Raw genomic sequence first — 144,179 nt, 5'->3', positions numbered from 1 at the left:
CAAAAGTGGGTAAAGGACACAAACAGGCACTCTTCAAAAGAAAATATACATGTGGCCCACAAGCAAATGAAAACAAAGCTCAATATCACTGATCACTACAGAAATGTAAATCAAAACCACAGTGAGTTGCAATCTCACAGCAGCCAAAATGGCTATTACTAAAAAGTCAAAAGTAACAGGTGCTGGCAAGGTTGTGGAGACAAAGGAACGCTGACACATTGTTGGTGGGAGTGTAGATTATTTCAAATGTTGTGGAAAACAGTGTGACAATTCCTCAAAGTCCTAAAAACAGAACACTTGACCCAGCAATCCCATTACTGTGTATATACCCTAAAGAAATATAAATCATTCTATCATAAAGACACATGCATGCATATGTTCATTGCAGCACTATTCACAATAGCAAAGACATAGAATCAACATAAATGTCCATCAATGGTAGATTGGATGAAGAAACTGTGGTACACATACACCATGGAATACTATGCAGTCATAAAAAAGAATGAGATCATATTCTTTGTGGGAACATAGATGGAGCTGGAGGCCATTATCTTTAGCAAACCAATGCAGGAGCAGAAAATCAAATGCCTCACTTACAAGGCATTTATAAGTGGGAGTCAAATGATGAGAACACATACACATATAGAGGACAGCAACAGATATGGTGGCCTGCTGGAGGATGGAGAGTGGGAGGAGGGAAAGGATCAGAAAAAATATCTAATGGGTACGAAACTTAGTGCCTGGGTGACAAAACAATCTGTACAACAAATCGCTATGGTACGAGTTTACTTATGTAACAAATCTGCACATGTACCCCCTAAATCAATAATAAAAGTTATATTTAAAACCAAAAAGAAGGAGGAGGAGTGAAACTGAAGCTGCCGTCGGTGTGTGGAGGGCATGATTTAAAAATAAATCAGGGAAATAGAACTAATACTACCTGGGACTAATTAGATGGAGGGATAAGCCATGAAGCAGTCAAAGAGGAGCCCCAGTTCCTAGACTTGGGCATTTATTGGCTTGTGCTGCTACTCATCAAGATAAGGAATAGAGACTCAGGACTAGAAATGAGGCGAAAGGTAAGGAATAAACTTCTGGTGTGTCTTTGGTGTATCCAGGCAGAGATGTCAAGCAGCTTGATCAATAGATGCTCTGAAGTTCAAGACCGACGTTGCCCAAACATACAGAGCTGGGAGTCATCAGTATGCAAGTGATTACTAAATTGCAGGAGTGATGTATAACTCTTAGAGAGAGTATGCATAGTGTCCTCTCCCTAAAACATTGCTAGGAAGTGGTTCTAAGAAAAATTTAATAATTTAATCATTTCAAAGCTTTTTTTTTTTTGACATTTTAACGTCTCTAAATCAAAATGCCTCTTGAAATTAATGGAAGTTCATAGTTTAATTGACAGTACTTTTTCCCTAGGATTAGAAAAATAATAGTTTTTTATAATCAATGACATTTTTGATTCATAAAATAATGTAGCACACCAAAGCAGCCTGGACCTAGTGATTCCTTCAGGAGAAGGCCACATTTGTTTAAGTTAAAGAAGCAGTTTATGAAAAAACAAGCATTAAAAAATGGTAGTGTAGGCCAGGCACGGTGGCTCATGCCTATAATCCCAGCACTTTGGGAGGGGCCAAGGTGGGCGGATCACGAGGTCAGGAGTTCGACATCAGCCTGGCCAACATAGTGAAACCCCATCTCTACTAAAAGGACAAAAGAAAAAATGAGCTGGACATGGTGGCGGGCACCTGTAGTCCCCGCTACTTGGGAGGCTGAGGCACCAGAATCGTTTGAACCTGGGAGGCAGAGGTTGCAGTGAGCCAAGATCATGCCATTGCACTCCAGCTTGGGCAACAGGGCAAGACTCAATCTCAAAAAAAAAAAAAAAAATTGGTAGTGCGGGTAGTATGCTAATGATGAAAAATAATGACATGACTCAAGTGACAAATTTGGGAGCACTGCTCTAAAGAGCTTTAATAACAGCAATGGCAACAACTGCAATTATTTATTGTACACTCTAAGGCACACTGTGCAGGTGCTTAGCTAAGTATACATGTGTATTAATTCAATCTCATACGGATCGTAGGAGGTAAGTACTATTATGTCCTTTGTTTTACAGATTAGAAAACTTCATCAGTATGATACAGCATCAAGTCTAAGTCCTAGTAAAGAAGCAAGTCCATAATAGAAATTAGAATGATCCGATGGTTCCCGGGATTGAAGCATAGCCAGAAAAAAATGTTGGAAAGTCAGTACCAAGAAGTGGAGGTTCAATAGCTTGTAGAGGAGACATAAATTGTGTTAGCAAGTGACAGAATTCTAGCTATACAACACAATTCATGAACGAACAAGATACAAAGACTCTGGAAAGGAAACTTCCAAGAATAACTCAAGACCTCAGTTCTAAGAAGGGAATGGGGTGCTTGGGGAAGTCAATAGAATGAGAAATAAGGAGCAGAGCCAAGAGGTAGGTATGACAGAACTGACTGAGTCTTCTGGAGAAAAACTTTGGGAATAGAGATAGAGTAATTCTTGGTAGACTCCAGGATATGTACCAGGAAGTGGCTTGGGAACTGCTTCAGACTTAGTCAACTTTTGATTCAAATTGAGTCTGGAACTGGGGAAAGAACTAGCTTATAAAAGGGGGATGAAGATGCCAAAGTTGTGAGAAATGAGAGGTTACAGAGGCTAGAGAATCAAGCAGGACTTGAAATCAACAAGAAAGTGTTCAGGAATTCCTTGGCTGTCTGATGTTATCAGTTGTGAGGAAAACTCAGTCTCAGATAATAGTGATGAAGATAGAAATCTCCAACAGTTTCAAATAGTTAGATTTTTTGCCCTTCCAATTTATGGGTCAAAAACAATAAAGTAAACCCTGCCACAAGCAATTTACCAATTTATCAAACCTGCACGTGCACTGCTGAAACTAAGATAAACGTTTAATAATAATAATAATAAAGCATAAAAAAATTTTAAATCTGTTGTGATTTAGCCAGATCTATCGATTAAAAACAAAAAGTAAAAATATTTATAAGAATACTGTTAACATCCAGCCTGGACAACATGGCGACACCCATCTCTACAAAAAAAAAATACAAAAATTAGCCAGGCACGATGGCACATGCCTGTGACCCCAGCTACTCGGGAGGCTGAGGTGGAAGGATGGCTTGAGTCTGGGAGGCCGAAACTGTAGCCAGCTGTAATTGTGTCACTGCAATCCAGTCTTAATGACAGAAGGAGACCCTACCTCAAAAAAAAAAAAAAAAAGAATACTGCTAATATTAATAACTGAAATATAATGTCCCTTATCATGTTCCCCATGCTGTATATTTCACATCTACTAACTAAACTCTCCAGATAACACAATGAAGAAAGCCTATTATTACCATATCTATTGCTATACACAAGGAAACTGAGGTTCAGTGATGTGATGTAATTTGCCCAAGAACTAGATAACAGAGACAAGAATCAAACTCAGGTCACTGACCATGAAGCCTATGGTCTTTCCACTATATTATTCCGCTAAAGACCAGCCTGGCCAAGATGATGAAATCCCATCTCTACTAAAAATACAAAAATAATTAGCCAGGAGTGGTGGTGGGCGCCTGTAATCTCAGCTAGCAGGGAGGCTGAGGCAGAGAATTGATTGAACCCAGGAGGCGGAGGTTGCAGTGAGCCGAGATTGCACCACTGCACTCCAGCCTGGGCAACAGATCAAGACTCCATCTCAATAAATAAATAAATAAATAAGGGCCAGGTGTGGTGGCTCACGCCTGTAATCCCAGCACTTTGGGAGGCCAAGGCAAGCGGATCACCTGAGGTCAGGAGTTCTAGACCAACCTGGGCAACATGATGAAACCCCATCTCTACTAAAAATATAAAAATTAGCTGGATGTGGTGGTGGGCACCTGTAATCCCAGCTACTTGGGAGGCTGAGGCAGGAGAATTGCTTGAACCCAGGACGTGGAGGTTGCAGTGAGCCGACACAGTGCCACTGCACTCTAGCCTGGGTGACAGAGTGAGACTCTGTCTCAAAAAAAAAAAAAAAAATTTAAACTCTCAGATGAAATTTTCGATGCTGGTAATAGGTAAAAAGCTATTAAATTCAAAATTCAAGTAGTTAAGGAGAATATAGATCTTTGCTAAAATGAAGAACAACTTCAGAATTGTTAAGGCTTTCCTATACAGATCATTAGTAAGTAAATAAGCCTCAACTTTTCCAAAATGCGAAACACACCTATGCGTCAAGGAGTCCTGGTTTTTATGCAATTCAGGTATTAAGAGGGAAGAAACAAACTAGATTCATGAGGTTTCATGGGGGTCTAAGCTCAGGATGTGAGTGAGAAGATGACAAAAATCCTTGAAAAATTCTAGGTCGGGGTGGACAAACTGCAGTCGTGGACCAAATTCTGCCAACTACCTGTTTTTGAACAACCTGTAAACTAAGAATGGTTTTTACATTTTTCAATAGTTAGAATAAAAAATAAAACACATACAAAATACAATATTTCATGACATGTGAAAATGATACAAAATTCAATATTTGGTGCCCATAACTAAAGTTTATCAACACACTGCCACATTTATTCATTGACATATAGCCTGTGGCTGCTTTCTCGCTACAACAGCAGAGTGCAGTGGTTGCAACAGAGACCACAAAGTCTTACTATCTTGCCCTTCACACACAAAAAAAATGTTTCCTGATCCCTGCTCTAAAAGAAAAATGAAAAACCATCTTTTTCAAACCAATCATTCGTAACTCTTGAAAAGGTAGATCCCAGTGGTAAATGAATAAATTTCATTGATAAAATTGGTGGAGAGTTGGGCGTGGTGGCTCACACCTGTATTCCCAGCACTTTGGGAGGCCAACGCAGGCAGATCACTTGAGGTCTGGAGTTCGAAGCCAACCTGGCCAACATGGTGAAACCTCATCTCTACTAAAAATACAAAAATTAGCCAGTGTGGTGGCGGGCGCCTGTAATCCTAGCTACTCTGGAGGCTGAGACAACAGAATCACTTGAACCCAGGAGGTGGAGGTTGCAGTGAGCCAAGATCGCATCACTGCACTCCAGTCTGGGCAACAGAGTGAGGAGTGAGACTCCGTCTAAAAAAAGAAAAAGAAAGAAAGAAAAAGATTGTTTGAGAAAACACCTCTGGTCTCTACTCCCACATCTCTGTTTTCCCTTTCACATCCCATATTTTCAATCCTGGTTAGACATTATTTTTAGAACTTAGAATCTGATGTCCTTCTACCTTGAGTTTTTGCTTATGCTGTCACCTGGTTGGAACAGTTTCCCCCTCCCACTTCTGCACCAATAATAATTATTATTGCTCAATCATATAGCCTACAACAAAAATATGCAGATAAATTAAGACTCATTTTAAATTTTTCTATAATTATAAATCTTTAAATATTACATTTTTTCTCATAGAATAAGTTGTCATTACAATGATTAATAATGTTCAGTTGACTAGACAATGGAATTATTTTGTAGATTAGATTACAATTATTAAACATAAAAAGAGAAATGTTATTATGTAAGTATCCTTAATAAGATAAATTGGGTTATTTTAATCTATTTTTTTCTAGGTTCATATGTCTTGAATGAATATTAATTACTGAGAGAATAGCACAGGACTCAGCATCAAGGTTTTTTCTCCCCATTTTTCATTATTGTCTTTGTTTTTAGATGTAGCACTGAGAAAATACGTTATCATAAATAAGTAGTTGGGAATAGAAGAGTTTGGGGAGACTCAATTCATAGCACACCTTGGAGTTTCACCACAGACATTAACTTGTAATCTAACGTATAAAAATATTTTTTGTGTTTCCTCACTCTTCCACTGTATAAGGTTCTCATTCTTTCTTTTCTAAGCAAATAATTGGAAATCATTTAGATTCGCAAAGGGATTAGTTACACAGTCCTTAGTGATTCATTTTCTTATCACCATTGCTCTGTTAGTGAAAAGTTCTTACACATCTAAGTAGAACCTCAGAGACCTGCTTTTTTCTTGTAACTGGAAGAAGAGCTACCCTAAAAGGGAGGTAGGAAAGTTCCATCTCAGATAGATTGACTTTAGGAACATGTAACGATGGAGTCTACTGTCTAGACAGTGATGTCTGTAGAATTCTTTGGCTGCTCTTACTACCCTGAAAGTCTATATACATCTGCCAAGTACACGTAGCCCAGTGTGAAAACTGTTGATCTAAATGTCTCTATCATCACTGTATAAACTGTATTCACCTCTGCATCTCCACGTGGCCGATACAATGTGTGTTCAGTCATGTTCAATAAATTGAATTTAGATGATCTGCAGATCTAATTATGTCATAAGATTCTAACTCTCATTAAAATGTGACATTTTCCTTCCTTGTCATTCACATATGAGCCACAAATGTCTACATTTCCCACAATTTAAAAAAAATTCAACATTTTCAGCTTTCAAGGACACAGTTTTTCTCTAACAAAACCCTATAAAGAAATTCAATACCGTATTTCTAACCCTTTTTGAGAAAGGGGGAACAAGAAGCTTTGGGCTTTAACAATACACTAACCTTACCTTTTGAAAATGTGGCTATTGAAAGAACAGATTAATTAACACTCTAAGAGCTAGGTTATATTCACAAATTAGAGAACTCAGTCAAGGTGGCTTCTGGCCAAAATAAGAGTGCTAAGTTGCTAATTAGCTTTGCCTATTATTTGTGGGAAGGCGTTTATTCTGTCTCTGAAAATAAAGTATATATAATGAGCTACCTCAATTATTAAGAAACTTAATATATTGCAACTAGCCAAAAATAATGATGGAATAATAGAAAAACCTGAATACTTGCATTTTCTAAAACAACTTTAATTTACGTTCTGCCTTTTTTCTATAGTTACCTTTTTCTATATCCAAAAACTAAAGGAAGGATAAATCACAATACAGGAGTTCTCTCTGTTATAGAACATTTTCCCAGGTACCTTTTCCCCTGCCAAGCACCCTTTTATCTATAAAGGCAAAGAAAAAAAATTGATTCCATTCAATTTCTTCTACACCTGCTACTGTAGTTTTATAAGATAGGAAAACCAAGGGCAAAACCATCCAGATTTGCTGCCTGTAGTAGAATTACCTGAAGTCTCTGGTTCGCTTTGTCTTTATAGACAGACCATAAATTTCAGGATTTGCTTTTCTATATCTACATTTCTTTATTGGCTTTCCACAGTTAAAATCATTGACCCCATTAGATGCTTGTTCCTAAAGTAAGCATTGAGCTTTCTTTTTTCTTTTCAATGGTAATTTCTGCCTTGAGGACACTAGTTTATATTCCTGGAATGACCAGTTTGACAGAAAATTCCAAACTATACTATTTGCAAATGGATCTGCAATACTAAGACCAACATATGTCAAGGTTGGTTTCATTTAGGAGAAAAGTTGGTCTTACAGTGAGCCTAAGTGTAACTTAAAATAAATTTCATAAAACCGTGTACCATTATCTCTATTGAACAGACACAAAACCTAGGACTATAGATACAGTAAGGTAGCCAACAAGGCTATTAAAATGCAGATCTAGGATTGCTGACTGCATCCTCAGTGCCCTTTCTTAACATACCATGCTGTAAACGCACTTTAATTCTAGAGAGAAGCACTCATGGATAGGCAAGTATTTAGAACAGTCAGTACCCAAGGCAAGGCCAGAGACACTTCCTTTCTCTTCCTAGTATAGAAACACACACCAAAGAAAGTTCAGAATTGCCAGTGGATATACAATTAACCATGTATTGACTTATTCATTACCAATCATAAATGAGTGCTATTTAAGTACCTAAACAAATGACAATTATTTACATTTGCGTTGAGGTGACTGTAGGTAACAAACTGTCCAAACATTTTAAAAATGTTTGTCCTTTAGGACCCTCAGAGACTATAAAAAAGGGAACATGTTTATATAGATAAATAATATGTTATGTTGGTACAAATAAACAAAATTGTATACCATAATAATATGTTAAAGTATCCTACAAATAACTAAAATTTGAAATACTCAAATGAATTCTAAAATCCATCAAGTATCCTCTGCTTACCTCCCTCTCAACCTCCATTTCCACTTCTCTGTAGCCTCCTGCAGCCCTGCTGGTCACTCCAATGTCAACATACACAAAAGCAGAAAATTCTTCAACACAAGAGGCAGCTCAATCTTGAAATAACCAAACATCTAATAGCATCTTTGTCACCGAATAAAAAATATATATATATATTACAAAACTCTTTCTTCTATTTCTCTGCTCAGGGACTTCCTCACTTCTTGCCTTCCCTTAGTGGCAAAATCCCTTATAGTTATGGCCTGCATCCACTGTCTCCATGTCTCTCCTTCTGTATTAGTTTGTTCTCAAGCTGCTAATAAAGACAAGCCTGGGACTGGGTAATCTATTAAGGAAAGAGATTTAATGAACTGAAAGTTCCACCTGGATGGGGAGGCCTCACAATCATGGCGGAAAGAGAAGGGGAAACGAGACACATCTTATATGGCAACAGGCAAGAGAGCTTGTGCAGGGGAGCTCCCATTTGTAAAACCACCACATCTCATGAGACTTATTCACCATCACAAGAACACTATGGGGAAAACTGGCCCCATGATTCAATTATCTCCACCTGGCCCCACTCTTGACATGTGGGGATTATTACAATTCAAGGTGAGACTTGGGTGGGGACACTGCCAAATTTTATCACTTTCCCTTCTTGCTTGAAGTCACTAAAGTCAGGTTCTCTCCAGCAGAACTCCACGATAAGAACATTATTGTTTTCAAGTTCATCAGCGGCCTTAGTCATGGACAGAATTACATCTCTCTCAAATTCACATGTTGAAGCCCTAACCCTCAGCGTGACTGTTTGGAGATAGGATCTCTTAAGAGGTAATTAAGGTTAAATGAGATCATAGAGTGAGATTCGAATCCCATATGACTGGTGTCCTTATAAGAAAGAGAAAAGGCTGGGATACACTTGTACAGAGAAAAGTCCATATGAGAACACAGTAAGAAGGCATTGTCTGCAAATGACAGAGAGAGACTTCAGGAGAAATCAGCCCTGCCACCCCCTCGAACTTTCAGCCTCCAGAATGGTAGGAAAATAAATTTCTGTTGTTTAAGCCACCCAGTCACTGAATTTTTTTTTTTTTTTTTTTTGAGACGGAGTCTTGCTCTTTCGCCCAGGCTGGAGTGCAGTGGCCGGATTGCTCAGCTCACTGCAAGCTCCGCCTCCCGGGTTTTACGCCATTCTCCTGCCTCAGCCTCCGGAGTAGCTGGGACTACAGGCGCCCGCCACCTCGCCCGGCTAGTTTTTTTTTTTTTTTTTTTGTATTTTTAGTAGAGACGGGGTTTCACCGTGTTAGCCAGGATGGTCTCGATCTCCTGACCTCGTGATCCGCCCGTCTCGGCCTCCCAAAGTGCTGGGATTACAGGCTTGAGCCACCGCGCCCGGCCCAGTCACTGAATTTTGTTATGGCAGCCTCAGCAGACCAATACAACCTTCACATTACCAAAGTCAATGGTAGTTTTTTCCATTGTCCAATTTTACTTTACCTATCAGCAGTATCTGATACAGTTGAATATTCACTCAGGATACCACAACTAATTAGTTTTTCTCTTACTTGCCTACCCACTCTTTCTCATCTCCTTTTTCCACTCCTTTTCAATTATCTACTTCTAAATGTTAGTAGGCTTTAGTCAGTGAACTCATCCTCTTTACTAATTATGCTTTGCCCCTAAATGATCTCATCTGCTTCCTGGCTTTAGTTACCACTTGTATGCTGATGACTATCAAATTTATGTCTCCTACCTGAAACTCTCTTCTGATCTCCAGACCTAAATATCCAACTTCCTGCAAAACACTGACACTTGGATGTCTATCAGATATCTCAAAATTAACATACTGTAAACTAAAAATTTGCTATCACCTCCAACTCACCTATGCCTCCTACAGGTTTTAAATCTCAGTTAATAAAATCTCAATTTTGCTCCAGGCAAAACAATTGTGTTTTACTCATGATCCAGATCCTGTCTATCGGCAAATCTGTTGGCTGTGCCTTCAAACAGGAAGGAAAACAAGTTCCATGCCTTCATGGAACTTGTTTACAAAAATGAAGGTAAATTTAGTTGGGAAAGACCAAATAACCAATTAACTATGCCACACACAGTTTAGGTTACCTATATGCAATGGTTTTAGTGTGGCTCCTAAAGTTCATATATTGGAAACTTAATTCTCAATGCAATAGTGTTGGGAAGTGGGGCCTAACGAGAGATGTTTATGTCAATAAGGACTCCACCCTCATAAATGGGTTAATGCCAAAGGACTTGAGGCTGTGAGTTCACTCTCTTGTCTTCTATCACCCTCTTATGCCCTTCTGCCATGGGATGATGCAGCAAGCAGGCCCTTAACAGATGCCAGCACCTTGGTCTTGGACTTCTAAGCCTCTAGAACTGTGAGGAAATAAACTTCAGTTGTTTATAAGTCACTCAGTTTCAGGTATTCTGGTACAACAGCACAAAATGGGCTAAGACACCATCCATATAAGCCTCCCTTTCTAAGGGGGCATCTCTAGCCATACAACTTAAAGAATTGGCTTAGAAAGCCATGTTTTATTCCATATGATGATGCTTCTCCTGGGCCTAACTGATGAGACCAGGAACGAGCCACAACAGGACACTGAAAGACACAGTCCTGTAAACTAATCTATCATCTTTATAGCCTCATTCAAAGAAGTGAGGTGAGACAGTAAGAGTCCTCTATCCAGCATTTGGTTTTGGAATGCTGAGAGATTGAGCCCCTGGATAGGCTTAGGACAGAGAATGATCCAGGAATGGCAATGAAGGACCATGTGGACAGCAAAGATAAGGAGGAGGAGCAGCGGGGAACAAAATGAATGCAGATGAAGTTAGTTTATAGGGGAACAAAACTGGAGCAAGAAAAGAGCATAAAAGCTGTGATAATAAATCAAGGTCTCAAGCGAAGACTTGCTTCTTAAACATACCAATATGTCTATAAACCACTGTTTCAAGATAACTTGAATAGATTCTTTTATTTTTCCTTGCAAACAAGCTAGTCTAAAAAATTAACCAGCTAAATGCACTGGGAGGTTATATTTATATTAACTATATAAAAAAAGTATCTTACTCAAGCATTTGAGCAAATGTTTGTGAAGTCAGGTGTGTTTGCCTAAGGGTATCAACAAACACAAATGCACAGAATCACAGTTAAACAACTAAATGTTTAGGGCAATTGCAGACAACAGTGTCTCTCTGAATGACATTTTGTTAAAACAAACACATTTAATGAGCTACTTGCAAATGATTTTTGTCCCTGTGAAAATCTAGTGAAGCTTAGAACTATATAGCCATAATTTAAATTCACGTGACAGAGGTAGGTGTAGCAAAGGTACAGTCTTTCATTTCATTCTTTATTTTCAAATATATGAAGCTAAAGATCAACCATAACAAGAAAAGATGGAGGGTGATCATTTCTAAGGGGATAGAAGGCACATTTTGATTTGGTGATGCTGATTTTGTGGCATCTATTGTATGAAGGTGACAGAGAAAAATAGACCCCAGAGACATTAATCACACAAAATCTGTCAGTAAGGACGAACACAACCAACAATTTTACCATCAAAATGCAATCCATAATCAGGAGAAAAGGGAATTGCTTCTCTGTGTGATTCCAACCCTGATAACTAATTACTTAGATGCCAACTCCTAAATAGTGGAGCCAAGACAGACAAAGGGTCTATTTTCTCCCTTGGCAACAAAAGCGTTTATCAATGAACTATATTCATTTCTTTAAAAAAAAATTTTTGTTAGCTTAAGATTTGAAATAAATCATTCCTAAAACTCTGATAACTAAAATCCCTCATCTTCAGTATGAATCTACAAGTGGAAAATCTTAGAAATGTGATCAGTAGCATTTATTCCATATATCTTTAAAACAGCATGATACGCTGCTTGGAAAGTTCTAAACGTTTGTTGTTACCTTGAGTTAAAATTTCAGTAAACATTAAACCAGAAGAAAGAAGTTTTATGTAAAAGTCAGATTGGTATATATTTTTGTGTACACATGGTTTACATTTCCTGTTGAGAGTTAACAAAGGAATATGCAAAAGAAAGAAAAAAATTAGTTGTCTTTGGCCTTCAGATTTCAAATCCATTAAAAGATAGGTTTTAGAGAGGTGGTTGCTTTATCTGAATTTTTTTTTTTTTCTATTCCTATCCTAGTTATTAACCAAATTAGAGTTATTACCCAAAGAATAGAGGTCCTAGAATCAGGCCCAGAGGGAATTCAAGGGCAGCAGCTTTTGTGCATGAATTTGTGCTATTCTGTTTAAAGAAAACCATTCGGGCTTCAATAACTTTATTTTTATCAATGTTTTAGGGGGAGCAACAAAAAAAGAATGAATATTGTGTGTCCATGAGGGAGGGGGAGGGTGGGGTATGTGGGATTTGAGTGGTCTAAAGACAAAACTATAGGAGGAATTGGTGGAATTTCTATTCAGTGGTGTCTTGGGAAATGTTAAACCTAATGGGATGTTGTATCTAGGTGATACAACGCAAAGCATTACCTGGTCGTTCTACAAACCAGTTGCAGTGAGCAATCACTTGCAGGTTAAAGTAACTACTCCCGATAATTACCCCACACGTTTTCTGTGATTTCCAGTAAAAAGTAAGTCCCCATGCTCTCTAGATCTTATACGAAACTAAAACCTCTTTACCCAGATGTTAGTAATTTCTTACTGAAAGCAAATTAATTCAGCCCTTTTTGGCATCAGCCACTATATTTTTACTGGTTACTCACCATGTAGACTGTACAGTGTCTTCTGGGTATTCAATGGGTAACACCTATTTTCTGCCCTCAAAGAGACCGGTATTCTACAAGTCTGTGGTGGAAGCAGATCTAACACATAAGAAATAACAAAGTTGGAGGGAGGAAAGGCATAGAATGGCACAAATTGTCTGACTTAAAAAGCAAAAGAAACCCGGCACCTTGACTCACGCCTGTAATCTCAGCACTTTGGAAGGCCGAGGCGGGTGGATCACGAGGTCAGGAGTCGAGTGGAGACCATGCTGACTAACACGGTGAAACCCCGTCTCTACTAAAACTACAACCGGGCGCGCTGGTGGGCGCCTGTAGCTCCAGCTACTCTGGAGGCTGACGCAGGAGAATGGCGTGAACGCGGGAGGTGGAGCTTGCAATGATCCAAGATGGCGCCACTGCACTCCAGCCTGGGGACAGAGCGAGACTCCGTCTCAAAAAAAAAAAAAAGCAAAAGAAATTCCCTTATTGTCAATCCCTCAATCCTAAAATAATTCATGTATAAGTGAATATGAGGTATTATAATAGTAAAGGATAAACTAATTTTGTCCATGTTTATGCTGTTCATTAGAAAAGCTAAAAGAGTCCGGGCGCCGTGACTCACGTCTGTAATCCCAGTACTCTGGGAGGCTGAGGTCAGAGGATCACCTGAGGTCAGGGGTGAAACCCTGTCTCTACTAAAAGTACAAAAATTACCCTGTTGTGTTGATGCATGCCTGTAGTTCCAGCTGCTCGGGAGGCTGAGGCAGGAGAAATGCTTGAACCTGGAAGGTGGAGATTGCAGTGAGCCGAGATCACACCACTGCACTCCAGTCTGACCGACAGAGCAAGACTCTGTCTCAAAAAAAAAAAAAAAAAAAAGCTAAAAGAACTTATATTATTTAAATTTGAAAACTATATTTCATAGCAAGTGTTAGCCAGTTTTTCTTGATATGACGCCTTCTGCAAATGTCTCTAATAATTGGTTTATTTTTCATGACCTGCTTATGTTGCTTAGGGTGACTAAACACCGCCTTCGAATCCTTCTTTATTGCTCCATTCTCCATTTCCAAGAGGCCACTCACTACCAAAGGTGCCAATGAAATCTTTTCTATGGTTTAAAGTAAATATTTGATTAAGAGTTTCCTTTTCTTCACAGTATAATGCATGATGAAATATTTGAATTGATTTTTTTAAAGTATACCTATATCATCTTTACTTGTCAGAACGAGGCAGCTTTAAATTATTTTTATAGTTTTTTATGTAAATTTGGCACTTGGGTACACAAGCATCATTTGTGTTCTAAAATGTATGAAGACAGCATTTGGGTATATTATGCCAGTTGATTTATCGAGAGTACTATAGCATTCATACTTTGATATTAGTGGGCTCTGTAAAATACTGTACTAAGTGGCCATTTCTTCAAAAGATTTTTCAATCCATTTTTTTGTTTCCACAAAATGTTAGAAGCAGAGTTCTATGCTGGGTATCAGGAGTCTTAAGTCTTTCTCTCTGCTATAGCTAAGCTGTGTTCTGACCTTGGGTCACATCAAAATTTTGAATGATTTCCCATTTCCTAATAACAATAGCAACAATAACAATAAAAGTTAACATTTGTTGAATGCTTTATTATACACCAGGTGCTACATGTCTTAACTCATTTAATCTTCACTTTTCTCTAATGCAGTAGGCACTGTCACAATCTCCATTCACTATTAGGAAACAAGTCCAGAGAGCCGAGAATCCTCTAGCTAACAAGTCACAGAGCGAGTATATGCACAGCCTGACTCCAGAATTCACACTTTCATCCAGGTTACCTTTGAAACTTAAACTCTCTAACGTTCCATTTATGTCTTTCCTCCATGTGTTTTATCCTTATCTTCAACATCCTTCCTCAACTATCTTTCGTTCCAAACAAATTAAACTCTTCCATTGCCAATTTTTCTTCTAATCTTTGCAGGCTGTGGATTTTTACTTAGGTTTGTTCCTCTGTCTGGAATGTTCTTTGCCCATCTTTACCTTTCCAAAGTCCTTCCTACCCCTTAAGAACTAGTAATTGCTAACAAAAACAAAAAAGAACAAGTAATTGCTAATAATAACCAACAGAAAAATAAAATACTCTTCAATATCACACTAAAACTTTAGCAACCAACTAAACAAAGAAAAAGATATTTACAGAGTAATTGGAGAAATTTTGAATAAATGGAAGATAAACCATTTACGTAGATAGGGCAATATATTACGATAATGATGTCTTTCTTCCCAAATTGTCCTACAAATTCAAAGCAATCACAATAAAAATTCCAGTTGATATTTTTAGAAAATCGATAAAACTCCATCTAAAATTAATATAAAATAGTAATGGTCTACAAGTATTTATATTGGTTTTGAAAAAAGAGAATTAAGGTTGAGTTAGGCAGAAATAATTTGCTACATATTAAGATATATTACATGGTTGGCCAGGCACAGTGGCTTATGCCTCCCAACACTTTGGGAGGCCGAGGTGGGTAGATCACTTGAGGTCAGGAGTTTGAGACCAGCCTGGCCAACATGGTGAAATCCTGTCTCTACTAAAATACAAAAATTAGCTGGGCATGGTGGCACACAACTGTAATCCCAGCTACCCGGGAGGCTGAGGCAAAAGAATTGCCTGAACCTGGGAGGCGGAGGTTGCGGTGAGCCAAGATTGTATCATTGCACTCCAGCCTGGACAACAGAGCAAAACTCCATCTAAAAATATTTATTACATGGTTAAAATAAAACAAAGAGTATGACATGGGTGCAGGAACAAAAATGTCAGTGGAACAGAATGCATAGCTTATGTATATTATGTATAGATCTATTTAGACAAAGAAACATATGTTATGCAAAGAAATATGTATCAGTGATACTTCAAAGCAAAGAGGACAGAATGGATTGTTCTATATATGGTGTTGGTAAAACAAGATCCTTCTGTACAAAAAATTTAAACAGTTCTCTACTGTATACAAAATGCCAAAGCATACGCTATAAAAATTATTTTTAAAAATTCAAGAGGTAATACCATTAAACTAATAGAAGAAAATGTTCCAAAATGTATTTGTGACTTAGAAAAAAAAAATTAAATAGGATGGGTTTTAGGATGGGAAGAAGAAAAAAAATTTAATAGGATGGGTTTTTATCTAATAATGAGTAATTTAGACAAAGTTAATTGATAAGAGACTGGAAAAAGGTATTTGAAATGTCTAAAATAAACACACTAATACTCTCTTTAATTACAAAAAAAACCTCAAATTTTTAAAGAAAGAAAGAAATCCTAATTTTTTCAATGGTCAAAAATACTTAAAAAGCAGTTAACAGAAAAAAAAGTTCAAATACAGATTTTATGAAAAGAGATCCAACCTCATTAGTAATCAAATAAATTTATATTATAATGTTGCTATTTTATATTCACAAGTATTGTAAAACCTAGTTTTTGGTGAGATCATGTAGAAATAAACTTAGCCAAACAACCTGCTGATTGTGTAAACTAGCATTCAATCTGGAAAGCAGTTTTTTAATACTTAGTGAAATCAACTCAGCACGTAACCTTTGACTTTCAAGCACCTTGTTCCTAGGGGTCGGTAATGGTCCAGGTATATAAACATTTTTCTCAGCATTGTTTGACATAATGATTTGGTAACATTAAAATGATAATGATAACATTTGTAGCACAATACCGTTCATGTAAAGATAACACACACACATCAACAACAGCACCATATCAATTTATTTTGCAAAACTACATATATATTTAATGACATATACCCAACACACCATAGTAAATGTCTACAGGGTAAAACAATGGGAGGGGAGGTTCAGGATGGAGGGAGAAAACTAAGTGTGTAAGTAGGAGAGATACTTTGCTTGATCTCACAATAATAATTTGACATACATGGAAAAGTACGATTATCTCAAATCTCTGCACCTGAAGATCGAGAGGAAAAACAGAAAGTATACTTTAGATTCAGATAAATACACCTGGACTGGTGCAATGAGGAACCCCTGAGAGGGGGCTGGGAGAGCTCATAGGTCTGAGAAGGAGAGAAACAGAGAGGAGTTTTGCCTTCTATTCACTGCAACCATATGCAGTCCCACATTCTCTCTTTCACTCTGATGATGTGATGGTTTTGGCTAAAAGCACATTCTTATTTGGAGAACAAAGAAATGGAACTAAGAGAATCCGTAAGGCACATGGAGGAATCGCTGAAATAATGGCTGCTTTGGTATCAGAGTAAAGTTCTGCCCAGCCCTTGACAGGCCATGTGACTTTGAGTGAGTTATTTATTTCTGTTTTATAAGCCTTGGTTTCCTTATCTGTCAATAGAGGCAATAGCCCTTACGGTGTGGCATTGTTACAATGTGATAATTTATTCATTTCATTCTACAAATATTTATTGTCTCTGTCATATTCTACTATTCTCGGGGCCAGAATACAGCATGAGCAAAACAAGTTTTAAAAAAATGCCTAGCTTTTATAGATTATAGTGGGCAGTGGGGAGAGACTACAATAAATAAGGTAAGTAAAATGTCCAGAATGGCAGATGGTGATAAATTTAGGAGAAAAAAAAAAGAAGGAAAGGAGAAAGGAGGACAGGAAGTGCCCAGAAGTAGGGCAATTCTTTTTTAAATAGTATTGTTGAGAAAAACCTTGCTGAGAAGTTTAAACATAGGTCTGGAAAAAGTGAGTGAGTAGGCCATGCAGATAACAGGGAAAAGGGCAATCAATCTTGGTGACCATGAGGGAGAAGTTCTGTTACAGAAGAAAAAGAACTCAGTATAATTGGAGGAGAGGGAGGAAAGGAGAAGGCAGTAAGGATGAGGGGCAAGAGCTCAGCATCCACATCACAAGGGTTTTATGGACCATTGTATTGACTTTTGACCTCTGCTCTGAGACAGGAAGCCCTTGAAGCCATCTGAATATGGAGGTCATAGGACTTACCTTATTTGAAAAGTGAACTTTCTGGTGACTGTGTTGAGCTAGACTGCAGAAGAGTAAGGTAGAAGAAAGAAACAAGCTAGACTGGGCACAGAGACTCACGCCTATAATCCCAGCATTTAGGGAAGCCAAGGCAGGAGGATTGCTTGAGCTCAGGAGTTCTAGACCAGCCTGAGCAACAAAGTGAGACCTTGTCCTTACAAAAAAAAAAAAAAGTTTTAATTAGCTGGATTTAATGATATATGCCTGTAGTCCCAGCTACCCAGCAGGCTGAGGCAGGAGGATCACTTGAGCCCAGGAGGTCGAGCTTGCCCTGAGCTGTGATCATACCGTTGCACTCCAGCCTGGGTGACAGAGTGAGACCCTATCTCAAAAAAAAGAAAAAAAAAAAAAAGCAGAAGCTAGGAGGCAGTTGCAGTAATTTCATCAAGAGAAGATAGTGGCTTTACCAGACCAGACTTGTAGAGCAGAAATAGAGAGTGAGAATCTGGATCTGTTTTGAATAGGCTGACAGATTTAAATGCAGAGTGTGAAAGAAAAAGAGATACCTGGATAAGTGCTCATAAGCCACCAGGCATGACACTTGGAATCCAGAAGTCACTTTCTAAAGCAGTTACCTCAAATATTAGTTTATACCAGAACTCCCTGGAAGGACCCTGCTACAATGTAGACTGCTGGTATCTGTGCTCAGAGATTTGCATTCAGTACCTCCAGGATGAGCCATCTCTGGAATCTGCATTTTTGACAGGCATGTTGGGTAATTCTGGCACACATGGTCTACACAACCACCCTCAAAGAAACACTGATCTCTACACAGGAGTTGATGTTTTCAAAATTTTATGCATTCATGGAAGAAATGCAATGAAACTAGAAAAAGCTAATGAAAATCCTGAGAAATTTGTTGCATTTTAATTCTAAGACAGGGAAAAATATACGGAACAAATGAAATTTATCCCAAAATGTATTAAGAGTGGAGGTAGGTGGTGACTATGGTTAGTGCTTTCTTCTTCCAGTGACTATAAAAGTCAAGATGACTGAGTGCACCTGTGAAGATATACTTGATTGCCTTTACGTGTGGGATTAACGAGCTGTATAAAAATTGAGGTAAAAGCAGAAATGAGAGGAAGGGGATGGACTCTATGACTACTCTTTTACCATTATTTTGTGTCGGGGTTAAAATTAAACACCTGATATTGCCGGAGCAAAATCAGAGGAAATGAAAAGTGTCCACCACTGATCTTCAGCTCTCAGCCTGAACTTAAAAAGTCAACTTGGAGGATTAGAAAACATTGTAAAGCCTTCCTTTTTTAACTTGAGTATTATCTTTCTTTTAAAAGTGCGGTGGTTCACGCCTGTAATCCCAGCACTTTGGGAGGCCAAGGCACACGAATCACCTGAAGTCAGGAGTTTGAGACCAGCCTGGCCAACATGGTGAAACCCCATCTCTATTAAAAATACAAAAATTAGCTGAGCATGGTCGGGGGCACCTGTAATCCCAGCTACTCAGGAGACTGAGGCAGGAGAATCACTTGAATATGGGAGGCCGAGGTTGCAGTGAGCCGAGATCACTCCAGTGCACTCCAGCCTGGACGACAGAGCGAGACTCCATCTCCAAAAAACAAAACAAAATAAAACAAAAGTGCAAACTACTTAAAGTGCCTCAGCCAAGGTTTCTGCTTTTGTAGACTGAAGGCCCTCAAATGCTTCCTAAATTAGGATTCTTTTTTGGTCCAAAATAGCATGTCATGCTAAACAAAGACAAGCGACAAAGTGTAGGTTGTAATTTTAATTAAATATCAAAGGCTCACATGCAGAAGTTCCCTGAATACACAAATTCCCCCTAAATTAGCCACTTTTCTTCAAAGCAGGAAGCCTAGTGAGAGAGCTTGCTCTCCAATTTCAAGCTCAGTATTTGAGATGTGAGATTCAGGAAGCCCGGATCATTTAGATAAGGTTCAGATAAAGATCCTAACGTTTGGATGCTTTTGAACCTCTTTAATTCAACATCTCCATCTAACGTGGGAGTTGGGTGTTTGTGGATAAAGCCTAGAGATTGTTGGTAGAGATGAAGTATATAGATAAACATCAAGGTTACTAGCAAAGAGTACTTTTCAGTAATTTTTATAAATAAAAATACAAATAGCATTACCATCTTGGCTTGAGAACTCCTAGAATGTTATAAACAACCTTGTTATGTAATCAGAAAAATTAAAGGCAGAGAATGCCAAAAGTAGCTTACTCTAACTAATGAATCATCATGGAAGGGTAAGTAACCAGGCAAAATGTAGTACAAACGCAGGAAAGCCAGGCTCAAATGCTTACAGATGAAAGACAGTTCAATGCGGACAAATGAAATGTAATTATGACTTTGAAGAGTCTTCATGCCACAAGACAATGCTTTGTAAGAAATAAAATATGAGATTTTTTTTCTGAAAGGATGAAAAAAGTCTTGGGAGACAAATCGCTATGTGTCATTAATGAAAGATAAACAGAAAGAAAAAGATAAATTAATGCAGTTAACAAGTCTTAATGGCTCAATTGTGTATTCACTTCACCAAATCTGAACACTTGAGAGAACACAAAACAAAAGATGACGTTGGAATTATGAAATTCTAGAAATAAGTAATAGACTTCGAAGGTCTGGAGAATCTTTCAATGGTGGGGGGGTGGGGGGCAGGATTCGTCCTGCATTCTCTCAGGTTTGATAAGCCTAAAATTAGAAAATAATGATGCTCACAAGATTTCCCAAATGACAGCATTTTAGAATATGTTATTTCCTCTTTCTCTTCTGTCAACTACAATCAATCCTTCAAGAGGCAAATAAGGGCAATTCATATTTATGTTGAATTCAGTGACTATCTGGTGGTCATAGGACCAAAGCCAGGAAGAGGCAAAGGCAAAGGTTTGATCTGGAATAATGGTTCTTTACCTCCAGGCAATTTTGCTTCCTAGGAGACCTCTGACAATATCTAGATACGTCTTTGATTATCATGACTGGTGGGGGCGTTACTGGTGTCTTGTGCATAGAGGCACACAAGAGTGGTGCTAAACATCCTATTATGTTTTGGGAAAGTTTCCCTGTAATAGAGTCTTCCAACTCAAAATGTCAGTAGAACAGAGGCTGAGAAACCCCAGACTAGACCTTTAAGGAGCCATCAGTTTATGATCTTTGAGCAAAATAGGAAGAGACGAATTCAGAGTATAATGGGAATATATCTGAGGTGGTGATTAGTTTATTTAGGGATGTGGAGTAGGCAAGAGAAATACTTCAGATCTCAAGTGATCTTTGAGCTCCCTCGTTGATGGAGGTGAAGAAAGACTGAAAGCAGAGAGACATAACAGTGAGTGAGAATGTCAATGTCTGTTAAATAACAATCAGGAAGACATGGGGCTGGGGAGAAGCATGTGACATATTCATTCATAAAGTGCCTACTTTGTTGCATTAGTCCATTTTCATGCTGCTGATAAAGATATACCCATGACTGAATAATTTATAAAGAAAAATAGGTTTAATGAACTCATAGTTCCACATGGCTGGAAAGGCCTCACAATCATGGTGGAAGGCAAAAGGCATGTCTTACATGGCAGCAGACAAGAGAGAATGTGAGCCAACTGAAAGAGGAAACCCCTTATAAAATCATCAGATCTTGTGAGACTTATTCAGTACTACAAGAACAGTATGGGGGAAACTGCCCCCATGATTCCATTATCTCCCCCAAGGTCCCTCCCACAACCCATGGGAATTATAGGAACTATAATTAAAGATGAGATATGGATAGGGACACAACTAAACCATATCATATGTGCAACTGGTAAAGATGAATTGTAGAGGGAGCCTCCAACTTTGAACACTGTGGTCGAGAAGTTGGACTTATTCTATAGCTAATGTGAAGCCATTTAGAGTTTTTGAAGCCAGGAACAATATTATCAGCCATGTAATTTTAGAAAGATAATCCTGGTGTCAGAAAGTAAAATGAACTAAAGGAAAAAGAAGCTTGAGTAAAGTTGTTGGAGTACTTCCCAAAATGAATTCTCAGACTTGTTACAAAGTGTCATTGGATAAAAGTCTTCTGTGGTCAAATAAGTTTGAACAATGCTTAGTTAAACTAAATCAAAGTGAGTTCTCCACTATAGCACTTCTCAGAATTTTTGCTTAGCTATTTGCACATTGTGACCCTTCATAAGGAGGATGTTGCAAGTATATTTGCCAACAGAAATTTTTCATGGCTTATACTACAGGAATGTGTTCCAAAGAACACTTCATAAGAAATGTAAGGTAAAATTTAGGGGCGGGGGGGGGGAGTTGACAATGGGTTAATCTAAGAGCTATTGGGATGGCAGAATTAGCTTTCTGACTTTCAGCTGAGACAATGAGCAGTGATACACAGGGAAAATCCTTAAGGATCAAGATGTTCCTGTCACCTCAAGATAGGCCAGGAGGTAGGAAGTAGGGAACTCTAACAAAGTGTTAGAAGAAAGATGATACTTAACCTATTTGCCAATACTAACCAATTATTATAGCTGTCTGAAATGCTGGGTTGAGAAGGATTCTAAGATTTCACCAGGAATCAATGTGAGCTTACATAAATCTAGTTATACTGTATTCGTCTGTTCTCACACTACTATAAAGAAATACCCCAGACTGGGTAATTTATAAAGGAAAGAGGTTTAATTGGCTCACAATTCCCCATGGCTGGTGAAGCCACAGGGAACTTACAATCATGGAAGAAGCGGAAGCAGACACCTTCTTCACAAGGCAGCAGGAGAGAGAGAAGTGCCAGCGAAGCACGCAGAGCCCCTTATAAAACCATCAAATCTCGTGAGAACTCACTCACAATCACTAGAACAGCATGGAGGAAACCACCCCCATGATCCAATCGCCTAATTTTCTCCACTTGCGGGGATTATAGGTCCCTCCCTTGACACGTTGGAGATTACAATTCGAGATGAGATTTGGCCGGGGACACAAAGCCAAACCACATCAGAAACCTTCCATGGAAGCAATGAAAATAACAAGTAGTGCTCCTGTCATATGTTTGTCACATATGGACCAGAGGTACCCAGCTCAGATAGTTTGTGTTGTAGTTTTAAACATTCTTAGCTCATGAAAACTTTCGTCAAAAGAAACTTCACCTGAAAGGTAAACATAACAGGTAAAAGTAAAACTGTCTATGTAATGTCCACCTGCTCTACTACTTCTTTCTACCTTCCTCCCCACTGACATTTCTATTCATAACTTCTGCAGTTAATTCACTAGTTGAGAAAGATAAGGTTAGCAGATGCTCAGGAAAGCTAGATAGGATGAACACACACATTTCTACCTTATCAGGGGAAATATTTCTTTTTTTCTTTTCTTTTCTAACATTTAGTTCCCATTTGAATATTATGAATATTCAGTAAAGACTTGGGGAACTTCCAGAGTAATTCAATTTTACCAACAGACAATTAAAGGGAGGGATTTTGGTTTCACATGTGGACATGAAAATAAAAGATTGGCATGTACAGCTAAGGGACCCAGGTGAAGTTGAGGAGTAGATTGGCTGCAGTCACTGACAGTAGGAAAACCCTAAGAGGAAGACATTATCTGTGGTAAGTGGAGTCAGTGATCTCCTCTCTCTCTCTCTCTGGCAATTACCCTTGCTGAACGTTAGAGGTTTTGAGATGTATTTAATTACTAGCAAAGGATTTCTTAACTTAATCGTCTGTCCAGTAAACTCACAATGAAGTGCAAAGCACAGGCTCAACATGTTTTAAAATCATATTTTGTCTTGTAGTAGAAGTACTACAAGAATAATTTGTCACTTTGATAAGCTTTGAATAGCTAATGAAAGTAGCAGATATCTGGTTTTTTAAAATGATAAGATCTAGAACAAAAGCAAGTCAATAATTTGGAGTAGGACAATAATTGACAGGTTTTACCAGATACATTCTTGTCAAGTAAAGCAACTTGATGTTCTCTTCTCTAGTTGCAACCAAACAACTTCTGAAGGCTCACAGCTAGGACAGCTTCCTCTTCAGCTTTGCGTCTCCAACACCTAGCATATATGCTCAGCACACGTGTAGTAGGTTCTCAGGTATTATTTGCTGATGTAAGGTTATTGTTTTCTGAGTATCTAGATAATGTGCAACAGCTACCTTACTTCTGAGAGATTTAAACGATAAGGAGGATGAAAACCTCTAGCCCTCTTCTTGGAGGCCTTGTAGATATGTCTGAGAGTACAAAATCTGTGCCCAGGTAGCTGTAAAGTCCAGAAAGCATGCAGACTCTGCCTTCTGACAATGTTTGAGCAATGGGGCTAAAAAAGTTGCTAACAATGCATTTTCATCCATAGATTGAAGTGACTAACAAAGAAGATGGGGTAATTTTTGCTAAGTTACAAACTCCAGTTTATTATAATACAGATTAATAAGTATATTTTAAGCAGTGAATCTTTGAACATTTTCCACATGACTGAGGTAGTTATTTGGTGAGATATGACTTTTTTAAGTGGGCTTTTTTAAAGCATTGATTTTGTGTTTTGAATTATCTAAAATGCATTCTGTGCACTGTGACTATGAAATTTTGAAGAGGTACAATCTTGATCACTTACTCTGGATTTGTTTCAGCCAAAGCAATACTTTTTTTTTTTTCAACTAATTGTAAATATCACCTTTCGGGGGTTTTAATGAACCTAATAAAAAGATATGGCAATTTGTCTACTCTGTACAAACACTTAGCTATGAGAAAATTAAACAAGACTGAAACCATATTAACCCTCATTACTATGTCAAAGTAGGTATATATTTGTATAACTTAAGACAATAAAACAATGTTATATGTGAATCTTCATAATTTTTGAAACAAACATCTGATATTCTTTACAGTTATATTTCAGATGTAATAGATGGGATTATTCCTTATACTTTGAATAAGATGAAACATCTACAGGGGCATTTGGGCTTGAACCTGGATAGACCCAGCTTTATTCTAACAATATACTTGGTAAGAAGCAGGCACTTTTTCTTTCCTTTGTGTGTATATGTATGTATGTCCTGTTTCATTAACGTGAACCCCATCATTATAGAAAAAAACTCAAGGATATGTTGTTAGACCTGGGTAGTCGTGTCTACATGACAGACAGTACAGCTAACAGGATCTTTTAAAGCTGATAAAACAATTTTTAAAAGTAGTGAACCCTAGGTTCTGCCTTTTGGAACATAGAGAAACCATGCATTTTGCTCTCTGGACAATGGATCCCTCTGAAGATGTAAATCACTACATATATATACACACACACACACACACATCACTACACACACACACACACACACACACACACATACACACACACACTCCAAATAAATAGCCTTCAACTCTATGCCTCCACGTTATTTTCTGAGCACACTAAATGAAACCTTATTCTCCCACATCTGGACATACTCAGGGCTTGTCATGTTGAAATTAAGGACTCAAGATGGCAATGACCCTGCTGTCATTGGGTTTTGACATTTGTATCAGTGTCCTCTCTTTAAAATAGGGGCATTTAGACAGTTCCTGGAGGGGTTCTGGAGATCTGAAGCACATGAATGTGACTCCATCTACCTGAGAAGGAAATGTTTCATTGTTTGGTAGTGGTTTCCATGCCAAAAGTTTCCAGACACTGAAGATATTGACAGCAAAGTTTCAGAGAATAGGAACTGGTAGAATGGCAGGGAGTGGGGATATGGGCAGAATCTCCAGATTTTGGATGCTAAAACCAATGAAAGCTTGAGGCCCCAAGTTACATTTGCCAGGAATTTAAAAGCTGCATCTTCTCCATTTGATGGGCTCTGATGGCCCACAGTAGAGGCATGCCAAAAAGGAGGAGCAAAGAAATTTCCTTTCCTTGTAAGAGAATAATATCTCCCAAATGTCTTGCAGAACCCAGTAATTAGGAGTTGCCAAAACATTTTAACATCACATTTGGCGCATTACGGCACAACCTCACTGACTTCATGTTCATCTGCAGAAAATGAAGGATGGAAGCAAAAATGGAGATGGAACGAATGAGAAAAAATAGCATAAGAACACCAGGTCATCAAGGCAACAGTAGTGATATTATCTGGGAAACTGGAAGAAATCCAATTGTGGATAAAGATAAATTACAGATGAAACCAGTGTTTTGTTTTTTTTTTTTTTAAAGAAAGAAATGGAATAGAATCCATAAGGTATGTAACTTTCAAAGGAGAAAAGGCAGATTCTTCACTCATCTTATCTTTTAAGAATGAGATATTGCACCATCTGCTCCCCAAACCGTTATTTCATTTCACTCTGGATTTCTCCTCGGTCTCCTCCCTGTGTTCTCTGAATTTTCAGATTGGCTCTCTTCCTGTGAGTCACATCCTTTCTCTAAATGTTTCCATATTTCCCCCTGTCTCTGCTGCTTATGTATGACTCTTTGTTAAGCATTTCAAAATATTACATGTTACTGGGTTGTAATACTTTGCTTGTATCTAGCACCTTTTATTTTTAGAACTTGGTGTTTAAACAAATACTGTCTAACTACTGTGTTAAAAATGCCTATACATTTTATAGATGTAAAGTTACATCATAATTTTTTAAATGATAGAATGGCCAGCTCACACTCTCATACTACAATGCTTACTCTAACTGTGTTTTTGTGGAGCATTTCAAGATATACTCCAAATTATAATAACTTCTTTTATTGCATCATTGCCCTTTTCTATAACATTCTACATGGTATATTAACACACATGCCTTAGAATTATTCACTGGTAATTATCTGCTTCACATTGACTAAGCCAGAAACTTACCATTTCTGTCTCCCTTACTTCTAGCAGGTGACCAAACCCTTGCAATTGACCTTATCAGCAGCTTTTTAGGTTTTGCAAATTCTGACCTGTGGGTCAGTTCCAGCCACCCACCTTGCTTTGTAAATAAAGTTTTACTGGAACACACTCATTTGTTTACATATTGTCTATGACAGAGTTAAGTAGCAAAATTATAAATTGGATGTTATTACCCTCCTGTTTAAAAACTTTCAATGCTTCTTTTTTCCCTCAATATAAAGCTCACCCTTCTAAATTCAACCTGCAGAGCCTATTTCTACCTCTGACTCTTCTTTTATCCCCTTCCTCCACATAGACATTTCATGCAAAGTGTGAATGATATTAAATCAGTTTCTGCAGTATTCCATGCCATACCAGAAAAAGCTCCTGGCTCCAAAAGAATATGTTAGATGCCTCTTCCATGCCCTTACATAGAACGTATGTTTCCGCTAATCTAGTCCTTACTAGAATTGCACTGTCATTTTACTTATTTGTCTGAATCCTCTGCAATAATCTGCTGCAGGGCTAACATCCTTGCTGCCACGTTTCACTGAATCAAATACAGCACCTAACACATAGTAGAGTTTCAGAAATATTTAATAACATGAGTAATAAAATGCAGATACCATTCATATACTAAAGAACAAAAAGAAAAAGAATCTATAATATCAAGATGAAGTTGAATATGGAAAAGTGCAAAGAAAACAACCATTAAGGAGAAGTACACAAGGTCCAAGAGTGGTAGAATGAACATGAATTTTTGTTGGGATGTTAGGGAAATCTGAGCAAGTGATGATATAGCTATGAGAGATAATGATGTCATAACTAGACATGTATGGATTATGATACACAACGAGCAGGAAACAATTCTATAGCTGTATTTCACACAGCTTTGGCCATCATTATAAGCATGTGGATGTCTCCACATCCACATTTTCTTGTTATTAATGATTCCAACGTACCCACTGCAATTATTTAGATATGCATTTAGATTAATTCTTCTTCTTCTATATAATTGCATAGCTTGAATCTCACTGTTTTAAAATATGTTAAAAGTAGTAGCATGAAAGTGGTAAACTTCTAGAAGGTAGAAGAAGAGACATTAGGGTTGCTGATGAATCTGAAGAAGTTTGCAGGTATAGGCATAGGAAATACGTGCTTTATTTTCCATAAACACATTTTACAGATAGTGACCCATTGTCAGCATAACCTATATCTTAACTAGTTTATCCATAGTTGATAATGAATTGTCTCAGATACAGCTGTATTCGTTTTCCACATGTATGAATATCATCCTGTGAGATATATGAAGTTTTCTTTCTTTCTTTCCTTCTTTTTTTTTTTTTTTCTTGAGACAGAATCTCACTGTGTCACCCAGGCTGCAGTGCAATGGTGCGATCTCAGCTCACTGAAACCTCTGCCTCCCAGGTTCAAGCGATTCTCCTGCCTCAGTTCCTGGAGTAGCTGGGATTACAGGCTTGCGCCACCACATCTGCTAATTTTTGTATTTTTAGTAGAGACGGAGTTTCACCATATTAGTCAGGCTGGTCTCGAACTCCTGACCTCAGGGGATCCACCCGCCTCAGCCTCCCAAAGTGCTGGGTTTACAAGTATGACCCACTATGCCGGGCCTGAAGTTTTCTATGTTACCTAAATGGAAGGAAGATAGCTTGCCTATCACATTAACTCCATTTACCTCATTAGACCAATCCCTAACCACGTAGCCAACGGTTTACCTGGAGTAAAATGAATGGAGGGGTTCACAGGCAAGAAAAGCAGCCAGGAAATTAATGTTTTAATTCGCCTTAGAGTATCTGGCCCTCCCAAAACAACTTGGAAATTGGGAGTGAATATAGTCTTCTTCAAAAATATTGTAAAATTAATTATATTAAAATATACTTTTATATGCTCTGTACAAATTTCACCCACACAATTGTTTAAATGGTCTTGTTAGCATTAATCCTGTTGGAATCTTGGCTTGTATAACTACAAAACGAAAGTATGTTCCAACTAATAGATGTGCTTTATAACAGTTCTAAGAAGGAAAATATGAAGAGAATATCAGAAAATAAATAATAAAACATTTACAAATAAAAGAATTTTAGAGGGTTTGGAAAGCTAGGTATAACCAAAATATAAAAAGGAACCTTAGGTAAATGAGTCCTAGTGAACAAAGAATGTACTCTCACCCATAGTCCCTAAGGTGGTCTGGCTTCTTGCTTGTCCCAAAGTAGCCTCTTCCTACACAAAAGTCTTTGCCAGTAGAATTTATGAATCACTTAGAAATAACACTTGCCTTTTAATCTTAAAATATCCATGGAAAAGACTGTCAGCATTCTTTTCTAACTATAACTTTGTAGCATTGGTTTCTAAAGGCAAATAAATGTGGAATATTATCTGATTCACATAAATGACTTGACTTACCCGAAGAAAGGAAAGCCCTCCTACTGTTCTTAATGGTTATGTGACAGGACAAACCATGTTTGAACTGTTTGAATACATATCCCCTTACTTCTGCCTGGTGGGATTCATAGTCACCCACCAGGCAGGGTTAACTAATGACTGAAATGAAATCCAGTCATTTAAAGAAATCTCAAAGGCTTCCTGGAGTTAGGTTGGAAAGATGTCACTAAGAGAAGGGCTGTACTTTATGCTTTTGCAATGTTTACAGAACCTGTAGCACAATGGAGCATGATTAATGAGACTCTTCAAACTCTAGCACAAGCATAGGACTTTGTACTTGTCATGTCCAAAGATCAGCCTTTATCACCCCCATAACGTAAGAAATGTAAACCAGAACCTGATCATTTCCTAAAGGAGTTACCTTGGCTTTTATTCTCAAGTAAACTTAGGGGTTAAAGAGGAGACGTTCTCATTTTTTAATAAGAATGGCACCTTTGCTTTGGGAAATGCTTTTCCCTTAAATGTTTTTACATTTATCATTTTATCCTATACTTCCAAAATGATGTAAAGCATGTTTGCCAGAAATTATTATCACCTGTGACAGATGAGACATCTGGGGCATAAAGAGATTAAGTGACTTTCCTAAATACCCAGCTAGTTTGAAACATATTTGACACCAAAACTCAGCCTGAGTCTATTCCAAATAGACTGCAACATGCTATTATGCTTAAGCACACCCTACAAGAGATTAGCAAAAGAACTTGGGCAATTAGCAAATTTTCTTAGTATCTTTGAATCTACTTTCTATTCTTTTCCTAAAGTCTGAGTAATGTAAAGAATTCTTAAAAAGATAATTTATATCCACAATAAAATATTTTCCATTGTGTTAATTCAAGAAGTTGATCTCAAAACCGTCAGAATTGTGTTTTTGCGTCCATTCAAAGCTCACACCTCATTAAATGTGCTCACCCTCATCTCTCTTCCATTCGGGATACTGTTGTAAATGGGTGATGGATGGCTCACAGGTTCAGCAGATCCAGTAACAATTCTAACCTCCTTCATTCTATCAACAGTTTCCTGAGGCCTGACAAACAAGATCTTCCTGCCTGTAAAAAGGCCATTTAAGAGCATACAAACTCAATTTTACCACATCTTGTGGGCAAACTTCTATTTGAGAAAAATAAACTCAGAATACCAACTAGGGTCCGTTTTCAACTGAGAGCAACTATGTCAGTTATCCTGAAGCTTCTTGCATCAGAATCACACATCAGTGCTTTGGATCCCTCTCTATTGTTGAAAGAGATGTGGATTATTCTTCCTGGATGTTTTCATCAGCTGCATCTAGAAAAGCATGATAACCATCTACCCAGATGTAATAGACATGATACGACCCTATTCAGTTTTCTTCTTTTTTCCTTTTCTAGTTTGGTTACTTTTTTTTCAGGTAGTCTTCCCAGTAAAATAACATATTTGTCTATTCCAGATATTACAGTGGAAACTATGGAGAAACACTTTTGGTGGTTGTGCTTATTTATTTTCTCGTTGCTCACAGCTCTGGAGCTGTCATCATCTGAGAGAAGAAAGAGCCTTTATCTGAGTTCCTTGATGGACAGGATGTTGTCTTTACTTGTTTTCCCCCCTTTGGCAACTGATACTGTGTCTGACTTTCTTCTTAACCCATCTGTCTTATGCTTTCTTGTTTTGCCAAAAAAAAGAAAAATTTGACATCCTCACAAAATGGTATTTATATTGCCCTAACTGGACAGAGTAAAAAATACGTGACTGATGAATATCTGAAGGAATTAAACCATTCTTGAATATGTAAAAATACTTCTTAACTATATTATGAAATATAGATTTTTATTAATAAACAATCATGTTAACCTGGGCCATAGTAAATAAACGTACCTTGGGTTGTAAAAATAGAAGAATCTTTTGGCAGAAGAGCCTTGTGAGCAGAGAACTTAATACAAATACAGAAAATTTGTTTACTCTTGGTGATTCATAAGCTTTTTAAAAATGGAAACTTTTTTAAAAGGAAAATAGAGTGAAAGAGATATGTCACTTTGTATTTTGTTTATTTTGTTTCTAAATTTTACAGATCAAAAAGTGCATTTAATTAGATTGGAAATTACCTGCTGTTTTGAAAAGTTAGGGAACTACAGGAAAAATTGTTTAGACTTGCATATTTGTTTACTATTTTGATACATTTCATATTCTTTATTTATCCCCTTAAGATAATTCAAGTCCTATTTATTGATGATATATGAGGATCTAACAAGAATTTGACCAAGATATAGGTATTGACTTCTTCCTTCCTAGCTTTTTAAAAAACAATTTTATTTAGATATATTTTGCATATCATATGATTTGTTCTTTTTGTGTGTATAGCTCTCCATACATCTTTTTAGTAATTTTTTTTTTTAGGTGGAGTCTTGCTCTGTCACCCAGGCTGGAGTTTAGTGGCACAATCTCAGTTCACTGTAGCCTCCACCTCCTGGGTTCAAGTGATTCTCTTGCCTCAGTCTCCTGATTAGCTGGGATTACAGGTGCGTGTCACCATACCCAGCTAATTTTTGTATTTTTAGTAGGATGGGATTTCACCATGTAGTCCAGGCTGGTCTCGAACTACTGACCTCAGGTGATCCACCCACCTTGGCCTCCCAAAGTGCTGGGATTACAGGTGCGAGCTCTTGTGCCCAGCCTCTTCTTAGTAAATTTACCAAGTTATACATCCATCATCATGAATCAATTTTAGAACCTTTTCTTCACGGCATTATGATCCCACATGCATATTTACTGTTAACCCCTCTTCCCTCTTCTATCCCCCAAATCCCACTCTTCTGGCAACCAATAATCTGCATCCTGTCTCCACAGCTTTGACTTTTCTGTAGCTTTCTATAAATTAAATCATACAATATGTGGTCTCTTGAGTACATCTTGGACAAATTTAACTCCTTTCCCTATACCATTAATAAAAAGCAAAAATCTAATTCTAATAAACTCACTTGTATTCACAGTAAGTGATTGTCCAGCCTATTTATAAAATATTGTACTAAAGGGAGCTTCAAAAGATAAGACAGAGACAGAGACACAGACACTATTTGTGAGGAACTGTTTCTTTAACTTTCTTATCAAGTTTTTAGTGTTAATTTTATTTTTCAAAGATGTTTTATGTAGAGAAAAAGGAAACATAAAATCCAAGTGGTCCAACCAAGTAAGTAAATGAGATGACTAAATCCAGAAAACTCAAGCACTAAAATAATTCAGGAATAAAATTAAAAAGCAAAATAAAAGACTCACTTGGAAAACTTTACAGTTACCTCTATTAGCTAAGGAAAAGAAGGGTGAAAGAAAATTGGCTAAGCAATTTACACAAATTTTTAAATAATACATATAGTGAAAAGGCAAGCTCAGAATTCTCTGGTTTGAGGAAGTTTATTTCTAGGGTAGGTCAAGTTTATTTCTAGGGTAGCAGATGGTGGAACCTGAAAGCACTGCAGAGTTAACTGTGCAAGAACTAAGCTGCTCTACACCTTTGAAGCTCTCAGAGGTTATATGGAACAAGGTTACCAACAAAGCAGGAACTAGCAATGTAATTAAAACTCCATGAAATGGCTGAAAGTTAGATGGACTAAATATATCTCACGCTAAATTGTGTTCATATTAATTATATAAATTGTTTATATTTATATATTATATAAACACATTAATTATATAAATAATGACAGCTTATTCTTATTTTGAGCTTTGAAACACCTCACTTTACTTAATCTTTTCATATCTACTCTGAAAGATGATCTTTATTATACTTTTTTTATTTGATAGAAGGGATGTTGAGGCTCCGAGCAGTTACGTGATTTCCCTGATAAGATGGAGACATGAAATAAGATCTTCCAAGACCAAGTTCAGAGCTCTTTGTAACTGTATAAAGTTTGAGTGCAAATATTCATTTTTTTCCATGAATAAGCACTCTTGAAAATTGCCTCTATCCTTCCAAAGAAGGCAATTTTATTTTTCTAGCACGTTGATAGATAGTGAGAGAAAGTACATATCAATTTTTACTCAGAATCTCTTATATGTGTTTGATTAAGTGTGTTTTCCCAGATTAAAACATCACTTCCCTCTTTATCAGAACTATAGTTAGATATAGGTAGACTCGGTAACTTTTTTTTCCATACAGATTATTTTATTATTATTATTATTTTATTATACTTTGTGTTCTAGGGTACATGTGCACAATGTGCAGGTTTGTTACATATGTATACATGTGCCATGTTGGTGTGCTGACTCGGTAACATTTTGTACAATGGTAGCATCTAAGTTTGAATAAGTCCCTAGGTAGATCTTTTATCTGTTTGTATGCCTTTTTTAAAAAGGTGTTACCTTCACTTATTCCTCCCAGTGCAGTTGGAGAATGTTTGTATCAAGTTTTTGCCAGCTTCCCTGTGGAACAGAGAGCAACTGCTTAACAAATGGCAGGTTTATGTAAGAGGAAATCTCCATGGTTTAACGTGCTTTTGTTTCCTGCCAGTATGTACCTTCTGTTTTTGTTCACGCATAATCATCTTGTAACCTGCACAGAAAGGCAAAGAAACCAAGGCTTGAGGAAATGGATATTCAAGCAATTACTTTCACGCTGATTTTCCAATTCTTGGCCCAAAGGAATTTCCTTGAGACTGGGGACGCCAGTAGCTGGGGCTGCTGTATGCAGAAGGCTGGATATAAAATAATGCCACAAAGTCCCCGGTAAAATCAGTACATTGTCAAAAGAGCCTCATCATCATTTGAATGAGCCTTTTCTCTAGAAAGAACCTGTTTCAGGGCACAAAAGTACTTTGCACATATCTAAATTGTTATATTTCCCTAAAGAGAGGATAATTATTTTTCTATGGGTCTCCTCTAGACTTTGAGTTTTGACAGACAGGGACTGAATCTATTCATCAAGGGCCTGCTACATGTTTTGTGTTTTCTACAGATGTGTATTGGATAAATGGATGAGCCATTCACTGTAGAGTGGTGTTTCAAAATCAGAAGGGTATGCATTTCAATGTCACAGATTCACGTGAATCAAGTCACACTCACTAAAGGATGTCATAGACTGAGTATTTTATACTCATGGGAGAAAAGAAACCCACTTCTCCATAGTGTGGTAGGCATGGGTTTCCTTACACTGGTCCACATCTTGGAGAACAAGATGCTCTCTACCTGACAGAGGAGCTTATTTGTGAACTCAGCAACCATGTTTTGAGCATCAATCAGGTGAAAGTTCTATACGGAACACTAAGAGAATAGAAAAGTGAAACCAACTTAATTCTCGGAGTCAATGAGATCTAGTCACGATATTAAACATGTAGATTGCTAATATTACTTTAAGAGAGAATGAAATGAGTACCACAATGGTGGGAAAATGTAAGAGAAAAGATTAGGATGTAATGGATATTATCTTTTCATAGAGAAGTTGGAGTTTTGAGTCATCCAGAAATATGGCAATGGGACTGGACAAAAGGGAGAATAAAAAAGAAAACAAAACAAAAAGAAAACAAACAGAAAAACTTGACCAAGATTTGGAGAATGACTGGGTTTGGGAATTGTAAAACACAGACTAATTGAAAATTGCTTCAAAATATGTAGCCAAAGGAGATTGTTGAGCACTTTCTCCTTTCCTTTCCTTTCCTTTCCTTTCCTTTCCTTCTTTCCTTTCCTTTCCTTCTTTTCTTTTCTGTCTCCCTCCCTCCCTCCCTCCCTCTCTTCCTTCCTTCTTTCTTTCTTTCTTTTTCTTTTTTTAAACAGAGTCTTGCCCTGTTGCCCAGGCTGGAGTGCAATGGCGGGATCTTGGCTCACTGCAACCTCTGCCTCCCGGATTCAAGCGATTCTCCTGCCTCAGCCTCCAGAGTAGCTGGGATTACAGATGCGCACCATCATGCCTGGATAATTTTTTGTATCTTTAGTAGAGACAGGGTTTCACCATCTTGGCCAGGCTGGTCTTGAAATCCTGACTTCGTGATCCACCCGCCCTGGCCTCCCAAAGTGCTGGGATTACAGGCATGAGCCACTGCACCTGGCCTGCTCAGCATTTTCCTAAGGAAATACAGGAGGACTTCTCTAAATTGTATACAGGAAAAATTTTGTGAGAGACTATTCCTGAGTAAATTTGATATTTGAGATGTTTACAAGTCATAAATGCTTATTCTGCTCACTTAAAAATTTTAAATTCATGAGGTGGGCCAGATTCAGTGACTCACTTTCAAAGAACCAAGTGTTGAAAGGGCAAATAACTTTATAGTAGAGAACCCTGATATGAAATATCTTGGAGAATGTTATCAGTGGCATCATGCTGATATCATGTGCCAGCTGACATGATGTGACCAGTAAAGCATTCCACCTCGGATACTTTTTACCAAGAACTATAGCTAGAGCCTAATCATGAGAAAACTTTAGATGAACCAAAAGTGATAGATATTCTACAAAATGCCTGACTATCACTTCTCAAAACTTACAGGATCATACAAAACAAGAAAAGACTGAAGAACTATACAGAATACAGGAGATAGGATGTTTAAAGGCAATGTGGTATCCTAGATGAGATCCTAAAACAGGAAAAAGACTTAGTGGGAAAACTGATGAACTATGAACAAAGTTTAAGATTTAGTTAATAGCAATGTAGCTGATTTCTTAGTTTTGATAAATGTTCTAAGGTCATGTAAGATGATAACATCAGGGGAAACTGACAATGTTTACACTAATATAATTTGTCAATATTTTGAAGGCTGATATGGTGTGATGGAATGATAATATCATTAGCAGTAACAAGTCAAATTTCTAAAGCACTTTCTCATATGCGCTGACTCATGGTGGGATAATGTTTTAAGGCTGGCAGAACAGGGAATTTTTTTTCATATTCATTTTATAAATGAAGAGGCACCTCAGCGTCAAATTTACCCAAGATCAAAACTGAGCTGAAATCATGATTTTATTATACTGTGTTATTTTTACTTTCACAAAGTATTAGAAAAGAAAGGCCAATGTACATATATGTGTATAGATGGGGAATGGTGTAAGAAACATGGGGGTGGGAGATTAAAGAATTTGAGATGACAGTTTCAATTGAAAGGAAAACTATTGAGGACTGAAGTCTTAAGGATAGTGGGCTGACCCTCTGTTTTTTGAAGCTTGCAGATTTGCTTTTCATTTTTCTTTCACCCATTTCTCTTGTGGATCAGTGAGTTTCCTAATAAAAATAAAGGAACATAATTATTATAGTTTTGTGAGTCTGCAAGATTATTGCTCTTTGGAGTCCCTGAGCCACATTTCCTATTCTTTTGCTTCCTCTGGCCCCATCATCACACATTTCTAAAGCCGACTCATAGGTCATGTGCATAAGAAATTTGTTACAGCAATTCTGCTTGTACTTTGGTGTGATATTTTTCCTTACTTAATTTTCCTTGTCCTGATTATAATAGCTGCAACCAATAGCTTTTAATAGGTGGCACATACTCATAACAAGGTTTGCTCATGGTTTAGAAACAGCAATAATTTAAAATATGAATTCTGTACATCTGCAACAACTCCCTCCCCCATTTTCGATCTCATTCATTTTCTAGCAGCATAAATCAGAAAGCAAAACCTTTGTTGCTTTAAAAGTCCTGCTTTGCCTTTTTAAAATGTGTTCTTAAAGATGAAATAATTATGCTGCTTTCTTGGATCAAGATTTCAAAGGAAGAACCTCCTGCGGATACTTATGTACACTTACATACGAAAATGGATGTTTAAATGCAGATAGATGAGTATTTGCCCTAAAATGTGATCTTCCTTGTTGATGCTGGAGCTTGAGGAGCTATCCCTATGCTCTGCTGCCACCTTGGCAACTCAGACGGATTTACAACGGAGTTCTGCACAGGGAAAGCTGGAAGCAGCATCCCCACAGCCTCTCATGGGGCTGGCACGGCTCAGAGAGGCATTTGAAATGGCTGTGATTGATACCCACAGACTTGGGCATGCTTCAGAGAGGAATTATAACATCTATCTGGTGGGAAAACATACTTTCTCTGTTTTTAAGTAACTCCGTTTCAGCAAGATCCATGTGTGCAGCCTCTGAATGCTCTATAAAGGTTCCGTATTCTTTCTTTCTTTCCTTAGTCCGGAATAGAGACAGAAGAAGGAGTCGTTTGAAGATGTCCGTCTGCGGATCTGAGTTTGCTCTCTGAGAGACGTCCTGGCTCATTTGGGCGTGACGGTGACAGCAGAGGCGCTCTGCTGACAGTTTTTTCTTGTCTAAGCTTCCTTTCCGCATCCACAATATGACTTGCCTTCCACTCCGGTTAACTTCTTGGAAGTCCAGAGCACTTAGTCAAAGCTGTGTACAAAATGCAAAGCATCTGGGCGGCTAAGGCAGAGAGAGGCTCCTGTATTCTCTATGTAACCGCCTCCAAAAAAGCTGGGAAATTTCGCGGATCAAAACGTAGGCGCTTAAAGCTGACCCGCTGCTGTCAATGTTGGGACTTAGATACATTTTTGCATCGTCATTCTTGTGTGTGTTTTCCGTTAATTCCATTTTAAGGCTCAGGCTCCAGCTGTCTCTCTCGCGTGCGCTCTCCCCTCTCTTTCCATTTCCCATTCACACATCAAACTCCGTCCTCCGCACCCCTATCTTCCTGTGTCTTCGTCTTAGTTATGTGAATGTGTGTCATTAGGCTTACTCGGACACTGGATGGGTGAGTGGGAGGCAGCTTTTCTTGCGGTTTCATTTACACTTGGCATGGGTGGCTGGGTACCCTCCACAATTCGTCTCTCATACGGAACACAGTTAAAATCTATAGCTAGAACCAGCGAAGAGTTCCGAATCTTCAAAGCGCAGCTAGGACAGGAAATAATACAGGGTTGGGGGGCGTGGACGGGGGCGGAGAGTAGAGAAGTAAAGGAATAAAACCAACTTCGTTGGCAACTTCAGTAAATCCGGTAACTGGAGGCAAAAAATAGACTCCGAGGGCTGGGTCTGGTCCGGATGAAACGCTAGGGCTCCTTCCCATCCTTGAATCTGGGCGCTGGAAGCCAGCCACGGGCGTCTTGCCACGCGAGTGCCCCTAGACAGCAACACACCCACTGGAAACGCACGTGAACAAAGCTCTCGCCCCCGGGAGCCGCCGCCTGCGGTTTCCTAGTCGATCCCAGCTTCTCTAGGGAGTGTCAGGCGCTCACAGGGTTAAGTTAGTTCCCTCCCTGGTAGGAGGGAGAGGAGGGGGAGGGGAAAAGCCGCATACTGTCTCAGGCTGGGTACCTTGTAGTTAGTTGTACGTTCGAAACCTGTCGCCGTCACTTGCGCTTTTGGCATTATCCATTGTCACCGCGGAGGAACGAGCGCTTGAGACAACATCAGCGCCCGCAAATCTCCGCGCCAAGACGCTGCGCTACTCCTTTCGAGGTGCGCCTCTGGTCCTCCGTCCTGGGTGCCTAGCAGCGGCGAGTCGGCATCTCTGCTCCCACCACCGTGTCCACCGAGCCCCGGGATCAGGGTGGCAGTTCTCAACGATGGGCAGGAGGGAACTCGGCGGCGACCCCTAAAACAATACCATGCCCCGGCAGCCCCGCTGCTGCCGCGCCAGCGTCTTCCCTTTCCACCTCCCTGACCCTGTCGGATTTGGATGAGCCCATTGCGAGGAGAAGACGCAGCCGTCAGGTAAAAGGGGCTGCGGTGCCAGGTGAAGTTTCTAGTAACAGGCCGAGCTGCTGCTACGCTGGCACCACGCTGTTTCTTTGGGGAATTTCTTTTTTTTTGAAAGAGTTGGGGTGGTCATCTTAAGTGGGGTGTTCTAAGCTTTGTCTTTTACCTGGAGAGAAAATAGGCAGCTTAGCTTTCTCTCGACTTTGGGGACATCTGTCTGCTGGTCAAATCCACCTCCTCTAAGGAGCTTCATAACTGAGTTCTGGGTCAAAACGCAAATTTGCTTGTCTAGTAGATGCATCGATGCTAAATTGGGGTTCTCAGTGCCCCTAACCTTGCCAGAGTTCACCCTCCTACTTCCGTAGATTGAATCTCTTAACTTTCACCAGTAACAACCGTGTCCCCTCCACAAGCTGTTGTTAATGTCACCAGCGTTATTATCAAGCGGTTGTATCTAAAGACACCAGCGTGCTACCTGCCCATAATCTGGGATCGATTAGCAGTTAAACAGACGCAGTGGATACTAATTCCTTTTCCTTAGAGTTGGTGGGAGTGAGAGTGGGGATGGGGGGTGCTTTTTCCAAAACCAAGTCCCTTCCAGCCCTGCTTGTCCTCTTCGGGCTGGCGGGCACTGAGCTGGGGCCATCTAGCCTTTCTAGAGCGCCTGCGGAGGTGGCAAAGGCTCCGGGAGCACAGCAGGCGGCATCGGGAGCGAGTTCCTTGAGCTGCGTGAGTGGGACGCAGGGAGAGGGCGAATAAAGCCCCCAGGTGCTGAATGCAGGGGCAAGGAGCCAGCGAGGGTGACTGGAGCAGGGCCTTGCCAGCTGTTACCCAGTCTCTGCACAGGCTTGGGGGCTTGGAGCCTCCTGGAAAGATCCCTCCGCCGCGCTGACCAGTACCGGGCTCGCCCCCGCACTTTGAGCGCTGCCGCGGTCTTTTCTCGTTTGTAATCAAGCCCTAGATCAAGGCTGTAAGTTGAAGTCGGGGTACTGACTAGGGAAAGGAAGCCACAGTGGAAGAGGGTGACTGGGACGGGCTGGATCCATATTTGACACCCGGAAAACTCCTAGAGCGTGTGTGGCTCCTGCCAGCTGTAGTTACTGGTGGAGCTGAGGCCACTGCCACTGTCGTCGTTGGCGCTTTGCTCCTGGAACCTCCCAGCAAGATGGCACTCACTGTCTGTTCCCTTCCTATTAGCACCCCCAGCCGCGCCCCCTCCTCCCCGGGATACTTATTAGTCACACACTGTGGGGAGAAGACGGGCTATGTAAATCTAAGTCAACGCGCCTTCCTAGCCACCTTTGCATAATGCAACACGAACAGAGACCGGCGCGCACGAACCGGGTAGTGTGCGCGTGTGTGTGCGCGTGTGTGAGCGCGTGTGCCAGCGTGCGTCTCCGCGCGGGCGTGCGTCTGGGTGGATCCTTGCGTGGCAAATCGGGCTTTTCTCCAAGTCGTCTTAACATGATTTAGGCTCTCAAATACGTGAAGGCGGTAGACACAACAGGGATGCGAAGGAAATAAAAAACAATTGAGGAAGTGGTGCCAAGTCACTCATGCTTTGAACTGAGTACGAGGAGTGCGGTCGCGCCTGGGGCGCGTCCGGAAATCATCCTCTGCCTGTGGCGGCCACCGCCCCAGTTCAACTCTTCTGCTGGGAGAGCTGAGCGGATCCCTGGGGGGTTGGTCCTCGGCTAGTTTCAAACTCTCCGTTTGCATCTCGCGTGGCCACAACCGACGGCGCGTCTCGGCGTAGCTCTTGGAGCGGGCTCGTTCTCCCTCTTCTGTTCAGATTCAGCCTCACCGGACTTGTTACAACATGACTGCAACTTGCTGGAGGCAGGAGGAGCAGCACGAAATGAGATGAGAAAACCAAAAACATCTCCTCCTTCCGACATGGAGACGTGCACCTAGTTTTTTTGCTTGTTTGTTTTTTACATTACTCTTTAACCTTTGGAAAGAGATTGCGAAGTGGAAACGTTGCCTGTACAGAAATCAGGCTTCTTAGCTGTCAAGACTGTTTGCTAATCTTTAGGCTGAATCCCTCGTTGTCCGCCGCAATCTGTGGGGAAATTTAACAACGCTCTTGCCAGAAGCAGCCAGCGTGAAGGAAGAAAGTGGGGGCTTTTAAATTAATCCCGTTAATTTTTTGATCACTCCCCCAGTTAAAGTCATTTAAGGTGGTGGAAGATGAGGGAACTAGTGATGGGGTGAGGAGTGGGGGGCACATCACCAAGGTTGTCTGCATTTGAAATAACGCCATTTTGGTCGAGAGGTTTGCTGTATTTTACCCTCTAATCTCACGTTTCGATCATTTCTCAATGTCTAAGTAATAGATCCTCCCTCTTGGCAGTACACCACTAAGCAGGCATGGGGAAAATCTCCTTTCAGGGTTCAGATGGTGGCATTATCCCTAAGGGCTGCTGGTAGGGACGGTATGTGCCGGGTAGACAGAAAGAAGGTCAGGTTGGCATCTGCCGGGTTAGCCAGGAGCTCTGAAACTCTTTTCAGAGAGGACAGGGTTAAAAGCCAAGTCCGACTTTGCCTCTTGGAAATCGTTGGGTAGCAGCCGCGCCTCCCAAGCATTCTTGAAACCAGAAAAGTGGGAGGGACTCCGGGAGAGAGGGAGGGAACCAGGCAGGGAGAGAAAGAGGGCTCCAGGAGCGGAGCGCGCCAGAGCGCGAGGGACGGAGGGAGAGGAGGAGCGCGGGAGCTGCGGAGACGATCCTGCGAATTCATTACTGTAAACATCTCCGGGAGTGTCAGGAGGGGTGGGGGTGGGGGCCGCGGCGCCTACATTAGCCCGGCCGCGTCGGATTGAGGCAGTAGTGTGGTCTGAGCAGCCTCCAGACCCACGCTGGGCGGGCGCAGCACTTGGAGCAAGCCCTGCGCCCGCCCCCGCGCAGCGCCGCACGCCGGGCTCCGAGCTGTCCGCACACACGCGTCGGAGGAGCGCCCGCCTCGCTCTCCCGCCGAGTCCTAGGATCCTCCAAATCCGAGGAGCTCGGGTGCTGCGGGGCCGCTTTCTGCCGCCTTCCCCGCTCGCTGTACTTCTTTTGGGGTTCGTTGGCTTGACGAAGCGGAGAGGGGGAGGCGGAGCAGGAGAGAAGGCGGGGGCCGCGGCGGCCGGAGCCAAGAGAAAGTGGCATGCCCGAACCCTGGAAGCGGAGGTGGCGGAGGACTGGGGAAGACGATGCCGCAGCTCCGTAGGGGACGTAGGCGAGAGCGAGCGAGGCGAGCTGGGCGCCCCGGCCCCGGCCGGCTGCGGGGAGGCGCGCGCCGCTCTGAGGCTCCGGCCTCCGCACCCCCGCGCCCCGACTCTGCGGGCGACAGGGCTTGGCTCCAGCAGCCGCCGCCGTCTCCTCCGCTGCCACCCGGAGGACCCAGCAAAAGTTTGGATCTGGGGGAGGGCGCAGCGCTGAGCGGGATTACCACCAGGGCTGGAAGGAGACCTCGAGAACCTTTGCAGGTAACGCGCGCCCCCAAGCCTCTTCTTCCGTGCCCCTACGTTGCGCTCCCGCTTCCTCCCAGAGCCTTTCCTGGCCCTCGCGGGTCTGGCAGGAAGTAAGAGGGAGGCGAAGTTCAAGGTCCCGGGGATGGGCACCGAGCGCTGGCAGATCACTAGTCACGTTAGGGGGGCAGCTGTGCGGCGAGGCAAATGCCCCCAGGAGTGGATGAGAACCCTCAGCCCCAGCTGGCTCCTCATCTTGTATCTCTTTGGAAATTTGGAATGTGAATTTATGGGCTTTTAAAGTATTCTTCAGTCCAGAGAAACGGTTCATGGATTTCACTTACCTAACGCACCCCCCTTCACACTCTCACCCATTTACCATTTTAAAAAAATGATTTGAGCCCACTCCCTACTCGCCTGCTTCGTTTCGCTGGACAGCAAATTTCAGGGGTGAAATACCGCAAGCAAAGGCGAAAAAAATATCCTTTCCCCTTTTGACATCCCTGGAGTCCTCCTTCCCTCCCTTCACCTTCTGGCGTCATAAAATAGGAACTTTAGAAGTTACATTTTCATTCAGGGGTGAGGTGAAACGTGTTAGCTATTGGTGATGTGAATTTGCCACGACTGTGCGTATGTGTGTTTGTGTGTGTGCGTGTTTGGGGGAGGGGATTAGTGGTGTTGCAGAGAGGCTGAATTTTTCTCTGTGGCCTGAAACGCAGTGGTCCAAGGTAGTGAGTGGCCGCGTGAGCGCATTGAGGCGGCGGCAGCTACGGAGAGAAGACGGTCACGTTTCCCGAACGACAGCTTTACTTAGGCTAAGAAAATAGCTGCAGCTCACTCCAAAAGCAAAAAGATTCCAGCCCCAACTCCCCGACGCCCCCTTTCCCCCAACTGAGTTTTTAGTTTCAAAGCAGCTCAGCGTTTGCTGCTGCTATCTTTATTATGATCATTATTTATTCGCCTGGAAACTCATCCTGTCTTCTCCTGTGAATGGGAATCAGTCTTCAAGAGCTTTTGATTAATTTTAGTAAGGGAATCTCTTGTAAAGCTTACAGTTAGCTAACCAAGTGCAAGGCACAAATCCGTGTAAACGCTCGCTCAAGAGTGCAAGGTGCTGATTAGATTTCTTTACATGCTGCATTTGCTATGCAAAGCCTCTTCTAAATGGGAGCTATTGCTCCCCACTTAGCTGGGAGGCTCTTTAATCACAGAGGGTTACAGGGCGCTTTGGAGCATGTCCACTCGCCCACAGACTTATTGCAAAATTTATTATGTCTAACTTCTCACAGCCAAAAGCTAACACGAAAGCTAGCTTCCGTATCGGACCGATATTGTCTGTAGACTTAACCGGTATGACCTTAATAAATATCCAACGAAAAGGCCCCCACCAAAAAAATTTTTTTTGAGGTAAATAGAATGCAGATTGGCATTTGTCCAGGGATATATTAGGTTGTTCAGTGTGAATGTAAAATTTTAGGTCAGTATTTGAAATGTTAGAACTAGATTCTTACTTGTTTTCATTACTGAACATGGGCCAGCTGCTTACGATGGGCAGGCCACCAGCCACCATATTAGCAGAGAATCAATCTGTGGATAATACGCATACCACGAAAAGTAGCTTTTTTCTCCACAGCTTTACTGCGTCTGAGAATACTACTTCTCTTCCTCCCCTCCTTGAAAGCCCGAAACAGGATAGGGTTAAACCATTTAGGGATTTTTAATAATCACTGAAGACAGCGCAACACCATACTGTCATGTTGAGTTGCAAATATCTTTGACTGGAGGAGGTTGGAAGATGAAATTTCAAACATTATTCCATGTCTCTGCCAGTAGATACAAGAAATTGTGAAAAGAATTGGGCTAGCTGTACTTTAGCAGAACCTATTACAAACCTAGCATGGAAGGAATGCTGTTTTTTTTTTTTTTTTTTAAGAAAAAGCCCATGTCTTAACACTTCAGTAGTTTCATTGCAGTTTTAGAAATTCCAGGGGATGCTTTTAGCAGAATAAAGTAGATTTCCAAATGACACCATGCTGGGTTACCCTGGAGTCCCCAAAGCAGTCCTGGCTTTTCCTGTATGCTAGGTTTCAGATGATGTGATCATATCCGAGTTTGACTTTGACCGGCTGGATCTAATTTGAACCTTCTCTGATGCCCGTTACATTTATATTCTGGCCTGCTGGTGAGTTTGATTTAGGATTTAGACAACTTTATATTTTCCCAGTTTGAAGCTGTGGTTTTAAGAAAGGCTCAAGTATGTACAAGTCCAGAAGCTTTATTCTGTAGAGACCCAGTGTGAACATCTGATCTAGTTTGACTCTTGAGCTTTGTACTTTACAAGAAAGAATTCCTGCTTCTGGGATCTGAAGCATCTGAAGTTAAAAAACAGCAAGGGTGCCAAGCGGCTTTTGGTTTTGCTCTCTCTTTAGAAGATTCAAAAAAGGTCAAGGTGTTGTAATATTTGTATTCAGGTCAGACTTTTCCGGATAATCATCTTTTGATATCTTTAATTTCAAGTCAAGTTCCTTTTTCACTAGATTACTTTAATAACTTTGTGGTTTCTGCTACAGTGATTGAAATTCAGTCCATTAGTGACCTCTATCTGTGAGAACTGAATACTCATTGTTTTTTTTTTTTTCCTTCTCAACAAGGTCTGAAGATAATGTTGGGGGTGCTGGGGGTGAATCCCAACAGCTCTGTAGTTCTTTCTGGATATTTCAGTTTACCTAATTTGATTTTTCTAATACAGAGTTCAATATGGATAATGACAATTACAGTAATAAAAATGTTATGGACTAACAGGCAACTAAATGGTTATTCCATATATCATTGACAATGTGATCAACATAAATAAAACACCAGAGCTATCTACTGCCAATGAAGGGATTGTACGGTCAGGCTGACTATTGTTTTGGGACTCACAATGCTGCTGAATGTAAGTGAAATTTTATTGCTCCTAAGTGCTTACATAACAAGGGAAACTTGAGACGAGCTCAGAATATGTATGTGGTAACTAGACTTCATGGTAGCTGTGTGTATATGTCTTTAAATTCAGCTGTGCTTCTACTGTGAACTTATGGTACAGATCAAAGAGTGTGAGAAGAGTATTTATAAACAGATGGTCCTTTTAAGGAGACTGTAAAAATCTGATTCCTAATCCAGGTTTGTCTTTTGAGGGTTTTCAGATAGAAATTTCAATTTTAGCCTATTATTTCAAATGCTAATTGAAGACAAAGTTTACTGAATTTCTTAGGTGGGTGGATACGATTATCTGACATTTTCCAGATGGTTTTGGATCTAGAGGTATTTGGGGATATGGAATTTTTAGGAGGTTTTCTTTCTTTTCCCTTGGGCAATTTTTACACAAAAGACTTTTTTAAGACTATCTATTATTATTATTAAACAACCATTATCGTACTTTAGCCAACTTTCTTACCTTTTCTACTCTCCAAATTGCTTTTGTGCAGTTATATCTTTCTTCTAGAACTACATGTTGCGAATTGAAGTATCAGTATACTTTTACTCCTTTCAGTAATAAAGGACCTCCAATTACGTATCTGTTTATAGTAAAACATACGCACACACAGACACACACACACACACGCACGAAGAACCATTTTAAGACAGAGATTCTTTTAAAGGTTTTAAGTATGTTCCTTTTTTAAAGGCTATGACACAAATATTGTAATAAAAATATCCTGTGTTCTGATGAATACAGAGACTTATTTCAGTCTCATGGAACAGTAAAACACTGTATTAGTAAAATAATCAGTGGTATTTTGAGTACATAGTCAAAATCTGTTAGAACCTTCATGGTTTTTTTTTTTTTTTTTTCCCTTCCTTGGCGAATTTCACATCTACTGGTCTTTTTGGTTTTCTTTGATTCCTTCTACTGTGGCTCTTTGAAGTGATTCAAAATTAAACAGTAGCTACTTTTTCAGGGGAATTCATCATGTTATGTTCAGGATTCCAGAAGAGTTAATGATGCAGAAAAAGTCCTGTAAAACATCTTTCTAAAAGAAGTCCTTCTCTTGCAAGCTTCCCACTTACTGGCCTCCTGTACCATTTGCAGTGAATTGGAACTCCGTTATTTATTTATTTTTCAAATACCACCTCTAACTTAATTTAATGTAGGATGTGTTCCTGCAAAAGTGTGCAGTGCCATGTGTCTTGAGTCACCCAAACAAAGCAGTGTCATTGTTATGTCCGGATCTGTTAATCAGGGAAGGTCAAAGAAAATATTCTTATATAATTTGGAAAGTCAAAAGGGCACGTTGGTGATTCTCAAACACTGGTCAGTTATTCTACTAATACTTAATAAGGACATACTTTTTCTGGCAGTTTAATGGTTACAGACCTCAGCCATTTTTGAAGCATTCACAAAATAACTCTCTGAAGCTACTAACCATTAGATGCTCATTAGAAACTGAGCAGTTTTTCCCCCTACTTTGTTCCCAGGTTGCTTTTAAGGGAATGTGCAAGAAACTTGGAAAAAGGTCTTCTCTTCCCTTCGGTTCACATGTCATACTGTTATATTTCAGTTCTCTTTATTAGAGCTTTCATGACACAGATAAAAGAATCTTCCATCTGAACCCCTTAAGAACTTGAGGGCTTTTGGATTTAAACCCACTGAAAAAATACCAGGTCCCAAAGTTTATAGATGATATTAGGCCTCAGAACAATTGAAACCACCTTCAGCAGGGAGCAAAAGAACAGTGGCTTCTAAAATTGGTTCACAAATATACTATCCATTGAAGTCAACAGAGGTCATATGACTGAATGGAAAGCATTAGACGCATATCAGTCCTGAAATAGGTTCACATGCTGGTGTCACTCTTAGCCCCAGCTGCCTCTACATGTCACTTTCATCAGAATCCAGCATCTAAACAGCCTCTGTAATGATTTCCTCTCTCACTTTGGCCCCAAAATTGGACTCAAGTACTTAGACAAAGGAAATAATGCAAGGAATTGTAATATTCAGTGTATCTAATAGACAAAAATTCATCATCTCTAGTAGACATACGGGCCATAGAGGTTCGAGGAATCTCTTTTAAGATTGATTTTGAAAGCACATTCGTATCCACCCTCATCACTCCCGGCCCTTACGTTTTCCAGTTCTCACATCCAGGATTTCATTTATTTCTCACAACTGCTTCTGAATTTATACAAGAAAGTCCTACCTGCCTCACTTCTGATTGGATAACTGGAGCCAGAAAGAAGTTAAGGGCTACTAAGGCAGGGCATTTTATTATACAGATGTAGAATTCTGCAGATAGAATTGAGAAGTTCCATTCTTTATGAACCCACCCAAAATAATGAGAGTTGTTTGTTTTAGTTAGAACAGTAAGAAAAATCACAAACCTAGACATATTTAGATTTAAAATAATAGCATTTCACTCTTCTGCATTAGATTAGATGACAAGTTTGCCTGTTCTGAATGAGCATAATCCTATGATGTAGGTATTTGGCACTTTGACTGTGGAGGGGAGTGGGAAATAAATGAGGTTGCCTTGGGGGAAAGAACAGAAAATCTGCATTCTCGTGTCAGCGTACTTCTTTCTATAGTCAACCTTGTATGAATTACTTAATCTCCTGGAGACTTAATTTCCTCTCTACAGAGTTCAACAGAGTTGTTGAGAGGTCACATAAGATTAATGTGTGTGAAAATACCTTGATAACAATACAGTGTTATATTCCTATAAAGAGGCATTATTCAAATTGATAACATTTATTACTGTATGCCTGTCTTGTGCTATGACAGACTCGGTTTTATATAAATAAGATGGTAACCAAGACAGTGTCCTGCCATTCAGGAGCTTTCGCTCTTACGGGTTCAAGGGATATCGTCTAACCAATACAGTGTCTGGTAGCCCCTGCATCATTTCTTCCATTCAGTTAATAATGGATTATCTCTTTTTCTGAGTTTGTGCTATTTTGATGAAAGTATCCATTTTAAGGATAAAGGATAATTAGGGTGAGTTGAGTTCGAGGGTCAAACTTTTCCTTTGACAGCTTGGCTTGATTCTGGAAATAGAATTTTGAGGATTTTTTTTGGAAAAAGAAATCATCAATGTTTTCTGAAATGAGGTTGTTTCTCTATTTGACTGGATTTACAGTTTAACCATCCAGGTTACCTTTTGCAAACACACACCAATAGAAATACGATTTTTTAAAATTTTGATTTGCAAAATAAGGCAGGCTAGTACAAAAGAGTCATTTTAGTACATTAGCAAACCTCCTCAGCCCGTTACCGGTGAATAGAAAGGTAATTTATTGTGAAGCCAGCATATATTCCAAAGCTTGGCTTTATTTTGATGTTAGTGTCATTAAACCCTGTGGAACAGTTTTTTTTTTTTTTTTTTTTTTTTTTTTTTTTTTTTTCCAGACGGAGTCTGGCTCTGTCTCCCAGGCTGGAGTGCAGTGGCCGGATCTCAGCTCACTGCAAGCTCCGCCTCCCGGTTCACGCCATTCTCCTGCCTCAGCCTCCTGAGTAGCTGGGACTACAGGCGCCTGCCACCTCGCCCGGCTAGTTTTTTGTATTTTTAGTAGAGATGGGGTTTCACCGTGTTAGCCAGGATGGTCTCGATCTCCTGACCTTGTGATCCGCCCGTCTCGGCCTCCCAAAGTGCTGGGATGGAACAGTTCTTTACAGTGTATTTCTGCATGTTTTGTTCAGTTCTGTTTTTACTATTGTCAAATCTGAGACACTTAATTTTAAGTGTTCCAAGAGTGAGCATGTTTATTTCTTTCTGCTAAATTGTTTACATTTAGGCCTTTGTAAAGGTTAATTCTTAATTGTTTTTGTGTTGCATAGTTGAAGCCTTCAGAAAACAAATGCCTTGGTGAAATCTATATTTATAAAATATATAGTTGGATCCTGATTCTTGGCCAAAATGAATATTTCTTTCAGTGATTTGAGGTACGAAGTCTGTATCCAACAACATTCTTTTCAATCTATGATTTGCTATTGTGGGAGTTCTGACACTTGCTTTTTTAAGGTTTTTTTTTTTTTTTTTTTTTTTTGAGACGGAGTCTCGCTCTGTCGCCCAGGATGGAGTGCAGTGGCGCGATCTCGGCTCACTGCAAGCTCCACCTCCCGGGTTTACGCCATTCTCCTGCCTCAGCTCCCGAGTAGCTGGGACTACAGGCGCCTGCCATCTCGCCCGGCTAGTTTTTTGTATTTTGTAGTAGAGACGGGGTTTCACCGTGTAGACCAGGATGGTCTCGATCTCCTGACCTCGTGATCCACCCGTCTCGGCCTCCCAAAGTGCTGGGATTACAGGCTTGAGCCACCGTTTTTTTTTTTTTTAAGTTGATTAGTAGTTTAGCAGTACATTGTAAAATATGTGGCCACAGAACTGTATTTTAACAGGAAAAATTGCTTGCATAGTTTGGCAAAATTAATCTAAATTCCTTTTGTACTGGCAGTGTTGAATGATATGATATTTGAAGAGAGAAAATATTTGCTACTACTTTAAAGAGGTCTACTGATAAAATGAGAATCATCTGTAGGTATATATGAGGGGAGTTACTATGTATTTATATCTCTGAAATGCACCAACAAATATAAGTCTTATGTACCATGGGGAGGAAGTACTGTTATACCCTGAAGCTAGGTGGTGCCAGTTTAGCCCATATGTCCTTAATATGATAAAAATAATGATATAACCCAAATAGATTTTAATTGGTGCTTTTCTTTTCCAAATAGGTCTTAGGGAAACTGTGAATGAAGAAAAGTACAAAATGAAATCAGAAAATATATTTAAGTCTGACTGGCCTGATCTTCATGAAGGAGATATTCTTATGGAGGTTTCACCAAATGAAGAAAGCTTGCTCATTGAGTCAGGAGATGATTTTTAGCACTAACAATGTACTGGGCATAGAGTAAGATGGGACAGGCCAAAAGTAGGTAAGGCGTGATCCCTCCACTTGAGGCCAGCTAGGCTGGTAAGCAGAGAGGTAGACACAAAACCTAATTGCACTGCAGTTTTATACAAGATTGAAGGGGATGCAGTGAACACTAAGTGTGCCAGAAACACATAGTGTTAGTGAAAAGAGCTCTTCATTGGGAGATGGACAGTCCTGGGCTCTAGTGCTAGCTCTGAGACTTGTTAATTTTGTAAACTTGGCCAAATTTTTAAATGTCTTTTACTCCTTGTCTCCTCAAGTAGAAAATGGAGGAAAATACTTTCTACTCCTAGAGCTATTATCTTAGGATCGAGGTAATTCTTAAAATGTCTACCTGTAGAGTACTAATGAATGACGACTGTAGGTCCTTCTGTCTCCAAAATGGTAATGATTTCATTGTGTTCCCTTACCTTCTACTGACTTGTCTCAGTTTGAGGAATGAACTGGGTCCTAACTTGGACTTTATTTGTTCGTTGAAAGCATAGCCTTTGTGACAATTGACGGGTTTATACCCACCCCCATGCCTTCTGCCTCACAGCCATGTGTCCTTCTACCAATGACACCAGTGCCTGCAGCTTCCAAGGAGTTCCATGTCTAGACTGTGACACTGAGCTCAGTGAGCCATGGTTATATCTTTGCCAAAGTACAAAGATTTTTATCAAAATGAATTTTAACAACTTTCCTCATACAATTCACTTTATACATGACTCTTGGCAGAGTCATGAAAATATTTTATTGTAGAAGATTAGCATGTAAATTATCATTATGCTTGCTTAAGGCTTATTCCATCTTTATAGAATGATTATACCTTGCTGTGGACGTTAGAATCAGAATGATACTCTTGGGCTATGAGTTCAGTGTGGAACTATTTCTTTCAGAAGATAATTTTCAATTAAGTAAAGGAACTTCTTACTGTTTCTACTGCAGATACTTCTGAACAAATAGCAGTGCTCAGATGTCCTGCTAAAAATACATGGTACTGGGTTATTTTTCATTTATCATTATAATTGCATGTATGTATAGTATAATTTCTGTGTTGCACTCAACATTTGAGGTTTGCCCCTGTTTTTTTCAACACTATGAATCTGTAAATTTATTGATGTAGGAAAGCTATATTTAACAAGATGTTAGGCATGCCCCAGACCTCCAAGCTAGGAAACACATAGGCTTTTTCTGTTAAGATCACATAATATATAATGTAATATATACATATAATTAATCAAATTGGACCTGAGAGAAGCAGTCACTAGAGTGTGTTTTGTAAGCTGTTAACATCTTAGTAAGTTGCTTCTGAACCAACATTCAACCCAACATAAAACAAAAAGACCTTGTTTTGCTACTTTAGGAAATGTAAGAGAGATTAAAATTCTTTGGGAAATGGTTTTAAAAAGTATTTTTGTACTCAAATAGGTAAAGAACAAGTCCAGTGGTGCTGGCAGCAATGGAATTTAAAACTTGATTCTAATAATCTCTGAGTCCCGAAGGAATGCCACGCAGACATCTGTTTGAGTCACGAGCTTGTAACTGAGGATTTGACAAAGGTTGAGTCCTCACTGTGTGCCAGGCACCATGCTAAATTTTGTGCTAGGCCCTTGGGAGACTCTTTTCAGACAAGACTTTGTCCCTGCGCACAGAGAAATCTGATAGGTTGGCCTGTAGTCACTCTTTTCTAAACTTGACCTATCTACCCAAATTAACCGAAGGAGCTGGTTAGAAATACAGATTCTTGGGCCAGTAAGAAGAACCTGAAGTCCAACTTCCTGTAACCATCAACACATGAAACCCTATAAGTTTAGAGTTTATTGTAACCTTCTCATGCCCTTTGCTGTACTCAGTGTGCAAATCGTGAAGACTAAAGTGGATCCTGTGTTAGTGGTGATCCTGATGTGTTAACTCTGTGATGAAACCTGGGAATGTGAGTTCTTGAAAACTCCTATTATTGGAAATCACTGAGCAGGATAGTTTGTAGAATTTTTTTTCTGACCTGGAGAATCAGTGGTTTTTATAGTTGTCTGACTTGTAGTCACTTGTGACTTTCTGAAAGTTTTTCTGTGTGTTTTGCCACATAGAAAATATTGCTCAATTTAACTCCATCTTCTAGAAAACTATCTTCAGAGAGGCCAGATATTAGGGCTGGCTTCCCTCTTGGTAGCAGCAGTCTCCTGTATGTTCTTCCCACCATCAGTATCCCCTAAACCATTGTACTGTTCTTGGTGTCCCCAGAGTTAATTTCCTAAAAACAAAATAAAGAAACCACATCATATTCCTTTAGAAACCTACCTCTTGTATCCCCTATACCTCTGGATAAAGCCCATCAAAACTTGTTATCATGCCAGGTGAGATCCGTGACAATCCAGATCTCAAACCACTACTCAGACCTCATTGTTCAGCACACATTTCTTGTACCCTCATGCCAAACATGGTGAGACATGGCCCCCAAATACTTTGCCTTTCCCGTGCTGTTTATCATTTACCTAGAACATTATCACATAGTGTCCATTTGGTAAACTCTTCCTTTAAGAGGCACGTGGATGACATTTTCCCTCCCGGTCACTCCTTTTTCTGGGCTTCTACAGCGTTTTGTTTGAACCTTGATTGGTTCCCTGTTTATGTTGTATTATAAAATGTGTCTGCTTACATGTCTATCTCTCTCATTAGACTTTAGGAACATTGGCCCATTCATTTCATGTCCGTGGTGCTAACAAAGTTGCCCAGTGTACCACATTCTGCAAAAATGTAATTGAGTTAGTAAATGGCATAGCACCGGCCAGACCTGGAACACAAGAAGATCTTCATAATCCAGTGAGAAGGACTGCTTCCTCAGAAGTACATTTTATTTTTATTCCCATAGATCGATTGCCCAATCTATCTATGGGCAATGCAGCCGCCACCTTTCTGCCTTACTCTGAGCAGGTTTGTCAGACAAATGTTGGCTGGTTAACCCAACCTTGGTAAGGAGCAAGCTTTCCAAACCACACATGAGGCAATTCATATGCCACACTGGATAGGTCTGTTTAAAGAAATAATAATTCCATTTGATGATACATCTTTCTTGGAACTGAGTAAAACTGTCAGTTAAGTAGATGTTTACACAGATGTGGTTTTCCATACAATGAGAAATTTAACTCATAGCATTAACTTTGTGTATCTGTCTTGGCATAATTAACAAGAGCAAAGCAAAGGTCTTGTGAAATTTTGTGCATTTGCTCTCTTCTTTATTTTTTGCTTTTCATTATTTTGTTTATTTCATCCTAGGCCCATTATTTCCTGATGGAGGCCTCTGAGGACCCAGGGCTCTCCAGAGAAGGGAAAAGACTAGAAATCACAACGCCTTAATTTGGCTCCAGAAAACAGGATCCATCCTTAGTCTTCATGATTTGCACATTGAGTACAGCACAAAGCTTGGGAAAGTTACAATAAATTCTAAATTTATATGGTTTAGTGTGTTGATGGTTACAGGAAGTTGGACTTTAGGTTCTTCTTGTTGGCCAGTAGAAAATTCTAACAATACTTTGCTGAGTTTTGCAGTAGATTGTCATTTGATGGACAAAGTTGACTTGCATGCAAGTGGTGTATTTGCAAACACACATTAAACACACTCTAATCCCTTCCTCCCCTTTTTTCAACAAAACTTTTCAGTGGCTGAAAAGAGTAGAAGAGGATAGAACATAATTTGATATGCCCCTTTCTAGCTTTTGGTTCCATCTGGGCTATCTGCATGTTGGGAATACTTCCCAAGCCAGTGGGAAACACGTGAAAAAACACCTGAGATGATTTTTGATCAGACACTACCCCTTAATACTGGAGGCTTGCAACACCACCCCAGATCTTTTCATGTTAATTTATGAAACTGTTTAGAAACAACGTGCTCTCCTGATTTCTTGAATTACAACGAGTATTGGCAAGGCCAATTTCTTATCCAGAAGTCCAGTAATACAAAAACAATAACAACAATATTAATAGTGATATTGATCATAAGGTTTATTGAGAGTGCTGCTTATGCAGTTCATGTGTATTACCTCTTTTAAACCTTGTAAAGTAGGTTTCTGTTGATTTAAGTTGTGAATAGCCTCATTTCACACAAAGGGAAACTGAAGTAGAGAGAGTTGTCTTAGATTGCTTATCTTACTTTAGAGTTATTATGAATTGTCTTAATAGGGTAGATGAACACTGGATAATTTCCAAAATCCACTCAAAATTTATTTGTCCATGGCTTAAAAATCAAATTCAGAGGTGATTACTCACTGTCCAGTGGATATAAATGATGAGCTGCTAACCAGTGGTCCAACTTTCTATATTTGACTTTTCTAATAGACAACTGCCTAAGAAATCATTAGTTAGTCTTTGCCACTTTTGAGTGAAAGAGATTCATGAGTCTCTCAATGTATTTCTGTAACATGGAAATAGTGAAGAATCATTAATTTGAAAACAAAGCATGACAACTTCTAGCACATTTTCAGTACTAAGGAAAGCTTGCGGATACATGCCTAATGATTAGGGGCTATATTTATTGTAGAGAACGCTCTCCATTTTTTCCCCTTACCCTTTTACCAGCACTGCTAATAAATAGTTAAATGGATTGATTTGAGATTCACCTCTTTTTCCCTGTGGAGGTGATAATGGACAATGGAATGACCAGAGGGAAGATAATGGCATAAAGTGTGTGTCCTCTGAGAGGGCCTGCGAAAAATGGAGAGTTGACTGTGTTATTAATAGATGGGCTTCACTGGTTTTCGAAATCTTTGTAATTGCTCAGGTGGTAGACTTTTATTGGGTGAAAAAATGGCCAGAGATGGGCTGGGAAAGACTTATTCCACACTGATGAATGGAAAATAAGCACAGTTTGTGCTTGCAAATTTTTACACTATTCAGTTAGATTTTTGACCATCCTCGCTTTTTGCACTTTCTGTGGTTGCACTAATCTCCACATGTACGAAAGTTGTGTTTTTTGAATTCTAGGGTTGTAATTAAGACCCTTCACTTATTTGTCCATGGTATTTCTATGTAAATATTATTAATACTGTCTAAATTTTGTGATCCATTCCTTAATTCCTTCACTTCCCTTTAAGCAGCTAGACTGTGGCTTCTGTCACTTCTGTGTTCTTTTGTCACCATCTGCTCATTATCTGTCAGGAGGCAACTGTGAATTGTTTTTGCCCTGGGCCAGTCTAATGGAATCCTTAATGGGGCTGTTTAGGGAAGTAGGTACTACCTAGGTGTGGTAGCAGTTAGGTGAATGGCTCCACAGCTAGCCAGCTCCATTACCACATGAAAGCACCAGCACCATTTGGCTTCCTGGTGAATTCTGCGGTGCTTCTTCTGTCTATGGAAGTGCAAATTTAGCTGAATTGGGTGGAACCAAAACGCTTGCCCTCTGCAATTTGCTGCTGAAAAATGGGCCCTATAAAGGAAACCTTAACATACCAGTGTCTCTGCTGCTAGAAATGGCTTCCTGGTTTGTCTGGACTGCATGCATCTGTCAAAAATCAGCCTGTGGCCTAGTGTCCCTCTTCCTTCCCTCCAAGTGCTGAACTCACTTGAATTTTCCACTGGACTTCAGTGTCAGTGTGTTTTAGAATGAACCATTCCCAATAAAGTCCTACTTGTGCTGAATTAACATTTCTTTATTAAACAAAATATGCTGCCTAGAATCAGTAGTTTGAGTTTTCTTTGATTACTGTCTTTTATTCATCGTCATGTGTTCTGTCACTAGTCTTAGGCACTTAAAACAAATTTCTGTTTTGGTTATACTGGGGTCATTGTAATTAAGCCTATGTTTCTCCCTCCCTTTCATCTTTCCTTTCCTGACCTGCACACCAATTACATTACTCTTCCTCATTCTTGTGGTGACAATATTACTCTCCATTGTTTAGAAGATCAAGTCTAAACTCCCCAGTTTGACTTTCAAGGCCCCTCTTTCTTAAACTTTCCCCTAATCTTTCCAAAGAAAGTTGTTATTCCCTTGTGACCTAAATTTAGGATGTGCCCCCATTTTTATCTACATAGTAGCTCCAATGTGATATAAAATTTCACCAAATACTTTGTCTTTTCTTTTCTTTTTTTTTTTTTTTTTTGATGGAGTTTCGCTCTTTTACCCAGACTGGAGTGCACTGGCGTGATCTCGGCTTGCTACACCCTCTGCTTTCCAGTTTCAAGCAATTCTCCTCCCTCAACTTCCCGAGTAGCTGGGATTACAGGTGGCTGCCACCACGCCCGGCTAATTTTTGTATTTTTAGTAGAGACGGGGTTTCACCATGCTGGTCAGGCTGGTCTCGAACTCCTGACCTTGTGATCAGCTCGCCTTGGCCTCCCAAAGTGCTGGGATTATAGGCTTGAGCCACCTTGCCCGGCTGCTTTGTCTTTATTTTCTGAGGGTAAGCTCATCTAGGGTATGAACCCCAAAAAATCTGAGACAGGTCTTAGATAATTTAGAAAGTTTATTTTGCCAGGGTTGAGGATGTGCACCCGTGACACAGCCTCAGGAGGTCCTGATGACATATGCCAGGGTGGTAGGGGCACAGCTTGGTTTTTATACATTTTAGGGAGGTGTGAGACATCAGTCAATACGTGTAAGATGTCCATTGGTTCTGTCCGAAAAGGTGGGACAACTTGAAGCAGGGAGGGGGCTTTCAGATAGTAGGTAGAAGAGAGAAAAATAGTTGCATTCGTTTGAGTTTCTGATTACCTTCTCCAAAGGAAGCAACCAGATGTGCATTTATCTCAGTGAGCAGAGGGGTGACTGAATAGAATGAGAGCCAGGTTTGCCCAAGCAGTTCCCAGCTTGACTTTTCCCTTTAACTTAGTGGTTTTGGGGCCCCAGGATTTATTTTCCTTTCACAAGGGCAAAAATAATGCTGAATAAATGTTTGACGAGTTGAGTTGAACTCAGGTGTGTGGCCTCAAACCACCTCTGTGAAACTTACGTAGAGTACCACTCTGTCTACCTCATGTATGCTACTTCCCATTAGATTTAAATATTGGGTAAATTAATATTTACCAAGCATGCACAAATAACTCTGATATATATGAATTTTAAAATTATCTCATAGAAGAAGCTTCCTTTGTTCCCTCCATGGAATCTTTTCCAAAGCAGTGCAGCCTCTTGCCTTGAAAACAGGAAGGTAGCACATTCCAACAACATCATGAGTCCTCTGTTTATATTTGTAAAACCTGTGCTCTTTCCAAGCCTCTAGGCAAGAACAAATAGAAATAATCAGAGGCCTTAGAACTTGATTGTGTTGAATTGGATTCTTATAACTGAGGCTTGATAGCCAAAATTAATTGTGCTATAGTTTATATTGAAAGAGATGCTTGTGATATTGCAAAATCATAGACTAGCTTGCTGCAATCTTCGAAGACATCTGGATGTTTTGGAAAATACAACAATCACATGCTTTTTATTATCTCTATAATTGTATTCTTTTTAAAAAGGAGCTGTGTAAATGATACAAACAGGAGGCAGGGAAATACTGGGTAGAAGAAGGTGGTCCCTGGCGAGGGCCACACCCTCAAGCCTGGACCTGTGGCCCAAAGTGAGAACATGCATTTCTGTTCTCCCTGTCCGAATGTTGCCTTTTCCGAAACCATACTGGCCTGTCCTGTTCCCCTTCCTGTACCCATAAAAACCACAGGCCCCACCGACAGAGCAGCAGAGCAGATGAGAAAGAGAGAAGAGAAGAAGTAGCTGGACGTTGGAAAGAAGCGACTTGACTTCAGAGGGACAGCTTGGCAGTAGGACCTTGGAGAAGAGTTTGACCAGGGATGGCCAAACTCCAGGGGAAGACCGCCTTCCCACTCCATCCCCTTTCCAGCTCCCCATTCCACTGAGATCCGCTTCCATTGGCAATACAATCCTCTGGGTTTGCCATCTTCCATTCGTTTGTGTGACCTGATTCCTCCTGGATGACAGACAACGACCCAGGTGCAGGTGCAAGACCCTCCACTGAGCTGTCTAACACTTCAGCCATCCATGGATGGCAAAACTAAAAGAGCACACTGTAACACAGGCCCTCTGGGGCTCCGGAGGCTTGTGGGCAACCCGTAGATGCTGCCATGGGCCTGTACAGAGTTCTGCTTCTGCCAGTTGCCCAGAAGCTCTTGTCCCGGCCTCTGCACCTGCTTACCCCATGAGGGGTCGAGAGCTATGGGCTGAGTAAATGAGCCAACCCCTTCACGAGTCTTGCAAAGGGTCCAAGGGGAATATCCCATTTCATAAAGATAGAAAGTGAACATAGAGAGAAGGTCATGGAGTTTGGAATCAGACAGACGAGATTTGAATCCTGGTTCTGTCTCAAGCAGCTAGGATGACTTCAGCATGTTTCTTGGTACATGTGTTTGTGTTTATTTACTCAGTTTTTCAGTAGAGAAAAAATAATACTCATAGGACCACTCTGGTGAATTGTTGAATAGATTGCGTATTATCTGCCACACCTCAAGTACTAGTATGCATTAAAATCCCTGTCCCTTTGCCCTCCAATGTAAAATAATAGGAATTCTGTGGCTTATACATAGCTATTTTTTTTTTTTGTCCTGCATAAATAAGGCAATTCTGTAAGGCCAGTGTTACCATTCTCCCAAAGGGCCTCCCTGTGGGGTCACAGGACATCTTGCGTAATTTCTTTTTAACAATATTTATTTCTGTGGTCAAGAAGAAGATAAGGTACCTTAGAAGTAGGCACTGTTCTGTCTCAATTTGGATATGCTTGTTGAAGAACTCTTAAACCACTTATTTCTGGGAAAAAAATAAATATTTTCTGACATCTCATCACCTCAAAAACAGCAGGCATCATGGATTATTGGAAGGGAATTACCCAGAGCAAGTGCTCTTAAAAACAACTGCATGTAGAGGAGGTTGGCTTATCAACAGGCAAAAAAGGAGATTTTTTTCTAGTAAATTTTAGCTTATCACTATAAACGAGAAAATAGCCACATTTGTAATATAATCTATGGGAACAGTGCTGTGAGTGTTTCCACTAGGTGGAATTCTCAAGTAAGAGGTTCTAAGAATGAGCATTTACTCTTAGAAAAGCCTAGGGAATAGCTATTAGGAATCAGGTAAATAATGCAATGAGAGCCCTTTCAAACAGGGAAGCAAAAAAAAAAAAAAAAGGCAGATCAAGTAAATGAATTCACTATAAACCACATTGTGGAAAATGTGATATGAAACACATTTCATTTACCTTGAATGACCAATGTAATTACAATCAGCTAATGAGTATTTTTTTTCTTTTTCTGCATAATATTAACATCATCCAAAGTTAAGAAGGTATTTTTTTCAGATGAAAACCTAAAGTCATAAAATTATGTGGACTTTTTTTCTGATGCTTGGAGAGAAGTTAGGGTTGTTTTAGCCTTTACCTACATTTCAGTTTAAGGCTTATCCACAGTCTAGAAACTCAATGTTAAAAGATAAAGAAGGATCTATAGAACACATTTGTTTTAACTTAAAACATGGATATTAGAAATTATATTTGATTATGTTTATCTTTGTGCTGAAGGATTGATCTCCTTGTCTGAAGGAGACAGTGCCTACTTCTAAGGTACCTTATCTTCTTCTTGACCACAGAAATAAATATTGTTAAAAAGAAATTACGCAAGATGTCCTGTGGCCCCACAGGGAGGCCCTTTGGGAGAATGGTAACACTGGCCTTACAGAATTGCCTTATCTATGCAGGACAAAAAAGAAAAAAAAAAAAAGCTATGTATAAGCCACAGAATTCATATTATTTTACATTGGAGGGCAAAGGGATAGGGATTTTAATGCATACTAGTACTTGAAGTGTGGCAGATAATACGCAATCTCCTTGTCTTCTTTGTGCTGAAGGATTGATCTCCTCCAGATTGAAAATCTGGAGGGAGTTTCATGGGAAAATTACAGCATTTCCTTTATTAGCTACCCTTAAAATAACAAGAATAATTTGCTGGTTTAGCTTAAATTTGGTCTTATGACAGGCATGCACACAAGCTGGCTTGTCATTACTCTATCCTCCTCCATGATTCTGTCTTGTGAAATCATGAATGGAATTTCTATGAAAATATATAGCAAATGAGTTCCTGAAAAAATTGCTATTCACATAATTCATCATCCTTCAGTGACAGAGATTTGTAAATAATGAAATCTAGTGAGAAATCTTTAATATCATTTAGCTAGTAGCTTAGAAGTGATTCTGATTCCACCTGTTTACCAGAACTCCTAAAGAGAAAATGAAGGAATTTAAACTTCAAATCCCATTTCCTTTTCTTTTTGAAATTAAAAGCACCTTGCTGATGGAGGAATAGTGGTTGATATCTGTGCAAGGTGGTATATGGGGCCATTTGATCATAACTGATGTGATGAAAGGATTGGGGTTGTCTGGAAAAATTAGGAAATGGGAGGGGCGGGAGAGAAATTTGAGAAAGGCACAGGCATGCCACTGGTGGAAATTACCTTCTAGTATCTCCTTTTCTGTTTACACTAGCTCTTACCCTTCTCCAAGGCATATGTATTGAGTATTCATGAAAAAAGTAAAATGGCTCCAGTGTTACCTCCATTTGTCCTGTTTATTGTTGTGGCTATGATGTTTTTGGCTCATTATCATTGTATCCTAAGTTCTTTACTAAATGAGTGGATGAATGCATGCATACATGGGTGGATGGACACATGGAATGGATGACTATATGTAGGGGTTTTGCCCTGAAATACCTTAAGATTTATGGTGTTTTAGATTTTAATGGACCTGACTGAGATTACTGATGACTTAATTCAATTATTGCCAGTGAGAAAAGGTAGCCATGTGATGAGAAACTTGAAAGTGAGAACCATTTTCCATAATCTTTTCTACTTTTGTAACTCACATATTTTTTATTTCTTATAAAGTTTCCATTTTGATTATCATTTCACTTCTTTATCTCCTGTGGTAGGTAAGGCGTATGTATTTATCCCTGTTTCTAGATTTCCAGAGAGGAAAATGAACTACCGAAGGTCATGTCCCTTTCTGTTTTGTGCATCTGTGTAGCAGATGGACATCTTATCAACAATTCTTGCCATGAATTGGATTGTCAAGCAATGAGGGATACTCAAAATATCAATAGGATAGTGAGTGGGAGCATTAAATTCTAGGTTTTATGTTGCCCCTAAAAAAATTCTGTGACCTCTGTCAATTTACCTAACCTTGGGAGCACAGTTTCTTCATCTATACAAGGCTGGGCAGTTCTAGTAATTCTCTGATTCTCAGAATCTAGGGAGCTTGTCTTATTGGTTAGAGATTGGCTCTGGATTTAGTTTACTTGGGTTTGTAGCTGCCTTCATTGCTTCATAGCTTTGTTACCTTGGCAAAGTACTTAACCTATATAAGCCTCACTTTTCTCATTTGCATGGTGGGGATAGCAGTAATAAAACCCCTTGAAGAGTTGCCAGGAGGATTAAATAAGATAATCCACAGGAGGCATTTTGCATGGTGCCTGATGCAATTAAGTGCTTAATAGATTAGTAGATCTTCTACTGTGGCTTTTTCAGAAAAAGTTAAGGTGAGTATCCCTGATGTTTTTAGAAAGCAGTTGATATTAACAGGTTACTATATGACTGATCCAACTGTCTGAATCGTCGTGCTCAAATCATTAAAGCTCTCTAAAGGGCAGAGCCATCATAACTAATCCCACAATGTCCCACAGGCCTCTTCAAAGAGAAAAATGGCCCCTCTAGGAGCTCAGCAATTGTTTGAGGATGATAATGTTGATAATTCCGTCGCAGCATTGGGTTTTCTGGTGCAGACAGGTAAGACACGGAGACCTTTGGGTTGATGGCAAGATTTTGAGGGCTGATTGTGGCACCTTTGATGTGAGGAGGTATTCCTGCAATCCTTCCGAGACACCTATGCCGCTGTAAGTTATGAGTCTTGCTTATGTATCTGATGCTTCTGCCATTGTGTTAAGTCTCTGAAAAATTTGCCAGCCTGACACCCGGGATCTAGTTGTAGAACACTGCAGGAGTAATGGTATTTTTTCACATGGTGCTCAACATACAACGCCTACACTGAATTTTAACTATGGGATTTTTATGAATTAAAGACTTTCAGGTAAAATAGATACAGTGAATGAGGCAGGGATAAGAGAGCAGCTGCCTTTCACCCATTGGCCCTTTTCTTTTGATTTGGTTAAGATTCTGTGAATATCTGCATTAGTTATTGTTATGAAATGCATACGCAGCTCTTCTTTGTAGCCTTCAGAAAGAGCAAAATAATTTAGTATAGTGCAGCATTAAGGTTTATTGGCCAAGAACCACAAATAACGACAAGATGTGATGATAAAATCTTAGAATGCAGACAGGGAGTTTAGTAGTGGCCACCTTTTAAATGCCTGTGTCCAGTAATCCACGTGCTCTCTCACTTAGTGAGGCTGTGCTACTGGGACCATCTAAGGTAAGGGCGTCCTTGGCTTCCTGGGGCCATATTGGAAGAAGAAGAATTGTCTGGGGCTATATATAAAATACAATGATAGCTAATGAGCTAGAAAAAAAATCACAAAAATTATGTTTTAACAAAATTTATGAATTTTGTTAGGCCTTCATTCAAAGGTGTCCTGGGCCATAAATGGCCCATGGGCTATGGGTTGGACATGCTTGATCTAAGGGTTATTTTTTCTTGTTGAATCCTGTGGGGACTACAGATATTAGATTCACACTTTTGTCCCCAGATCCAAGCACTGATTAGTCACCAAGTCAGGAGTTAACAAATGTTTGTGGAAGGAAAGGGTGAGGATGGAAAGGAAAGATTGAGAGAGAAGGAGAAAGGGAAAAAGATGAGAGCCTACCTCCAATAGTTGGTTATAAATATTTTGTTGTTGTTGCTTTTAGTTTTCATTCTGCATTGTCACTTTGGGGTTGATAAGAGTGTTTTCGTGCTGTTGAAGAAATAGCATTAACAGATGAGTTTTCGGGTGTCTTAAAACTGAACTCTGCCTATGGGATGGACACGGTTGTCCAAAGTACTTTAAAAACAGTAGATTCAGTTTTATATTAATTTGCATACGGGGTAGGATAGATACTTGTCAAATGTGGTTTTGAGGGTTTACATTGGAAAGAAAAATCTCATCAAAAATAGGAAGCAAGGCCTCCCTTCTCTTTTCATTCTCATTTGGAAGAAAGGGGAGAACATCTTATTTTATTCTTTTTTAAAGAGCATAACTTATTTGAAGGCTTTGTTACACTCTGCAGGACACCACCCATATTTAAGTAAAAAAAAAGGTTCATGAGTGAGCCAGCAATCAACAGGTATTTATTGAAGACTCACATACCAGAAAGTTCAAAGTGCTAGTTTAAGTGGTCTTCCTAAGGGATTTAACAAAATCTTGTCACAAAATACATTGTAGAAGATAAACATTTATCAGTGAGCCATCACAGGCCACAGGTGCCCTTACAACAGAGCGGACTTGAGTTCTTCATTTTCTGACATATTAGTAAATCTGAGAAATATTGTCCAGGATGTATAAAATGTACAGTATTTTCATTGTCCTTAAGTGCCAGCGGACTGCAGATGGCTCTCAGATCCCCTTGGATCACTTCTGTGTGGTTTGTGTACCTATTTTGAATCCTCTAGTCTTTTCCTGAATTGAAACCTCACATTCCGATTAAAATTGCGTAGAAATTCAGCTCACCTGACAGGGTGGAGAATATTTTCTTCTCAAACTGTGGTATTTCTACTTGATCCCTTATCTGTAAAACTGAATTCACTGACTTTGATCTGAATAATTAGGGTTGTGAATATTAGTCTAGGTTTTAACCTAATCCAAGGAATGGTTACTTCTCTTTAGTTTTTCCTTTCTGATGATAAAAATAGAGGGTTGCTGGCATGAATTTCAGTAAACGGCCTGGTTGGAAGAGCAATTCTGTCTGTATCATTACAGGATGCCCTCTAAGGGTTGACTCTAAGGTCCCTTTTCCCTGTGGCTGAAGGTGGTAGTTTGCTCTCCTGCAGAGTCAGTGGTGGCATCTGTCACATGCCACTTGTGCAGAATGCACTGATGTGTAGTAAAGATCTATAATATCATCTAATAATGCCTACCTATTGGAGATAGGCATCCCTTTGATAGTATAACTGTGGGCCTTAGAGATGTGGTATGCAAGTTAGAAATTTGGTTGTACTATTTGTATAAAAGCTGTCTCTTTAATGGAAAAGAAAGAGCTAAAATCTAAGGTGGTAGTATACTAATGCTTAGTTTCTTACTTTAAATATCACAGTAGATTCAGATCCTGACTTATGGGCCAAAAAAGTTAGCAGTCCTGGTAATCTTGCTGTACATTTAGAAATGACCTAGTCAGTATGTGAGAATATGCGTAGATTCCTAGAAGATGTTACACATCAGCAGATCAGCAGTGTACTAGTCCGTTTTCACACTGCTGATAAAGACATGCCTGAGACTGGGTCATTTATAAAGAAAAAGAGGCTTAATGGACTTTCAGTTCCATGTGGCTGGGAAAGCCTCACAATCATAGTGGAAGGCGAAAAGCACATCCTACATGGCAACAGACAAGAGAGAATAAGAACTAAGCAAAAGGGGTTTCGCCTTATAAAACCATCCGATCCCATGAGACTTACTTATTCACTCCCATGAGAAAAATGTGGGGGAAACCGCCCCATGATTCAATTATCTCCCACCAGGTCCCTCCCATAACTGGTGGGAATTACGGGAGCTGCAATTCAAGATGAGGTTTGGGTGGGGCCACAGCCTAATCATATCAAGCAGTTTAACTATTTCTCCCTTATCTGAAATCTTTTTTATTTTATTGTATTGTATTTTATTTTTTTAGAGACGAGGTCTCACCCTGTTGCCCAGGCTGGTCTCAAACTCCTGGCCTCAAGTGATCCTCTTGCCTCAGCCTCCCAAGTAGTTGGGAATACAGGTGTGAGCCCCTGTGCCTGGCCTCTATCTGAGATCTTAAAATGAATCTGCTGAGGAAAGAAGAAAATTGAAAGAAAGCCAATTATTAAAAACTAGAAAACACTTTTAAGGACTTGAGGAAGAAGTAGGCATTAAGACATACACATGTTTCTAATTTCTAGCAATGATAATGTTAGTATAATATAGATGGAAGGCATGTAATTAAGAAATTTACCATTAAGTTGGTGAATCCTATCCCATGAATACAGATGTTTTAGGCTTGCATAAAACTACATGGAATATAATCAATGCAATGATAATAAGCAGTGCTGTCTGGACATTTAAAACTTTTTTAAAAGTTTGGTATCCTAGAGACAGCTATATAGATTTTGCAAGAAAATGCCCACTATGTTGTTGAAAAATAAGCTTATAGGGGTGTATGCGTGGCACAGTAATTTCATTGGTAGGAGATTTCTTTTAGATTTTTAGCTTGCCTTCAATGAGCTCTATCCTGTATCCCAAATACCTTCTTTTCTTTTCCTCCCATTTCACATACAAGTGGTGATCTGCTAATTTCAAAATGCTAGTGATAAAATGCTGTTGCTAAAAGTATTTCAGCTTGCCTGAGCTTGATCTGGGGAGGACACGTTTCTGGGAGAGAAGCCACATTCAACCCTGTAATGTTGTGTATATGGTACTCTGCAGGGCGCACCTATGCCAAGAGGCAGTTGGAGAAAATGGTTAAGCTGGTTGTGGAGCCAGACTTCCTGGGTTCAAAGTCTCATTTTTCTACACACTGGTTAACTGCAGATAAGTTACTTATTTCTCTGTACCATAGTTTTCTCATGTAGAGCCTGGAGATAAGACCAACTTTATAAAGTTGTTGAGAAATTAAATGAGTTGCTACATAGAATAGTGCTTGACACATGGTGTATACACAGTAAGTATTAGTTGTTGCTATTAGTTGTAAGTAATGCCGTACTAGCACAATTTCTGTACCTTTTGTAATTGATCTGGTAAACCATGTTGTATTAGTCTGTTTTCATGCCGCTGATAAAGACATACCCAAGACTGGGAAGAAAAAGAGGTTTAATTGGACTTACAGTTCCATGGCAGGGAAGGCCTCAGAATCATGACGGGAGGCAAAAGGCCCTTCTTCCATGGCAGCAGCAAGAGAAAATGAGGAAGTTGCAAAAGCGGAAACCCGTGATAAAACCATCAGATCTCGTGAGACTTATTCACTACCACAAGAACAGTATGGGGGAAACTGCCCCCATGATTGAAACTATCTTCCACTGAGTCCCTCCCACAACACGCGGGACTTATGGGAGTACAATTCAAGATGAGATCTGGGTGGGGACACAGAGTCAGACCGTATCGGATGTTATGAATAAACCTGCAAAACACAGAGACCCTCTTACTAAGGTAGAAGCTTAAAAACCATGACTAATTTCCACTGTCCTTCTTTTTTTTTCTTTTTTTTTGAAGCATTTTTTTTAATAGCCAGCTACCTTACTAGTTTGCAGATACCTTAAGAGCAAGGTTCATATCATATTCATCTTGTAATACCTCCGCCATACCTAACCGAGTATTGAAGTGTTGAATAAATAAATCTTCTGGAATTTCTTTTTTCTTCAGGTTACATTAGGAATATGAAGTATCATGAGTAGGGCACCTAGGTTTTCAAAAAGGAGATAGAATAGGTGGTATCTCCACTAGGCCCAGACAGAGTATAGAAACAAAAGCACGGCAGGGCGCGGTGGCTCATGCCTGTAATCCCAGCACTTTGGGAGGCTAAGGCAGGTGGATCACGTGAGGTCGGGAGTTCAAGACCAGCCTGACCAATATGATGAAACCCCGTCTCTACTAAAAACACAAAAATTAGCCTGGTGTGGTGGCATGCGCCTGTAATCCCAGATACTTGGGAGACTGAGACAGGAGAATTGCTTGAAACTGGGAGGCAGAGGTTGCAGTGAGCCGAGATGGCACCATTGCACTCCAGCCTGGGCAACAAGAGTAAAACTCCATTTCAATAAATAAATAAATAAACAAAAGCAAACTAAAAAGACACTTCTCAGAGCTACTTTGCTTATGCTACTAGTTTATGGTAGAAGGAAAATGGTGACTGTAGGAATAGTCAAACTGGGATCTTTTTCAGGAAATGAAACACATAATGTAGACTTCCGTGGAAAGCATCCATAGACTTATGTGGAAAGCATCCGTAGACTTCCGTAGAAAGCATCCATGGACTTCCGTAGAAAGCATCCATGGACTTCCGTAGAAAGCATCCATGGACTTCCGTAGAAAGCATCCGTGGACTTCCATAGAAAGCATCCATAGACTTCCGTAGAAAGCACTTATGATGTTGTATGAACAGATCACAAGGAGAATGAAGCCCTCCATGTATTCTGTTTGCCCTGGGAATATATGTGCATGTACATGTGCTTGTGTGCTTATTTTCGTTTGGGTTTATGCCCTATTTTTATTTTGTAAGCTGAAAAAGAGGCAAAGGGGCTCTCCTATTCCCCCAGAGTTATGTAGTCAGGATTTTCAGGAATTTTTTTTTAATCCTTCAACATTTATCTTTGCATCAAAAGTAAATTTTTTATAAAAGTAAATAAGGATAAAAGAAAAACTGAGTAGGTGGGAGGGAAGGAGGAATTCAGAGTCATGGGAACAGGCAGGTGTTCAGCTGATTTAAAATGAGAAGTAAAGCAACGGCTGATATTCCTAGATAAATGTCGATATGCATTATTAAATGAAACAGTCATATAAATATAGACCGTCAACAGCATTTTTCTTCTAGAGACATGAGGAGAATTGAAATGCAGTTTCAAAGGAGAAGTCTCGTTTGGTGTGTTTTCAATCATTTTTTTGTTTGAAGCTTTAATTACAGTGCTCCTTGCTACCTAATACTTTCAGTTTAAAATCACATCACAAACGAGAGGGGAAGATGCAATTGCTCAGATGAAGGGCAGCCATCGCAGCAGCATTGAGGTATTTATTCACCCAGGGAGTTCCTGCTACATGATTCTTTTCTAGATCAACATTTTGTTTTTGGAATGCTTTTGTATCATGCATATTTGACACGGTTTGTCTTTAGAGTGATTGCTGTGATACTGCTATTGCCAGAGCAGATAATAACCTTCGGGAAATAATGTATTCTGAAATAAAGGAACTAGTTATTTGCATAGTTTTCTCTGGATTGGATAGTGTGTACAGGTGGCTAGTGGCTTCCTAAAGGTTTAGTATTCTAATCAAATAAACTTGTATTTAAATACATCAACATGGACTGATAATGCGCACATAGAAGCACATGTGTACACATAGATAGGTGCACTTGCTTATGTACACGTACATCACTGTTATAGCTCTTCATGCAGAATACTTTGCTATTCAGCCCCATCAAGACATACTTTTTGAAAATGTGCTCAGCAGAGGGGTGCAAGCATACAAAGGACTCAGACCCCATTTTCAACTTCTTCAAAGTCTTGTGGGAACAGACTTGGGAGCAGAGATGCTATGATGGGAGAGGGTGTGTACACTGCAGCCCAGGAACAGAGTAGAAGAGGGGCCCTTTCTCTTGCGGGCCCCTGGGAAGACTCCAGGAGGTGATGGATGACCTTTGAGTTGGTCCTTGGTGAAGGAACATGGATTAGCTGAGCAGAAAAGAAGAAGGAATACTGGATGCAGTAAGTAACCACACCACTTTGGGACTAAATTTATACCAAAATGAGTATTAGGTCCTTTCGTTCCAAAGGGTTCAGATGTTCTTTAAAGGCACTCTTCTTACTGCTGAGAGGAAAGGGAGTGAGCTGAGCAAGAGGTGCTTGTAGTAAAGATTATATCTATGTCATATATGTATATCTATATGTAATATATCTACCCATGAGTATACGTTGTCTATAAAGCCCCTTAACACTTTTTTTTTTTAACCTCATAGCAGCTCAGCAGGTCAGTTTAATATGATCATTATTTTTCACCTAAGGAAAGGGAGGCTCACAGAGATACATGACCCAGTTTCCCTCCAATGATGTTCTGGGACTCACTGCTCTTACTCTGGTCTGTGCTACCCATTACCTCCCTGAGGTTAGATCACAGGTTACAAGTTAGATCTCTGATATCCAGATCTCCTGATGGCATTAGTAGCATTTAGTCAGTGACTTGGATCACTCTCACTTCGTGTATGATGATCTGTCTCAGGAAGCCATAGAATTTGAGCAAAAATGCAGACTTCCTGGAGGCTTTGCTGAGTCCTCCACCTCACTCCCCTCAGGAATTTCAACAAATCTCTTAATGCTGTTTTGTCATTTCTGTACTTCAAAGTGTTTCTGCCAGGCATACCTTGTCTGTCCCAGCTCTGACTCTTTGGGGCTGAGTAGGTTTACTTGTTTATTTTTTGGTTCTTACTTGTCTCTAACTCCATGTGGATTTACATCCTATTGGGTGAAGTTTTGTTTTTCCTTGTGTCTATAGGTGAGAAGATGTGAACATACAATTAATTGAAACTAAGTCTAGAATCATGAAGCCCGAAGGAGAAACACATCAAAATTAGAAATGATATCACAGGCCGGGTGCGGTAATCCCAGCACTTTGGGCGGCCGAGGGGGGTGGATCATGAGGTCAGGAGTTCAAGACCAGCCTGGCCAACATGGTGAAACCCAGTCTCTACTAAAAATACAAAAATTATCAAGGCAAGGTGGTGCGTGGCTGTAATCCCAGCTACTTGGAAGGCTGAGAGAGGAGAATTGCTTGAATTGGGACCCGGGAGGTGGAGCTTGCAGTGAGCCAAGATCGCACCACTGCACTCCAGCCTGGGCTACAGAGCAAGACTCCATCTCAAAAAAAAAAAAAAAAAATGACAACACAAAAAAGGGCTGGCTCCTCATAAGGCAGTCTTCACACACAGAATGCATGCTATATGACCAGGAAATTGTAGCAGCTGAGAAACCAATGTTGTTCATAAGAAAAAAAAATTAAAAGGCACAATATGCCCATGCGACTAGCCTGCCTGCTTTAGGGTCTGTGTGATGCTGATGCGAAACTTAAAAAAAAATATGAAGAATTTTCTTTTCTTCTTTTTGTACAATTACATCCTCTTGACTAAGAAAAAATGCAGATGGGCAATTACTCTGTTACTTTAATTATTCTCCTAATTATAACGATAACCTTATCACATTATCATAATTCCCCAAACAGAAAGATGCATCTCCAAATTGCACCAATATTTGGTAATTTTACCTTGTTAACGGCTCACTGTCAGTACATAGAGCACTAAATTTTTTCCCCATTACCTTTCTATTGCACAGTCTATATTTCTTTGCCTCAGAAAATGATAATACATTCTGTACAACATGTTTGTGTTGCACAACCCCGTGATTTGAATACAGTTTTAACATCTCGCAGTTTCAGAAGCTATCTCTTGAGCAGTTTGTAATTCTCCCCTGGCTGTTTGATGGTAATGGGAGCTGTACATGTATCTGGAGAGAGGAGAACCAGCCTGGGGTAAGAAAGTAGCTATTTATCAAGGTATCTTACAATCTCAGTTTATGTTGTTGTAAAACGTTACTGTGCATGTTCCCTGAGATTATATCCGCTAGAAATTTGTCAGCCATTGTCAACATACTGTAAGGAATAAGCATGTGTATTATTCTAGTCAACTTAATTTTATTCTGCATTTCTTTGCCCTCATTTTCAAAGAGACTGACTACTGGGGACACTTGCTTAATGGTGCCGTCTGTTAGGTGATGAATTGTATGAATGTTGGAAATGTACTAGAACACTCAGCACCCTGGCAGGTAGATGGCAAAACACCCTGATACATGGTTCCTGCTATTGTGGAAATTCTCCCTCCACTATTACAGCAGATGATATTGTTGACCACCAACAGTTACAGAATGACTGCCTAGAATACAATGATAAAGTAGGAACGAGACAAAATAGAATCTTACCAGAAGCCTTTCCGACTAGAATGTCAAATTGCCTTATTTGAAAATGTATAGTAAAGTAGCATTGAAAATCATTAGTTCTTTAGACATCCTCAGCCTTCGGCAAAATTATGAAATTCTGTTGCTGTCATTGTCTTTGTATTTTGTTGTTGCTATGGTTGTTGTTTGGTTTTAGTGCCCCTAAAATTCCAGAGCTTCTCATCCTCACATCTATGTGACACTTCCGTCATTTCCATGGACACATTCACTCATTTCTTTTCTGTCCTTAAGCTTTCTTACCAATGAAACTGGTCTCAAGATAAGTTGAAGACTCTTTCCCGCTACAGGGACTACTATGACTAACACTAATGCTTAGTGTTAGTTCTCTGACAGCTTTTACACTTTAAAACTATGAGTAAAACCTTCGACTAAATTCAAGTATCTGAGAAAGTAAGTAACAATGCTCATGGAAGGAAAGGCATCACTTGTTCAGTACACATCTGGTCACCTTCTTTAGTCCATCAGACTCACTTCTGTTTCCAAGAGAATATTTCATTTCCACACAGACATAGACATTTCTGAAAGTTAAACTCAAAGTAGCTCAAATGTTACATAAAATTTTTATATTGGTTTGTGTGTTTCTTGGGTGTGTGGCATTTGGCATCAAGAATACCCACGTTTCAGTGCATTCGCTACCACATTTTGGCTCTGAAGACCAAATGCAGGTTATTTGACTTTCGGGAAACAGTCTCCTCCTCTGAGAATTGAGGTTAGTGATACCAACTCATGAACTCATTCTAAGGATCAGATGAGATAATAGAAAGATCAGAAAGAGTAGGTAGGTTTATAATGTTAGTTACTTGAAGCTAGTTCTTAAATCTCCTCTTAACCCACCTTTCTTTCTTTTTTTTTTTTTTTAAATTCAGACTGAAGATACCTAGTTTATTTTATCATTGCCTTAAAAACTATGATCATGGGCATCAATTCTTTCTTGTCTTTTAGGGCAGTATTCAGGCCACACAGTTCAATAACAGGAAAGAATGTCGTCACATGATTGCATCATGTTCTTCAAAATGAAATCTATTGAACAATATAAACAACAAAGAACATCATTGGTCAGAATGACCTGGGGGAAATAGCCCAGTGAAACTAAGCAAAGGGAATTTTATACTGTGAGGGAAAATCAATGGATTGTAACAGAACCCTGTAAGAAGAGACATAGCTGTCAAATCCCAGATACCTAGAGGTGATTGAGAAGCAGGATGTCCCAGAAACTGGGCTTCTTGTTCTCCTTACCTACCGCCCTTTCCACAGTGTTATACATGTAAATAAATAGTAAAGCAGCATGATTTTAAATTTTTTTTTAAACTTATGCAAAGTTAGACACCCAAAAGCATCTGTTGGACCTCCACTCCTTAAACGGAACACATAGTTTGAGAATTATGGCTCTCTGGGCATTACTGCCTGACATGATTACAGAAGCATAGGGAAGTGGGGGTTATCACAGTTGTTCCCAGGTAATATGACAGCAGTTACCCCTGTCACCAGGGCCTTACCACCACTTCCTAATGGTGAGATTGGAATGAGACTGGATATGTGTCTAACTCCGTGGTCTATGCTGTTTAACAAATGCCAGATACATTGAGTCCCACACACCTTGTGTTAGTTTGTTCTCACACTGCTGTGACGAGCTCTTTTAGTATTGAAAGTACTAAAACTAGTACTGAAACTGGGTAATTTATGAACAAAAGAGGTTTAATTGACTCACAGTTCCTCAGGCTGCACAAGAAAGCATGGCTAGGGAGGCCTCAGGAAACTTACAGTTATGGAAGAAGGGCCAAGGGGAAGCAGGCACTTTCTTCACATGGTGGAGCAGGAGGAAGAGAGAGAAGGGGGAAGTGCCACATACTTTTAAAAAACCAGATCTCCTCAGTCACTGTCATGTGCACAGCAAGGGGAAAGTGTACCGCCATGATTCAGTCACCTCCCTCCAGGCCCTTTCTCCAATGTGGGGATTACAATTAGACATGAGATTTGGGTGGGGACACGGAGTGAAACCATGACTTGGCTCAGATCTCTTATCTCCAAACCCTAGTACTTTAGGTAATCTTAAAAAAGAAAAACAGACAAACAAACAAACAAACAAAAAACAGATACAGTTGACTTCTTTCTCAAGAAAAGTGAAATGTTCCATTTGCTCTTAGGTGGAGACGTAAGTATGTCTGCTATTTGTGCATAACTCAGTGAATGATGGTTGATCTAAATTCCAGTGAAGATATGAGAGTTTAAAGGGAGAGGCTCATGTAGAAGCCCTAGCGTGAAAGGGCCCTTACATTTGACACTTAAATGGACAGCCAGAAGTCAGGGCACTTGTCTTCTTCCTACATAGGTGACCTTATTAAGGGAAGGAGAGGGTGGACAGAGGGTTTTGCCTTTTTGTGGCTCTGTTTTCAATGTTGACATGGCAGAACACCAAAGTGGCACTTGGCTACCTGCTCTTCTCTGCCTGTACATAGGGAATATTTCAGCCAAATGGCATTGTTTTCTCATAACCCACGAATTGATTTGGCCAGTGACTATGTATTACTCGAATATGTATTGCTTGGATTGGCTTCAATTGCCTATATCAATTTAGAAGCTTTAACAATGTTTAACCCATATGTCGAGTAGCAATTTGGGAGTATTAAAAGAAAACACTGGTTTCCTTCATTTTAATACAAATGAATCGTCTTAGAGAAATAGAAAGTAATCAAAAATTAAACAAGTAAATACAATCACCAGTAACCTGGGTTAAAAATGTATTTAGGTAATTAAAAACCTAAGTCATTACATTTCCATTGGACCAACCAAGATTGTTCCAAATGTATTTGTGGAAGATTCATTCAAGGATATTTTATGAGACTCAAATAACATCAAAAGGCTTTGAAAGTAAGATTCTGTCATGCGCACTTTTTTCTGTGTCTTTTGAAGTCGTGGGTAACACTATTACAGAAAAATACTATTATACCTAGCATGATTGAAACAAACGATACGTAATTTCATGTAATAGTTCTTAAACTGTGCAGCTTCGCATCCTCTGCAAATCAGCTCCTACATCTGGATGATGAGAATTCTAATAGCACTGATCTCAAAGGGGTTTTTGGTTGTGATGTGAGATAAATAAGATATTTATCATGTGATCACTAGCTGTATCAAGTGAAGGAGATAAGAGACTCATCAGATGATCACTAGTTATCTTGGCCGGCTGTCTTACCATTTCTATGACGGCAAGAAAAGAGTAGCAAAGTTATGAACTCTGCCAGTCTTGGTATGCAATTTGTAAGATAGTATGTATAACAGTCAGTGGTACAAAGCCACAGGAATCCTAAAGTTTTATTTTAAACCAGATTTCCATTTTTTGTCACCTCCATTCCTTTCAGGGACCTTGGGAAAGGGAACAAACTACTTTACTTTAAAAAATAGTTTTTGTTTTTTTTTGTGAATGGAAGCCTTCCTGACCCAAATAGCATGCAGTCTGTAGTGTCATATATTTTTTTGCCTAGGAGTGATATTAATAACCTCAGTAAGTATGGAGTCATAAAAATAGCTGTTGTCATAACATCACTTGTGTGCTACTTGTCTCATAAGTAATCTGTCACATTCATTTTAAGTTAAAGTGTGGATATGTGACAGGTGGGATCTACAATTGTTTTATGGGACTGGATATAGAAATAATGACCTTGATGTTGCTATTCAGAATATTATGTGGCATCTGGAACCCCGATAGTTTCCCAGTCTTATTGATAGTGATATTACTACCTCTCCATTACATGCATGATTAGTGATCAAATCTATTTATTTATTTATTTATTTAAATTTTTGAATGATTTTGCAAATCATATGCATGGAGATGTATTAAGATACATATGCTTCTTGTGGTGAGGTTATTGGTTTTAAAATACACATTGTTAGCTTTTAAAATCAAAGTTGGTATTTTGAGTTGTCATGCTTGAAAGACACTTGGAAGTAGCATTAAAAGACTCCTAGATTGAAAGCTATTTTAGGTCATGAGGGAAAATGTGCTTGATATGACACTGATAACTTCATACAAATTGAATCCATGGGCCCTTGGAACCTGAAATGGAATTCATTGTAAAATACCCACCTTGAGGTCTTATCTTAAAGGAGAAAATACATTGCTTTGTTAGTCCTGCAGACAGAAACTTTACTGTTTGGGGAATGATTTCAGTCCAGGATGAAAGGACGAATAAGCAAAATACACCAATTTTTTGTAAATGCCCCCTAACCCACATCAATGCTCCCACCAATCATTAGAATAAGAAAGAGTAGTCCTTGTCTTCTGCCAAATCTAAACCATGCTAACAGGTAAACCCGTATAGGAAAATGACACAATTAAGGACATTTGCAAGTGGTATTACGCCAGCGGTAGTTTTTTCCATGAAGTAATCTGATGATTCATACACTGGAGATCAAGAGACAAAATGGATTCTACCTGGATAGAGACCCACTTTCACAATGATACTTGGCCTAATTCATTTTGGTTGAGGGCTTCAGAGAATGCACACAATCTGACAAATAATAGTGCCCAGATGAGTTGGGGGAAGCAGTCAAACTGTTGTACCCTGATGAGCCATGCATGCATGGGTCAGGGAAGGTGATTTTCACTAGATGTCTCTTGAGTCTCATTGTAGAGACATTCAAGAGAGGGTTTTATTGAGAAAAACCAAACAAACAAACAAGCAAACAAACATGGCAAAGTATTATTCTGCTTTAGACTGAAATCAGGGACTGTTTTCTGAGAATAAAATGACTTCATAAAGGAATCAAGAAAATTATCTTGATGTTCAGCCTGTAAGATAATCAAAGGTAAATTCTCAAGTTGAATCCTAAAGAAATACTCAGTCCTTTTAACTTCCATGGTGTGTGTGTGTGTGTGTGTGTGTGTGTGTGCGCGCGTGTGCAAGATGGAAATTTCTGCAGCTATTTTGGTGAAAGCACTTTGGAAAATGCAATATTTAGTATTGTTCAGTAGTTGATCCAAATATATGTGGTAGAATATACAAGGTTTATATTCCTGGCCTAGTTGCAGGGGAAGGAAGTGTCATCTCGTGGCTGAAAAATAGTCTCAGTGTTGGGTACCATGAAATCTTCAGCATGAAAAAAAAAAGCAGCCTATCCCTTCTATATATCAGCTTTCCCAGGAATGAAACAAACATAAATATTTTTCATTTAGTCGTTTGTGAATTAGTCATGATGAAAAAGCCACCCGTTTATGCCAGATGAGGAGGAATACAGCACAGAACTTTGAGGCAGTATTAATATTTCTATTGTGACTAAAAAGTAATCAACATAGTTTCCACGGGTCACACAAAATTTGTCATGATTGAAACAGTGTCATTGAAAGTTGGAGGCAGGACACATCTGTTAGAATCTATTTAAATGAAAAATATGTTTATGCTTTCACTTCATGGTAGTTTTATCAGAGGGTCTGGGTTTGGGGAAGGTACCTGCAAACACGTGCATAAAGTTTGGGCTTCGCAGAAGTGGGTGAAAGCGTCATATTTGAGCTGCCACGTTTGACATGTCCCCTCAGAATCCCCTGGACCCTGGACAGTTTCCTGAATGCTGTGGTTTCCCCATTCCTGGTGGGTGTCTGCATGTAATAGAAGCTCCAAAGATACCTGGAATCTCGAAGCTTCCTTCAGCATCTTCCTTTATTAGACCAACTTGAGGCTTTCTAGAAAAGCATACACTCTGTGTTTGCAATGTGTGTGTGTGCCCAGTTGCCACATTATGCTGGTTAAGAGCATGGATTCTGGAGCCAGACTGCGTTAGCTCATATCTTAGCTCTGCCACTTCTTCAGGAGCATGAGTAAGTTACTGCACCATCCTGCCTCAGTATCTTTCTGTACAATGCGCATAGTTAGAGTATCTACTCTTAGGGTGTTTGTGAGGATTGAAAGAGTTAGTATCTGTGAAAGGCTTAGAAGAGGGACTAGCACCCAGGAAGTGACTTATGTGATTTCTTTTTTTTTTTTTTTTGAGACGGAGTCTCGCTATGTCACCCAGGCTGGAGTGCAGTGGCGCTATCTCTGCTCACTGCAACCTCTGCCTTCCGGGTTCAAGCAATTCTTCCACCTCAGCCTCCCAAGTAGCTGGGATTGCAGGCACGTGCCACTGTGGCCAGCTACTTTTGTATTTTTGGTAGAGATGGAGTTCCACCATATTGGCCAGGCTGGTGTGGAACTCCTGACCTCGTGATCTTCCCGCCTCGGCCTCCCAAAGTACTGGGATTACAGGCCTGAGCCACCGCACCTGGCCTTCAATGCCTGGTGTATATCAGCTGCCTCTCTCCGCCTCTCACTCATTCCGTCTCCCCTTTTCCCTCGTCTCCCTTCTCTTAAGGATTTGCCTGCCGATCTATCTGTTACTGTAGAAATCCCAATGGTGGTACTGATGGATCAGTAAAACCCTTTCATGATACATAGTAGCAGTTTTCTAGTGACTGCAACTCTTCACTGAAACAAAAGACTTCACAGGTGGTGGATTTTTAGGCTTTGTGACAAACTTGTGAGGGCTCTGTGGGGACAGAGGAGGACATTTTAGCCACTCCAGATTACCATTTTTGCCTTTGAGCATTGTTCTTGGATTTCTCCTAGAAAGAAAAGAGGAAACGAATCTGCCTGAAGCAGCTCTGCCATCCCCCCACATCCTTGGCAGTTGAACACCGATTGTCAAACCTACCATGGGCAATGCAGGTTTCCTTTTGCCAGCGTGGCATGGAGTGAAGGGGAAGTTTGTTCTCCTCTGGTTCCCTCAGCTGACCAGGAAACCGTACCAGGAGCAGCAGGGAGGGCAGAGTTTAGTGGAGTCCTCTGTGCTGGGACTGTGGGACCCGGACAGGGCAAGGGCAGCAGGAAGGAAAGATCAGCTCGTGCAGCAAACACCGCCCACACTGGATGCATTCAGCTCGGTCCTTAGAGATAAATGTTAGAGAGACAAAAGCACCATTAGGAACCAGGACATTGGACGTGTACTTTAGAGTTCTCAGAAAGTCGGCAGACAGTCACCATGAGGAATGCGCTGTAAGAATTTCCAATGAGGTTTATTTTGTCCCCTAGCCCTTAGGTTACCACGGTTTGTTTTGGTTTTAGCAGAGCTAATAAAAAATACATTTATCTTGCTACACAGTGAAGGGACAACAGCAGAATACTGATCCTGAAATCATGTTATTAGAGCATTTTCTTTTTCTGTACTTTTGGAGGGATTTTGCATTAGCCAAAAAAATGACAAGTGTTGTCATGACCAAGTTGTTTTCTTTTCAGAGTTTTGGCCAGATTGCATTGTAGGATCATATTAACGTGACAGTGGGTCTTAGTAGTATTTGTAAGATGTTGGTATGGCCATTTTGTCTACCACAGTGTTCTTTAAACAGCCTTTCTCCAAATGGGCATATCGTCTTTCAGCCTTACAGAAATCAAAAACAGAAAGTGACAAGCTTTCATACCAAGTGAGACTGTGTATCTCCACCATCCCGTTCTCTAGCTTCTGATATTTACAGCCATCACCCAAGAGGGTAGAGCTGTTATTTTGACACATAAATTGTACCTTGGGCTCCTTCGAAAATGTTCTCTTGTTCCTTGTCAAGTTTGCATTGAATATTGAAGATGGAAGACCTTGGTTTTTATAGGTGTCATATTCCAACTCCAGATTAGATTCTATGTGAGGTTATTGTAAATAACTCAGTAAACATGTATGAAAATTGAACATGTAACAGTTCAACTTCCTTTTCATTTTAGGCATTAGAATTCGTAGTCTTACTTTCTTACCTTAATCTGATTACTGTATTAGAAGTATCCAAATGACTTTACATTTAGCTATCAATTATTTCTTTTTCTTAAACATTGCATAGGTGTGCTTCAATTTGTATAGTTAATGAAGGAGTAAAGAGTGAAGTGCATAGTTTTACAGAACGTTTTATGTTTGTGTTTCCCTTTAAATTCTCCTTAATGTTTTTAAAAAACAGCTCTGGTGGCTTAATGTATTCCATTATACTTTCCTTTTCTTTGCACTGTACTGAGTCAAGAGTTTAGATTTTAAAGCCTCTGTTACTTAAAGTTTATGGTTTTCAGTAGTGTTGCATTTGGATGATGGTAGATGGTGACAGTAGATCTAGGGTCCTGGTAACATCCTGAAGATTTTTCTTTTTTTTTTTTTTTTTTTTTTTGAGACGGAGTCTCGCTCTGTCGCCCGGGCTGGAATGCAGTGGCCGGATCTCAGCTCAATGCAAGCTCCGCCTCCCGGGTTTACGCCATTCTCCTGCCTCAGCCTCCCGAGTAGCTGGGACTACAGGTGCCCGCCACCTCGCCCAGCTAGTTTTTTGTATTTTTTAGTAGAGACGGGGTTTCACCGTGTTAGCCAGGATGGTCTCGATCTCCTGACCTCGTGATCCGCCCGTCTCGGCCTCCCAAAGTGCTGGGGTTACAGGCTTGAGCCACCGCGCCCGGCCTAGACTGAGATGGTTTCAATGGCTATACTTTACTTCAGCCCTGGATGATATCTGTGAATGTGTTTCTGTAGAAAATGATGTCATTTTAAGAATCCCATCAATGTTAACTTAGGGTCTGCCATCATGTTTTTATAGTCTGGAATTTCTTTCAGAATAGAAATTATCACCTTCTTATGTAATAGTTTCAGAAATTTTGACAAACCATAAAAAAAGTTGGGGCGTAGAGAGAATATTGAATTATTAGGTGGTCAAATAGTGTATAATATGACGTTTTCACTTAACTGTTGACAATTGGCAGCATGAAGAGTGTAACCAGTGGAAGGGGTGATTGATGTAGGCATAAGGAAGAAGAAATGGGTTGTATAATCTCTGCTCTTCTCTTCTATTGACATGCTCAAAGGCTGGCTATACCAAAGATTGATTCCAAGAATTAGAATCAAATGTAATCATTGTTAGTCCAGTAGTAAATATTTCCTTGACTTCCTTACCGTGGTGGAGTGCGAGGAATCTTATTTAGGTGGGCTGTGGTGGGTCAGCATAGGGACAGAGCCATAGGGAGGCACAACTTCTCTGACTTCTTGTGTATTTGATGTCCGAAGAACACAGTTAGGACCTTTTTTCCTTATCAAGTGTCTCATGATGTGGTGTGTCAGAGCTCTCAGTGGCTCTTATTTCTCACTACAGTGACCTAAACCATTTGTCAGGAGACACCATTGTTTTGCATTCAGTGAAACAGAAAGGTGAGTATGTGTGTATTTGTTCTGGAAGGATACGATAGTGCCAGTTTACTAGCAATTTCCTGTAATCTGCAACCAGTCTTATCTATGCAACCCCAAATATTTTGGGGTCCAGAGTCTTGAGAATGATTTATCTGACAGCTGCATAGGGGTGAGACAAACAAAACAAATGCAATGTTGAGAACCCTGGGCCTAGACAGCCATAGCCTCACTGTTATGTCTGGCATTCACTGCTACAAACAACACAAACCATGTATTTTATATCTTGAAGTCATCACTCATCTCTGTGTTTTCTCATTTCTGTGTCTTTACTCAGATCATAAACCTAGGATTTCCTCTTCTCTGCTTATCTAAATCCTACTCCTCTTTCAAGGCCAATCTGAAGTGGCTTATCTTCCACAAAGAATTCCCAGACTGTTTGAACTCATGGTGGTTCCCGTTTTCTCGGAGCTCATAGTCATTATCAATTATACCACTTTAGGCTATTCATCAGGAACTGCCATGTGTACTTTTATGTTCTTTTGTAGTTGTTATTTGACTGTCATTTTCATTAACTTCTCAAGCAGGTATGCGTTATCTCCTCAACCCAGACATGGGGAGCAGGACAGTATATCCAATCATATTTTGTGTTGTCTGCATAATTATTCACGTCCCGTATTCATGGCAGGGGTTGTTATTAAGCATGTGTTGGTTAACTGATTATAAGACAGTTATGTGCAGACAGTAGGCCTCACTAGTCTGTTATAGCTCGTTTGTCCTGCATGTTGCTAGGCACAGAGTAAGTTTCGTGCTTTAGTCCCTGTAAGTACACGATGACTGGCTGACCCGCTGGGTCCCCAGAAACACACATTTATGCTTCTCATTCTATATATTTAGTGTGCCTTGTGCCCTGCTTGTGGAAGATACTTCAAACATATTAATTGACTTAGTCATCACAGTAGCCCTCTGAGTTAACTGCTGTTATTTATATTTTACAGATAGCTAAGGGACTTAGAGGGTTTGAGTAGCCTGCCCAGATCTCATGGCCCGTGGAACCTGGATTTGAACACAAGTCTGAGTGACTCTCTCAAGAGAGAGTTTTTATCAGCCACTGCTTTCCACTCTACTGAATTCTTACTACATCTATGCCATACTTCAGTTTTTTAGTCATTCCTATCGCTGATTAGCCACAGTTTTGTGTGCATACCTTTCTTTCTGAGTGAGTCATCATTTTGGGCATAGAACTGGGTTGGAACTCTATGGAAATCAGCAACCCAGATTTGTCTATCATATTTTCCATCAGGGGAAAGTTCCTATCAATGTAAATAGGGGTGGGTGGCGAGTTATTTTAAAAGGCTGATGTATCACAGAGAAAAAAATCCTGCTGATAAGAGAAGGAGACCCTCCCTCTCCCACCCCTTCACTCCTACGCCACACATCACACTCACACATCACACACATCACATACATCACATTCACACATCTCTTTCTCTCTCTCTTACACACACACACACACACACACACACACACACATCTCTGGGAGCAAAAAGTAATTGAGTTTTACTTTTAGTGCAGTGCAATAAGATTTTTCTTTACTCACTTTCAATGTTATATTAGCTATCTCTGATAAAATGAAGAAGCAGTTTACACCTGTTGAGATAATTTCTGAATCAGATGTGGGTTTCTTTATGCTCCATCGTGATTGGCCAGTTGCTTTGTAGTGAAGGAGTTCGCATTTCATCTAAGCCTAGAAAAATGTCTCCGCTCCTTCTGCTGGGTATGCCAACCCTTTCAGCTGTTCGAGACACAGGATGTGAGGAGGAATTGTTTAACAGTTACAGCATGGGGTAAATTCTGACATCAGGTGTCAGGGGTTCTATTCTTGGTTTTGTTTCTGGACTCCTAATTTAGGGTGAGGATTATTTTCCCCTCAGTGCCCTCATCTGGGTAATGAAGAAGTAGTCCAGGACAGTATTTTTGCAGCCATTATTTGGATTTACATGATCTCCTTTTGGCATTCTCAAGTAAACACTGCTTTAAGATGTAAGACTTTTATACCACATCTGAAGGCACAATGGAGTGAGTTGAGCCATCAGAGAAATCTGGTTTGTTGTGTCTTCCTCATTTATTTTGATTAGTGTGAGTTACCAGATCATTTTCAAATGGCTGTGTGTCAAGGCTCACCTGGGAGCTTGTAAACATAGTGGTGCTTGACCCATAAGAGGCCGGATCCACAGGGGAAGGCCCCAGTAGTTCAGATTTTCAGAGTTCTTCCCAGGAAACCATGGCGCATACTAGTGATAAGGGCATCTGGGTTGCACCATTAACCAGCTCAAAAATAGTTCATTCAAAATTTCCTCATGACTATTTCATTATTTTGTTATTAGAGTTGATAGTTTTAATACATAAAAATAGAGGATAAATAATAATATTTTATATATAAGTAAAATATATAGTATAGATAATAGTACATTAATACATAAGAAGATAAATAATAAATAAAAATAGTTATATTTGAATTTCTGATAACATGTATTCTTGCATACATATGTCCCACGCAATATTCAAATCTTATTTTATCTTATTTAGCAATGCTTCATGCCATACAGCCAGGAAAATCTCAATTCTTTAACAAAAACTAATGCTGAGAGGTCACAAAGGACCTTGAGACAGAGGGTTTGTGGAGGCTTTGGTACTGCCCATTAAAATGTATTCTGTATTCTAAATGAGAACCATTACACTGGACATTTGGAGGTGCCTTTTTAATTTTTTGGTTCCATTTCTTCTCTTTCTGTTGCATTTGCCAGTGCAGCATTCACTTTTATTTCTTAAATAAATAGAGGATTTTTTTTTTTTAGAGTGCCAAGGAATTTAACCACATGCTCCTATTAAGTCATCATTTCATACAGAAATTTGTTACAAATTTTCTTGTGGATACCGCCACCTTCTGGATTGCAAAGTATCTTGATGTGAGGCGTGTAAGAAATCTAAGACCTCTTCAGTGGCCAATTTGTTGTCTTCACAAATAGTTATTCTTTCAAATAGAATATTTCTTACTGGCTTTAAATTGTACTTCTTTAGGCTCCTTCGGAAAAAAATTTACCCAGGACATACCAAACAAGGTAGAAAACCAAGGCATTGGCCATTGTTCAAGAGCAAACCAGGTCAGAACCAGCAAAGCCGGGATTCATTTCCACTGAAATTGATCTCCAGGTACCACCCACAGTTATTACAAACTGACTCGGCAAAAAAGGCCTGGGGCCATTCGATAAGCAAATATTTTTGCTTTGGCTTTTATTTAATACGTTTTCAAATGTGATTTTCTAGGCCTCTAATAGGCACACTTATCTTGTGAATATGGCACATACCAGCACAGAGCCTGCAGTGGCGGTACTTTGGGTACTTTGGGGTGGAATGTGGGTGGATGGAATAATGGCTTCGGTGACTGAGAACCACATTCCTCTGTGTCTGCAGCTGAGGACAGTTTGATTAGTTCTTAAACTATTTTTCTCATACTCAAAAATATCCACTAATATTTCTGATTTTCCACCTTAAAATATTGCTGTCGAAGGAATTAAGGGGTTCTGCAGCTCAAAAATGAAGTGTTCCCAAATTTACTTACCTTTTTGGTCAGCACATGTTAGGTCGGATCTGGGGAAATAAAACAGTTCTCTGTGTTGGCTCAGGCACCGTGGAAATCCCAGGCAGAGGGTAGTCAGCGGGGAACTGAGATGAACCGTTTGCTTCCCTGAGGCCCCAAACCACTGTTTTCTGCAAGGAGCATTGGAAATCCTTCCCTCAACTGCACTTTTTTTTCCATAGGTCAAATGGACTAATGAATAAAGAACAATGGGCAGCAATTTCAACCTCTGTAAGAGCTGCAGAGAGTGGAAGAGTTTAGGAGGGAAGACAAAATGGGCCTAGCTTTGTTGCCCTTCAGCCAGCTCCTGAAGCCCTAGTCTACAGCTAAATGCCTTCACGTCTGTGCGTCAAATATTCATCTTTAAAGAAGTGATAATGCCACTTACTTGGCTGGGCTGTGGAGAAGATTAAAGCAAGTAATATATGTTAAGTGCCTAGCACAATGCCTGGGAGGGGTATAGCTTTTAAGGAGTTCAAGAAACCTTAATTCCCTCCTGCCTTTAAAACTCCATTTGTGAGGGTATATTCTAGAATTAGAAAGGGTGCTTATTGCACTAACTCGTTAAGAGATTATTCATGGACTTGTTTATTTATATGCTGTGTTTCCTCTGATTAATAACCTACTTTGGAGCTCACTGTGACCAAACATGAGGTAAAATGATCTTCCTTTAGTCAAACTGTGTGCCGTATTTGAAATTCTGACTGACAGTGGCAGCCTCAAAAACTCATGACCTCAGTTATCCGGGTTTCTTTCAGCTCTGGTGCTGTTTTAATTTTAAGTATTTACTTTTTTTTTTTCCTTTCGTGGCAAGAGATGTGTATTTCCATCACTATAGTTATCCTCTGATGCCTCAAAGTATTTGACTGTTTTCCTTTATTTAGGCGTAAAGGCAGAGACATTATAATTTGTCCAAAAGTATTTGCTGTCCCCAAACAGTAGACAGAATGGCATACATTTATGAAGTGCTAAAACATTACCATTGTTTTGTGTTTGGTGCTTGCAAACTGGGAGATTTACATGTTATTAAAAGCTTTCAACACCTTCTTTTCTTCCTTTGAAAAATAATCAGCATATTGCTTGCCTCCAGCATTCTCTTAAGGAAAGCCAAAGACAGTGTTTTTCAATTTCTGAAAATCTAATTCCAGATGCAATGGCATTACACACTGGTTGGACCTTTTAGGGGTAGGTTAACAAGCTGTCTGTCCTATTTGTTTTCAAATTATTTCAGATTTGCAGCTCTCCATATTAAAACTAGTTGCTTGCTTGGTGGTGGAAATATTCTATTGCATTGGAGAAAAGGTATTGTAGACACACCTTGAAAGTATTCCAAGTCTACCTGAAAGAGCACTGACATTCAGCCATCAGAGGGGAGCAGAAATTCTGCTAGCAGACCCAAATCTTTGACATGAAATTCACAAAATGCGCACATGTATCTTTGACATGAAATTCACAAAATGCACACATGTTTTGTATTTTTATTTAGAAGAAGTGGAAAGCCAGTTCTGCCCATGTGTGCTCCTGATCTTAAATACTGTTATTCTTCTAAATATAGTTCGGGACATTTGTCAGTGAACTGTGAAGCTATTGTTAAAAATAAAATGGAAATTCAAACCTCAAAATAAACGAAGACCGATTTGTAATGCATTACCACTTGCGGTTTTCACTTGGGGTTGGTAAATCTGAGGTCCATGGAATCCCATTGTGGGGGAACCCTATTTAAATAATACAGTGAAAGGCTTTTGAATCTTATATTTCTGGTGGCTACTTTTGCATTTGAGTAGAAAACTACAAAGCTGGATTGATTTTTCAAAAATGTATTTTTATATTTTGTCAATATATATAAAAATGGAGGAGAGGAACTGAAATGATTCATTTTAGATGACAAATGAATCCATTTTCCCCTGCAGTGCTCTTACAAAATTCCTGTTGACATTAAAGTTAAGCACAGGCATGAAGAGGAGAATTCTAGTCACAGACTCACTGCTGCTATCTCTAAAAGGAGATGCATGGATTTTTGTTAATTCCCTGCAGCCATGCTCCCTTTCAAGACTCTGTTTTCTAGGCAGTCTCCTCTCTTTCAGTCTGGCTATTAGCCTCTGAGGACTATGCCCTACCTTCATTGTATGTTTTCCTTTTTTGTTGTTGCTGTTTTTTTTTTTTTTTTGAGACAGCGTCTCAGTGTGTTGCCCAGACCAGAGTACAGTGGTACAATCATAGCCTGTTGTAATCTGGAGCTCCTGGGCACAAGTGGTCCTCCTGCCTCAGTCTCTCAAGTAGCTAGGACTGCAGAAGTGCAACACTGCACCTGGCTAATTTTTAATTTTTACATTTGTTTGTAGATATGGAGTCTCATAGTGTCGCCCTGGCTGGCCACAAACTCTTGGTCTCAAGTGATCCTCTGGCCTTGGTCTCCCAAAGCACTGGGATTACAGGTGTGAGCTACCGCACTAGGGCCTGATTTACTTTTTTTTTTTTTAACTGTCAATAGGACTTGTGCGAGAAGATTGTGAACAGAGTTTGACCTTTATTCAGCAAATGGCTATCACTGTCTGTAGAGATTGTGTCAAACTGAATTGAGCAGGAAGAGGCCCAATGTTTTTAATGTTGCATCCAGTGCCACCTTTTTGTTGTCACCTGTGCACAAAAGGACACCCAGTTTGTTGTTTAAAAAAAAAAAATACATTGGCACCTGTGTTTTAGCCCCTAGTTCTCCATGTAGCCATTTGGAAAGCTGCTCAATATTCTCCTGCAACAGTTTTTGTGTGACTCGTGCCAGAGCAAAAAATCACAGGCTCACTATATTAACTAGGCAGTGTAAAACCATATTGCAAACATTATTATCAGAAGAGAACAACTTTATAAGTCTATAATCATTTTGAATACTAATGGCAGCAATAACAACTGTAACCGATGGGTGATAAACCAAGGACGGATGGCTAAGTGGCTGTCTTGGAGAAGTCAGCTTATAAATCAGAGGCAGAGCGGAGGGAAGGAGGACAGGCCTGACTTCAGGACAAAGCTTTCAACTCCCGACACAGGCAAAGAAAATAGTCATCGTAGCATCGTGGGGAGATACGGGTTGAGGGATGTAATAAACCTCTTTTAAGGAACTTTCTGATTTTTTCACATACTTACTTTATGTACCTCAACCCAGGGGGCATTTTTTCGCAAAAGGAGTAATGCTTCCAATTGAATCAATGCACACACACACAAAAATCACAGGCAGCTCTATTGGATGGTGAAATATGGCTGCCTTGTCGTGGGAGGAGTTAATCATTGAGACCTGGATGGCCATCCCTGCTTCGCAAACCGGAAGGCACTCCAAAGGCTACAGATGTCTTGCAAACCTGGGAAATATTTGAGCAGCAGAAACACATCTCTCCCAGTTGGAATCTCAACCTTCTGATCCCCTTCAGCACCCCTGATAGAAATCAGCTTTGGGAAAACACTTTGAATTCTTGTTTTGAGATGACTGGTGTCTGCAGTGAATCTCTGTTCATCTCCCACCCTCCCCTATGGATAAGGTCCTCCTTTCTGCCGGCCCTGTTGGACCTTTGTTTCTCCTTTCCCCGGGAGCTGCCTTTGAAGTCAGTGGGAGCTGTGCAGTGGGCTGGGGAGAGTAGGAGGCTGGAGTGGGGGAACCGGGACCAGATGCAATCCATGCTGCTTAGTGGGATTATGGGTTTTTCCTTCTCCTTCCTTTTTATATATTTATTTTTATTTTGAAATGTGTGTCTTCTCTTGGCTAAAATAAAGACCAGGGGAAATGGTCTGGCTTTAAAGAACCCACTGGAGCCAGTTTATTTATACAGAGTTGACTGTGACAAGCAGCCATCAACAAAGCCACGAGTACCAGAATTTGAAAACTGGACATAGACCCATTTCATTTATGCTTAGGTTATTTGGGTGAGGTGGGGAAGGGCTGGAAAATGTCAGAAACTTTATAAATGAATCCTGCTGTCCTCTCATTTCTAGTATCTCGTTTTCCAGCCACTTGGAGCAAATTAATTTGCCTCTCAGAACCCCAATTTTCCTTATCTGTAAAATGGAAATAAAATTCTTAGTCCACGGGGTTGTTTTGAAGATGCAAAGTCTGATATTCTTAAGCACTTTGCATAATGAATTCTGGTTCATTTTAACTGCTTAATAATTTAAATTCTTTATCATTATCAAGCCTGTATTTATGAGATGGCAAGTTTCCACTGAATATGTAATCAGGGCTTAAAGGGCAAAAATGACAGGGCTGTCTTTAAAAGCAATGCCACTGGGATACCAGTGAATACTTCTTTGTGAATATGTCCACCAATACTCTCGATTGTGTCAGGGGTGGCCATTCCATGCACAGGGTAGGGTATTGGAATTTTTTTTTTTTTTTTGAAATAAGTGGTTATCCAAAGGAGTTGATGCCTGGGTCATTTGGAGATTTGTCCTTGAACGTTTCTCCAGTCTGGCTTGGGTTGTCTCAGTTTTGTCACTCAGATTTGCATCTTGTCTTTCTTTCTGTTTTTAGTTGTTTGGATTTCTCCCAAAGCATTTGTGGCTGAAATTCCTTTTGGACTCTGAGCTGCCTTTTTTACATAAGCTTTGGATTGGAATCAATAGAATGTCAAGATGCCAGGCACATTCAGCCTAATAGCAGGTGGGTGTCTGCTGGACAGTGTGCCTGGTTTGCCTGACAGTAGCAAATTTAGGCCAGAATTAATGAGCCAGGAAAGGTACTGTTGGTATTGCAAGATTTTTGCAGTTTTCAGAAGTAATTTTGTTTTTCCCTTTGAATGGGATTTTCAGAAGTTTTCAGAAGTAATTTTGTTTTTCCCTTTTAATGGGATTACATTTTCAAAACAAGTTTGTGTTCATATATGTGCGAGTGCACGCATGCTCCTTTATTATAATACCTTTATGATGGCATTGAGCCAATTTATTTTTAGAAAATAATATTCACACATACCTAAAAATCTGGTTCATTAACCTTAATAGAGTTTCGTTAAAGTTAACGGTTTGTCTTACTCTGTTTAATGTTCAAAGAGAAGAAAACACTCAAAAGTGGAGTGAATTGCTGAAGTTTCTTGTGTACAATTATTAGGACATATTCCTGCTATATGAAGAGCTATCATCAGAAAACAATCAGTCAGCAGAAAGCCAGGTCACGTGGGCTGGTGAGTAAAGGAAATGGGTGTACAGCCAGACATTCCTGTATTTCAATCTTGCTTCTGCTATTTAGATGATTGAGAAAAATGCCTGCCTTTTGATTTTCTTTTTCCTCTGGGATTTTACTTATATATCAAGGAGTAAAAAAAGAAAGTCTTCATTTATCTAGGTACTTTTAAAGAATAAATGTGGAAATGCAAGTAAAGTACCTGGTGTATGTCCTAGGCATTCCAAAAATAGTGACATTCTGGCTAATCCGAAGAGATTAGATTAGAAGACCATAGTGATGATTTGGGTTTCTGTCATGTTTTATATATTAGCTGGCCTTTTTGTTTTTCTTATTCTCTATCTTGCAACAGGCATTCTGTTATTTCGGCTTTTAATTTCTAACATAAACTCAACTCTGAAACCCATGCCTTCTAATTGTTGACCACGGATACCCTTGAAATTTGCACCACCTCCCACAGTGGGACGGTATTAAAGCATCCTGATCTAGATTTGGGCAGAGGATGAATAAAATGGAAATGAGGCTTATGCAAATTAGCTTCCCATTTGTTTGGAGATGGTCGAGGGCAGCAGCAGTCCTTCAGTCTTCCAGATTTTGGAACAGAGCAAGCAGCGCTCTGAATGACAAGCCCGTGGTTCCACATGGCTCATAACAGGATACCACTTATCCCCAGAGAAGACTGACCTCTATATTTAGTGGTCAAAGAAAGGAAAATAATTGTTTGATGGTATCATTGAGTCCTAGTTCAAACCGTTTAGAAAACTACCACATCTCCACTTCTTGGAGCAATATGGCGGTGGCTCCCTTCCCCTAGGTTCACGGTCTGAGTCTCCATGGGCCTTCATAGCACAAGTAAAAGAATATGAATGTTAGAAGTTGACTCCAGAATGAAGACTTCCATTTTCTTCTGGAATAAAAGATTAAATTATATCTATAAAGTAGTAACATTATATACATTCTTACAAAGTTTGTTTTACAGTATTATTTTAAACTTATAGCAATGGATTTTATATAATGAAATTATTTATTTTTATTCAGGGAAAGTGTGTACTAAATAGGGCTTATGAGATTGGTGCCCCAAAGTTCTTGACCCATGTTTCATTTGAGTAAAACTTGGTGTGATGTTTGCAATCATTTTGTAGTGTTATTTCTTACGATCTTTCCACCCACAGTTAGGAAGTGTGACACATGTGAGTCTATGTCATTTCATTTCAACTTGGGTCTTACTTAGCCTTTGAAAGGATGAAATCTTGACTGTGCTTGACAGCTGTGTCTGTAAACATGGGTGCAGTCTGGTATTAACTTTTATCTTTCCATACAGTGAAGGGCATGGAACAGTACCACTAACAATGGGAGGTGCTTACAGAATGTTAAATACCACTCTACAATCTGTGTGATATAGGAGGTTGAATCCATATGCAGATCCTGCTCTTAGATCCTGTAGATTGGTGGTAAGGCAAAAACAAATGGAGTGTTGATAGAATTCTGTTGAGTTAGCCATATGAGCATTATTTTGATACATATGAAACACAACCTTGTGATTATATGATGTATGTTTGTGTATGCATGCAAGGTGTAGTTGTGGTTTGTTTCAATGTACGAACCTCTATGAAAGTGACAAAAAGCTTGAATGGAGACCCTAAGGAAGAGGTAGAAATTACTTGTTCAGTAACTCTTAGAGGTCTTTTTGAATACTACTCATTGATTGCTATGTGTACTTAGTGTTTGTTTGAGGCATTGTAGCAAAGTGGTCAAGAAGTCTAGAATTAGGCTAATCAAAGTTTAAATCCTCGAATTTATTAGCATAGATTTTGGATGCATTATTTATCCTCTCTGGGATCAGTTTCTTCATCTCTGTTATGGGAGTAACTGGAGCATCGACTTTGTAATGCTACCGTGTGAATTAAACGAAGACATCTCAAATAAGGTGCCTGGTACGTACTTAGGCACTCAGTAAACCATAGCTATTGCCATTATAATCATTACTATAATATGTATAATGGGAATAATAATTAGTCCATCTTATGGACTAATATAGTCCTTGTGTGGATTACATGTCTAGCTGTTTTTATTATTAATTTAGGATGACAGCACCTAATTTTGAGAGTTGTTAAGTAGTGGCTAGCAAAAAGGACCTCATTTTATAGGAATCTGTGTATGTTGATATATATGTGTGTATATATATATATATATATTTTTTTTTTTTTTTTTTTTTACTATATATTTCTGTAATTTTCTGCCCCATTGTTTGATTTCACAGCTCTGGAGGTTAAAGCTAAGCTACCTCCCCACTCTCCTCTCCCTGTCCTTATCTAAAATAGAAAGCCATCTGAAAGAAAAGAACCTAGGGAAAATTCCCATGTGAGAAATGAAATTGTCCTTGTGAAGGGTTAGGGCTCTAGGAACTGTGTGCAGAAAATCGTTGAAAGATAATCTTTGTAGGATGCTGAAAATTACTGGCAGGGATCAACTCTGAAGGTTAAATTGTCTCTCCCAGCGCTTCTAATAGGAAATACAAGGGAGATTTATTTATTTATAATGTCCACCTTCATTTTTGTATACTGTGTTGTAATACTCAGAGAAATAAAGATAATGGAAAAGAATAGGTAAAGTTCATTCATTTTGTTAAATCAGAAATTAGAGACACACTCTTAACCCACTCAGAAGCCTTGCAGCTGGTGTGCTGAAGTGGCCAGATTTCCCCTAGTTGTAGCTGTCAAGGAGTTAATCCATTGAGCCACTGACGAGCACTCTGTCCCATGAACAGAATTCAAATGTGGATTAAAGCAATGAATTTTAGGAGCAGAACGCTCCTATTTTGGCAACAGTTACTTAAGCTCCAAGTACTTCCAGAATTAAGCAGTAGATGCTGTGGAGAGATGCTCCTAGCACAGCCCTGGACTCCTGCAGGATGAAGTGAGGATCAGAGCTCCTGGTCTGCTTGAAGAATATTCCCTCAAGGCATTGTGCACGGAAGGAGATATAACTTACTTTATATAACGTGGAGTGCTGCATGTTGATTGCCATGCCCTAGAAAGAGCAGAGGCAGGAGCCTCCTGAATATCAGGCAGAAGGAAGAGAAAATGGACTTTTCTTAAACTAATCAGAATCTGACAATGGATATATGGATGTTTTAAGAATAGGTGGTGGCTGAATGCAAAGGTGCACCTATACTCCCAGTGACTTGGGAGCCCGAGCTGGGAGAATCCCTTGAGCCCAGGAGTTTGAAGCCAGCCTGGGCAATGTAGCAAGATACTGTTACTTAAAAAAAAGAAGAAAGAAAAAAAAGAATAGGTAGTGATTGGCATTAGTGTTTTGATCTGCCTTTGTGATGCAGTGGACCGTCTTTATTCTTGCAATAGGATTGATTTATTTATCCCTCAAAGAACATAGGCTGCCTCACTTCCTCACCAGTGAGTTTGCAGGCTCAGGAAAGCTCTACAATTAAAGCTCTCTATTGTTTTAACCTCTCTGTTTAAGCACTGGTGAACTAGGGCTCCTTAGCTACTTGCCTAGCAAAATGAACAAGTTGATTAATATTTGCACAGTAGTAGAAAATGCCTTTTCTGAATGAGATGTGCACATATGGCTGCATAGTATTGACTCAGTACATTGCACTTATTTCCTTGTTTAAATAATTAGCAAAAGAAATCACATAAAAAATGCTGAAAGGTATAAAGACAAAAATGTGATGGCCAATCAACGCTGTGAATCGCCTTTCTTATGCTGTGTCTTAATTCTGTATTTCTGTAAAGCAGTAGGCATTGAATGCCTAGATGGAGTGGCTCAATAAAGTCAGATTTTAAGGTTTTTCCTTAGACATTCTGCAGTTCTTTCTCCCCTTGCTGTCTTTCAGGACATGACAGTATGCCCCACAGAGCCACAGAGGCCAGACATCTTTCTCTGGGCCTCCATGCCTGCTCCTCTGCAAACAGGGCAGGTCCTGCCCGGGCTGAGCAGAGGATCACTTCCTGTGCAGTTGCTGGCTGCCCCTGCAGATGCTGGCTGACACAGGGTTCTAAGTGGTGCTGAAAGCTGCTTTATGAGCCTTGCAGAGGCGGTGTGCATGTGTGCAGCTGCACATCTGCGAGAATACTGTTGGGTTCAGGCAACGCTGGCCCTACCTTAGCCAGTCCTTCTGTGTGGGAGCTATATGAGGCTTTTGTACTCCTGCTTACTTTTCATTGCAAATGGAGCTGTATCTAAAAGGCATAGAATGGGGGTGGAGGCAGGTGGCTGGGTCGGGGGAAGGTAGGGCTGATGGATAAAGATGTAAGAAGGATAAGGGGAGACCAGAAGCAGTCGAGGGCTTTTGTGGCATGAGGAAAAGCTATTTAACTTGGCACCAAGAAATGGGGTGGCATTCTAACGCTGTCCCTGACCTACTGTGTGACCTTGAGGTCCAGTTTCCCTCTTTGTAAAATGGTGGCCCTGATGACTACCTGCAAGGTTGGAGGTGGGAATAAGGGACCTAATGCGTGTCCAGTCATCTGTCCTCATCACTCGATAAGCCTTTTCCTTTCGTGACCATCCATCTTCAGGTTTGACGGAAGTGAGGATCTGCCCTCTGGGTTGAAAGGGCAAGATAGTTTGCTCAAATATTTTATTTCCCTTATAAATCTCTTGCCGGTTTGGTTCATCCCAGACTTATTTTTCAGGGCAGTATCTATATGGTCACTGTGTTCAGGCTGCGTACCCCATTTCTCGGGGCCCGGCAGTGTTCAGTTATACTGATAATACCAAAATTGTCTTCATTTTTGAAAATGTATACCTTTTTATTTCTGATCATTAATGTAAAGTAAGTTTATCGTTGATAATTTGGAAATTCCAAAGTTAAAGGCTACAATTACTATTAATTGTAATCTCAACACATGGAAAGAATTGTGTGTATGTGTGTGTGTATTATATGCGTGTGTGTGTGCGTAGAGGACATTCTATTTGTGTTATATTTCTTTATTATTTAGGGTTGTTGATACTGTAAAATAAAGGGGTTTTTTTTGAGAATGAAGATGGGTGAACCTTGTTTTGCTCATATTTAACTAAATCTAAATGACAGGATATTCGGTAAAAGGAGATAGAAAGCTACAAGAGCCCTTGTGGCACCTGCCATGAGGTCTGTCTAGGTGAACAGCCGGATAACCAAAGATGAGCAGCAGAATTTTTCTGTTCTTGATGTTCTGCGGAAGTAGTGATGCACCAGAGGATAATGATAGAAGATATTTTGATAATTTACTTCTTCGGTATTCATTCTACATACTTTTAATTAAGTATGTATATTTTTAGTTAAATGTGTATATATAATGAAAAGCATATGTTTTAATGAAATATATATTTAAATAAAATAAATATATATTTAAATAAAATAAATATAAATAAAATAAGCATTAAAATATATGCTTTTCATTATATATACACATTTAACTAAAAGTATATATACTTAATTAAAAGTATGAAATATATATTTCATTTAGTAAATATATATTTCATTAAAATATATATTATACTTAAGTTATATAAGCTATATAATTTTTATATAGTCAGTGTATTTATATTATATTTTTATATAATCAGTGTATATGTAATACATATATACACCCATACACATACACATATATGTATATATATTACATGTTAATATAAATATGATTAATTCTAACAACTCCATGATACATAATTATTTTATCTTCATTTTACAGAAGAGGAAGAGAAGCCACAGAGAGGTTAGTGAAGTAACTTGCCCATAAGTCACACAGCAGTAGACACTGGAGTCAGGCTTCAATTCCAGGGCACTCTGGAGCCTGAGCTTTCTTATCTACTCTGCTTACTGCACTGACAATACTGATAATAAGAAACAATGCTCAATCAATAACATACAGTTTCATTTGTGGAAAATGAGTAAGTTCCAGAGATTTGCTGTATGACATTGTGCCTGTAGTTGACAGTATTATATTGAACACCTGATTTGTTAAGATGGTAGACAGCATATTAATGTTCTTACTATAATAAAATGAATACTTAAGAAAGGATACTTAAAACTGGTGTTTTATAATCATGATACAACTCACTCATATTTATGTGCCAATTCTCACACAGTTTAGCAATTGAAAATATGGTATTTTTATATATATATGTAAATATATATGTACACACACACATACATCTCAAAGTAAAAAGGAAAAAATTAAAAAGGTCTTCGTTTAGATTTTTGTTTTAGCAACTGAAATTTTAATGCCAATCAGGCAGATTCTCATGGGCATGGTAGATATGGAATCAGTTTAGTCATGATCCAGTCATTTGTTCATTGGGGTCATGCTGTTTCTCAAAGTCAGAAGAAAGAAGTTCACATCCAAAAGGTTGACGTGGGAAGATAAGCTAGTTCTCATTGAGCTTAGGTGGAGCTGGTTTTCCTTTATAGACCACTATACATTCTCCTGCTTGGCCATAGGGAAATTATATGCTATTTTATACACAATTATATATTACTTTCTACAACCAGTATCTAACTTGATATTTAGCCCTTGGCTGTATCTAAGACAAAGGTATTGCAATTGCCCGTTTTACCATCAAACGAGGAAGCTTTGTTTTGCTTTGCTTTCAAAATGATACTTGAACGCACACACACGTACACACACCAGCACTTACATTCTTTAGTATTTCAGGAAGTGGGCATGCGTAGGTTTTAGCCTTGAAACTGCTTTGTCGTCCAGTTTGTAACTGGCTAAGGAATGGAAAAAAAAAAAAAAAGAAAGCAGAGCTCATCTTGATCATTGTAATTGGCACCGACAGCAGACACCAGTGTGCCAATAGCTCCAAAGAATTCCCACGCAAAAGCTACTTCAGCTGTCCGAGATTTTCCTGATTTGTTTTGTTTGTGCATTTGATGTACAATCTTGTGGTTTGGCCCTCCTCACCACCTAAAACAGAAAAAACATATTCAGTTTCTAGGTCGTTTTAACTGGAACTTGCTCTTCAAGTTCCAACTATGTCAACAAATTAAAGGACTTGACCATGATTTTTTTTTTTTTTCTAAGTGAACACTTTGCCATTCCTCAAACCCTACCGCAGGTTCAGCAGACACATGCAAGTGGCCTCTTTAGATGTGGTCACCGTTGACAGCTCAAAAGAACAAAATCAAAACCCTGAAGACTTTACATAAAAACTCATCCTTGGAAGAAGAGCTCGTATTTCAAAGATGATACTAATACGAGAATATTTTTTAACATCCTCTTTTAGCATAAATTTCTCATGATTAAATATTAGCCACAGTGCTGTATTGTCTAATCACCTGGTTAGTGAGATGTCTGGAACTTTGGCATGGTGAATGATGAGGAAATGTTCTGGGGGACTGCTTTTATTTCAGCTTCTTTCTTATTGATGATGATGGGATTTGACAAAAATATTGTAGAACGAACCAAGTATGACTATTTGAGTCCTGAATTTTATTTTCTTAATACTATTATACACTTAAAATTAGTGCCTATTTTTGTGGTCTCATATCGTTTCTTTCTTCTCCTCATATCTTGTTAAGTGAAAGACAGACGTGCGTTAATATTACTAAAAATAATAAAAATGCTTCCAATTCAATAAACATTTCAGTAACTGGGGGAAGGGCTTTGCTTGAATTGTCTCTTGTGGTACCCTCATCTACCCTTCAAGGTTATTGATAGTATTACTCAAATAAGACTTGGCCTTCTAGAAATTAAATGACTTGATCCAGGTCCTATCACTAGCTCAGTTTTTTTTTTTTTTTTAATTTTTACTTTTTGTGAGTCCATAGCAAGTGTATATATTTGTGAGGTACAGGAGATGTTTTGATACCGGCATACAATGTGAAATAAGCACATCATGAGAATAGGATATCCATCCTCTTAACAATTTATCTTTTGTGTTACAAACAATCCAGTTACACTCTTTGAGTTACTTTAAAATGTACAATTAAGTTATTATTCATCATAGTCACCCCGTTGTGCTGTCAAATAGGTCTTATTCCTTCTTTCTATTTTTTTTCTACCCATTAACCACACTCACCCTTCCTTCACCCCAGCCCCCTACTGCCCTTCCAAGCCTCTGGTCATCATCTTTCTATTCTGTATGTCCATGAATTCAATTGTTTAGATTTTTAGATTTCACAAACAAATGAGAACATGTGATGTTTGTCTTTCGGTGCGTGCTTTATTTCACTTAACATAGTGGTCTCCTGTTCCATTCATGTCGGATGGATGACAGGATCTCATTCTTTTTTGTGACTGAATAGTGCTCCATTTTCTTTATCCATTCATCTGTTGATGGACACTTAGGTTCTTTCCAAATCTTGGCTATTGTGAATAGTGCTGCAACAAACATGGGGGTGCAGATATCTCTTTGATATACAAATGACAAACATTTTCGTTCTTTGGAGTATATACAGTAGTACAATTGCTGGATTATGTGGTAACTTAATATTTAGTATTTTGAGGAACCTCCAAACTATTCTCCATAGTGTGTGTACTAATCTACATTCTCACCAACAGGGTACAAGGGTTCCCTTTTCTCCGCATCCTTGCCAGCATTTTTTATTGTGTCTCTTCTGCATGTAAGGTTTTTATTTATTTATTTATTTATTTTTTGAGATGGCGCCTAACTCTGTCACCCAAACTGGAGGACAGTGGCACGATCTTGGCTCACTGCAAGCTTCACCTTCCAGGCTTACGCCATTCTCCTGCCTCAGCCTCCCGAGTAGCTGGGATGACAGGCGCCTGCCACCACGCCTGGCTAATTTTTTATATTTTTAGTAGAGATGGGGTTTCACCGTGTTAGTTAGGATGGTCTCGATCTTCTGGCCTCGTGATCCATCCGCCTCGACCTCCCAAAGTGCTGGGATTACAGGCGTGAGCCACTGTGCGCCCGGCCTATAAGGTATTTTAACTGGGGTATGATGATATCGAAATGTGGTTTTAATTTGCATTTCTCTATTGATCAGTAGTATTGAGCACCTTTTCATATGCCTGTTAGCCATTTGTATGTCTTCTTTTGAGAAATGTCTATCCAAATCTTTTGCCCATGTTTTGATTGGATTATATTAGCTTTTTTCCTATAGTCATTTGATCTCTTTATATCTTCTTCTTGTTAAGCCCTGGTCAGATAGACAGTTTACAAATCTTTTCTCCTATTCTGTGGGTATGTCTCTTCACTTTGTTGATAGTTTTCTTTGCTGTGCAGAAGCTTTTTAACCTGTGATGCCATTTGTCCATTTTTGCTTTGACTGCCTGTGCTTGTGGGGTATTGATCAAGAAATTTTTGCCCATACCAATGTCCTGGAGATTTTCCCCTAGGTTTTCTTGTAGTACTTTAATTGTTTGAAGTCTAACATTTAAGTGTTTTGATACATTTTGATTTTATTTTTGTATATGGCAAGAGATACAGGTCTATTTTCACTCTTCTTCATATGAATATCCAGTTTTCCCAGTACCATTTATTGAAGAGACTGTCTTTTCCCCAGCATATGTTCTTGGCACTTTTGTCAGAAATGAACACACTGTAGGTGTGTGGATTCTCTATTCTGTTCCATTGGTCTGTGTGTCCGTTTTTATGCCAGTACCATGCTGTTTTGGTTACTGTAGCTCTGTAGTATAATCTGAGGATAATGTGATTCCTCTAATTTTCTTGTTTTTGCTCAGGTTTTTTTTTTTTTTTTTTTAACATAACAGTATGGACCTTTTGAGCTCTTTGTTGTAGGATGCTGAGCTGTGCATCCTATGGGATTTTGCAGCATTCATGGCCTCTACCCACCAAATGCCAGTAGCATCCCCAGTCAAGACTATCAAAAATGTCTCCAACATTGCCAAATTTCCTTGGGGTGGGGGCAGTGAGGCAAAACTGCCCCCGTTAGAATGCCTTTGCTAGCCATGTGACAGAGCCTTGGAGTGCCCTAGATGAATTTCCTTCCCCTTAACCCATGTGCTGTATAATACCTGTCTTCTTGCCCTTCTGTTTTTTCATCTGAACATAAGAGTTTAGAACTTGAAAAGCAAATCACTAATGTCTGCTTCTTCATCTCAATGATGGGTGAAGTGCACTGATAAATACTTCCTTCTCTCTTTGTGGGTATAGTAAATTAAAAGTTGTGCAGAGATCCATGTATTGTGAAGGCAGTAACATTTGCACAGTATCATGCATATGGAGAAGGGAGAGAGTAAGCATTTTTTATTTCATTTTATTTTTATTTTTATTTTTGAGACAGAGTCTCGCTCTGTTGCCCAGACTGGAGTGCAGTGGTGCTGTCTCAGCTCACTGCAACCTCTACCTCCTAGGTTCAAGCATTTCTCTGTCTCAGCCTCCCGAGTAGCTGGGACTACAGGCACCCACCACCATGCCTGGCTAATTTTTGTATTTTTATTAGAGACAGGGTTTCACCATATTGGTCAGGCTGGCCTCAAACTCCTGACCTCAGGTGATCCACCTGCCTCGGCCTCCTGATGTGCTAGGATTACAGGCTTGAGCCATAGCATTTTTAAAATTGCTCACCTCTCTTTCCTAATTGTGTGCTTGGGATATGCAGTAGTTACATGTTCACTGAGTCAGACTCCTAATCAATATTTCCTCTGAATTGCTGTGTGGCCTTGAATGAGTCATTAAATCATTTGTGCTTCTTCTTTATCTTTTTTGGGAAGCAAACACTATCTTCTACTGTAATCTCTTTTACTTTTGACTTTGGAAGGTAGTGTGATAGTAACTGCAAAACTCTTTGAAAGGAATTCCAAGACATCCAATTCATTGAAAAGCAAATACAGGTTTTGGAAAAAGAAAGCATTGTTCATTGGAATTAATTTTGGAGATGAGATAGTTCATTTGTCAGCCATCAATATTTAAAATACGATAAGAAGAAAGCGAGGAGGTAGTAACACAACCCCTTTCCAAGCCATTTTCTCAGGGATAGACCCTTTCTCAAGCCTTGGAATCACTGAGAATTGGGTAAATACAAAACCATTGTAGAAAAACTGAATGAAAGCACACATCAGTAGTGACTGGATGTTGGTATCACCCATTCATTTCATAGAAGCTGAGGACACATCTTGCCCTTTTCCAGTATAGATATATTTGAAGTACATTGTCCTGTGGGAATGCCTTTCCCGGTTAGAAATTCTGCAGTGGAAAAAAAGATCTGGCCTCCGAAGTTCTGAAGATGCATAGACAGGGGACACACCACAGCCCTGCCTCTTGCTTGAGGAAGTTACAGAGCAGGTTGTAATTAAGCACTTCAAATGTAACTTAGGTGAATCCTTAGGTGACTGAGAATCGCAGCACCTCAACCCTGCAAAATAATCATCAAATTGCTTTTGCCAATTAGTATGTGAAACAGCTGAGAATATAACAGATCTCCGTGTATCTAGGGCGGTAGTCAAGTAAATGTTTCTTCTTAACTGCTCTTGATTTATTGAGTGACAGGTGTACATGGCTACCTAATTTATAAATGAAGTGGTGTTTTGTCTGGTGAATATGTAGCATTTTTATTGCTTAATAAATATTTCATGAGCTAAGCCCTGACTCTTATACATGTGGGGAATAGAGAGGCATTATGCTTATATAGAATGCTATATAGTTTTAGTATGCATTTATGTCATTGTTTTAAACACATAAGCAGTCAAGAAATGAATAACTCACTCCATGAAGTTGAAATTAACAAAGTAAATTACAAATTGACTTTAAAAGTGTCACATTAGGCCAGGCGCTGTGGCTCAAGCCTGTAATCCCAGCACTTTGGGAGGCTGAGAAGGGCGGATCACGAGGTCAGAAGATCGAGACCATCCTGGCTAACACGGTGAAACCCCGTCTCTACTAAAAAATACAAAAAACTAGCTGGGCGAGGTGGCGGGCGCCTGTAGTCCCAGCTACACGGGAGGCTGAGGCAGGAGAATGGTGTAAACCTGGGAGGCGGAGCTTGCAGTGAGCTGAGATCCGGCCACTGCACTCCAGCCCTGGGCGACAGAGCAAGACTCTGTCTTAAAAAAAAAAAAAAAAAAAAAAAAGTGTCATATTAAATATTTTTTTACATAGTCGCTGATTTTACTCTGCCTGCAGTGGGTCGTTAAAACAGATGTGACAAGAAGAAAACAAAAAAAATTTTATAAGATTTTTTTTTAAAAACAAGTGATAGGATAAAGATGGTTTTCTTGTGATGATAGAAGAGAAAATAGAAAAATAAGAAAATGTTCCCAGAGAAAGAAGGTGGTAGCTCCTCTTTCTTCTGCTCATTACATCCCAAAAACCACATCCTGGTTCCTCTCCTAATCTGGTAGCAAATGGGCTGCAAATTGTGCGACAAGTAAATGGGAACCTCCACTCTCCCTTCTTTTTCCATCAGATAGATAGAACTGGTTCAGATAGGTAGAACTGGTAGACCATCCTGTTTGGTGACAAATGTACATCAACTCTAAGACCAAATGAGGTCTGGAATGCGCAAAGCAGTATCACCATTACTTGCCAGGTGAAAATCTGGAATCAGCCGGATGCAGTGGCTCATGGCTGTAATACCAGCACTTTGGGAGGCCGAGGTGAGCAGATCACCTGAGGTCAGGAGTTTGAGACCAACCTGGCCAACATGGTGAAACCCCATCTCTACTAAAAATACAAAAATTTTAGTCAGGCATTGGATTGGTTGCCTGTAATCCCAGCTACTCAGGAGAATCGCCTGAACCCAGGAGGTGAAGGTTGCAGTGAGCCGAGATTATGCCACTGCACTCCAGCCTGGGCGACAAGAGCAAAACTCCATCTCAAAAAAAAAAAAAGAAAAGAAAAGAAAACCTGGAATCACATGAATTCTGTACCTGTTCATACATTATACCATGCAGAGTATAATGGAATACTCATAGCTGGAGGACATTCTACATCGTTGGCTTCTTGTGCACAGGGCTTTCTTTGTAGTCATTCTATAATGTTTTCAAATTACATAAATGTTTAACACAGTATTTTCAAGTAATAGTTTCAAATCAGTGAATTGAAAATGCAGAAAAGATATCTTCATCAATTGTACACTAAATGTCAATTCACATTTGGATATGGGTAATCTTTCCTTTTTTTTCCTTAGGCTAAGTAATTGCCACCAGGTTATACTGTTTCTTTAAGAACATTGAGGTTAACTACAAAAGGGAAAAGGAAATGGACATTTTGCTAGATGTTTATATAATTTTCCTACATTAGCTTTTATTTTTTTTGAAGCTGCTTTCAAATGGTTAATTTTAGACTTCTCCTAAAATTTTCAGATTTTCCTACAACGTCTGTGTACCCCGTTCTATGTGACTTTTGAAATTCCATGAAATTAACCACTATCTCTTGCACATAATGTTCAAACTCTTTTTCTCAGACCTCACCTTCTGGCTGCAGGGCTAGTAGGGTTAATTTAGAGCTTGTCACACCTTTCATACGACTCTTCCTTACATATGATTGAAATTCTGTTGATTCGGTAAGACTGAAAATGTGTTGCGCCCAAATCTGTAAGTGCCAGTAGGATTTTGAATGTCATGTACTTTCTGAGGATAAGAACCAAGGTATTGTTTGGTATTTATAGTCTACCTCAGAGCCAGTGAATAATGTTTTACAAATTGTTGACTCTTTACATCATTGCCAACCTTCAGCGATTTCTTTTGGCGATTTAGCATTGTTCATGTGACTCTTAGTTACCTGGGCATTTTTTTCCCTTTAATTGAAACAATCTTATACCTGGCTCTGAGCATTAAAGGTACTTAGCATCTGATTTTTTTAAATTATATTTTTGTGTAATCCCAGCGCTTTGGGAGGCCAAGGCAGGTGGATCACTTGAGGTCAGGAGTTTGAGACCAGCCTGACCAACATGGTGAAACCCCATCTCTACTAAAAATAAATAAATTAGCCAGGCATGGTGGTACATGCCTGTAATTCTAGCTACTCCAGAGGCTGAGGCAGGAGAATCGCTTGAATCCAGGAGGCAGCAGTTGCAGTGCGCCAAGATCATGCCACAGCACTCCAGTCTAGGAGACAGAGTGAGACACCATCTCAAATAAAATATATATATATGTATGTGTGTGCCTGTGTGTGTGTGTGTATTTAAAATTCCTAGTCACCTTACATATTGTGTATCCCATCATTTGTCTATGTACTTAGAATATTCAGGTCCCAGTATTTGTTAATAATTTGTTTTTTAATTTCATTAAAATAAGTATTGTTTAATAATATTAAACATACACTATGCATATAACATTGAACTGTTATTGCTTAAATATTAAATACTCTTAGTTAAGAGACAAGAGGAAAATGTTATATAGGCCTTGATCAGTATGGCTGGGAAGGCCTGGGGATTTGCGTTGTGTGTGGCGTGTGTGCACATGTCTTTGAGTTTGGTTTTGTGTGAGTGAGTAGAACTTCATCAAATAGCTCCTCCCAGAAATGTGTGTGTACCGCTCCCTCATGCCTGTAAGTCTCAACTCACATACCCTAGGTGCAGCTTAGCTTGACCATGACTATTTAAACCTTGACCCTTTACCACACACTCTAAATTTCTCGTACACCAGTAGGTGCTCAATAAACAGTTGAGAACTTTCTCCGTGAGCTCTGAAAGAATGAGGGTCTTTGGAGTTGTTTTAATCTCACCTATTTGCAGTTGAGAAACACATGTTTTGGTACTTTTGAATCTAAACCCATCTCCTATTCAATTTTCCTATAATCCTCATAAAAACTAAAGTTTACTTAATGGAGTTGACTCTTGAAAAATGCTGGAATTAGGAACACAGACCCTCTGCACAGTTGAAAAATCTGCCATTATCTTCTGACTCCCCCAAAATGTAACTACTAATAGCCTATTGTTGAGTGGAAGCCTCACCAATAACATAGTCGATTAACACATACTTTGTATTTTATATGTATTATTGACAGTATTCTTACAACAAATTAGAGAAAAGAAAATGTTATTAAGGAAATTGTAAGGAGAATACATTTACTATCCATTAAGAGGAAATGGATCATGATAAAGTTCTTCATCCTCATCATCTTCACATTGGTAGGATGAGGAAGAGGAGGGGTTGGTCTTGCTGTCTCAGGGTGGCAGAGGTGGAAGAGATGAAGGGTGAAGGGGAAGCAGGAGAGGCAGGTACACTTGGTGCTACTATTATTCAAAGAAATCCATATCTACGTAGGCCTGCGTGGTTCAAACCCATGTTGTTCTAGTGCCAACTATACTTCCATAATGCTTGAAGTCATTAACTAATAAGAGATTTGTGTTATAAGTTAGAAAGACCCTGGCTTTGGGAGTCACATAATCCTAGGATCAACTACTGATGTTTACAGTCTTTGTAAATTAAAGCAAATGAATTTACTTTTCTTAACTTTAGTTTTAAAATAAATCTCACTAATGGGCTGGTAATAATGACCTACAAGAATTTTGTGACGATTAGCAATAAGATGTAAAAATAAAAAAAAAATGCCCAACAAGGTGGTTGGCATTGAGAAGGTGCTCAGTAACTGATTTGCATACATTTCAAGTATACACGTGTGCTTGTTTGTTACCTATCTGTATATGCACACAGCTATGAGAAATCATGGATTCCTTTCGAAAATATAGAAGAAAGAACCCTTTGAAGTCTATATGAAAAGAGCTTAGGAATTAATGTCCTGCTTTTATCCAAGGTATAACTGCCTACCATGTTCAAAGGGCATCGATAGGATTAATATTCAGAATTTTCTTTGAAGCTCTGATACAGAAGGACCTGGAAAAATCCGTAGCTATTTCTATAGGGGGATAAGTTCTCAATATCAAGTAATAGACCCAGTGGGAAAACTGGGCTATTTCTGGTTTGCTATGTTTTCTTGACTTCACATATATATTTTCTTGGTTCTGTGAAGATTTGGAAGGGTTCAGTTGGTGGGCAAGAAGTGATTGTGTTTCTTGGTCTGTTACTTCGAGTTGAGCTGAACAAGTCCCCTGGGGCAGGTTCAGAGGTCTTTGAGATTTCTGCAATTGGGATTGGACTGGTTTTCATTCCGATTCAGATGGGCTATGGCTGCATCTCTCAGGAAATTACAGTTCATTTTTTGACTGTCCAGGAAGAGCCTTTTAAAATATTGATGCCCAAAAAACAAACAATGACTCCCTACACAGGGCAAGGAGGCCTCATCTCACCCAGGGGCCAGGAAACAGGCTTCCCTGAACCTTTACCGCTGTTTGTTTTCACTCGTTATCTTCTCTTCCAGATCTGGAGACTGACATAGAAACTGTCCTCGCGGATTTAGGTGTGGTCCGTTAAATTACCACCAATACTCATCTTCACAAGAATCTTAAATAGAATCAGGCATTTCTGTAAATATTAAAACAACCGGACACACACTTTTCATGTCGCTCTGTTTTCTTTTCTGAGGAGCTCCAGCACATTTGTTAGCTATTTGTCGTGTTACGCCTTCTACAATCATGGACCAAACCAGAGATTAGACAGTAACGTAAAACAGACTTTTTTTTTTTTTTTTAATGTGGAAAAAGGATTTTAATGTGGGAATTTATTTTCTGGAATTGTCCAATATAAAAATAGATAAAATTATTTCAGAGGTAGAGATTCTAAAGTAATTGAACCCATCACCTTGCTAAAGCTTTTTTTTAAAACATTTTCATTGTTTAAATTCTCTTTGCCTATCATGATGGTACCTGGGAGAATTCAGATTTTTCACAGGTGAGCAGTTACCATGCAACTGGTACAGATAAGAACATGCCTTGTTATGGGGTGTGTTGACTTTCAATTGATTTGAAGCACACTTGAAATGGTAATGAGAATACTGAGCTGGGAGAGAGCATATGGCCTTAAGGATTTGATTCTCAGAAAGCAAGCAAACATTTAAACATGATGGAGTTTTCTGAGTGTCAACGTCAAGGTGAAAGCTGGGTGTTTGAATGACAGAAATGATTTCTTCTTTATTATTTTTAGCTATGCCTTTATTATATTTTATTGCATTGAGATGAAAAAAATGAAGAGGAACACCAGCGTTTGCTATCCAAGTTTGGATCAAATTAAATATGACATAAAGCTTTGCTCAAAAGGTATGACAACTTTGGTGCTTTTGAACTCAAATCATCCTTTCAAGCAAAATGTAATATGAAAAAGTCAATTAAAATATAATAAGGAAAAATGTAGCTCAAGGAGCTGGAAAATGAGAGAATATATATCAGGCCGTGAGAGAAAGGTGAGGAGAAATATAAGATGTTAGGGCATGAACTACATTTATATACACAATACTCCATGCATGTTCTTTTATTAACTAAGAGAGGTATGTGAGAAAAGGAGATGGGCGATTTAGAGAATGTTGATTTCTTTATGAGAAAATAAATCATATAGGTCATTGTAAGTTTGTCTTTTTATTTGTTCTACCTGATTTTGCTGGCTGCCATTACCAGCTAAATGGCAAAGTCTGTGAGTTTATTTTTTTTCTGAAGTTGCTCTATTTTCTTGATTAGAAGCCTGATACTGGAAGTAACAAGATGTGGTCAACTTTATTTATTTATTTATTTATTTACTTACTTACTTACTTACTTGAGATGGAGTTTTGCTCTTGTTGCCCAAGCTGGAGTGCAATGGCACAATCTCGGCTCACTGCAATCTCTGCCTGCCAGGTTCAAGCGATTCTCCTGCGTCAGCCTCCTGAGTAGCTGGGATTACAGGCATGTGCCACCATGCCCCGCTAAGGATGCGGCCAACTTTAAGATATTTATTGGGTTTAAACAACTTGTGAGGAGTCCAGTCTGTTCAGAGACACAATTATTTCTACTTCTGTGGAAATCTAAAAACATGAGTGAATTACGTGGAAACGTGTGGCTTAAAATTGTATATTGATAGATGTTACAGCTGAGTGGGACTGCTGAGATGATATATTCTGTTGGCATTCCTTTATACCCACAAAGTGATTTATTTACAGTCAGAAACATAATTGTCTGCAGTTGGGAACTGATCTGAGCTGATCTCAGTTTCAAACTCTTTTTCTTATGGCTTGCCTACACTTGTCACTAGCTCCTTCAGTTGTTTCACTCAAAACTGTCAATCTAGTCGCTTCATATAGACACATCTTACGTCTAATGATGAAAATAATGATTGCCATTTATTGAGCACTTACTCTATTCAGGCCATTTACTAAATAAAAACTTTGCATAAGTAGCCTCATTTAATCTTTATAACCTTGTTGCAAGGAGATTTGGGATCAGAATAGTTACATGATTTGCTGCATATTTGCCCACTGCTTGTTAATGACAGAGGAAGTGTTCGGACATGCAAGTCTGTCTGACTGCATTTCAGAGAAAAGGGAACGATGGAGTGGGACTTGGGTGAATTGTGTTTCATTCATCCTGGAATTGAACAGATTTCGTAACAGAATAAAGGCATTATATTGGAATTCTAAACTTAGATTTTCAAGTGATTTTGGGGTGCAGTGCACAAGTGATACCAGATACTGGGGGCAGATTCAGAAAACCAGTTCTTTTTTATCATCCTTATTAGCACTTTATGTCCACTGAATTCATCACAGGGCTTGGCTTCTGATGGTGATGTTCTGATGCTCTGAGAAGTTCTTTAGAAGTTTGTGTGATCATAAAGCTGCTTCTCAGTTGGATCTCATAGGATTTTCAAGCTGAAGGAAACCTTAGACATTATAAAATTCCTCTTCTTCCTGTTACAGTTTTAATATGCTAGATAAATGAAGTGACGACACTTCCCGATAGTGACAGAACAAAGTAAATGATGTAGGTCTTTGGAATTCAATGGTTTAACTCTTTCTACTACTATTCAGACAGCCTCTCTTTAAAAGCCTGTGTTGTGTGATAGGTTTAATGATATGCAACTTATTTTAGATAGCTATGCATTAAGATGAAATAAGAGAAGTGAGTTTGTTTAATTTTTTTTAAAGATGGCAAGTACTGAAAACAGCTTTTGGTCCTATGAAACACTCTTAATAAGCTAAAAGTATTTGCAAGGTGCAGAAATGGTCAATTTTGGCTGCTGCCTCTCGAAACCACTCTGAAGAACAATCTTATAAGTAGGGGGCTACCAAAGATACAACACATTTCTCTTCCTAATTCTTAAAGCAACCCTGTAAAGTAGATATTGTTATTCATATTTACCAGGAGAAAACTGTGACCTAGTGAAGTTAAATTACTTTCCACAGTATCACAGAGCCACTCACTAGAATATTCAGGCATTGAACACTGGCTTCTCTAATGTATTTTCCTCTATACCACATTGGACTGAAGGAAGAAGTTTTAAGTTAGTCTGATAATGCCATGTACAACTAAACAAACTTAAGTCGTACCTTAGCCATTAATTAATCTTTAATCAGTTCAATTAATCTTCCTCCTTCTCTCTTTCCTCCCTCCCTCCTTCTTTCTTTCCTCCTTTTCTTTCTTTCTTGCCTTTATCAGTTGATTAACAAATTATACATGTATTTTACAGGTGAAGAAACCAGGCCACAGGAAGATTAAGTAACTTCCCCAAGGTCACATAGCTAGGAAGTGTTAGCTCTGGGATTTAAATCCAAGATACAAATAAAAAGGCTGTATACAGCCATGGAAATGTTAAATATTATTGTCACATTCAGTAGAAATAAAAGTTGTTAATAGGACAGTATATGATGGGCACAATGATACTTTCAGAATATCATCTGTAAGTAATTGATGGTGATTTAGAGACTGGAGACAGAGATGTGAGGCAAGTGCAGTTCAGCTCATTTATGGGGATAGCTATAAATAAAGGAGGAGAGGCATGTGAGCGATGTTGTAAAAGAAGAATTGACCTCACTAATGATTCATTTGGGCGATAAGAGGAAGTAGGCATAAAAGGAAGTAGTAGGCGGCAGCATAGGCCTCTTTACTGTAACAAAAGATGTTGATGCCATTGGTCAAAATGGAGAAGTCAGAAAAAGAGCTTGAAAGATTTGGTTTGAAGTTCCAGATGGATGTGTGGCTGTCAGTATCCATGGATTTGGAAATGTAGGGCTAAATTTCTGATCAGAATGTTCTAATTGGGTTAAAGATTTGGGATCCAGATTTATAAGATTAAAGTGGTAGCATTTAATCATGTACATTTAATCTGTGTACTGAGGAAGAGGTGCTTGGAAATAGAGCTATGAGGACTGTCCACGTTTATGTGCAGGGAAGAAAACAGGTGTGGTCAGAAAAAGGAAGACTCTGACAGGACATCAGAGAAACTGATGGAGGTTAGAGCTTGGGGAAAGGAAACGTGGTCAAGAGTATCAATCCTTGCAGGGAAGTCAAGGCAAAGGAAAATTGAAAGAGACTATTAGATTTTGTATTATGAAATCATATTGTGGACTTTTTTTGCAATTTCAAAAGTATTTCAGGATAGTGTAAGCTGGATTATAAGGAGCCCGGGAGGAAGAAATAGAGACAATATAATTTACGTGGAAGCAAAAATAAAGATGGAGTGGGAGCTTGGGGAACTTCCAGTGCTGGGAAAGAGTTTTTGGAATAGTGAAGACCTAATCCTCTTTCTCATGAAAGAAGACCTGGCTGGGGGTCAAGTCTGTGACTTACGCGTTATGCTGCACAGAGTGTTATCCATTCTAACTATTTAATAGATGTTTGTTGAATGACACGTTTAGTCTTTATCAAGCCAGGAGATAGATATTACTTTCATTTTATATTTTGTAAAAAATCGTAGAAATAAATAAGCAAATGGAAGTCGTGTCCTACAATAACAGGATGGTGAGAGGGAGATTGGTTGAGGGCCACAAGCTTCGCCTCAGAAATGAAAATGTTCAGCTAATGACCAGGGAGGGACTAAGGTACAGGAAGCAGTGAAGATGTAGAGATGGAAGCTGAAGTGCTGTAGGTAGTGTAGGATGAGATAGAAGGGAGATGCAATGTGGAAGAAACCAAGTGAAATAATTTTGCCATGGGCAGGCAATAAATTGTTAGGCCAAGCCATCAGGGCCAGGTTGAACTCACCATGGACTCATGCACCATTGTTGAGCCATTTTTTAAGCATTACTTACAAGCCTCTTTGAACTTTAAATGACACAGCACGATCCTAATAAAGAGGTTCTGGAACACAGCCAGACTTCCGGGACTAAAATTATGCCCAACATCACCAATTCCCTGGGGAGACCACAAGCCTCTGGATAATGCAAGACAGCAGGCAGTCCTAGCAGCTGGTGAATGGCAAGCTGCAATGGATTAATGGCTTAGGGAGCAAAGCCCTGAAGACCTTTCCAGCCCATAGGAAAAAGCACAACCCTAGAGTCAGAACACACGGGTTTGAACCCCATCTTTGCTACTTGCTAACTAGACAAGTTTAAGCAAAGCCCTGCTGCTCCCTGAGCCTCAGTTTGGTCACTTATAAACTGAGATCAATGATAATGCTTGCTTTAGAGAGATGTGAGGATCAAATGAGATGCATCAGAGAAAACTTTGTACCTTCTGTGCAAATCTTAGTTTTTTAAATAATTAGAATTATTACTGGTAAAGTCATAGAGAAGTGAATGGCTAAGAAAGAGTACTAGCAGCAGGATTTCCCTGTGTCTGACAACTCTGCTCAAAAATGGGAAATTTTCCCTTGAGGTCACCGTGTAATATTTTGAATATCAGGTTCTAGAAACAGTTGTTCCTGGAAGTCAGGTTGGAAGAGTTCATTGTCTACCACCAACAATGATTATTGATCTGTATGAAGGAGCAGCCCTTTTCACAATAGAGGATAGAGAAATAGAGAATTTTAACCATATCTAAGCCTGTGAATGCAATTTGTTATTATTTATTTGTAACGAGGGATAGTAAAGTGTCTGCTTAGATATATAGTGGCTTATAAATGCATTTGCACATGTGTATTTACATGTACACTCTTATACATACGTACACCCTGTAAATGCATACATAAATATGCATGTATATTACACAAAAATACATACATAACTACTTGGTTTTCTTTACTGGCTCCTGACAAAGCAATCTATTCAAATTTCAGTCTCTCAAAGTAACCTTTTTGCTAACAACCTTAGAATAGTCTGTTTGCTCTGACTTGGAGTTGTCACTGCAGAATTATTCCTGGGACACTACTGGCTTTGCTCCGTGCTCAGCTTCTCAATTGGAAGGCGAGATGGCACTTCCGATTTTATTAAAGCACCCTGGAGCTCAAAGAACAAATTGGAGAAATCAGGATTGATTACATTATGTGCTCTCTTTGTCTTCCTCCGGGTTGTTCAAAGCCAAGTTTGAGCTTTCAAAGCCAGAGTAGCTGAATGGCGTTCTACGCTCAGCACAGGGAATTATGATTTGGCAAAAGTTCCAATTATGAAGAGTGAAATGGAAAGAGTGGGTGTAATTTTGCTTTAGGAAAATGCACCTTCACATTAGTGACTTTTGCCCTGTTAACTGAATGGATCTGGCAACTTATTAGGAAACAAGTTACTGGAGTGTCACAAACGGTTGGTGTCTGCTTTGATGTATGTGAATTCTTTGTGTAGGGGACCCTTCATTTCTGTTTACAGTGGAACAAATAACCCATTTGGAGGAGGTATTGCAGAGAAATCTACCATAACCCCAGAATAATGATTACTTCTGTTTTAGGATTTCAGGTTTTTTTGTTTTGTTTTGTTGTGTTTTGTTTTTGGAGAATGGAGGCATTTGAGCATAACTTCCTTCTTTACATCTGATGGGGAATGTGAAAAGTACAAATGAAGTTTATCTTAAATGCCCTGTTCTCTTCAAGTCTTTCAAATATTTCAGTTAAATAGGATCTCTCTTTTGTGCCTGGGTATAGTTTTGTTGATACCTCTATGGCATTTATGACCATCTGCCTTAAATTATTAATTGAGCCATCATCCTTGTCTTCCTCTCTCCTAAATAATGTTCAAGCCAGGACTTGAACTGATTTATTTCTGAATTCCCTGAAGGTACTTGGTACAAGCTGCGACAGAGAACAATGCCTATAGAGCTATCTACAGAGAACAGTAGATAGAGGCCCCTTTGTGTCTATGGGAAAGAGGAAAGTTGAGGTTCTGGGCATCGATTATGAAGGAGAAAAAAAAGATGTGTCATGATGCTTTCTAGAATAATGGGATTGATTGAATAACTGATAGCCTCAAAACCAGCATATAAAGAATAGCTGTGTCTCACTGCTCATTGCTGAGACTTTCTGATGAGGATGAGATAAGGTCAGATAAATAACTTCTGATAATAGATGATGGGATTTTCTTTTCATTCTTTTTCTTTCTTTCTCTCTCTCTCTCTCTCTCTCTCTCTGTCACATCTTGTTAGGTAATTAAGACCTGGCCAGGCACGGTGGCTCACCCCTATAATCCCAGCACTTTGGGAGGCTGGGATGGGCAGATCACCTGAGGCCAGGAGTTTGAGACCAGCCTGTCCAACATGGTGAAACTCCATCTCTACCAAAAATACAAAAATCTGCCAGGCATAGTGGCATGTACCTGTAGTCCCTGCTGCTTGGGAGACTGAGGCACAAGAATCAGTTGAACCTAGGAGGCAGAGATTGCAGCGAGCAGAGGTCTCTTGCCACTGCACTCCAGCCTCGGCCACAGACCAAGACTCAATTTCAAAAAAAAAAAAAAACCCGTGTTGAGAATGGAGAACAGATCAGAAATCAAATGTATACATATTTCTGGACAACACAAGGTAACTTTTCCTTGTGTCTTGAGGGTGCCATTTTTACTGTGTTAAAACATGGCTGCTTTCATGCAAACCCATTTCTGTTGCTTTCTTCAATATCATTTTGATGCGCTGAAGAACTTCAGGAAGCCATCGTACCTAAACCTATCCCAACCTGTCTTACTAGTTAGTAAAAACATTTTCGTGGAGTACAACACTCTTGAGTACTTCTTGAGGGTGAGATGGATTGGAAATGGTCACGTATTTTAAGATTAGAAAGGAGCTTAACTATCATCCGCTCTCTCTCCTTTCATGCTGGTGAGTGGTATGATGCCTAGGAAAGGTAAGTGATGTGTCTGCCTTAGTGGAATATTCAGGAGTAAAATCATGACTTCCTGACTCTTATCCAGATCTTCCTTTACTTATACCTATTTCCTCCGTTTTCAACATTTATATATTGCCTGGTAATCTCCAATGTGCTCATTTTATTTACGTGACTAGATTGTAAATTTACTAAGCACTCAAATCATATCTTTCACTTCTTTTGAGCTCCCACCATCTAGCCCAAGTCTTTGAACATTATAATTCACAGTAGTATTGTTCACTTTAAGGGTTAATGATTGCTGTGGGCTGCATTTGTTTTCATAAATTGCTCTGGGTGAAGAAATTGAGAGAGTTGGAAAACTTCACCAAAAAAGAAAAAAAAAATCGGAAACAAAATAAATAAGCCTAGGACTGTTTTTAAAACTGAGACAATTTTTTTTGTTGTTGTTCTTATTGTTTTTGAAATTGGACTAATGGTAGAGGGAATAAAAGGATGCAGATAAACTAAATTGCTTTAAATAGCTGTAGTTCAGAGCAGTGCTAAAGAAATACCTTCAAAGAGCGCTTAGAAAATGGGAAAGAAATTAGTCTTTCCTGCTGCGTGTGTTGGCAGAGGGGTGAAGTGGGTGGAGGTTAGGAAGGAAAATAAGAAGACATTTAGTCCTCCTAGCCTAGTCTGGCCTCCTGTTAGTGCCAACATGATTCTTTGACACAGACAGTTCAGAATCATCACAGGTCACAGAGAAGATGCCAGTAAGAATTCATAGCCCTTTCGGGGCCTAACTGCAGTGAACCTGATAAATAATTCAGGCAGTCAGAAGTGCCTGGGTATGGAAGACTTTAACTGAGCATTTTTATCTTTTCTTTTAATATCATCTCAGGCCTTTCCAGCTAATTTGATTAAAACCTACATTTCCCCACACCCCCTCTCTATTGTCAAGAAAGACCATTTAGGGAGCCCAGAGTTTTGTTTTCTCTCAGCTACATTGTGCGTTCGATAACTCGGAAATAGAGTTGCAGACTGGGAACATCATTAAGCCGGTACTGGCAGCTCTCTCCTGTGAACGGCGCTCAACACTTTCGCTTGAGTCTTTGCCTCAGAAAGTCACAGATTTTCCAGATTTTAAGGCTGATAGAACCATGATACACATTTGAAAACGTATAGAGTGTACAAGTTACCTAAGATCAGACATAATTGGGACAGTTACTTCCGTTGAATTAGGAAATCACAAAGATACTTAATAATAACTTGTACACAGAAACATCAAATTGGACATTAATTGGCCAATCTTTTGACGTAGAGCTCAGTTTTCCTCTGCATATTTCCATAGCACCGATTGAATTCGTATATTTTCTCCCCCAAATATGTCAACTCTGACTTCCAGTTTGCTTTCTTATATTGAGAGGAAAGATTCGTAAGATTCTGTTTTCCCTACTTCTCCCTCCCACCCCCCCATATGCCAGCAACTGTAGCTTGCATTCGTGAATTTTTCTGAACCATTCAAGTAACTTTTCATACCATGAGTAACTCCTTTTTGTACTTCTAATACTGCTGGACCAAATATTTCTTTTTATTATATAATTACAGTTAAAAGGTGTAAGTGGCGTCATATACTTAGGGACTCTTGGTGAGCACAGTTCAGTGGTTAAGAGTACTGTGTGGAGGTATTAGAAGAATATCGTAGCAACCCGCTAACCCTCAGTATGTCATGGGCTGGTGTATTTTGCTGAGGGTGTGAGAACACAGCGTTTTCTATGATTAAGTGGAATATTGGTAGGAAATTTTCTGCTACATATATCCCACCCACCTGTAATCTTGGGAAAGTCACTTAAATACTCGATGTCCCAGTTGCTACATCTCCAACATGGCAATGTAATATTTACTACACAGTGTGGCCACCAGAATTAAATTAGGTAGCAAATTTCAAGCACATGGAATGGTGCATTACACGTTACATGTTACATATTACATGTTAGCTGTTATTTTATTTTATTTTATTTTTATTTTTTTGAGAGGAAGTCTCGCTCTGTTGCCAGACTGGAGTGCAGTGGCACGATCTCAGCTCACAGCAGCCTCCGACTCCCTAGTTCAAGTGATTCTCCTGCCTCAGCCTCCTGAGTAGCTAGGATTACAGGCACGCACCACCACGCCCAGCTAATTTTTGTATTTTTAGTAGAGACGGGGTTTCACCATGTTGGCCAGGATGGTCTCAATCTCCTGACTTGTGATCTGCTCGCCTCAGCCTCTCAAAGTGCTGGGATTACAGGCATGAGCCGCCCCTCCCGACCTGTTCTTATTTCCATGCTTGGTAGTCTATGACAGTGTCTCTCAAACTTTTTGCATTATCGCACCCCCCAGCCCCCTGCCACCATCCAAAGGAGATTGCGTAGATTTTTTTTTTTCTAAAGATTGCATTCCCTCATGACATTTTAATACTACAGATCTACTATATACCTGTGGATGTACTGTAGCCACCTGGAGGGACACAAATTCTCATAACAGCTAAGATTTTTTTTTAAAATCTCCTTTCCCCAAGAACCAGCTTTTATCCTGCTGGGGAAGACTCCATATGCTCATTGGAAATGTGTGATCTATTGGGTTATAGATTATTGTGTTCCTCCTCAATCCAAGGCATCAGAGCACCGTGTTAGAGGAGGGTTGACTTTCTAATGTGGGATTGAGCAAGTTTTGGCCCGAGAGTCATACTCCCTCCGCCCCTGGAAGTTTTCCTGCCAAGATGGAAGCTTAGACTTGCGAGCCATTGGTGCAGAGGGTATACAGTAAAGGGTTGACGCACATCAGTGATTTTTAGAGTCTGAGAAAGCAATTAGAGTTAGGCAATATTACTTTTCCTAATAACCACTTAGCAGCAGTTTTCATTTTTGTTAATGGATTGTCATTGAAGATTCAAAGTCATTATTCATTGAACAGAAAAGTAGGGAGTGAGTGGATTCTTGCAACAGCTAGGGGTGGGATCACAGCACCTGGGAAAAGAAAGTTTTCAGCTCCAAGAAGAAGAAATGCTTTTGGGGAGGCCTGGAAGCTGAGATTGAATTCAATGTGAATGTCTAGAAGAAGGACTTGCCTTCAGTTTACAAACAAGTTTTTGCTTTGCAGTCCTGCTATGAGAGTTGGGCGTAAGTGAGCTGTTTCTTAATCACCTTGTGTTGTAATTAGTTGTGGCATGCTTGTCTTATGTATTATGCATTTTATGTGCTTTCTACTGTATTAAGAAATCAAGCGTCTCTGTATGAGTCAGCTCAGACTGCCCGAACAAAGTACCACAGACTGCACAGACTGGATGACTTCAACAACAGAAATGTATTTTCTCGCAATTCTGGGGACTAGGAGTTCAAGTTGTCAGCAGGGGTGGTTTCTTCTTAGGCTTTTCTCCTTAGATTGTATTGATAGATAGCTATCTTCTCTTCTCCTCCTCTTCTCTTCTCTTCCCTTCCCTTCCCTTCCCTTCCCTTCCCTTCCCTTCCCTCCCCTCCCCTGCCTTCCCCCCCTTCCCTCCCCTCCCCTCCCTTCCCTTCTCCCCTCCCCTCCCCTCCCCTCCCCTCCCCTCCCTTCCCCTCCTCTCCCCTCCTCTCCTCTCCTCCTCTCTTGGATCCTCACATGGTCTTCACGGATGACTTGAACAACAGAAATGTATTTTCTCGCAATTCTGGGGGCTAGGAGTTCAAGCTGTCAGCAGGGCTGGTTTCTTCTTAGGCTCTTCTCCTTAGATTGTATTGATAGATAGCCGTCTTCCCTTCTCTTGGATCCTCACATGGTCTTCGCTCTGTGTATGTTTGTGTCCTAATCTCCTCCTTCTATGCAGACACCAGTCATATTGGACTAGGCCCCACCCTAAGTACTTTATTTTAACTCGATGCTCTCCTTAAAGACTCTATCTCCAAATATAGTCACATTCTGAGATACTGGGGGTTAGGACTTCAACATACGAGTTTTGGGTGGGAACAGTTTAGTCCATAACAGTACACTGTCTATCATGTGTTTATTTAATAAGTGATTTTTTTTTTTTTTTTTTTTTTGAGACAGAGTCTCGCTCTGTTGCCCAGGCTGGAGTGCAGTGGTGTGATCTCGGCTTACTGCAGCCTCCACCTCCCGGGTTCAAGCAATTCTCCTGCCTCAGCCTCCCAAGCAACTGGGATTACAAGAGCGAGCCTGCCATCATGTCTGGCTAATTTTTGTATTTTTAGTAGAGACTGGGTTTTGCCATGTTGACCAGGTTGGTCTCGAACTCCTGACCTGTAGTGATCCACCCGCCTCGGCCTCCCAAAGTGCTGGGATTACAGGCGAGCGTCACCTTGCCCAGCTGATAAATGATTATTGAATGAGTGAATGAACAGATGAATGGATGGATGGATTTTTATTTAATTGTGGTGAATCTGTAATCCAGCAATATTCATGAGTTAAGCCATAGTGTTTCCTAAAGGTTTTGTGTTTCTTCCACCCTGATGATATACTTAAAATATGACTTTCTTCAGCAGTGTTTCTGTTTATTCAGGAAGTATGCACGACCCTTCTCTTCTTGGAGGCAGGTCCGCTCATTATGTGAAGAGCCACTGCCCTCAACAGGCCCACGCAAACATTTATCGGGGTCCTGAGCAAGAACATGGGGAGAGGCCTGCTTTAGATCTAATTGTTCAAAAGTTACAAATCTCATTAGCAAGTTGTTTAAAAAGTATAGTAACTTTGCTTATTGTGACCCATCTGGCTTTGAGAATGTCCTGGAAGTCCAGGCAGATTTGACCTTAGAATTCTCAAACTCTACCAAATACAGAACAGAAAGTGGCAGTGCAGGGATAACTGGTCCCAGGTCTCTTCCTTTCCCACTGAAGCTCCGTCCTGAAACCCAGGAGGCTTTGCACACACACCCCAGCTCTGCACTCCTCCTCCCTAATCCAAACAAGCTTAGAAGTGTCATAACCTCAAGAGGACAGACCCAGTGGAGAGGTTCTCCAGGGCCCTGTGAGAAAGTTGGAGCCAGGAAATTCTGGAATCTGGGTACCCAAGACAGAGCCTGGAAGGAGTAATACAGGCTTTGGATGGTTGTATCCCTTTGACCCTGTGCGTTCCTTACCCTGAGAGGATGGGCGTGGGCGGTAGGTGTAATGTTGGTATTGTGGTCAATTTCAGCTTTTTCAGGAACTCTCACTGGTTTTGAGAGTATTCCCATCTTCTGAATTCCCTGCAGAATGGTCAAGAGAGTTGGGGAGATAGAACATTTGGAGAAAACACTAGAGTCAGAGCTTAGCCACATGCAAAGGTAGTTAATGGAGGTGGCTGTTTCACTGCAAATTTGCTTCATTTGGTCTTGACCCTAAATACCTAGTTTCTGCACCTGTGAGTCCCCCCAAAAGACAAAGTAACTCCTTTAGGAGACTGAGTTCTAGAAACATATGAGCAGATTTCAGGAAGAACCAGAGCATGAGTGAGCACCTGCACTCCTTAAAATGGGGCCCGCCCTCTGCAGTAAGCCATGAACTGGGGAGCAGCCCCGGAGCTCTATTCTCAGGTGAGACAGGGTCACCTCTCATGCATGACACAGCCCAGGCAGCCTTCTAGAAATGTGTCAAACTCTATTGCACTAGTAACTTTTTTATTGCTAGGGTCACTAAAAGCCACTTTTTCAAATTATTGGAGGTTGTTTGCCAGGCTGTGCACAGAACTTCAGAAGAAGGAAAAAAGCCAATGTTTTTCTTCACCACACATAGAATAATTTATAGGTAGGGACCAATTTACTCGCTAGGGAACAGCGGGTGGCCTGTGCCTTCCCCAGTGGAAGGGACATTATGCTAAACAGGGTGGCAGGCTTCAGTGCTCATGATAGGAGTCAGGAGACCCTTCTAATTAATTACATGACTGTCTTTACCCAGCGTGGGTTCCTCACTTTCTCATCAAAGCCCTTGTTTAGTCAAAGCTGTATTTCTTTTATTTATTTATTATTTATACTTCCTGTCTTTCTAAAGAGAATTTGAGACAGCTGGAAAAAAAAAATGTGTGGGGATGTTTGCGAGAAGAGACTCTCTGAAATGGGACATTTGGAAAGAGAATTCTGACAGAAATTTAGAGCATACTTTTCTTCTCCAGGCTCTTGTTCTTGATGAAATTTCCTGTTCTACTTCATCATTATTTCCCAAGAACTTCTTTCAGCTCTTTATTGGGTAGATCCAGGTAGCCTCTTTGATCTTTACCTTCTCACTATACCTTCCCTGTGGGCTTTTCATTGCCATGAGAATAGAATCTAAATGGTTTATCAAAGCCATGAAGATTTGCCTGTTTAAGTCCATTAAAACTCTTGACCCTATTTCTGCACTTTGCCTTCTCCTCATTTCTCATAAAATTTCCCAGACACACTGGTCTTTCAGTTCCTGCCAGAGCTAAGGCTCTCTTTCTTATATCCTTGTGCCAGCTCTTGCCTTTACCTGGACTTACTTATTGGCCACTCTTCTCCTGAGCAGTATCATTCGTCACCCTGGATCCCCCATCCTTAGCAAGTCCTCATTCTTTAGGAATGCCATTGTCTAAGATGCCATCTGTGACTGCCATATTCAAATCTACCTGACACCCACCATTACCATCCTCTGTGACACTTCTTTATTTCCTTCATGACATTGCTTACAATTTTATCATTTCTAATCTCAAGTTTTGTAGTTTTGATTAATTAATTTTTTTTTTTTTTTGGAGACAGAGTGTCACTTTGTTGCCTAGGCTGGAGTGCAGTGGTGCAGTCTCGGCTCACTACATGCTCCGCCACTGGGTTCAAGTGATTCTCCTGCTTCTGCCTCCAAAGTAGCTGGGATTACAGGCACCTGGCACCACACCCAGCTAGTTTTTGTATTTTTAGTAGAGACGGGATTTCACCATGTTGGCCAGGCTGGTCTTGAACTCCTGACCTCAGGTGGTCCACCCGCCTTGGCCTCCCAAATTGCTGGGATTACAGGCGATCTTGCTTTCTAAACATAGCGCCTTCCGGAATGTAGGGACTTTATCTGTCTTGCTCACCTGTGCATCACACGGGCCTCCTGCTGCATCAGACACACAGCGGCCACTCAATTGTCTGATGAATAAATGCAAGAGAAATACTAGCCTTAAAGAAAGGTCTGATACACTTCACTTGGTCTGGAATGTTTACCAAAAACTTTTGCTTTTCTAGAGAGGGTTGCAGGCTGATCCAAAAGAATTGGTTTATTATTATGAAATTTTAAAAAGCGTCAGAGAACCAACAAGGAAAGATTTTTGAGGAAATGGAGGCTCATCAGGAAAGCACAACATATGAAGTTGTTGCCCACTCACATGTCTTTTTCCTTGACCTGTTTCTAGAGTGTGTTGTCTCAGACAGCTGACCTGTCTTGGAGATGTAGTACTTTATAAGAGGAACCAAGTATGATCTCCCCAAGGACCAGGGCCTGCAGTCTAGTCAAGCGTGGGAGTGTAACTAAAGAAGGAATGAATAACCCACTCTCATTTCAAGCATAGGATTCTCTCATCACTCTCACTGTTTTAAATCTTCATTATCATCACAGACTTTACATTATTCCCTTATGTATGAATGTTATTTTTATTGACCATAGAAGATTGAAACCTTTTTCTGGAAAAACATCACATGGTTGAGTCAAGGATGAAAAGTCAATCAAAACTACCTTTTCATGTGTGGGGGGAGGGGGCCGAGAGAAAGAGAGAGAGAGAGCACTCGTGTGTGTGTGTGTGTGTGTGTGTGTGTGTGTGTGTGTGTATTGGGACCATCTTTCAGCTGTGTTGCCTCCCTCTGGTGGCCATTATATGCGCATGGCCTGAGTGACAGGGACTGAGTCAGAATGTAACTTACTTTTCAAAAAAAAAAAAAAAGTAAAGTCATTGTATGCTTCTGAGTTTTTAAAATTATTATTGGTGGGAGTTCTTTAAAAAAAAAAACAAAACAAAACAGTTAAGTGGTTGAAATCGATTAGCACTAAGAAAATACGAGCTTTTTGCCTTTGGGGTAGAGTTTGAAAGCTGCCATGGCCCTCAATGAAAGCAGCATTCTGATTGTGTATAAACCTGTAAAAGGATCTGCCTGTATGTTTAAATTCTTCTGTGTTTGGAGAACACATCTCAGAATTCATTCACATGATCAAGGCCACCAGTATAGATTATTTTAAAGGTAGCTTTTAAAACCTGCTGTGTATTTTCAATATTCTCCTTCAAATTATTCCTTATGAGTATTGTGCAGCTACACTGGATATGATACTGAGGCAGCTTATCTGGGTTTTATTTTAAACTTTAGAATGACTTGATTTGATCTTAAGCCATTTCTAGTCATGTTCTTGGGGTAGGGATGGGGGAAATGTCCTTGAGAGAAGAAGAGGGTCAAGGATAATAAGCAATACTAATTTTTCCTCTGTTTCTTATCCCCTCTTGTTCCTCAAATCCAGAAATAGTCTCCTGAACATAGCCTGACACCTCAGCATGACAGGTGTTCTGAAGATGAGAAGGCGCATTGTAAAAACCTGTTTATTCAGTGAGGAAATTTTATACCATTTACATTCAGAGTCATCTCTATGATACCAAAATAGGCTTAAGCAATGAATTTTTCATTTTTTAGACTCAAAACCAGATAACTCACCTGGAAATACACAGTATGTAATTTCATTTCATGTACCTAATCAATATCTTTCACCAAAATCTGTATTCCTCTTGTGAAGGAGGCATACGATTTTCTGTTTTGTTATGTATATTACATGTGTGCAATATTAGGGTAGGGAAGTAGGCCATGTTTACATTTTTGGATTCAGTTTATTTTTTTATAAGCCTTTTTATAAGTTCTCAAAGATACTGGACTATTTTATGTTGATTCCAACTGTGGAATGGTAAAGTAGTATGCAATTAAAGTTCGGTTGAACTGTCACATTGAATTTATGTAAATATTTAGAATATATTGTTATTATATAAATAGAAATTCATTTTTTTGTGGTAGATCACAAATACTTACTTGATTTCAGGTCACAACCATCATAGAGGTGAGCTATTAGGTACAGACATGCCTCTCGACAAACCAAGTATGTTATAATGTTTCTGAGTGACCCTATTTCTGCAGTACTATAAGTCAATTAGAGCATGGAATTTGATGTTATTTGCTAAAACAAATATAGTGCTGTAGTAATTGCAGCTATTTCCTAGTTGCATGTTCTATGCCTTTTACAAAGGACATCTAGTTTCTTTAAGCCCAGGGACTATTCATCCATCGCTCTATGTATCCCTCAATCTTTCCAGATAGCTTTAGGTAGCTTAAAACTCTTGAAAGCTATTCTGAAATATTATCTCACTGATTCCTTGTGGGACCTCAGATTGAAGATGTCAAAGAGTTTTTGCAGACTGCCTTTTCAAACAAAGTAATCATCTGAAGGTCGTTCTTTGACTCGTTCGTTTATGCTACAAACAGTTCTTGAATGCCTGCCACGTGCCGCTGTAGGCTCTGGGGAAATAATGGTGAGCGAAAGAAGACCAGCCGGTCTGCCTAGAGCTTACAGAGAGGCAGAACAGAGGTTAGGAGCAGGCCCTGCAGCCCATCCCTGAGTTCAAGTCCTAGCCCTGTCACTTACTCACTGACCAACTTCATAAATGTCTGAACATATTTTCAGGATTGATGGATGGAAGATGTATATGTATATTACCAAAGGAAAGAACTGTGATCAATGAATGAACAAGGAAAGTAAAAGTTGATGGATTCAGTACAACCAGTTCTCTACCAAATTAGGGACAAATGCTCCCTGGCACAGGAGCTTTTGTTGTTATTTAAAGTTAATCTTAGGAATGACCAAGATAATGAGTGTGTGTTTTCCACACGTTAGGTAATGTTCTAAGTGATTTACATTCCTCTAACAACCGTGAACTATTAATACTATTATTTTCTCCATTTTATATGAATTAACTGGGACATAGAGAAGTGACATAGTATGCCCAAGTTAACACAAATGGTAAGGGGAAAAGCTGTTCAGGTCCTCTGTCTCCAGAGCCCAGCTCTTTCTCATAACACCTTTTCTACCTCTCTTAAACCAGTTTATTGAGTGCCTGATTGGTACTGTTAGTCACTTGATGTGATTTACGTCTAATCTTCCCAACAATTTCCTAAGCACAGCTGATTATCCTCTTGGAGATAAAAAACAGTAAAATTCAGAGAGGTTAAGTCAATTAAGTCAGGTGCCCTTTGTCATGCTGTTAGGGAGTGGAAGCGCTGAGATAAGAAAATAAATTCGGACTGACTCCAAACCCTCAACTCTTTCCACAACACAAAATCAGACCCAGAAGAGAGAAGGACCCGTTGTTTCAGTTCCCTGAAAGCAATTCCTGATAGGGAGTGGCTGGGTGGTCAAACCTTAAAGTGACTGATCATCAGCCTCACTTGGGAAAGTTGACAAATTGCACCTGACCCACCTCCTTTGCAGACCTATTAAACCACAATCTGCAGGGGTGGGGCCCAGAAACCTTCATTTCTCATCACTTTCCCCTAGTGTTTTTGATGACCCTCAGGTTTGGGGAAACAGTGTACCAAGTGATGAGGGGGAAAAATTTTTCCCAAAGGTAAGAGTCTAAGAAATCAATTATTTTCTGTGAAACATAAGATGGTTGGAATCTATTTGAACAAATGAATTAATGTTATGAATGAACTGAATTATATTCCTTTGAAATGAATTGAAAGTATATAGACATCCACTATAGAAGATCCATCTGTTATGGGCCATAGACTTTTATATATTATTAGTACTCTCTCAATTTATTTGCCTCCTGAAATCCTGCTCTACCAGCTTCCCTTCACTACTGAGGACCAACTACCCAGCCAGTTGCTGTCAGGAATAGCTTTCAGAGCATCAAGACAGTTGGCTATTCTTCTGGATCTAACCACCATGCAGGCAGTAGTTGACGTGGAAAGAGGTCACCCAATCCTGCAGTTCCAGATTTTAAAGGGAGCCAGGGATGATCAGTGGGATCACCCTCCTAGTGGGCTGAGAGAGGCATGTAGCAGTAGTGAAAGTGTCCTCAAGTTCATACATTTGAATTTATAACACTGGTTATTTGTTCTCAAGTTACCCCCATTACTCGAACCAATTGGAAACCATGTGAGAACAACGCTTCAAATGTATTAGAGTATTTTGTGTTTGCCAAGAGCGTAGCTTTTCCTTTTTGGTCTGATTTTAATGTTTTCAATTTGAGATTGACTGGAGGCTGGAGATGGTCAACTGTTTAAACAAAGTGTTGCTTTTCTTTTCTTCCCTCCTTCCCTCCCTCTCTCCTTCTTTCTCTTTTCCCTTTTTTCTTTCTCTTTGTCTCAGTAAAGATAAATATTTGCCTAATGAGCAACTTCCAGAGGCTTGGTTGAAGTTTAGTGAATGAGATAGAAAAATGGTTTCAGGCTACAGGGTGGCTATTGATACATGTTTCCTTAAATTCCTTTGCTAATCCCCACACCTCGGTCAGCTAACTATAGGACTCTCCTGATTATTGTGCAAACAGTATTTATAACCTATAGTCAAGAATATGGAAATGTGCATAAAATCTATAAATTGCCTTAGTGTTTCCAGATTTGTAGTGCAGTCAGGCCTGTGGATTATGCACCTGCCTGTGTCTGATTTTCAGCATGAACTGCTTAACTCCAGAAGCTATAAGTCAGATATGACCCTGGGAAACTTTTCTGAGAGAATTCCTCTTCAGTATAGCTTTCTCATTTGTATCACTTCATGCGCCGCACGGCCTTGTCACAATTCAGCCAGTGCTGAAACCATTAAGATTTTATTAGGTTTGTCCTTGTCATTCTATTATGTGATTGGCAATGCTTATTGACAATTCTTATTTTCTGTCCTATGATTTTTATCGTCTTAGTTTATTAAGCGATCCTGGAATACAGACTCCTGGAATTAATTAGAAAAGGAAAAAACCTTTTTAGGCAGCATTAGCAGAGAAACACTGTGCAGAAAGCTTTTGCATGACTTATGTGCTTTGAGTCTCAGTTCCTATGAAAAGAGTTAAATTACAATAAAGTAGCCTGGCATAGCTGCTGCTTTTACTGTCATCTTTAAGAGACTGGCAAGGCTGGGTTCTTCCTGCCCGCAAAGAGCATTTTTTTTTTTTTTTTTTTTTTTTGCGTGTTGATTTATACTCAGGTTTTTGAAACTGTGATCTCCCTTAAACGAAAATTTCTGTTTTTACCTAGCACCTGCGATTAAGCCATTCTGTCTAATTCTAGTTTCCTGGAGAGGAAGCAACATATTCAATACAGTATTCACATAAACAGGGAAGTATTTAAAAATCAAAACATACTCTTTTCCCTTTGAATTTGAAATTTATTTTGTAAAGCAATTCTTTTTATCACCAACATGTAGGCTTACAGGTGAAATGCCCAGTGATTTTGAAACATGAGTTTGTTTATCGTCTTCTAGAAGCACGACTACCTCAGTGAGAAGCAGACAGAGAGCTGGGAGAAAGTATTGTGCAGTTAATGTTTTGTTCCTCCTCTCAGCTGAGCTGGGATTCATCTCTGGCGTCACATTACAAGCAGCTTGGATCTGTATGCAGAACTTACACTTCTTCCCGGCTTGAGCCTCTCTATCCTTCTGATTTTCACAGAGCCATCCTTTCCCTGCAGTGTTTTTCCTGATACCTTATGGGCTAGGGCAGAACTCTTTACACAGGACCAGGATTACCTGATGCTCTAGGGTTAAAAACTCTTTACATAGAACCCTAATTCCCTGCCTACTCATTGTTCTCCCCTCACTTAACTCATGAGCCAAAAACTACATCAGCTCTGTATACAGCTGTATCCTCGTTCTAGTGCTCAATAAATATTGGTTCAATAAATTCATGGAAAGTATATTACATTTTCATGCTTTTTGATGTCCATGGGAGAAGCATTTTTAGGTTATGTTTATTAGAAATTTATCTTAGTTTTCTCTAGAAAATTATGACAATAATGCTACCTTTCTAAAGCACTTGTAAGAAGGTGTGTGTAGATCATCGATTCTCAACAGAGGATGATTTTCCCACTCCAGGGGACATATATGTGGCCACATCAGGAGACATTTTGGGATGCACACCACAGCCCCACCGCACAGAATTATCAGCTGCAAAATGTCAGTAGTGCTTAGGCTGAGAAACTGGGGTGGTTGCAAGTGCATAAAGCTTGGCAGGTCAAGGCTGATTTTATTTTGTTCTACACAGTGGAATTCACCTCTTTGGATATCATTAATAATAACAATTACATAGAGAAGAATCAGCATTATTACGCATTTGCCATGTACAGACGTAAGTTTTTTACAAGTATTATTTTATTTAACCCTGTCAACTGTGCTGTGAATTAGGAACCATTATTATCATTTTTCAGATAAGGAGACTAAGACTTGAAAAGAGAAATGTGTACTCAAGATCCTGCTGCTACTTGGTGATAGAAGTAGGATGAGAACTCAGGATCTATACTTGTTGACCATTATACTTGCTTTCTCTGTAAATATGGTCCCCAACTTAAAGTCTAAAAGGATCTCTATCTTCATTATTCAGTAGGAACCACAGCTGGAAATGCAAAGAAAATTTAAATTTAAAAATTTTAATTTAAAGAAATCATTATGGCCTAGGTGGTTGCAATTTTACTAATATTTGTACTGATTGAAAGAAAAATACAGTGCATTCACTGATAGGTGTAAGCTGTTGTTGATATGCGGAATAGAACAAATCTGCTATATGCTGTAACTTTGTGGGATTCCCAAGAAGGTCAAAGAAAGCTCCGAGAGTTTGTTTTCATTCAAAATTGAACTTGTCATAGCCGATCAACACATTGTGGTGTAGCTGGGACGTTTCTCCTATTAAGGTGTATGAACATGACAGTTTGCCCCATGTAATCTTATTAGGAGCTTTCTTCAGAACCACATCATCTTCTTATATAATTATAAAAGAACCACTCATGAGTAAAATATGCCTGCAAGAGAGCAAGGCCCTGGGGCAAAGGGTTGGCTGATGGGGACCTATTCTCTCCTTGCAGAGGACACAGTTCAGGAAATGGAAAATTTACAATTTGGATGCATAATAATAGTTTCTAGGCCCATCCCTGAGTATTTGGTTGACTCCCAGTGTTAATGTCCTTGAGGCTGTTAGCTGATGAACTCGAAGCAAACACCATCATCTTCAAGTATTGATTGTTTCTTAGCCCCTAATACTTGGCCTATAAGACAACTTAGAAGCATCTATTCTTTTCATATAGGAACTTAGAGACCCTGATGTTGCTGTTTTTCTACCTTAGGACATTCTTTTCCGTGGTTGTTTCTATCACACTTTGAAGATTCCAGTAGAATACTCAAAAACATTACATTTGATTCTTTAGTCTCACTTTCCTAGCTCTTGCGGAAGTAATTAGTAATAGAACCGAACAGTTTTTTATTCTTTTTTTTTTTTTTTTTTGAGGCGGAGTCTTGCTCTGTCACCCAGGCTGGAGTGCAGTGGCCGGATCTCAGCTCACTGCAAGCTCCGCCTCCCGGGTTTACGCCATTCTCCTGCCTCAGCCTCCCGAGTAGCTGGGACTACAGACGCCCGCCACCTCGCCCGGCTAGCTTTTTGTATTTTTTAGTAGAGACGGGGTTTCACCGTGTTAGCCAGGATGGTCTCGATCTCCTGACCTCGTGATCCGCCCGTCTCGGCCTCCCAAAGTGCTGGGATTACAGGCTTGAGCCACCGCGCCCGGCCCAGTTTTTTATTCTTAAATGTTTTACAGAAGTGGGCTACTGTGATGACAAGTAGCTCTTTAAGGTCCTACTAGACTATAGTACTTGTCATCCAGAGAAACATTTTCTGTTAAGGCCAAGTGCCATACATAGTCATTGCACTGCTCCACCCAAAAGATGTAATTTACATATAAGATGTTATTTGAGACTGTCTCCCGGGGACAAAAGTGATTAGTATGCCTTATGCCTTAACTCTTCTCAAAAGAGTCATGTGACATGCTCTTGCATCTATTTTAAATCTAATAAATTAAAACATGAATGATTAAATAAGATGTTCATGGTGCTTCACAAATTTGAATGCACCCACCCCCGGCTCTCGCTAACATGCAGATTCAGGGCCTGAGGTTTAGCTTTTCTACTATCTCCCCAGGTTAGGCTCATGCTGCTGGACCAAGGACCACACTTGAGTACCAAGATGCTAGGGAACATTAAGATAGTTTGAAACTTGAGCTAAGGATGCCATCAGGCTGATTGCATTAAACTCATTTTTCCTATGCTACCTCAGTTACATAAATTATTCTTTAAGTCTATAGAGAAGTTTCTTTTGGAAGGAATGGCATCCTTTTCAGCATCAAAATGTATATTAGGTTTTGTAAAAAATTAAATAATGCTTGACTTTTTTTTTTTTGAGACAGGGTCTTGCTCTGTCATCCAGGTTGGACTGCAGCAGCATGATCTTGACTCACCTTTGCCTCCTGGACTCTGGCGATCCTCCCATCTCGGCCTTCAGAGTGGCAGAGACTACAGGCTCACACCACCACACCTGGCTAATTTTTCTAATTTTTAATAGAAATGGGATTTCACTATGTTGCCCAAGCTGGTCTCGAGCTCCTGGGCTCAGGCTATATGCCTGCCTCTGCCTCCCAAGGTGCTAGGATTACAGGTGTAAGCCACCACGTGAAATCAAGCCCGGGCATGCTTGATTTTTAATAAAGCATCGTATCTCTCTCTTTTTACCTGGAAAAAGATCCCCTCCCACCCACTTTATATTTCCTAAACAATAAAAAATGAATTTTACCATTTCTGGTCATCAAAGGCATTTTTTTAGATGGCTTACAATCTTTTAAATTATAGAACATATTTACAACATCCTCGACACTTAAATAACATTTCCAGTGTTCTTTTTTTCTTTTTTAATTATATTTCTAAAGATAGCTAAGGGAACAATTTCAAGTAGTTCCTCTGTGCTTTTAGATGTAAATTGTTTCAATCTCCTTATATTCCTGAGAATTAAGAGACTCGCAGTTTGCCATGTCCTATCATGTTAGCTTATTTTGTAGGGCAATCAAATCTGGCACCTTTCAATTAACTTCTTTACCTCTCTAGTCTAAAAACAGATGAAATACTTTCTGGAGCAAGAAGTCATGATTACTATCTGTGGATTGCCTTGACTTCCTCAACTGTGTCTTCTGTCATTTCAAAATTTACTAAAAGACCTCTAATAAAAGCAGGAAAGCACAGACGGAAAGAAGGTGGTGCTATTGAAAAATAATTTACCCCTAGTCGTGAGCCTGGCAACTCTTCAAGGGATCACAATGGTGTATCTCATCTGGACCTAGAGGTCCCGAAGGAGGAGATAAGTGGAGATGTTTTGTGGGCTGGAGCTTAGTCATTCTCCTCGGTGACTCGAGTGCAGGCTATTTTGGAGGAAGATAAAGAGGAAGGGAGACAAGACGTGGAAAAGAAAAAAGTCTCTCTGCCTTCATACATGCTTCTGTTCACTACGTTTATACTACTTTTTTTTCTTTGAAAAATTTTTTCTTTGAATGATACGATTTTTTTAAATTACGTGGTCATGTGGTCATGACATATGTTAGGTAACAAAAAGAAAAATAAATAATGATTCCAATTTTGTTAAGTATATGTATAGAAAAAAGGAAAGTAAGCAAATCGATCAATTATCTCTGGGTGATAATACAATGAATAATCTTTATCACCTTCATACTATATTCTTTATATTTTATTCTCTAAAATTTTCCGTTAAGCATGAATAAGTTTTTGTATCAGAGTTTTAAAATACATTTTAAAAGGAAATGGCAACTAATTCAGCTACAGCTTTTTTTTTTTTTTTTTTTTTTTTTTGAGATGGAGTCTCGCTCTATCGCCCAGGCTGGAGTGCAGTGGCCGGATCTCAGCTCACTGCAAGCTCCGCCTCCCGGGTTTACGCCATTCTCCTGCCTCAGCCTCCCGAGTAGCTGGGACTACAGGCGCCCGCCACCTCGCCCGGCTCATTTTTTGTATTTTTTAGTAGAGACGGGGTTTCACGGTGTTAGCCAGGATGGTCTCGATCTCCTGACCTCGCGATCCACCCGTCTCGGCCTCCCAAAGTGCTGGGATAACATCATATATGAAAGTTCATATATAGTAAATGTATTTGGAAATACAATGCATTTGGAATAATTTTTCAGTAAGGATGCATCTTTTTAAGTGACTTTATTAGTCTCCATTTTGCATTTTTAAATATATAACTATGCAGGGCTTCACATTTTCCCCTTCACTTTTGCTAGCTGTCAGTCATCACCTCTACCTTGAAACAAGTCTATGACCAGTAGGATTTGTAGATAATTATCATTAACTGATTGAGTGGATTCAGCAGTGTGCCTGTTGTAATTAAGTGTTTGGATATGCAAATAGATGAAGAATAGATAAAAGAGAAGGTACTGATTGGGATGTTAAATTCACAATACTATGGTTGATAGTGACAAGTAACAGCATGATGTCCTTTTGAAGATACTATGTTAATTATTTCTTGAATACCTTTTCAACTAAGTTACTGTTATTTGAAATTCCACTTAATGCCAACCCTGGCCTCTCAACATTTCATTCCAATCTCATTGTTTTTGAAAGGCTCAGGGTCATATTGGCACTTCTTTCATTACTGCCCTTAACTGACCATTTCCTCTTTTCTTTCCTACAACAGATTGCAGATTGAGCTTAACCAAGAAGTTCGTAGGCTAATCAAGGCTGGCTTGACCTACAAAAGAAGAGAATTCTGCCTGCCCACTTGGGCTTGTGTTGACACGGCTGATAACTTGCCATCACCTCTTGCCAGTGTGGAAAAATTCTCCCTGTTGAATTTTTTGCACATGGAGGACAGCAGCAAAGAGGGTAACACAGGCTGATAAAACCCAAGACAGCAGGGAGATTATTTTACCATACGCCTTCAGGACGTTCCCTCTAGCTAGAGTTCTGGACTTCCGCAGAACCCGGTCCAGTCATTTTGATTTTGCTATCTGTTTATTTTTTTTTTCTTTTTCTTTTTCCCACTACATTGTATTTCATTTCCGTACTTCAGAAATGGGCCTACAGACCACAAAGTGGCCCAGCCATCGGGCTTTTTTCCTGAAGTCTTGGCTTATCATTTCCCTGGGGCTCTACTCACAGGTGTCCAAACTCCTGGCCTGCCCTAGTGTGTGCCGCTGCGACAGGAACTTTGTCTACTGTAATGAGCGAAGCTTGACCTCAGTGCCTCTTGGGATCCCGGAGGGCGTAACCGTACTCTACCTCCACAACAACCAAATTAATAATGCTGGATTTCCTGCAGAACTGCACAATGTACAGTCAGTGCACACGGTCTACCTGTACGGCAACCAACTGGACGAATTCCCCATGAACCTTCCCAAGAATGTCAGAGTTCTCCATTTGCAGGAAAACAATATTCAGACCATTTCACGGGCTGCTCTTGCCCAGCTCTTGAAGCTTGAAGAGCTGCACCTGGATGACAACTCCATATCCACAGTGGGGGTGGAAGACGGGGCCTTCCGAGAGGCTATTAGCCTCAAATTGTTGTTTTTGTCTAAGAATCACCTGAGCAGTGTGCCTGTGGGGCTTCCTGTGGACTTGCAAGAGCTAAGGGTGGATGAAAATCGAATTGCTGTCATATCCGACATGGCATTCCAGAATCTCACAAGCTTGGAGCGTCTTATTGTGGACGGGAACCTCCTGACCAACAAGGGTATCGCCGACGGCACCTTCAGCCATCTCACCAAGCTCAAGGAATTTTCAATCGTCCGTAATTCGCTGTCCCACCCTCCTTCCGATCTCCCAGGTACACATCTGATCAGGCTCTATTTGCAGGACAACCAGATAAACCACATTCCTTTGACAGCCTTCTCAAATCTGCGTAAGCTGGAACGACTAGATATATCCAACAACCAACTGCGGATGCTGACTCAAGGAGTTTTTGATAATCTCTCCAACCTGAAGCAGCTCACTGCGCGGAATAACCCTTGGTTTTGTGACTGCAGTATCAAATGGGTCACGGAATGGCTCAAATACATCCCTTCATCTCTCAACGTGCGGGGTTTCATGTGCCAAGGTCCTGAACAAGTCCGGGGGATGGCCGTCAGGGAATTAAATATGAATCTTTTGTCCTGTCCCACCACGACCCCCGGCCTGCCTCTCTTCACCCCAGCCCCGAGTACAGCTTCTCCGACCACTCAGCCTCCCACCCTCTCTGTTCCAAACCCTAGCAGAAGCCACACGCCTCCAACTCCTACCACATCGAAACTTCCCACGATTCCTGACTGGGATGGCAGAGAAAGAGTGACCCCACCTATTTCTGAACGGATCCAGCTCTCTATCCATTTTGTGAATGATACTTCCATTCAAGTCAGCTGGCTCTCTCTCTTCACCGTGATGGCATACAAACTCACATGGGTGAAAATGGGCCACAGTTTAGTAGGGGGCATCGTTCAGGAGCGCATAGTCAGCGGTGAGAAGCAACACCTGAGCCTGGTTAACCTAGAGCCCCGATCCACCTATCGGATTTGTTTAGTGCCACTGGATGCTTTTAACTACCGCGTGGTAGAAGACACCATTTGTTCAGAGGCCACCACTCACGCCTCCTATCTGAACAACGGCAGCAACACAGCATCCAGTCATGAGCAGACGACGTCCCACAGCATGGGCTCCCCCTTTCTGCTGGCGGGCTTGATCGGGGGCGCGGTGATATTTGTGCTCGTGGTCTTGCTCAGCGTCTTTTGCTGGCACATGCACAGAAAGGGGCGCTACACCTCCCAGAAGTGGAAATACAACCGCGGCCGGCGGAAAGATGATTATTGCGAGGCAGGCACCAAGAAGGACAACTCCATCCTGGAGATGACAGAAACCAGTTTTCAGATCGTCTCCTTAAATAACGATCAACTCCTTAAAGGAGATTTCAGACTGCAGCCCATTTACACCCCAAATGGGGGCATTAATTACACAGACTGCCATATCCCCAACAACATGCGATACTGCAACAGCAGCGTGCCAGACCTAGAGCACTGCCATACGTGACAGCCAGAGGCCCAGCGTTATCAAGGCGGACAGTTAGACTCTTGAGAACACACTCGTGTGTGCACGTAAAGACACGCAGATTACATTTGATAAATGTTACACAGATGCATTTGTGCATTTGAATACTCTGTAATTTATACGGTGTACTATATAATGGGATTTTAAAAAAGTGCTATCTTTTCTATTTCAAGTTAATTACAAACAGTTTTGTAACTCTTTGCTTTTTAAAACTTAAAAAAAATAGTTGCTGAAGTACTGTACAGGGTCGTACAATGAGAACCCAATGCCAAGGCAAAAAGAACGAGTGATTCTTCCTTAGGATACACATCAACCACTTCGCTGTTGAAGCTGTCAGAATAAATTCCTGGTGGTCAGATGAAAGGGCAGATTAAATGGACTCATCAGGGTAAGAGGAATAATATGGGTGAAACAAGAAATGGCCCAGATAGTTTCACACTATTCCTATACCTCCAGGTCTGGAAGACAGGTAAAAAGATTCTATAATGTAAGAATGGAGGTCGTTACCCTGATTTGACCCAGTGCGGGAAATGCTGAAAGCACCAGGAGGAAGCTAGTTCCCGTGAGATAAGTTAACCCGGCCTGACAGAATCAAGAAAATTGAGATGAGATTTGAAAAGACCTGAAAATTCAGGGGTTGGCTTTCTGACTGGGAACTTAAAAATCACTCTTCATGCTTCCCTGGTCCTAAGTGATAACAGAGTTAGAGACTTGAGTCTGATTTCAGTCATCTTCAGGGACCGGTCTGATGTTGTAGCAAGAAAACTCCCTTTAAAAGTGTTACTGTTCAAATCATATGTCAGGTTGAATCACATTCAACAGAGATATATTCTAGAATAATTTTTTAGAAGAGGCTAATAAAATTAAGGGAAGAATTATATTGAATGGAATTATTTTTGATAATGAGAATTATTTGGGTAGATTCACTGAGGCTATGTCAACATGATATTCAGACCAACAGGTGATCAATGTTTTGAAAATACAACAATGACTTATTTAAAAATTACCCTTACTGCTATTTAGACAAAAACAACTGGTCACTGGTTCTGTTATGTCATCTGACTTTGTTAGTATCATGTTGAAATAGCTTGAAGTAATATCTTTTATCCCCTTGCAAATTCTTGTCTTCCAATCATCTCCCATATATTTTCATAATTAGTTGTTTATAACACTTTCGTTTTTCTCCCTCTGCTCAGTATTTCAAGGAAAATTATGGATGCCAGTCTTGGCTGCACAAAATATCCATATGTACTTACACATTTTTAAATGCATACTAATTTTCACTGCTAATAATTCTGTAAGGACACATCAAAGCTGGCCAAAATAATTAATTTTTAAAAAAGCGATACCTGGTTTCCACCTTGTACTGACTTTGATCCTGTTCCACTTTTGAAATTGTATTTGTTCCTTTTCCGTCGTGGATGTTCCTCTACTTTGGCAAATGCAGAGGGATCATCAATCTTCTGTTAGCAGGACAACGCATGAAAAGCAAACAAGTCAGAGAGTGAAGGCTTGTTCCCCTAATCCTGGCAGAGCAGGGCATAGAAAAGAGAGGGATGTCCTTGCTTAATTCTAGATACTTTTGAGGCAACATCTTCATAAAACACATAGTTTAATCTTTGCCGTCCTTAGAGAAGGGCTATGGATCACATACATTATCAGAAACTACTCCCTTGGAAAAAAAATCTTTTTAAAATCAAATTTAAACATTTCACTCTGTGATGCATATTTCTTTTACCACTGGCCATTATTATAAGGACCCATGAAGTAAATGTCACCATCATCTTACTTGCTCTCTCTCTCTCAGCAAAATAAAACTGTGATGTGTCTTCTTTGTAAAAGTTTAGGTATAAAATGCTATGCAACTTTTTCTTTATAGTAAGAGCTTTATTTTCTTTAATAATATAGCCCAATTTATATGTTTTAATCTCCCGTCTCCTGCAGAATAAGCAGAAAAATATAACTGCAGCTGTATGTTAGACACAAGAATTGAAACTGTGCAGTCAGTAGAGCTGAACTTAGCTATGAATTAATTTAAATTAATTCTAAAGTGACTCTGGTTTCCATTTTAGTCTATTAGCTAGAGGGTTTTGGCTGTTGCTTTTTTTAAAGTTAGGTCCGCACAGTGAAGGAAAAAGAGTCTGTGAAGTTGATCAGTGTAGCAGTAAGACATTTAAATCAAGACAATGACCTGGGGCCTTTGTGTACTTAGCTGGATAATTTCCTTCTACTGTCCTCTTCCCCTTGGCTGTGTAGATAAAATTGTGCATTCAAATGATGGTACTTTGACTTTTGAGGGTTTTTATTTCTGTTATTCACAAAATAATCATTCTCATTTATGTATATTGTATGTTTCACCCCCAGTGGGATTTCTGGCTGCTGAAATCGCTTTGGGCTAGGAAAAACAAGGATGAAGAGGTTCCTGTCATTTCTTACGGAGTTCACAGAATTATTTGGGGCTTAAGTAGTACAATGGAGACAGTCATGTGCAATGCTTAAGGTGGTCTGACGGGGTCCCTTTTGCTGGAGGTGTTCCTGAAGAGATTGAACCTAGTAACAGGCTTTATTTTCATCTTGTGTACAACACGACAAAGACTGCTAAGATTAAAATCCGTCTCCCATTGTTACAGCCTCACCTGCACCAGGATAGAAAGCACACGATGGAATCTGTGATGTCTAATGTGTCTTACGAAAACAGCCAAACAACTGTCCCTGGGGATTCTGCTTTGCTTGGCATTTTTAGTCATGGGAATGTATTTTTGCAGAAATACCTGCTTTGTGTTTGGGCCTCTCTTGCTGTCATTATCATGTATTTTGAGATGATTAGTCAAGAGTCAAGGTTGAGAGTATAGGCCAAGACCATGGAAAAAAATCCATGCTCACTGGCCAATAAAGAGCTTGATGCTGCCTGGCCAAATAAGGTGATTCAGATAGAATCTGATCCCGTTCAGAGCCCGGTAACTGTCACTGTACAGAAGACACTGAAAAGGAAGTGGCATAGTCATGATCACAAGGATATATTGACAGTTATCTATAGCCAGGGTAGTTGTTAGTACCTGCTTGTTTGGGGAGATATGTTTGATTATAGAGAGACGCTGGGCTACCTTCAAACACCATCAGATGCATTAGCAGCCCACTGCATGGGATAATCGCAGGCAGATACGAGGATTGTATCCCCTGCCTATTTTCCTTGTGTATCAAATGGAAAACATTCTCCCCTGTGAGAAATAATGCAGTTTCTAATTATCTGGATGTTCGTTGAAAATATATTAGACATTCTCCCTGAGGTTACAAACAAAAACTATAATGTGACCTGTCTGGTAAAAAGTATTAATGAAGTAGCTCACATTACAACTTCATTTTCTACTAGCACCTGTCATAATAATCTTAGTCATTTCACACAAATCAGAACTTCCTTCCCCACCAGGGAGAACAACAATACCATGATTGAAGCATCCATTCAGAACACGAGGCAATATTGTAGTCCACAGGGAATGGATGCTTCACTTGATCGCTGGACCTCAGCTGCAGAGGCCATCGCAGCTTTTGAAAAGTGAAGTGGTTAATTTCCATTGGCATCTTTGCTTATAGCATTTTTCTCTAACCTATAACAAGGAGACATTACGTTTTACTTTAGAACATGAGAATAGCAGTTTTGCTCACGATTTACCATTCCAGCTGCAGGGGAAAGCAAAGCAGAAAACAGTGCCCCAAACGGAAAAAAGATACTTACACAGAACAAAACAGTTCTTGGTCTTTGTCTTGGTCTTGTCAAACCTTGCCTGATGCTCTTTCTAAAGTCAAAATACGAATGCTAAGGAAGCATAACCTACATCCTTCTCTGATTTCTTCAGCAGGGTCAAAAGACAGTTACCAGCAATGGGGAATGCTTGTCACTGTGGAGAAAGAGTTTTGTATATGTCTGGTACCGTTGCTATAACAAATCAGATTTTCTTACTATAGTTTTTTGTTTTCTAGCTACACACCCACCAGAAGAGCACAAAGGAAGGCCATCGCAACAAGTATTTTAAAATTAATATCAAACATGCACATGCATGTACACGCACACACACACACACACACACATACACATACACACAGGGGCATTTGTAAAGGTGTCCCTGGAATGTAAGATTTATAACCGTTTAAGGCAAGGTGAAGGCATTGCCAATTGTGTGTCCCTCATAGGACTAGTGTATATTCACTGAAAGTTAACCTGATGATTTGTTATTGTTTGAACCATATGCTGATTTGCTTCTGGTTTCTGTTTAGTGTGTTCTCTCTGACAAGGGGCTGGAAGATTCTGCATCACACATCCTCTGAGACCTACCATGTCGCACACTTTGTTAATGACAAACTTCACTCTACACTATACAGTACCTTGTTGATATATTCAGTAAAGTCTTATTTTAAAAGAAAACCACATTGTGTTTATCTGAGTAAGTTCATTGGGATACAGTCAATACTTGTGCTGTTAATGTAGCATAAATGATGCAGGAGGGCAGGAATAAAGGAGGTAATAGGATTTTTGTGTTCTCCTGTCATGAAGATGACTTGCATTTCTAAAGGCCATTTGATCCTTTTTGTGTGAGGAGTTTATATGAAATCCTCATGTTCTTTTAAATTTCCTAACTAAATTGTGTGTTCTTATGAATACCTTTTAGGTATACATACATACACAGAGCATCTTATTTCATATTAGTGAAATCTATGTTGTTTAGGATATAGAAAATGACATTGTACTTATCAGAATAGTCTTTTCCCCTATTCAAAATAGATGCTATTGGCTTAATTTTTTATTTTTAAGTTTTGTTTAAACAAGGTGTCACCATGTTCCCCAGGCTGGTCTCAAACTCCTGGATGCAAGCAGTCATCTCGCCTCGATCACCCAAAGTGCTGGGATTACAGGCATAGGACACCATGCACAGCCACATTGTTGTTTTTAAATGTCAGTTTTCTTTAAGAATTCTCATAGTACTTTTCTGCTTCAGAGTTTATAGCACATCCATCCATCCTTTCAATAGGCACTCATGGAAATGAATGTCCATGCTCAAGTTCTGTTCTGATTAGTCTCATGATTTTTCAGAACCCCTTTTGCTAACCCCTCTTGGCCGTTGTATTAATAATGTATTTGACAGAGATTGAATCAGGAAACAAATCTATGACATTTCAATTAACTAGTATTACCTGTTTGTAGAATCTCTGTTGGAACATCGACTATGAAAGACAGTGCTAATAGGTAATTCATATTACGTTTGGGGAATTAATGTAAAGTAACATCCATGCTATTCTTGGTTTGCCAAGAGTTACAGACCTTTTTCTGTGCAGACTAAACCATTAGTCAAAAAATACCGTTCATTCAAAAATAATTTGTTAGTGTCTTCCTACTCTGTTCCAAACACTAGGCTGAGTTCAGAGGCCTCACAGAATAATGAAATGCATTCTTAGCCAAATCAGGTAAATCTCCCTCACTATGTCCCTGAAGAAATCTCTTCATCTGATATATTTACTATTCATCTACTTTGTATAGCACTATGTTAGGGTCTTCTGGGGATTCAGAGAAAAATGTCTGGGAGCCATTAAGGAACTCACAGATTAGGTAATAAACACTTTTTCTAATGCATTCCAGTGTCTCAGAGCCTGTGTAATTACTTTATACTACTTCGTTAAACTGACAGAACATCTAAAGTGACAAAAGAGATGTTTCTACCTGTTGGTAAGGTTGACGCACCTGTCATATGTCAGATGTTCTTGGTTTTTAATAGATGCAGCAATGAGAGAGTACACTGATAAAGTCAGAACTTACTTTGAATTAAATTTTCAAGTTTCCTCCAAGTATTTGAAAACTTTGAAATTGTATTTGGTAATTACACATGCAAATTTTTATTGAGCATCTCAATGGAAATCAATCTAAAGGAGTAATAATGACACCTGACAATTACTAACAACCTTTGTTTATATAAGACCTTGTGCAAACTGTGTGATAACATATGTTTGCATTTTGTCTTTAAAATAACCCTGTAAGGTGCATTATTTTAATTTTTAGATCTTAAAACTTAGCTTCAAGAGAAATTAAGTGATTAGTCTATAGCTACAAATCCTATAAATGGCAGAGTCAGGAATTACCCCTGAGCATAACTCCATGGACTTTTAATTGTTTTCCTGCCTCTTGATAAATTGACCATCCTTGAGACTGACTAGCCTTCAGATTTTTCATGATGGAGCTATCACAACTTCTCAGTGGATGCATATATTATTATGGCAAATCAAGGGAAAATTTTAGAAACCTCAAAATTCCTGTCTTTTAAAGCCCTTGGTCATCCATTCCTACTTTTTATAAAAAATTCTGTTTGTGATTATTTGATGGCTGCACACTTATCTGATTTGAAAGTTTCAGATGGAATCAAGATATGTCTATACCCATAGGGTGAGCTCAAAGAGCCATTAAAAGGTCTTGAGTTGGGTTATTTTTAGTAATGAATTTGTTTCATACTTGAGATGTTGCTCTAAGTATTTTGTAGATTCCGCTGAAAAAGCACATATGTCACAATCTATTAGGACATTGGTAAACTGGCTTCTAAATTTATGCTCTTATTTTTTTTCCATAACATAGATACAAATGTGTGCTTTAGGGGATATTATATAAGCTTTATTTTCATTGGCTCTACTGAAAGTTAAGGATACAAAAGTTTTTAACGGTAATACCCCAAACTATATGTCATTTTAGCACACACATACCGACTGGTGGTCATATTTTTGTTTGTTTGTTTGTTTTGGTATGAAGTCTAAACTAGATGAAAACCTCAATATATCCTTAGGGGAATTCTTATTATTTCAATGACATAATAAACCTCCGTATTGGGTCACTCTTTTCTTAATAGAAAACTATGCTGGCTCAGAAAGTCTTCTAAACTCCCTAGTTGGGATAGGATGGGCCTTTGTTGGTTTGGTTTTGATTTTATTCAGCAAATATTTACTGAGGCCTGGTAAGTTCTGGTACTGAATAAGAATGTTTTCCAGGAGAGTTAAATTTTGCACATCAAAAGTCTTTCTTGGAAGCTGCTGGTTTTTAACACTCTTTCTGGGCCTGGACTCTTTCTTCCTCTTTGCTTTCTTTGAGCACTCACACCGCTGTATTTAAATAGTCAGCCTAGGATTCTGCTGGTTCCAGCACTAGTGTAGTCTCTCAACTGTGTTTTCTCCTCTCGGTTCCCTGACTCTGACTTGGTTAACACCCTTCCTTTAGTCTTTTTCTAATTTAGCCTTTCCAACACATTGAAGGACAAGTGGTAATCATAATCTATAAGGAATGGTACTGTAGTGCTTGCAAAATATGCATTTTTATTGCTTGCAAGATAGAATTCAAATTCTTTGTGTGACATATGTGTCCTACTGCACGTTGCTCCGACATTCCTTACCAATATTGTCTCCTCCATTACATGCTCTAGATTATATATATATGTGTGTGTGTCTATATATATACATATATGTGTGTGTGTATATATGTGTGTCCATATATATATACACATATATATGACATGAAAAAACAAAATGCTTTCAGTTTATCTTCCTGGGATCTCAAGCTCCTTCAGACCACTGTATATTTGCTGAAGGTATTTCATCTTATGACATTCCCCTTTGCCTGATGACATATTTATCCTTCTTAAGATGCAAGTCAAATTCCTATCTTCCAAAGCTGCTGGAATCACACCTGCCAATTATCTGACTCCTTTGTGCAGTTAATACAACTTTAAAATACTTTTATTTTTAGCATCTATATATTGTAATTTTTTGTGAGTCTGCTTCTTGCCTATACACTGGGGTCCCTGGAGAGAGAGAGAACGTATTCTGTAAATTGTTGTACCTCATCCAGTATTGAGAGCCACGCCCAGGCCCTGATAGGTGCCCAGCTATCAGGGGAAGAGCCACTCTGTCAGTTGCTTATGGCCAGATGCCTTTTTTTTTTTTTTAAGCCCCAGAAAGAGCTGCAGAGTTCTGACTTATGCAACATTAGCCGTGCTCAAACACCACAGTATGCATTTTACAAGAAAAAAACAAACAAATATATTTTCTTTAAAATCTCTTGATTACTCATTAACATTTTTAAAAGAAATGTTTTTATGATTGGTGGCCATGCATCTGATTTGAAAGCTTTAGATGAAATCAGTATATGTCTACATTCATAGGGTATGCTGAGAGAACAATTAAAATGACTTGAATAACATCTTTTTATTTTTTCTTTTTTTGAGTTGAAGTCTCACTCTGTCACCAGGCAGGAGTGCAATGGCACAAGCTCGGCTCACTGCAACCTCCGCCTCCCGGGTTCAAGCGATTCTCCTGCCTCAGCCTCCTGAGTAACTGGGACTATAGGCATGCGCCACCATGCCAGGCTAATTTTTTGTACTTTTAGTAAAGACGGGTTTTGCCACGTTGGCCAGGCTGGTCTTGAACTCCTGACCTCAGGTGATCCGCCCATCTAAGTCTTCCAAAGTGCTGGGATTACAGGCGTGAGCCACTGCGCCAGGTAAGAACATCCTTTTTATATATTGCAGACAAACTCAAAACTGAATCAACTTACAGAAAAGCATACAAAAAGGTGTCTTTAAAAATCACCTTAAGGCCAGGCACAGTGGCTCATGCTTGTAATCCCAGCACTTTGGGAGGCCGAGGCGGGAGATCACGACATCAAGAAATCGAGACCATCTTGGCGAACATGGTGAAACCCCATCTCTACTAAAACTACAAAAAATTAGCCGGGCTTGGTGGTGTATGCCTGTAGTCCCAGCTACTCAGGAGGCTAAGGCAGGAGAACTGCTTGAACCCAGGTGGTGGAGGTTGCAGTGAGCCGAGATCATGCCATTGCACTGCAGCCTGGATACAGAGTGAGACTCATTTAAAAAAAAAAAAAAAAAAATCACCTTGCAACAAAATATCACCATCATGAAAAGTCCACAAAGCACCAGTAGACACACACAGTTAAACATTTTGACAGTTTGCTAGTCAAAATGAATTCTTTGCATGTGAAAAGCAGAGAGATTTTTTTTTCATCAGCAAAATCAAAAGAGACAGTCATTATTCACTATGTCATATCCCATATAAAAATATAGCATATATCATTTAAAGGTTCATGTCGTGTTATCTTGGTTATTGCCATGAGAATAAATAATCTTTCCTAGAAATGATATGCTCCTAAAGAAGAAGGGAGTGGAGAGTGGTAGTTATTAAGAAATCAGTTTGAGGCCGGGCGCGGTGGCTCAAGCCTGTAATCCCAGCACTTTGGGAGGCCGAGACGAGGTCAGGAGATCGAGACCATCCTGGCTAACATGGTGAAACCCCGTCTCTACTAAAAATGCAAAAACTAGCCGGGCGAGGTGGCGGGCGCCTGTAGTCCCAGCTACTCGGAAGGCTGAGGCAGGAGAATGGCGTAAACCCGGGAGGCGGAGCTTGCAGTGAGCTGAGATCTGGCCACTGCACTCCAGTCCGGGCGACAGAGCGAGACTCTGCCTCAAAAAAAAAAAAAAAAAAGAAAAGAAAAGAAAAGAAATCAGTTTGAAATCAAGCTGACTTATTTTGGAATCCTGCTTCAACCACTGACCTGCCAATTGGCCTTGGCAATCACTTACACTTTATGGTTATCAGTGTAATTTTCCTAAAATGGAGACAATGGTGTCTAACACATATGGTGGTTGTCAGAATTAAAGGCATGTATAGTAGTTGGCACAGTATCTGGGACTGAGTATACATTGAATAAATGACATATTATTGACATGTTATTTTCATGCAGATGTAATTCACAAGCACATGGTGACAAATTGCCACCTTTTTATGATGAAAACCAAATTTCTCATGTATTAAGGTCAGAATTACATGTAGAGATGATCTATTTAAAGGTAATTAGCACACAGAATTCCTCATTACACTCAATAATTTGCACAGCCATTATAAAGATGAACCTGTCAGGAAGGTTTTCATTATTTTCTATTCTTTCTGGGGGAAATAGTAGAGAAGATGAGGTGCCATGGGCTAACGCGCAACCATGGCAGGCCTTTTTTCTTGTGGTGAGTGGGATCATTGAACAACATTGTTGAACAGAAAGAGAACAGACTTCTTTATGATGTAGTTATATTCTATCTGGTAGAGTATACGTAGGTGTGGTTATTGCTGAAAATTAATTCAGAATATGTGGGTGTCAAAAGAGCCCCAGGAACAAGCATTCAGAAGGCATTGGAAATCAAAATACTAAAAACAAAATCAAGATAAGCTGAGCACAGTGGCTCATGCCTATAATCGCAGCACTTTGGGAGGCCAAGATGGGAGGATTGCTTGAGGTCAGGATTTCCATACCAGCCTGGGCAATGCATTGACAACCCATCTCTATAAAAATAAAATAAACTAAAATTAGCCCAGGTGTGGTGGCATGTGCGTATAATCCCAGCTACTTGGGAGGCTGAAGCAGGAGGGTCACTTGAGCCCAGGAGATCAAGGTTACATTGAGCTCTGATTGTGCCACTGCACTCTAGCTTAGGCAACTGAGCAAGACCCTGTCTCAAAAAAAAAAAAAAAAAAAAAAAGTAATAAATTTCTGATGTTCTGTTTCAGAAATCTATAATTTTAAGTAAGACACAGTTTTATCTGATTCTAGTACACCACCAATTACGGCATCTAAATCCACACTTGGTTTGCTGATAGTGGGGATGGTAGCAGTCAAATGGAAGAACATTTTAATGTCTCTGCAATGCAGATGCAATAGTCTACCACCTGTCATGCAGTTACTTTTCACAATCGATATCGTTATTAAGTTTGTAATCTGTTTGTTATTAACAGGCATGCATCCTCTTCAGCTGGGTCATGTTGTTTTCTTTCTGTACACTTTGTGGTAGTTAATAGTCTCAAAGCAATTCACTCACTATGGTCTGTATTAGCATTGTTTTCCTTTCTATTTATGTCTTTCCTTGCTCAATAAATGCAGAAGTTCAGATATTTGATGATGGGGGAAGTATACTTTCTCAGTCCTTGACTGCATGATTTAATTGGTTTCAGGACAGTTATTTGGCAAGTATCAATGGGTACTGGCATTCCTGTGGTCTACTGCTAATCTCTATTCTGTTTGGACCAGTGTCTGTTTTGATTGGTAGGCCTCAGCTATCCTATTGTTAAATATTTTACAATTATCTGCCTTCATTAGTTGGAATACAGCATGCTTTACTAGTGTATCCGAAGTAAGGAAGAAGCAGGAAGTGAGCTGTTTTGTAATGGAGGCCAGTTATATCTAATAGAGAGCAACAGTGTCTCTTAAGACCGTAGCGTATTGGATGGGAAGTTATATTATGCAAACATGATGAATCTTTTAAATTCTGCGTCCGTTGCTGTCTACAGCTAAACTCAAACCCTGGCTCATAC

At 39.6% G+C, this 144,179-nt stretch overlaps 1 protein-coding gene across 2 annotated transcripts; it reads left to right on the top strand.

The window, feature by feature from the left end:
• The first annotated feature begins 38,157 nt into the window (after positions 1-38,157).
• On the top strand, positions 38,158-137,962 carry FLRT2 (fibronectin leucine rich transmembrane protein 2). Of its 2 annotated transcripts, none has more exons than XM_033191705.1 (2): positions 38,158-38,666; positions 130,402-137,962. In XM_033191705.1, the coding sequence occupies exon 2, from the start codon at positions 130,779-130,781 to the stop codon at positions 132,759-132,761; it is 1,983 nt and encodes a 660-aa protein (XP_033047596.1). In that variant the 5' UTR covers positions 38,158-38,666; positions 130,402-130,778; the 3' UTR covers positions 132,762-137,962. The 2 variants fall into 2 exon arrangements, with proteins under 2 accessions (XP_033047596.1, XP_033047595.1); XM_033191704.1 differs by lacking the exon at positions 38,158-38,666 and adding an exon at positions 41,343-42,120 and having other exon boundaries at positions 130,402-137,956.
• The last annotated feature ends 6,217 nt before the right edge of the window (positions 137,963-144,179 follow it).

The sequence above is a fragment of the Trachypithecus francoisi genome, unplaced genomic scaffold (genome assembly GCF_009764315.1).
Source record: "Trachypithecus francoisi isolate TF-2019V2 unplaced genomic scaffold, Tfra_2.0 Lachesis_group3, whole genome shotgun sequence".
Lineage (NCBI taxonomy): Eukaryota > Metazoa > Chordata > Mammalia > Primates > Cercopithecidae > Trachypithecus > Trachypithecus francoisi.
The sequence above is the reverse complement of the archived record's forward strand: the minus strand, read 5'-3'. Positions and strand labels throughout refer to the sequence as shown.

Excerpts from the sequence above, each read along its gene's own strand:
- FLRT2 (XM_033191705.1), top strand. The coding sequence starts at position 130,779 with ATGGGCCTACAGACCACAAAGTGGCCCAGCCATCGGGCTTTTTTCCTG.